The sequence below is a fragment of the Cervus elaphus genome, chromosome 12, assembly GCF_910594005.1.
Source record: "Cervus elaphus chromosome 12, mCerEla1.1, whole genome shotgun sequence".
Taxonomy (NCBI): domain Eukaryota; kingdom Metazoa; phylum Chordata; class Mammalia; order Artiodactyla; family Cervidae; genus Cervus; species Cervus elaphus.
The window spans coordinates 57,433,951-57,578,129 of NC_057826.1; the positions used below are offsets into that span (position 1 = coordinate 57,433,951).

A 144,179-nucleotide genomic window follows, 5' to 3' on the forward strand; every position below is an offset into this window, starting at 1 on the left:
TTTGATTGGGTTGTTTGTTTTTCAACATTAAGTTGTATGTGCTGTTTGTATATTTTGGATGTTAACTCCCTGTCAGTCACATCATTTAAATTTAAAATAAGATCATTAGGGCATCCCTGGTGGTCTGGTGATCAAGACCGCAGGCTTAATGCAGGGTGTGCAGGTTCAATTCCTGCTCAAGGAACTAAGATCCCACATGCCGTGTGGCCAAAAAAAGAAAAAAACAAAACCTCAGTAAAATCATTGACAGTTATGTAGTGCTTGCCAGGGGAAATGTTATGTGCGTATTAAGTCCTTTAATCCTCATAAAAACTCCATGATGTTTGCATTATGAAATTCTTCATTTTACAGGCAGGGAAACTGAGTCATGGAGAGGTTAGGTAACTTGCCCAGGGTCACATATGTAGTAAGTACCAGCCCTGGGATTTGAACCCAGGCAGTCTGCACAGAGCAGCCTCTCCACAACGGGCCTCCCAACAGGCGCCACCAATCCAGGACTCTGCAGTCCCACCTGCCACTTTCTGACATAGTATAACTTTACTGATTTCCTATTTTCTGTCCCTTTCTACGAAAATATAGACTCTATGAGGACAGAGTTGTTTATTTTACTCACCGCTGTATCCCCAGTGCCTAAAACAGTGATGGGCACCTAGTAGGTCTATAGTAAATATCCTGTGATCATCTTAAACTCTTTAATATTCCTCTAAACTTTTAATCACTCCAAGAAGTGATCTATTTGTAAAACTGTGAAAGAAAATGAAAGTAAGAGGAAACACAAAAATGGGGATAATTTGGCTCACATAAAATCCAGGAGGAGAAAATAAGCTTTATATGTTTTGAGTAAGAAATTAGCATTATTTTAAGTGTTTGTAATTCATGTTATCCAGTCCTACATGTCTCAGATCTGGTAGATTATACTGGGAACCATCTAGGAATGATCAAAGAACTCCAGATGGTGTTGTGTACCCAATTGAGATTTGAAATAAAATTTGTGTTAGCACCTGACTACATAATTATGTGTTATGTGATCTTCTCCTGTAATGCTCAAGGGCCAAAGAAAACAGATAGAGGGGTGGGTGCAAGAGTGAGGATTTGTTGATTGGCTGTGCCAGCATGTCAAAGGAATAGGGGGGTTGTGTCTAATGAGAAGAGTGTCTTAAATCCAAGAAGACTGGGGGCTACTATACAGGAAGATTGAAGACCAATGCTTTGGTAGGACTGAAGATGGGTGGGATGAAGGTGAATGGGGAGGAAGAGTATAGTACTGAGGTCACAGTGGAATTTCCAAGTTCAGGATTTCAGAGGTGAAGCAGTTCTAAGTGAAGACAAGGTCTTGTAACAGGATAGGAGATATTGATAGCAAGTGATCAGAGCTCCCAGATGAGTCACAGGACATGGGAAAACTTGATATTATGTGGGTTAGGCACTGATGGATACGTTTATCATCTTGGGCAATGATTTGGAGACTGCAAAGCCAGCTTTAAATATCACATGATGTTTAAGTATCACCTTCTCCAACAGTTGCCTTTTGCTCAAAAATACTTTACTTACAATAATTCTAAAATAACAATCTTCCCCAAATTAACAAGCTAATTCTAGCATCATTTCAATTTAGTAGGTTCATAATGAGTTTGTGAATTTTGCTTGCTGAAGGTTTGATTCTGTTCAAAAAATTATTTGCAGATAAATGCACACCAAAGGAGTGTCACTTTATAGCTTCAGATTAAAGTCCCTTTTGAGAAGATACTGAAGAATCCATATTTTATTTGATGCTACACACATCATAAAAGATCCTTAGTCTCCAGAAGTCCACGTTCTAAGCCTACAAGACTCTCAGTAAACATGTAAATATCATGCTAAACAATAGTAGGATGGAAAAAAGCACTTAGATCTCCTAGACACCCAACCCATGAAGTACTCCAGTTACAAATATAATAGGCCAATTTTCAGAGAAACAAAATCTTTACTAAGTATTCTCTAATGGCTTTTGATAAAGATAATAGAAGCTTGAAATTTGATGTATTGTCCAGTGAAGAGTGAGATTTCAGCCTCTTTCACTGGCAGGTGCAGCTGGGGATAGGCTAAGCAATGCTTTATTTTTCAAGTTTTTTATCCAATACTAAGCCTGAAACATTAAAGAAAGATATCAGAATTCCTAGGTCACCTGTACCCAGCAAGTAAATAGATTATATTCTTATTTAGGGATATTCATAGTAAGAGGCAATTCATGTGTTTCATTAAAGTCACCTAAAATGATAAGAGATTTTACTGAAGTTGTGCAAAATAGAGATTGTGCAAGAGGCATTCAACCTTGCAAACTTTCTAACCAGGGAATAACTAAACAATTTTTCCTTTCCCCACTTAAGAAGGCGCAGTGCCAGGCACCTGGGTAGTGTGGGGAAGTTTGAAGTGGAGGAATCCATACTCTAGCTTTTACATGTGAAGTCATTTTTAGACATTTTGTAAAGCTAGGGAAGCAGTTTTGCCCTTCCATTTTTCTCCTCCTGAATTTTCCATATCTCCAAGACAGATGGAGCACATGCAACAAAACTAACTCAATGCAGAGGATGCAATCTGGGATATTAAAAATAAAATCTTTTCCAAATCTTCACAACCTCCTTTAAAAACACTTCCATCCAAGTGTTAAAGAAGCTAACAGAGGTGTCTAAAAATGCAAAAAAGAAGAGGTGCTCCAAAGAGTTCTTTTTTCAAAACCAGTCAGCTTTAATATTTACTTCTCAGGAAGAGCTCTTTGCACAATCAGCAGATATGACCAAATTTAGTCATATGTGGATTGAAAATGATTATATCCCAGAGGGCTCTCCATTAACAATCTTTAAAAATGTTGTACCAAATCCAGAAATAAGACAAGTAGTCAAATGTGATTAATAAAGTATAATGTTAATATTTTAACAGACCTCAAATAAACATTCATTTCCATTGCATTATTCAAAAAAATCAGTAAAGAAAATATGGTTAGGTAGATTTTGACATTTTATTCTTTGCCCTTACTAACTTTAAAGTCTTTATTATAGAAACACTGTAGCTTATATTTTACATTTTCATAATATTTAAGTTTTATATTTTCATAATATTTAAAAGTAGGAACCTATCAGTTGTGGCTCCTGGGTTTTTTAATTTTCTATGTAAAACTAATTTATTCTGAGCCATATGTAATTTCAAATTTTCTACTAGTAGATCATCCCCACAAAATTGTGTTCAGATATGGCTATCCCATTGCCATCATCTGAAGAATGCATCAATATTCAATTAAATGTAAATAAAATTAATTTTTCTTCTTTTCCCCACTGGGACATATAAATAAATTGTTTGAAATGTATTACTAATGGAAATTAAATGTAAATTACTTATTTCTTAATTTATGGAGCCTCAGTGCACTGGGAATTGATCTAGCTGCTGGGGATACAGCCACGATGGAGTCAGACAAAGCCCATTCAGGCTAATAGGGGAGACTGCTAACAGCCCCAGCAGCCCTATAAACAAGCAAATAATCAAACAAGACCATTTCACATAGTGATGAGTGCTGTGGGTGAGAGGGAAGCTGCCAATGGCATGGAGGGTGACTGAGAGAGTGTGAGGGCCAGGGTGGTCAGGAAATCAGAGAAGATGATGTATGGATCAAGAACAGGGTAACCAAAGGAGCCAGCTATGCAAAGAACAGAGGGGAAAGCACTGCAGGCGAAGAGAGCAGCTAGTGCAGGAAGGAGCTTGGTGTGTTTGTATGTCAAAAATGTGGCCCCGGCCGGGGGGGCGGGGGGGCGGGTGGCCTGGGTGTGGGGGTGCTGGTGAGAGATGAGTTCCAGGTGTTAGGCAGGTTGATTATGGAGTCAAGATTTGGAGTTTATTCTAAGAATGGAAAGAAACCACAGGAATTGACTGCATTTTTTAAAAGATAACTTTGTTTTCTGTGAGGCACATGGAAGGGACCAGAATGGAGGCAGGGAGATCAGGTAGATTGCCAGGAGTCTTGCAGAGACACCCCTAGGTGGCCCTTAGTAGGTGCTAGCAGTGACCACAGTGGGGATGGTAAGAAGTGTTCAAATTTGAAGTATAATTTAGAGATATAGCCTAAGGGGCTTTCTGACAATTTATTGCAGCTCCCCAAACTAAGTTCTCTTTCCCGAGCTACATTTCCAAAGTTTTTCTGAAACAATTTTAGATCCCAGCACCTTGTTCTCCCCTCCCTAGTCCTCTGCACATTTGTGTGCCCCTTTCAGTGCTCAGGAAAATGCCCCCTCAGCTCTCTTAAATCACAGTTGATCCCAATGGCTTATCCAGTCATCCGTCCCAGGGCATTGGGTGCACCTCAGCTGCTATTGTGCCTGCAGGCCTCAGGAGTGACTCTCCAGACAGCCTTCCCCTAGTCCTGTCACCTTACAATTCATACCCTCCAATCGACTCCTAGAGAAATCCCCAGATGTCATTTCATACCTTTACATAACTCTCCACATACTCAAGACTTCTGCACCCTCTGGGGATCTGTCTGTAGAATGCGACAGCAGCCCCAACCACACTCAGCTGGTGGTTTTGCAGGCAAGCTCAGTACCAGGATCTCTGCATGCCTCAGTTACCTTGCAGAGGACAGAGCTACCAGCAGCACGATCATGTTGCTGAGGAAATCAGGATGTAGATGTGCTTTCGCAAATTGCAAAACAACACCCTGGAATTCTCTGGCAGTCCAGTGGTTAGGACTCCATGTTTCATTGATGAGGGCATGGTTGGGATCAATCCCTGGTCAGAGAAGTCAGGTGAAACTCAACTGGTCTCTTAACCTTGTGCTTCTCCATGAACTGCTGCCCCTAAAAGAGTACTCCTCCCCACCCACTCTTGGTAAAGCATTATTTTTAGAACGGGACTCTGGAGCCAGACTGCCTACAATAGAACTCAAGTATCATTACATTTTAGTTTACATGACCTTGGACAAGACATTTAACCTCTCTGTGCCTCTGTTTCCTCCTCTATAGAGGAGAGATAATGATAATGCCTGCTTCATAAGATGAGGATCATGTGAGTTACTATGTATAAAGTGCTTTGAATGACATCTGATGTAGAACAAGTGCTACACAAATATGAACTAGTAATATCATGGTCATCATTTTCCTGTCTCCCACTGACACATCACCTTCACGTCTTATTTGTTCTGCAAAACTCCAGCTATATGATCATTGACCTATTACCAAAAGCCCCTGGGCAGATGTCTAGGTAGGGGAGGTTGTTAGGGGAGTGCATAGTGAGGTCATTATAAAAAAAAAAGTTGATGGGCAAAGTGATGAGGCAAGTGTCAGGGATGCTAAAGAGACACTTAATACATTGTGATTAATTTACTCTGAATAATGCATTGAAGTGAAGACATTTTTAAAGCGGTATTTAGATTAAATTACTTACCATTCTGAGGCTCATCTCACTAACCAGGAAGTGTGCGGAGCAGGCAGAGGGGAGCCCATTCTTTCTGGTTACTGTTGGTTTACCTGGGGTTAAAGGTCTGTATCTCAAGCTCTTGCCTTAACGTCATTGTTTTTAGTCACTGCAGTATTTAGGATGCTTACCAGTTTAATTAGGCTGGGTTTATCTGTGGTAACAACAGTAACACTATGTTTCAGCAGCTCAGTGACAAGGTTTATTTCATATATATATATATACTCTTTTAGTTGCTTTAAAAAATATGTATTTTCATTTATTTGGCTGCACTGGGTCTTGGTTGCAGCACATGGAGTCTTTGATCCTTAGTTGCTGCCTGCAGAATCTTTAGTTTCAACATGCAAACTCTTAGTTACAGCAAGTGGGATCTAGTTCTCCACCAGGAGTTGAACCTGGGCCCACTGCATTGGGAGCCCAGAGTCTTAGCCACTGCACAACCAGGGAAGTCTGATAAGGTTTATTTCTTGTTCATGCCACAACTTGTCACAGAAGACTTACTTATTGTATTCATTGAGGAACCAGGCTGGCAGAGGCTCCATCTCAGCGTGCTTCCCTGATCATGGGGGCACGGGTGAGGAAGCAAGGCAAGCCACACATAGGCTTCAAGAAACGCCCAGAAATACCCACATCATGCTGCTCATATTACATTGGTCAAAGCAAGGCATATAGCCATGCCTGGGCTTGAAAGGGAGAGAGTGTACAATCTTCCTGCAGGGAGGTACCCCCAAGAACTCAGGGACAAGCTTCCACAAGGAGTTAACGTGAACAGAAAACCCATCTGAAATTAGCTGAAACAGTAAAAGGACAGGGGGATATTTCCTCACCCAACAAGAAGTCTGGAGGTGGATCAAGGCCCAAGTCTGTAAATCCAGCTGTACAGGGGGTTTTTAGGGGCCCACTTTGTTCCGTCTTTCTACTTTGCTATCCCCCGTCATTATCACAGAACGGCTGCAGCAATGTCAGCCATCACATGCCATTCCAATGACATCTGGAGAAGAATAATGATGCTTCCTTCCACTGGCCTCACAATATTGAGAAAATGTTTTCCAGAATCCCCCTCAGCTTCCCTTGGGTCCCATTGGTCAAAATTAAATCTTACGGCCATGTCTTAGTCAGTCACTGGCAAAAAGAATGAGACCACCTCCTGCCATGAGAAAAAGCCCATTTTCCCTTCACACAAGCAAGTCTGACTTATATAAGAAACATGCCACTGAACATAAGAAATCAGAAAAATGTAGTCTGGTCTCACCAACTCTGGCAAGCTCCTTTATTCAGAGTGTAAATAAAGAGGGACCACAGTGGCCCCTCGTGAAAAGCTTTCATTTGTGCTTACATAATTATCACAGTGGAATAACTAGGGGCAAATAAAGCAAGCAAAACAGGCATTTAATAGGAAAGGATCATTTACCTAAGGGTCAGGGAAATAAGACACTACTTTGGATTGATATTACATCCGTCTCAAAAGAGTTGACCAAAAGAATTCACCACTCCCTTCTTTGTGAGCCCCCACCATAGTCTAAACATACTTTCTTCATCATTTCACTCACCACACATTATTTGCCTTTATCTGTGTACCTGTCTGTCTCCACCTGCAAGACTGTAAGCTCTTTGAAAGATATGATCTGTTTCAACTATTTACTTTCCTGTGTGTGCTAAAAATAACAATGGATAACATCGGTTACTTGTTCACCATGTACCAGAGCCCATTCAGATTCTAAATGAATTAATTCTTAAAATGCTCACTACTGTCTTATGAGGTCTGTGCTGTTATTATCGATATTTTTATAGATGAAGCAGCAGAGGTTCAAAAGGTCAAGTCACTTGACCAAATGTACACAACTACTAAGTGAGAGAGTTGGATTTCAAATGGAGGCAGCCTAGCTAGGTCATGAGCTTGACAAATGGGTGAACCTAACATACATTAATATGCAATGCGAAGGTGAGAGAGCATAGGAGTGAAGAACAAGTGCTATTATCTTTTACTGACATGTAGAATCTGAAATCAAGCATGAGAGATGTAAATTCCCTGAGGGCAGAGATCATGTGTGTTTCCCTTGTTCGCTATGGTTTCTCTGGTTCTTAGTACAGTCCCAGCACACAGTAGGTCCTCAAATATTCCTGAAAGTGGGAGAGAGAGGAAGAGGGGACTGAGCCAGGGAGGAAGGAAGAGAGATTGAATGAATAAACACAGCAAATGCCCTCCTTCCTCTATATTTTCTACTGAATCTTCCTCTTTCTTATTTCCTTGGGTAACTTGGCTTCTGAAATTTATAGTAGCTCAGACCATAAAGCATCTGCCTACAATGCGGAGGACCCGGGTTCAATCCCTGGGTTGGGAAGATCTTCTTGTGAAGGAAATGGCAACCCACTCCAGTATTCTTGCCTGGAAAATCCCATGGACGGAGGAGCATGGTAGGCTAAGTCCAAGGGGTCGCAAAGAGTCGGACATGACTGAGCGACATCACTTTCACTTTCATGAAGGAGAGGAGGAAGTGTTGTTCTTAAGTACTCAGTTCAGTTCAGTTCAGTTCAGTCGCTCAGTCGTATCCAACTCTTTGCAACCCCATGAACTGCAGCCCACCAGGCCTCCCTGTCCATCACCAACTCCTGCAGTTTACTCGAACTCATGCCCATCGAGTCGGTGATGCCATCCAGTCATCTCATCCTCTGTGGTCCTCTTCTCCTCATGCCCCCAATCCCTCCCAGCACCAGGGACTTTTCCAATGAGTCAACTCTTCACATGAGGTGGTCAAAGTATTGGAGTTTCAGCTTCAACATCAGTCCTTCCAAGGAACACCCAGGACTAATCTCCTTTAGGATGGACTGGTTGGATCTCCTTGCAGTACAAGGGACTCTCAAGAGTCTTCTCCAACACCACAGTTCAAAAGCATCAATTTATCGGCACTCAGCTTTCTTCAACATCCAACTCTCACACCCATACATGACTCCTGGAAAAACCATAGCCTTGACTAGACGGACCTTTGTTGGCAAAGTAATGTCTCTGCTTTTTAATATGCTATCTAGGTTGGTCATAACTTTCCTTCCAAGGAGTAAGCGTCTTTTAATTTCATGGCTGCAATCACCATCTGCAGTGATTTTGGAGCCCAAAAAAATAAAGTCTGACACTGCTTCCACTGTTTCCCTGTCTATTTCCCATGAAGTGATGGGAAATGCTCTCAAAGAAAGGAGTTTAAATGGAACATTGTTGCAGGGTACCCAGGCCTATCTGCTGCCCTAAAATTCACTTAGCTTTTGAAACAATGTATCTTATATATAGCAGACTCTTCCTCACACTGAAACATTTTTTTGGAAACATTCTTAAAGAGTTTGGACTTGTGTTTTTTCTTCTAATTGTGTGCTGCCTGCAATGTCAATGCAACACAGGAATGGCAGTTCCCACATGGACAAACTGATTAATTTTTAAAAAATCAATGCAATGCCATAAGCAAATGAGCAATAATTAAAGGCCAGGAAACGGCCACTGTTGGTTAGTGGAACTATTACTCTGGCAGCCCCTCCACCAGCATTGTGTCCCATTGGGTAATGGGCTGCGGATGCTCAAAGCACTATTTTTCTTCTTTCAGCACCATATCATAAGACTCTGTTTTCATCATTCATAGAATTTCACAGTCCATAGAAACAGCCATACAAATTTGATATATCAGATCTAATTTTTAGATTGTATAGACTCCCTACTTTAATTTTAATCAGCAAAGTAAAATCATACTGAAACCAAAGCATTGCACTTTTGTCACAAGTGAATTTCAAGTGTTCTTATTCCTAAAAGGTGTCCAAGTTTCTGTCATTGATTTTCTTGTTTTGATTCCTATCCAGAAAGCTAATTTTTAAAAGTGTCTCTTTGGTCTAACCTTGAACTAGAACTTCATGAGTCTCCGAATATGAGTTTGTTCTTTATTCTCAGATTACTTTCCAATTTCATTCAAATGTCTTTGAGTTATTAGGGTTCTCTAGTGTCTCCTTCAATTTCAGTATATCCAAAAATGAACTCATTGATTTCTTTCCCATCTGGATTCTTCTTCTTGATTCTTTTACTTTGCTGATTGGTACCATACCATCCTTCACCCTCTGATCCAATGCAACACTTTGACCACTTTCGATTGCTCTCATTTTCCCACCTACATCCAGTTAGTTTACAAGTCCATTCGCTTTGATCTCTGGATCCATCCTTTCCTTTCTATTACCTCACCCACTGCTCTAAGTCAGCCACTTATCATCCCCTTGTGAAATATTGCAGTGATCCCCAAACTGACTTCTGTTGTTTGCCTCTTATCCCTCCAACCCATCCTTTACATTTCCACACAATTATTTTCTAAAAGAGAAGTGTATCATTTCTCCCCTACTCAGAAATCTAAGATGAACAATTTTTTAAAAGCCCAAACTTTTTAATGACATTCAAGACTCTTCTTCCTTTACTCCCAGCCTACCTTGGTGGTCTCATCACCTTTCACACCCCACCATTACCTTCATTATCCCTGCACATGGATGCATTTTCCCCAGATTTATTATGACCTCCCTCAATTCCACCAGTCTGGTGAAATCCAAATAACCCTTCAAGGCCTAGTTCAAATACCCCTCCTTTTATGGAAAGGTGCTCAAGCACCAGGCAAAATCAATCACTCCTTCCTGCTCTCGTAACACTTTGTTTATATCATTATATCCTTGTCCTCAGTCAGGTTCCCAGAAGAAGATCCTGAGAGGAAGGTTTGTAGAGATGGGTTTTACTTAGGGGGTGTTCCAGAAGACAGAGACTGGCAAGTGAATGAGGGGAGTGGGACCAGGAAAGAGAAGAGACAGAAGATGTGTGAGACTGGGTGAGACTAGGCAAGAAGTTCAGGAGCAGTCGCTCAGCCTGATCTGGTGGGACATTAACTGAAGTCCTTCTCTAAGGCAAAGGGAACTGGGCTTTTCTATTCTCACACTGAGCACTCACTGCTAGGAATTAGGCTCCCCAGCACTTGCTGCTCTCCAAATATGTACCTTGTACCCAGGGGCAGTCACTAAAGAAGAGCCGTAGGTGCAGCCCAGTGGAAGCAAAACCTGTCAGCTGATGGAGGGGCACAGAAATGGAGAAAGGGATCCCTGAACATCCGGGAGGAGGGTGGATAGTATCAGCTCTGCTCCTTAGTATAGTCTGCCTTATTTCCACCCAAGCACTTCCCAGCCTCTGGATGGTGAATCACTAAGGAGTGGACGCCCCTTTTTAGTCATCCTTTTGTCCCCACAGCACAGAGGATGTGACTTTGCACCTGGAAGGTGCTTAAATAGTATTTGTTGTTTCAAATTAAATATTCCTTTCCTAGGTCTTATGGAACATTTTGCTACTACTAATCATATAGCTGAGACTTCCTTTTTCCTCCTAGCTAGTTTTAGCTCAGTAACAGAAGATGTGACTATTCTAGGGTTTCAAAACCTAAGGTTCAACTTTTCACCTTGTGCTTTTCCTCCTGGAGCAAGAACTTGCTCAGCATCTCTCTCCCTAAATTCCAAGGCAGGCTGCTTGCTCTGCTCAGTCAAGACTGCCAACCCAAGAAACATTTTTGAAAGATCACAGTCAACATCACTGCCAAGAGAAGAGGTTCTTGGCACACAGAGAACCTAGTTCAATATGAGATGCCAGATGGTGATTTCAACTTCAGCTCAATTCCTGCTGAAAAAAAGTGTTTGAACTGCAGATGAGAAAAGCTTCTATGACAAATTTCCAAGTGTTAGAAGCTTCAGAGGGAAATGGCAAGTGTTGATATAGCCCCCTCCCAACCACATGCACACACACCATAGAACTGCTACCTGCATCTGGTAACTAAGATTCCTACAACGATGACTTTGCTTAGGAAGACTATCAGCCCTGATATGATTTTTTTTTTTTTCACTAATATTAAAGTATATTATCCAAATCCATTAAAAGAAAGTACTGTCTGTCTATATGCAGCGTTTTTTCAAAGGATGTGTCCCTGTAGCATCTGCTGTGAGCTTTTTTGGTATCTGGAGGCAATTCTTTCCTCTCTACCAGTAACTCCATCATTAAGCCAATTAATAAACAGTATGTCTCCCCTCTCTGAATGCTTTCACATTACAAAGGATGTGTGTGAAGTATAAATTGGTGGCGCTCTGCCTGGATGCCCTTGGGTCTCTGACTGACTGCTGCAGGAGGTGGAAAACCCAGCACCTCTGACTCCAGTCAGGGCTAACTCTGAGGTGTAGTTTATGCTCCAGAACTTCACTCAGGATTAGGCTGAGGCTGGGACTTTGCCTGCAGTTGTACCCTTGGCTGACTTGTCTTCTGCTCTCCCTGTCTTGTTCTTCCTTTCCTCCTTAGCCCTCCCCTACAGGCTTCTCCTAGAGCATTTCTTTAATAAGACTCATGCACACAAATCCTTATCTCAGGGTCTGCTTTTGGGGAACTGACCTAAAATTCTGGGCAGTAGAAAACTTCAAGGCATTTGTGCAAATAGAGGGAAGACAGTTTTTGTTTTTGTCTGGAACAAGGAATGTATGTATGCATACTTCCTTTATTAATCAAAGTCTCAGAAGGAAGTAGTGGATAAACTAAAATTAGGTATTTGGAGAACAGTTAATAAAGGGACTACTTACAAAGGGGTGAGCTGAGTGCACAGAAGCAAGGGTGGTACCTGCCTGGAAGCTGATACCAGAGGGCGCCGTTACCAACCCTTGGCTTCACTGGCAGAACTGGTGACAGCATTGTGTAGAGATGGCTGTGATCTTAAGGGATGCAGCCAGCCTACAGAGACCCTAGAGGTGGCAGCAGGCTGAGTAAATACCCCAACCTCATGATGTTTCCTCCATCCAATCATTTGCCATTGACCCCATCAGCCAAACCTAATGGGATGCTAGGTGCAGAGGAGACCCTTAATACAGCACATCCCGGTTGGCTTCTTAGGGAATAGAGCAAGTAGAGGAGGCAAAGGGGGCATTTGGAAGGACAAACAGGCACATCTACCTACCTATTCTCTCTCTCTCTCTCTCTCTCTCTCACACACACACACACACACACTTTGCTCTGTGACCAAATACACATAAACAGGCACTCATTTTTTTCCCTGCTGATTTCTGGTCCCCCGATCCCCTTTTATTTGTACTTTGGGGGATCCAGAAATAGGTTGCATGATGTTGGGCGGTGGAAGCAGTAGAAAACTTCTCAATAATACAGAAATCAGACAAAGTGCTTTTTTGGTTAAAGCTTTGAGCATGGCATCTGGACATCTCATCATAATCCCAAAACCTCATCTCCAAGATGGCTTTTTTTTTTTTTTTTGCAGACTGAAATATGACTCCTGGAACTCACTGCCATAAGATTTATCATCACATTGACCTCAGTATTCTGGTGTGAAGAGGTCTAGATTATATCTTTAGAGAACCATGCACATTTGGTCCAAATTGAAAACAAAATGCAAATCAAAGATTTATATTGTTTTTGTTAATGAAGGATCTAATTGCCCTCTCATCAATCCAGGTGCAAAAGATGCCCTCATTATTTGGTTTACTCCCAAATGTCCTCATTATTGGAGATGACACTCTCTTCCTATTGGTCTCATTTTCTGTATTTGAAATGGTCATTTTCCCTGCATTCAGCTTTGACTTGGTTCCAAATATAAAACACTGCAAAATGTGCAGAGTGGAAGACAAAGGTCACCTAGTTGTTTCAAAGCCTTTGAGATTAATCATGGAAAACAACACAGCTCCTTGGGATGCCGGCAGGAGCTGATGTGGGCAGGATGAAGGCTGGAGGATGGAGCACACCCCTCCCACTCATCCCTGGAGGACAAGCACACACAGCAGTGATTACCTTCTGGGCCTCCAGCCCTCCCTCTCAGAGTCCCCTCAGGTGTGGGTACAGCTGAGCAGAAAACAGGTAGGTGCTGGGACAGGTGTTGACAAATGGCCTACACGGTTGTCACCTCTAAGTGTTAGAATAGGGCACACTGGGCTATTTTCTTCTGAAATTTTGTTTTTTAAAATACTCTTAGGCGTCCAAAGGTTTTAGAGGGTGGTGGTTTTTAAGAATATTTTAAAACTGTTTCATTCCAAGAAGGTGGTTTGCATCACCCATAAACCTGCATAGATGGGCAAGTGTGGGTATGGATGAGCCCAGCCCAGGAGACTGATACATGAGCTTGAGCAAATCACCAAGCCCTCCTGAACACAGGCTCCTCATCACAACAAGGTGCTGGGTGGGAGGAATAAGAACCCTCTTCTTGTTCTAACATTGCACTCCCTGAAACAGCAACCACCAGCCGTAGGCAGCAGTCTAAGCTGCAAAATACACACTAGATTTTAGACTTAGTGCAGCCACTTATGTAACTCATATCATTCATAATTTTTATATTGACTACATGTTAAAATGATAATATTGAGCATATATTGAGTTAAATAAAATATAAACATTTTACTTGCTCATTTTTACTTTAAAAAATATGACTACTAGAAATTTTTGAATTACACTTGTAGCTCGCCTTCTTTGAACAGAACTGTTTTATTTATTTAAAAACTTTTTTTTTTTTTAATATTTCTTGATTCTCATTTCTTTTGTGTGTGCCTCAAATCTAGAAAACTTAAAGTACTCTTGCTTGGGGGAAAATGTTATATCATTTTCCATTCAAAGGTCTCTTTCTTTAAAGAAAAAAAAAAGGTAGGGATTTCAGGTCATGATGACTGAATGTTTAAGAGTGTGAGGTGAAGGAATGCCAATGGTTCTTAAATTAGAATTTTAATCTCTTCTACTTTGAAGGAAACTGTGTCAGTCTTTAGACCTTACATCTTTAGAACAGTAGAATATTTCCAGATCCCAGATACATGCAAAAAGAGTGAAGACCAGCCTCCCTACCCCACCATGCACACATAGGAGACATCTCTTCTCCACGTGAGGTCCAAGTATTTGGAAAACACCTCAAAGTTTAATCTGTGGGCTCCCAAGGATACATGTTCAATAACTACTTCCTGCTGTGCATGAACTGCTGGGTCAAACAAAGAACAGTGGACAGAGACAGGGCATCAAATATGTCTTCAAACTGATAATCTGGGCAGAAAGAGTAGCAGAGGGGAGCTGCAGAGGCACTTAGGAGCACAGTGGGAGGAGGGTCGCTTGTCTGGAGACAGTGAAGGTACGTATATTTGCATGGATCAAGTAGGGCCTTGAATATCAGGAGGAAGATCTAGGACCTGATATGAAAGGCAATGGGCTGAACAACTTGATAGAAGACATGTTTTAGGGAAATCACTCCTCTCTTCTCTGCTATGCTATATACCTGTGTGTCCCCAGCTCTAGGACCTGACTAGAATCCAGCACCACCGCACAGAGTTCCCTCACTCTCTCCTATGTGCATCGTTTTGCCTTCCCCAGGCACAGTAACACATTCCTCAAGGGTAAGGACCAAGGCTGAGGTTTCTTCTGAACACCTCTTGACTCCCGGGAGAGTAGTGGACATGGAATAGGTGTTTAATGCTTACTTTTAAAAAATAATCTTTACAATAGCCAGGACATGGAAGCAACCTAGATGTCCACTGACAAATGAATGGATCAAGAAGTTGTGATACATATATACATACAATGGAATATTACTCAGCCACAAAAAGGAAGAAATTTGAGTCATTTAAACTGAGGTGGCTGAACCTAGAGCCTGTTGGACAGAGTGAAGTAAGTAAACAAAAACAAATGTCGTATATTCACGCATATATATGGAGTCTAGAAAAATGGTACTAATGAACTTATTTGCAGGGCAGCAATGGAAGCACAGACATAGAGAACAGATTTGTGGACACAGTGGGGAAAGGAGAGTGTGGGATGAATTGAGAGAGTAACATTGAAACACATACATTACCATATGTAAAAATAGATAAGTAATGGGAAGTGGGACGGGTAGGGTGGGGTGGCAGGAAGGCTCAAGAGAGAGGGGGTATGTATATACTTCTGGCTGATTTTCACATTGTTGTATGGCAGAAACACAACAACACAACATTGCAAAGTAATTGTCCTCCAATTAAAAATAAGTTATTTTTGCTGAATGAGGGAAGATAAAGAGAGCATCCTAATTCCTAAGGCACAAATTAGGAAATGCAAATCTGTTTGCTTTCTGTCTCTTTCCCATCCCTCTCCTGTGTATCTCTTGTTTCTTGAGGGCATATTCTTGGGTTCTTACCATCAGTATTTTGTCATGCAAACTCGTGGTCTTTGACTTGTGAGTCTGGAACCCAGATTTTGCCCTTCCTCCTTTCACCACCCATGTCCTTAGGCCTTTGGGGAGAGGGTGATGTCCTTTTCGCCCAGACAGTCCCTGTGTTGGATTATTACTGATAATCTGCTTTATGTACTTGGCCCTCCCTGACGCAGCTCTACTGCTTACACAAACACTGTCCTGATTAGTTCAAACCATCAGAGAAATAAGAAAGACACTAAGTGTAGAAGGAGCTGGGAGTTGCCACACAGTGACAGGAGAGTTTTAGTTTAGGTTTTTTGTTTGTTTTTACTATTCTGCAATTATGAAATAACATAAAGCCAACTATGACTTTGAGGGAGAGTACACAGTTTGGTTAGAGCTGTAGCCTTTCCTTAATCAGAAAAAGATAACTCTGCAGATTCCAGGACATTTACTAAGTTTGAATCTCCCACCCCTACTCCCTCTTTTAATTAACTTCTGTTATCTTGACTCTAAATTAATCATTACAGAGTTACTGCAGGAAGACACAAAGAATAACTTTCTTTTCCCTGGACTACTTTTTAGGTAACTTTTTACAGCTTTTTTAACAATCTAAGAAAGCCAATCCAGGACTGGAAAATGTAGCAGAAAGCCATTGGGAAGTGTTGACTACAAAAAACTTTAAGGACACTAGGTCCCTGAACAAGGCTCTTCTTAAAGTGAGAGCTGATATCAGTGGCGATAAACAGCAAGAGATAAGGAATGTGAAGGGTATTAACTCTGGGTAAATATTTATATTTCTTTTCATTTTTTTCTTACATTGCATATAATGTAGAGTTGATGTTTGGCCACTATTTCTGCTCTTATCTTTATTTTTTGTTTAACAGAGGAAAACTCAAGTGATAGCTTCTGAGGTAATTCCCTGCTTTCTTCCAGTGACTCAGTCTGGACCAAGACTAACCTTTCACCCTGTGCAACCTAAATTGCAGGTACATTGTGATCTTTGTTAAAAGATCTACATTAAGTGATCTTCACTGGCAGGATTGTAATTGCAAAGCTACACCATCAAGTAGCCACGCTGCACACTTTCTCCTCCTTTATAGCAAAGCTGGAAATTGTGTGTAATTTTCAGCATTAACTCCACTCAATTTACTCCCCTCGTGAAAGAGTATCTTGTGGTTTTGAAATGACACAATCCCCGCCAATTCTGAGTTTTCTCCACAGGGAACATCTCCTCAACCCCAAGAATCACTGCTGGAAATGAATGACAGGCTCATCCTTAAGGATTCTTGCAAGTTAAAAAGTGGTGCCTGGAAAAAAAAAAAAAAGTGATGCCTGGGGAGAGAACTTGTATGGTGAGACTCGCATGGCAGAAACTAGATGAAACAAGGGGAAAAAAATCTTTTTAAATCTTATTTTATCGCATAGTTGATTTATAATGTGTTAATTTCTGCTGTAGAGCAAAGAGTTTCAGTTATACATACACACATATATATGTTACACATGTACATATATTCTTTTTCATATTCTTTTCCATTATGGTTTATCACAGGATATTTAATATAGTTCCATGTGCTATACTTAGGACCTTCTTGTGTATCCATCCTATATATATTAGTTTGCATCTGTTAATCCCAAACTCCCAATCCTTCCCTCATCCACCCACCTCCCCCTTGGCAACCACTAGTCTGTTCTCTATGCCTGTGAGGTTGTTCGTTTCATAGATATGTTCATTTGTGTCTTATTTTAGATTCCACATATAAATGATATTATATGATATTTGTCCTTCTCTTTCTGACTTACTTCACTTAGTATGATAATCCCTAGGTCCATTCATGTTGCTGCAAATGGCATTATTTCATTCTGGAAAAAAACCAAAACACTCTTCATTCTCACCTTCTAGGACTGTTGGCTGTTTTAGTCCCCAGTGAACATATTCTCTTATTTATGACATTTATGTAAGGATTCTGATAACAGGTTAGCTCTTCCCATAACAAACAGTGTGTATGTATGTTGTGTAATTATTCCTGAACAACCATGCATAAAGTACATGAGTGTGTGTGTGTGTGCATGTTTGCCCAAGACTGTTAAAGAGTGGGGAGAGAGGGGCATGAACCTTTCCTTTTGCTTATTCCCATGTGCATGTGTTGAGAGAATAGCATTTGGTTTCTAAAATAAAGCTGATCTGCATAAAACAAACAAACCCCAAACTTTATTTTCAGTTATCTGTCAATTATATTAAGTTGTAAGAAATAATACAGAGAGGTTCCTTATAGACCTTTTCCCCAATTTTCCCCAATGATAACATTTTGCATAATTGTAATATAATGTCACAACCTGGAAAATGACATCAAAACAATCCTAGGGCCTTATTCAAATGCCACCAGTTTTATGCTCACCTTGTTCCTGTGAGTATATATTTAGTTCTGTGCAATTTTGTCACAAATGTGACCTGCTTTTGAATCCTAGCTCTGCCAACTAGCTGTGTGGTCTTGAGCAACCTCCTTAACTTCTCTGAGGCCTGGTTTCCTCATTTGCAAATGGATGGAATAATGTTTGGCTCCTAAAGGTGCTGCGAGGATTAGGTAAAACCATTTGTCAAGTTTCCAGCACACTGGATTCTCAGAAAATGCTAGTTTCTTCCCGTCTACCCCTTGTTCTTTCAGTAGCAAGGGAACATTCTCCAGTTTCCAGCTGAAATAACCAGGCTGGTGAAAGTTTAGTTTAGCCGCTCAGCCGTGTCCGACTCTTTGCGACCCTATGGATTGTAGACTACCAGGCTCCTCCGTCCACGGGATATTCCAGGCAACAGTACTGGAGTGGGTTGCTATTTCCTTCTCCAGAGGATCTTCTCGACCCAGGAATCGAACCCGGGTCTCTCACATTGTAGGCAGACGCTTTACCGTCTGAGCCACCAGGTAAGTTCAACCAGGCTAAATCAGGTGGCTCCTTCTTCAAGAGCAACGCATTTAACTCTGCAGCCCAGAGAGAAAAATGGTGTCACCTCCGGCCCACAGCCAACGCCTCTAGGCCCGGACCGGAGTCGGATTTGCCTTCAGATCAGAAGTGTAGAGATGGGGGAAGTGAGAAGCAGAGACTCTGGGGGAGCCCCTGGGTAAGGGTAGGAGGGAGGAGGCGGTAGATACCAAGCAATCACAGGCCTGAGAATTTCCGACTCCAGGGATTTTCCCTCGGGTGTGGCTAGTGACACAGGGTTGGATGTAGCCACAGAAGGACATGGTGGGCAGGTGGGCGGAAGCCAGTCTAGACTGGTAGGAAGGTCGCACTCACTGGCTGGGGTTCAGGGTCAAGCCTGGAGCTCTTCAGCCTCCCGGGACCCTCTTCCAATGACCGCCAATGGGCGCTGGAGGGCCGAGAAATCCAAGGCCTCCTGGGGGCACAAGAGGCACCCGAATCCCCATCTTACGGTCCCACGGGCTGGAGGCGGGCCCCTTCCCCGACCCGGAGACTTTGCTGGCCGGGTGTCCTCGGCACGGAGGGGCGTGTGCACGAGTTTCTGGAAGGAAGGGGCAGAGGGTCGACTTCAGGTCGCTGACCTCCCCCACCCGCGTCCCAGCAAGCCCCGGACTCCGCGGCGTCCGCCCCAGCGGTCGGGACCGAGCACCTCCGGGCTTCGGCCACACGAGGAGCAGTCCCCGTGGAAGGGAGGGTGGCGGACTGACTCCGAGAGGGCCCGGGCGGCGCCCAGCGCTCCTCCCTCAGCGGCCCCAGCTGCGCGGGCCGCGGAGGAGGAGTCGCGCCCGGGCAGGCGTCGCCCTGGCTCCTCCTCCCCGCGCGGGCCTGGCCCTTCCTCCCCGCCGTCCAAGGCTTCGGGTGGCCGCGGCGGAGCCGGGAGCCGAGCGCGCTGGGTGCGGCCGTCCAGCTGCCACCGCCGCCGCCGCCTCCGAGTCCCGAGTGCCCCCGCGGCCATGGTACCCGCGGCGACGCCGGGCGCCTGAGCTCCGGGACGCGGTGAGCGCGCAGTCGGCTCCCGGGGACCCGGGTCCCGCGGCCTGGGGGTGCTTGGAGGCCTCGTGCTGCCCCCGCGCCGTCGGCGAGGCCCTGCGCGCCCGGGTGGCCCCGGCATCGGGACAGGCTGGGGATCCCCCTCCGGGTCTGCGGCCGGGTGGTGGCTGTCGGCAGCGAGGAACCGGGTGGCCAGGCACCGGGCTCGGACCCGGGCGTCAGCGGAGAAGCAGGCGGGGAGGGGGCGGCGTGGGAGGCGGAGGAGGGGCCCGTCCCGGAGCGTGGGCGGCGGGGGCGGGTCGGCGGGCGGGGAGGATGCGCGCCGCAGTCCCCGGGAGCAGCGCTTTTGTGAGTGCTGGCCCCTTACATATGGAAATGACGCTCGAACTGGTCCCCATTCGCGTCCTTTTGAAGGACGCCCGCCCAGAACCCCGGAGCCGGCTGCGAAGTATTGTCCGGCTTCTGGAGCCCTAACAAAGCGTCCCTCCCCGCTTTGCAGAGCACTGGAGGCAGCGGCCGGCTGTGCGGGCGCAACGGAGAGGCCGACAGAAGGTAAGCGAGGACGGCGGGGGCCGAGGGAGCTGCTGCTTCGAGACACAATGGGGTGCCCGAGGTGTCCGGGGGTAGCGATAGACAGGCGGGTCGGGGGGCGCATCTCCATCTCGAGTTGGGAGGCACCTGGGCGGCGCACCCGCGCTCCGGCCTCACCTCGCCCTCCGCCGGCACCGCAGCTCAGCCGGGGCTGGGCACCTCCGCACCCCGCAGGGTCCCCGCCCGCACTGCCGGCTGAAAGCGGCTACTGTGTGCAGGTCCAGGACCGGACTTGAATCCTGGAGGGAGCAGAAAGGGTGGTTGTTCTGTAGCCAGGCAGCACTGTGACTGAGAAATTGAAGGGAAACCTGCCCGGGGGACCCCGAGGTGTTAGTCTGGACTGAGTCGCGGAGAGCTGTTTGATACAGTGGGAATTTTAGAAGGTGCGAGTGATCAGTGCATAGAGAAAGACTTTCCCCGTGCGACTACTGAGAAAACGGGAAGAACAAAATGACGCTCGGTTTATTGCCTGAAACCCTTGACCGCCAGACCCACGGAATGAAGTGTGGTGTGTAGCCAGAGAAGCTTCCAGGGTTCCAGAGGGTGGGCTTCTGCAGCTATCAAACCGGTCCCTGACAAAAGGACAAGGCTGATGGAGACAGTTGACTGCTGAAAGCTCTTTCTGTGTAGTTGAAAGAGATAGAGATAGGAAGGGGCGATTTCCCAGCCTCAACCCTGACAAACCCAGGCTTAAGTGTAAATGAAATGGGAGCTGGAAAGATTGTGCTACCATGTACCTTGTTTCTAGACAGCTTAGCTGTTATGGGATCTTCTGCTTTCTTTACTTGACTGGGCCAGATCCCTTCCTGGTGTTGAGGAACTCCTGACATAAGCTTGTCATAGAAATTAACTCCTGGATTTGTGAAATCAAAATGAATCACCGTCATTGTCTGTCGTGACTGAGGTGATAGCTTTTTTAGGATTAGAATCCCACTAAAGTCCACAGAGGCACTCAGGCTAAGCTTCTGAGACCAGCGAGGGTTCTCAATCCAGACCCCTAAAATATATTAACATAAATTTATATGTTGACTTGTTTCCTGAGGCTTGACAGTCTGCAAGGACATGTTTGTTTGTTTCAGTGTCCGTTTAATTTTGAGTCCTCTTTGGTGGTTAGCGTGTTGGTAATTGACCTGAAATATTGTCAGGTTTATGCTCTAGAGTTGAAGAGGGCTGTGAAAATTCCCAGACTGTTTGTAACAGTGACATGACAGGCTGGCTGACAAAACAGTTTATTGTGGTCTCCTAGCTGTTGTCAGTGTCCTCAGAGAGGTGAAGTGAACTGCTGGGGAGTTTCTTGGCAGATTTGTTTATTTTCAGCTGGTTTCTGGTGATTCCTTAGAGGAAAGCATTCTGAATTGCAGTGTAGATAAAGGGTAGGAGTTACGGATGTTCCAGATGGGTTGGACATCAGCAAAGATATTGCCAAGGCAGGAAGAGGCTTTATAGGGGGCAATGGAAAGGAAGCCATCACAGGCATGGTCTTTGCAGTCAAATGTCAGGATCAGTCATTTTTATAGGCACATGCTCAGAATGCCATGGGTGTCTTTTTTCTTGTCCTTTTTTCATTTTAGATATGTGATGAGCCTTAATATCAAAAGATGTTAACTGTCACAGAGGCGGAGAATAGGGCTCCAATGAATTTTGAACAGACAATCTTAATAGGCCAACATTTTTATCATACGTCAAATGTTATTCAAATAAATTGTTTTAAATGTCACTGCAAATGACTTTTTAAACTAACATTTCACCGATCTTGATGCTTCTGTTTTATGTTGATAATGAAAATACATTTTATCAGCCTTATATTGATAAAGGGTTGGCACATTTAGTCGGAGCATTTTAGAACGATTCAGACAGCCTGCAGCCTTTTCAGGAGGTTTATTTTTATAGATATCAATTCATTTGTAAGCCAATAAATTATGTGGTTTGAATTCTGGCTATTGAACTTACATCTGTTGGGCAGGGGCTTGTGGAGAGATTTACTGAAGCTTGCAAGAAGATATTTTTGTCCTATTCACAAATAAAATATAAATTTGAAAGATGGGAATATGCCAGTGAGCAACTTTATTTGAAAGCAGGACACATTTTTATTGCAGTTCATAACAGCAATTACCATTTGTTCAAGCTTTTAGATGGAAAAATGACAAACTATTTATGATCTAAAACTCACTTAAAAAACAAAGCTAGGAAAATATTGATTATAGATATGAGAAGACAAGCGCTATACTCCAGGGAGCCATAGTCAGAGCTGCAGACATTAATTTAAGTAAAAGTGGCTCAAGAAGTGAAAGTTGTTACAAGCTATCTCTTTTAGGAGAGTAACAAACATGAACCTCTGTTTTGTACTTCTGAAATTTTACTTAGTAGCTGATTACAGGTTATTGAAGCTACCCTGTGCCAGGCTAATGAGTTAACTCCAGCCATCCTGAGTTAAGACTTGATTGGGTAATCCACCTAGCTATTAGGTTTAACAAAAACTTGGGTTTGTTAAATCATTTCAGGAAAGTAAAATACTAAGGCCTGTTATGTTTTAGAATAAATGCTAGTGGGATACCCTTAAATTTTTTTTAATTGTAGTCAGCAAAGTTTGTTATTTTCTTTCAAATTTAATGTGATTTTTTTCCCACTGTGTGGTGACATTTAAGTTTTTGTGTTATATTTTTACATTCTGATTTTATTCTTGCTGATACTCTTGTGCTTTTAGTATCCAGCTAGAAGTGAGGTGCTATCGGAGCTGAGAGAGACTCTCTGACAGTAATCGGTTTGATGAGCAGCAGTTTTTGACAGAAATATTCTACATCAACACGTAAATGGGGAATGGGGGTGCATTGCTTTTTCTGTTAAGCTTCTTGCTAAACTTAAATTTATTCTTGTCACTGTGTCATTTTATGCTGAAATTGGTCCAAAATGGAAATCTTTGCAACAAATTAAAGTGTTTGCAGAAAAGAGTGAAGAAAAAGAAACATTCTAGTTTGACCATTGGTATTATGAGGCTCTGACATGCCAAACAGTGAAAGCAAAAGGCATGAATGAAAAGCTTAGCCAAAGCAGAGCTAGTCCATGTTCATCACTTTTGTTATAAAATAACTAAATTAGTCACTTAGTGGTCACTGCCTGGGCTGTGGACCCCCAACAGCTATGTCTGAACACAGATCCAAAAGCATCTATTATGATACTCAGGGAAAGCTGCTGAGCCAAGAGGGCCATCCAGACATTCCTTGTAGCTGTTCAGCTGCTGAACCATCTGGAGGTGAAATAAAAGGCCTGGGCTAGGGACTCTGGCATTGTGCTCATTTATTATTTGGTTTTCTCTTGCCAGACTTTGTCCCCTTTTCACTCCTTTTGGCCAGAGCAGACGTTCCCTTTGGTTGGTCTGACCATTCTTATAAGCTCCTTTCTATACCTTGGATGCTGGAAAGTTCACAAGTTCACCGATCTACTTCATGCTGGCCTTATATTAGGGACTTCATTGTCCCGCCCACACCTCCACCTCACTCTTTTCCAATCCCAGACGGCACTGTGATTTCATCGGCTGGGGTTGCCGAGGGGAGCACAGTGACAGTGGTCTCTGATGGACATCCCTGTCAGGGACAGCACATCCTGGCAGCCTTGTTTTGAGTTATTTGGAAGGAAAATGCTCTGAATCGTTCTCATTTTGGCTGGTTGTTGGGTGGTAAATGTTATGATTAATGGCTTGGTGCATCTGCCTCTTATTTAACTATCCCTGGTTAGAACTCCAAAATATTACCCACACTGGCTGTTTAATTCTAAAGGTGTCATAGAGGTTTCTGGCAATTTGATTGAAAAGGTGTATGGTAGAGGTCCAGGCTTGTGGCAGGCTTTATAAAACTGAAATTGTCCTTGGAAATTTGAGGGACGATTTATTACTCAAAACCCAACTTCCTTCATCTCTAAGTAAGATTCCTGTCACTGGTGAGTGTCAACTGGGCTCTCACTCTGGAAAGCATTGAATTACACAGATTAGACATACTTAAGTATTAACAGTTATCTGTTTCTGGACTATGCCCGTTATTGAAGACACAGGACTCTTCGTGAACATTTTTGTGTAAAAATGTATTTCTTCTTTGCCATAAATCCCAAAGCTACTTTAGAAAATAGAGGATGCTTATTCTGTGCATCCTTTGAGCCTCATAGGCTCTGTGGTTGGTGTTGTTCAGTCACTAAGTTGTGCCTGACTCTTTGTGACCCCTTGGACTGCAGTATGCCAGGCTTCAGTATCTCCCAGAGTTTGCTCAGATTCGTGTCCACTGAGTTGGTGATGCTATCTAACCCATAGTTATTCAATAAATGAATCAAAGGATGTAGGGAGGAAGGAACCACACTCTTCCTCATTCCAATTTGGAGGAGTTTGTGGCCACCAGGTATTCCATGATGGTTTCTAGTGCTTGGTACCATATAGCTGGTTAATACATAAAAGTGGAGATGAGAGATTTGTCAATGATACCGTACCAGAGGTCCCATTCATGTGTGCTGTGTGCATGTGTAAGGTTGACAGATAGTATAATTTAGAGTCATACCAGAGTTCAAGTCCCGGGCCCATGGCCATTTTTCATGTTAAATCATCGGACAAGTAGCTTAACTTTGCCAGGCCCCAGTTTCTACATATTAAATGGGAATATGATATCTACTTTAAAGAATTAGGAGGATTAAATGAGATCATTTATGTGAAATACTCAGGGCCAGACTTATAGTAAATTCTCAGAAATTAAAAAGAAAAACAAAAAAATCTTCTGAGCTCTCATCTATAGTTCAGCCTTTCTGGGTTTTTTGTTTTGTTTTGTTTTGTTTTTTGACATTAAATTTATCAATAATCTGCCTTTGAAGATTGAGGAAGCCCTGAACATTACCTACTGCAGTACCATTTAGTCATATGATATTGCTTATATGCATAATACGTCCCCCAACTGTTCTTGCTTTCTAGGGTATTCCACAGCTCCTGTTTTGATTTTTGGAAGGCAGGACTCTGGCCAGTTGATGTATATAAGTTACCCCTCTTCAGTTTACCGCTCCTTTGTAAATTGCATGTATTTTCTTGGTTGTTTTCTCAATTACCCTCTTGTACCAATTTCCTCTGGGATTAGCTGCTCTTGCTTGCCATGTTTAACACTCAAAACAACCTTCCAGCTGGGTATTATTATTCTCATTCTCTAGACAAGGGAACTTGGGAAAGTATTTTAGTACAGATTTTCCTCCAAAATCATATCCTGTAACAACAACAAAATTGCAGTTAAAGTTTGTGAATCCTTAATTACTTATAGAATCAAACTTAGTATGGTTTCCATGGTGCAGTTGGCAGTGAGTGCTTGCCTTCAACTTATGCTTGGTTATGTCTTCTTGTGGAAGAAATGGGTGTTTCACAGTCTTCGTATGCTCATTTCTATAATGTTCATTCAGGGTAAGTTTCCTTGCAAGGTATCTCGTTTACTAACTCCATGACATTTACTGAGTCCCTGGTATGAAGAATAGACTGTACTAAGCATTGGGAAGCTAGAAAAGAAACTGAAATCATGGACCTTGCCGTTAAAGAAATTTCTGCCAAATGAGGAGAAAAATAATTCTTGCACATGAAATAACTGATGAACATTTGGGGAATAATATCAACCAGTAAAAACGCCTTTTGTGCCAGAAGAGTACTGACAACTTGTCAACCATATGTAACATCTTTTGGATGTTTCCATATGATCATTTGTTCTGCAGGGGTGGGGCTGTTTTTCCTGTTAAGTCAAAAGAATGTGTTACTGAGCACAGTTCTTGAGAAGGAGGGAGATGAAATAAAGAGATAAAAAAGGAAAATTGCTATGAAATGAAAGGTTTGAATTAGTGAAAATCCAGTGACCTTGTAAAGAGTAGGGTGTGATAGTTTATCAGTTCAAACTGATAAACAAAATAACTTGAGAGTGTGACATAAACATCAAAACCATTCAAAGCCATGAATAAGATTGAGACTTCTTAGTACATTGTGAGGTATTTTTTCTTTTTAAATTGAAGTACAAATGAATTTATTTACAAAACAGAAACAGACTCGAAGACTAGAAAACAAATATGGTTACAGTTGCCAATGGGTGAATAAACTCAGATACACATAACTGTTGTGATTTTTATGGTCCTCTTTCATTGGTTTAGATGGTCAAGTTTCCACCCCTTAAAAACTAATTTTTAGAAGGGGAAGTGTTAGAGTTCTTTCACTTTTGCATTTTAAAAAAATATGCAAAATCAGGAAGAAGCAGAATAGTCTAACTTTTATGAAGTTGATCAGATTCTAGCCTAGGGACTTTCCTGACAGTTCAGTGGTTAAGACTCCACACTTCCACTGCAGGGCACTTGGGTTTGATCCCTGCTTGGGGAACCGAGATCCCACGTGCCACAGGAACTAGCCCCTCGACTATAGAAAGCAGCACCTTTAAAAAAAAAAAAAAAGTGTATCTTGCCAATATAATTTTTCTTGGGATAAAAAAAGATGGCCAAAAAAATTAAAAATAAATAAATTTAAAAAAATTCTAGCCTGGGGGACTGTAAAACAGACACTAAGTCTGAGAGCTTAAAACCTTGAAAATACCTGAGGGTCTTGGGGATTCTCAACAGATCTTAGTTGATGATGCGGTGGGCAGACGCTAAGTGAATTTCATTAGCCAAGCCTTGGCATTGTCTAAATTCCTAACTTTTGTGCTCAGTTGCGTCCAACTCTCTTGCAGCCGCATGGACTATAGTCCGCAAGGCATCTCTGTCCATGGGATTTTCCAGGCAAGAATACTGGAGTGGGTTATAGCTTTGCCTAACACCTTGGTTGTTCCTTTCTGGTGTTTTGATGTTTATGTCAAGTTATTTTGTAAACATTTACGTGCTGATTAGTTAAGCCAACAGACCAACCCTGGGAAGGCAGCCAGAGCTAGCAGCACCATAATAGAGAAACTGATAATTAGGAGAGGAGACCTTGGAGACCAGGAGCCTGGAGCAGAACATTACCTCTATCCCTTTAATGAGCAGCCCAGCTGTTTGATCCATCTTCTGAGTTCACTCAGTTCTGCTGAGACCCTGGGGATGGTTGTTCGCTCTGTGTTAGCTTGTCATATTTTGAACAGTTGTCTGAGGAAAGAAGGCAACACAGCCTAGAGCAGCACTGATGTATTCTGGAAGGCTTGTTTATTTTCAGGTCTGGCTGTGTGCAACATCTTAATGTGTGTGGTCCCCGTGATTGTAAAAATCTGCACTATAATATCACCTCTAAGTTACAGTTTTCTGATCCAGGACTTTGTTTACTTAAATGTGTGCTTTTAAAAGTAGAATATTGGTGTGCCAGGGGCTAGCAGAGGAGAAATGGAGGGTTACTGGGGAGTGAGGGTAGAGTTTCAGTCATGCAGGATGGAGAAGTTCTAGAGAGCTGCTGTATAACAGTGCATATATAGTGAACGATACGGTACTGCACACTCAAAATTCTGTTAATAGAGTGGATTCCATGTTATCTTTTTTATCCCAAGAAAAAATATATTGGCAAGATAAATACTTTATTTATGTATTTATTTATTGGGTGCTGCTTTTTATAGTCAAGAGGCTAATGCTGCAAGTCGTGTTTGAGATGGCTGAGGTCACCCTCTCAAGGGAATATATGTCTGCCGTGTTTGGCTTCTATTGCATCATGGTGAAGGTACCTTCAGATGCAAATGTTTCAGGCTTTCATTGGAAATCCCAACACAATAAAAGTGAATGATTATGCAAGCGAAAAACCAAGTTTCATTCTTCAACTGGAAGAGGAGCTAGAATTTTACGATATATATTTTAACAAAAATAATTCTGAGAGTTATTGATGACTCTGTGTTTTCATGAATCCTGTGAAAGATGGAAAAATGGAAAGGCTGGAATTGGGGTGGGTCAGAGAGATGGAAGACCTCTTCACCAGGAGTACAGAGGTGAGATGGTCTAGATTTTAGAGGGTCCTAAGATTCTGCATGATTCACATGTGGTCTGTGGCTCTTTCGAATCCCACTGTCTTTCTAAAAGCCTGAAGTGGTGTTTTCCTCTTTCTCTAGGCAACTAGGCCTTACCTAAAGCTCCCTGGGGCTAAAGCAAGCTTCAGGGAATACTCTTCCTATCGCACCTCACGTAATTGCAGAAGTGAAGTTAATTGAGTTGGCATTTTTTGAGGAACTCATGTATGAGGCATTGGGTCTCATGTAAACAGGGGTGGTTTTATATCAGACATGTTCACCCAGTGCCTCTTCGCTGCAGCCCTCCGGTCTGACTACAAAGAGGGGCAGCTAGGCTGAAGGGAGAGAAATGAAACCGTTTGGCAGACTGCAACATCTGGCAGTTCTTCTGGAGCTTGCTGTATTGCATGGGCGCTCTGGTCCTGCAGTCTGTTGTCACTAACAATCACTTCATTTGGAAGGGCTGGATGGCAGGAGTGGCTTTTCACCTTCTCTGAGTCCTGACCACTCTCAGTCTTGAGTTTGACACAGTGGCTGCCTGCCTGAGGCTGGGCAGGAGAGAAAGGCGCCTTTCTGCCCAGGAGACTCCTTCCTTCTGGTGACCCTTACCCCGCCAGGCCCCGACCTCACGGGTGTGCATCTGGTGTGAGTGTGTGCGGGAGCTCCCCCGCCTGCACTGGGTCCTGGAGGCCCAGAGGCTTCACGGGAGGTGTGCGGTGTTACCTCCCTCCCCCGCTGACCCTCACAAGGCCCCGATGGGCCAGAACGTGGGGCCCACGTCACACCCTTCCCAAGGGGCGGGCAGGCGTGGGGGCGGCCTGCGGAGGGGCGGCAGGACTCCGGCGCCGCCGTGACCGGCCTTGTCTCTGTCCCGCGCAGGTGAGCGCTGCGGGCGATGGGATGGATGAGGCAGAGCAGGACCAGCATGAGGCCCGACTCAAGGAGCTGTTTGACAGTTTTGACACGACGGGCACCGGGTCCCTGGGACAGGAGGAGCTCACCGACCTCTGCCACATGTTGAGCTTGGAGGAGGTGGCCCCGGTGCTGCAGGAGACGCTGCTTCAGGACAACCTCCTGGGCCGGGTAAGGCCCGCGGAGAGGCGGGCGGTGGGAAGTGGGTGCGGTTTCTGTGCGGGCGCGGGTGGGGAGGGGCGGGGGCGCAAACCACAGGCGCTGCTGTTGTTTCTAACATTCTGGGTTGTGTGCTCTCGGCTGTCAACCTGATAAACAGCGGGGGGCGAGAGGTGGGGATGCAATGGGAGCGACACAGCAGTGCGGTTTGCTGCGGTGACCAGGGAATGCTTTAATTTGTGCTCTGGAGTGAAAGTGTACACTGAGCATCTTAGATGAGAAGAGAAAAAGGTACCGAGGATGTTTTCCCAACTCTTTGTGGCCCATTTTATGGACTCCACACTCATCAAGGGAGGGGGCTGAGATTTCCATTGAAGTGACGGAACCTACAGTGAGAAAACTGCCATCCCAGGAAGAGCAGCTCACTGTTAGGATGTTTATAAACTATAAACCTAAAGCTATTTCTTGTGAGGACTGTTTGTAGGATGAAGTATTAATTAAACCTTTCACCCAGGAAATAAGACAGGAGGGTAAATAAATACTGTGCAGATTCTTTTAAAACCCAGCACGACTTGCTTCCAGCAGGGATGTGCATGTGTGCTGATGTTAAGTTTTACCTCTGAAAACAAATAGTCATGTTCTCCCTGTAGATCAGGTCACAGAGATGAGTAAGAGGTGAAAAGGGGTTCCTCTTGCTGTTAGTGGGAAGGATGTCATGACCTGCTAGTGTCTTCCATTCTCATAATTAAAATTTAAAGCATCATTTGTTTGGCTTTGGGTTGAATCTTGCTATTGGTTCTTTGAATGGATGAGAAGGAAAAATGGGCAATACTTTTCGAGCTCTGTTGCTGCCATTGCTGACACTTTGTAGATGTTTGTTTTTGTCACATGGTGTAAATTGAGGAAGCAACTGTGAAGTTCAGCTTTATTCTAGTGACCAAACTTCCTTTTCTTCATTTCATTTTCGCTGTCTCTTAACTGAAACATTGGGCACGTGGCCTCAGACACAGGGCAGTGTATTGGCTCTCTGTGATGGGAAATAGGAGTGATGAGCATCCTAAAGTTAATGTACAGGGGATGATGTTTTGGGGGGCTTGACACCATGAAGGTGGCATCTAACAGGACTCATACTTAAAGGATGAGATTTTTCTAAAAGTGAAACTATATTTGGTAACTTTGGGGGACAATTCGCTGCTTATAAATACATGTGATCCCTAAAAAAAAAAAAAAAAAGCAAAAATCTTGCTTTGAAAGCAACCAAAATGGGAGCTTTGAGAATTAAACCACTTGCTCCTCATCATGTAAGGCACTCAACTGTTTTCTTGTTCTTTCTCCATCTCAGACATTATCGGAAGCCAACAGAATCTCTTGGGGTTGGGGTTCTTGGGGTTCTGAGTCCTTTCAGTATCTGAGGGATAGTATCGTGCTCATTAAAGCCAGAGAAGACAGAATATGACTTCAGGTTTCCACTAGAGCCAGTGAAACACAGAACCCTCTGCTGTAAACAGATTGCTCCTTGGCAGCAGATTGACAGCCCACCCTCCAGATGTTGTGCATCTTTGACCTCATTTGGCAGACTAAAACAGCGGACCAGTTATTGATTGATTCGTTAACAACTTGTCACTACCAACCCACTTTTAAATTTGCTCTTGGCCTGTGAATAATGAATACCTGAGTGGTCTATAGCGTGATATTTACTTATCCAGTGATAAAAGTTAAATAGATGTATGCATATTGATTTCATGGAGAAGGTCCCTGGTGGTTGTCTTGAGAGCAGAGTTGGCATGAATTAATGCACTACTGTTAAATTTGCATTTTTTATGAAACTGAATTATTCTCAGATGATCACATGTACTGTGCCATATGCTGTTAAGATACTCTATATGGTCTACAATTTTAAATTGTAAGGAAAAAAATTCCTTAGACTTCACTGGAGAATTCTAAGTTCTACCATCATGATATATTAAATAGGGATCTTAAGTTGTAGAATTATAAAATTATAAATTGTTTCTAATGCCAGCGTCTTCCCCCTCTTTAGATGGTATTTATAGAAAAATATGTCAGAGTTAGCAGTTTGGCTTAATAAAAAAGGAGAAAGAATAATAGTGTGACCTATGTATGTTCATGAATATACCTAAGTATATTCATCTATTCATTAATTTGACAAATATGTATTGTATGTGTCCCATATGTCAGCATTCTAATGGTCTTTTGGTATGGGTGCAACTTGTGTTTATTGTAGACTTTTCCATTAATTTGGCTTTTGAGTACCTTAATATCCATCAGCTTCCTGCATGCTTATGGTTTTAATTTTGTCTTTTATATCACAACAAATATAATTTCTTTTTTAAAGAACTGATGCATTTACCCCCTTTTTTTGGCTGCACTGCCAGACTTGCAGGATCTCAGCATCCAGATCAGGGATTGAACCCAGGCTCTTGACAGTGAAAGCGCAGAGTCCTACCCACTGAATCGCCAGAGAATTCCAAGTATAATTTCTAAACAAAGCAAAATAAATTTACCTCCTTTGGAATTAGGCTGACTTAATCTTTTTTCTTGAAAAAGAAATATGGTAAAAAGCATTTCCCCCCTCACCTAAGAATATGAATATTATCTGTTTCTTTTTTATCTTAAGATCCATCTTTTGTAACTTCTTGTTCTGTTTTTTTTTTTAAGCCTGATGTTTCTTTTGATAGTTATTAAGGAAACGAACTTAAATCAACTTGCCATTTTTATATATTTTATTAATTGGCCCTCATATTGCCCTCTTAGCTCTTGCTTTATAACTTGAAGTCATATTCCCCTGACCGAGTGGGCTTCACAGGTGGCGCTTGTGGTAAAGAATCTGCCTGCCAATCCAGGAGACATAGGTTCAATCTCGGGGTTGGGAATATCCCCTGGAGGAGGAAATGGCAACCCACTCCAGTCTTCTTGGGTGGAGAATCCCATGGACAGAGGAACCTAACAGGCTATGGTCTGTAAGTCACAAAGAGTCGTACATGACTGAAACAACTTAGCTTGCACGCACTTGGTAGTTATCTTTTAAGTGTTTGAAATGCCCAGAGATTGTGGATCACTGGTTTAAAGGAAAGAGGACATTGCTGGTAGGTGATTCCTACTAGGTTATCAAAAGAGCTCTGCTTGTATCTTTGTTATCAGGTAAGCACCTGTCAGGCGGGTCAGACCCCAAGACAAGGGATTCCTCAAGATACTGAGGAACTTATAGACTGATTAGGTAACATTCCTGGTAGGTGAATAGTACTGGGAGTAAGTGCTACAAACATTTAAGAAAGAGAACCATATTAGCTCACTTATTAAACCAAGTTTTCATCTAAGCAGTTGATTCCAGTTGTAGGTGCTTCCTGTTTATTGTCTTTTAAATGAAGAGTTTCCACATACCTCTCTACCTCCTTTATTAGAAATCAGAACATAAAGATGATAATTTACCTTGCTTTTGTTGAAGCCTTTAGTTAGTTCCAGTTTTAAAAATACATTTTCTTTCCCTCATGGAACATATTAACTTTAAGACAAAGCTGCCACCTGAGTTTCCCTGATGTCCTCTTTAATATGAATCTGGATGATAAAGAATTAACGTCTCACATCCTTGACACTCTCTAGAATCAGAACAAACCGTGTGGTAGCAGAACTTACCCCTGGTTTCCAAAGAGTACCAAATGTATGTGGACTTCGGTCATCAAAGGCACTTTGGAATTTTTGTATTAAAATTTGATAACTGTACAAATATATAATTCTACCCAGTTTTCCCACTTCTCATTTTCAAGTGCTTGGAGTTCTTTTATAAACGTCTTGTTTAATTTTATATGGTGATCTGCTGGTTTGTTTGTTTCCACTTCATTAAGCTTTTAAAGATTTCTTTCACTGCGGGTAGCAGAGGATGAGATGGTTAGATAGCATCACCGACTCAACAGACATGAATTTGAGCAAACTCCAGGAGATAGTGAAGGATGGAGGAGCTTGGCATGCTGCAGTCCATGGGGTCGCAAAGAGTCAGACACAACTTAGTGATTGAACAACAAGAACAATACACGCTTTAACCATTAGAAAAGTGGATCAGAAGTACAGCAGTACTTTCTGGTGGTGATAATTTGTACTTCTGAGGGATATTTTCTGGTTCTCTTTTGGTCTTGTGACTCTATGTAAACCATCACTCCATTCCTTTACAACCATGTCATCTGGGGTTGATTTGAACTCCTAAGGATCTATAATTCACATTTATAGACAAGAAGACCTAATTAAGAGATTATAGGACTTGCTACTTTTCTTTATTAATACTTTCTTATCAACCTCACCGCAAAGTTGCCTTTGGTATTGTGTACTGTGACCCTCGCGAAGCATTAATCTGGCATAAAGTAAGAGCAAAGGGAAGCCTGTTGGAAAGACCTTCCACTCTCAACAAGAGGCAGGAGCAAGTGCTAAATAGCTATTCTTTTCTACCTACTCTATTTCAGTTATGGCCATCAGTCTCACCAGAGAAAATAGTGATATGATCAGGAATGGTCATTAGGTTTCTACAGTATTCCATTTATACTTCTATGAGTAGCTTCTTGTTTGGATGGAGGGGACTTAAAGTTCTTCAGTGTCCAGCACAGATTTTACACTTCAGTGTTCATCTATATGACAGAGAAACCTAGAGCCCAGAACATGGAAAAAGGATGATGACTTGTCCAAGGTTAGGCAACTCATTTTAAGCAGTCCTGGGATGGGAACCCAGATTTTCCAGTCCCTGAGTTTGAATGCATCTCTCCTCAGACTCCACATATACAAATATGGGTCTCATTCTCTATCCCCTGCAACTCGCCCTCACCCCCAACCTCCCATCCCTCACCCCCCACCTTCCACCTCTCAACCCTCCACCTCCCACCCCTCACCCTCACACCCACCACATGGAGACCATATGCTGTAGAAGCAGTCTTTGAATCAGACCTGAATTCAGGTACTGATTCCTGCTGCTCTTTAGCCACGTATACCCGTTGTCTTAAATACTTTGAGCCTCAGTTTCTTCATCTGTATAATGGAAAAAGTAATATCCTCCTTATTAGATTGTGATGAAGTTGACTTAGATTGATGTGTCAGAAGCTTATTTTGGAGCCAGGCAAGGAGGTAACTACTGTGTCCTATGTCTCTCTGTACACTCCCCTCCTCTATCCCGTAGGTTTTTGATATATGATGACTTCCCAGGAATGGTTTTCTGAGAAAGCTCATTCAAGTGGAGAGTGGAATCGCTAGCAACTCTCTCGAGTGGTGGTGGTTTGTATCTATTTCCATCTGTAGGCAGAACTCCTTGGAACTGTCTTGGAGTAAAACTATATGGTTGCTTTAGGTTTTACAAACCCACCTTTTAAAATGGCCTTGGCCTCTCTCCACATTGTTTTCGGTAAATGACTTTTAAGCTGCAGTAGCCCAAGTGTTGTATTTAGAAGAAAATATTTGGTAACTGAATCTTTCGTTACGAAACCAGGTCTCTTTGTTCTTCTGTGTCATTTCTTTTTGCATAATGCTGTCAGTGGTTTTTTCCTCTACATCAACCTTCTGGTGAGTCCATATTTCTATACCCATTTCAGCTAACACTTAATGTTTTGAAACTCCTTTCTTTGATTTCTCCTTGTATTAATAGATGCAAACCTCCTAAGTGTGATGAGAGTTACATAGGCCTTTGGTCTAATAAGTGCACTATGTTGAATGCTGGCTTAAGCCCTCTCATCTTGGGTCTGTTTGAAGTGCTGCCTGCTCACATGGGGAAGCCTGTGTGCATCTGATCTCCATGATTGCACGAGATGATTTTATGCAATTTAAGTTCCTCATTCTGTTTCCTGTTGCAGGGTTTTGTGTGTGTGGTTTGAAATAGCATCTGTTTGTTATGCCATGCTTAAATTCTTTTTCTCAGAGAGGCAAATTGTGTTTCTCAAAAAGCATTCCTATGAAATTTGGAGAGGAAGAAAGATGAAGTAAATTTCTATTAAATATTGGTGACACATGACAGAAAATATCAGGCTTGACTAGTTTCCTGTTAATTTAGTTTGAATGTCATGTGTGTTTTTAGTCAGTCATGTAATTTCCCCATTGCTGCAAACTGTCCTTTGAGGCATGCAAGATACAGGGATGCTTGTAAAATGAATAGCAGCAATTATTATTCAAATAAGGGGGTACCTACCAAGGTATGCATGGCTATCAAAGCTGGTTACCATGTGAGATTTAATTACATTGACTATTTCTGAAGACTTCTAAATTTTAACAGGACACAATAGTAAAGCTCCCTGGGAGGATAAAAATGGTACTTAAAAATTACAGGGACTGAACTGAGTGAGCCCTTGGATGCACATTTCTTCACAATAGAGGGCGTTTATTCACTTTTTTTGGTTCTGAGTTGTGCCCTGAGGGGCTTTTCTGCCCCATCAGTAATCATGAGCACCAATGAAAAATAGCATTCACCTGCCTCTATTAGAGAACTCTATTGAAAGATGTGGAATTTACTGCTGTTTAAGGCAGAGGGTCCAATGTCTCTGTCCTCACAAGAAGGAAAATAAAGATCAATTTAAGACTTACAGCTGCTCCAGTTGTTTTGATCAGCCTGCCAGATATTTGTTTTAGATCTGTAGGTTCTTTTTGTGGAGGAAGAAGAGGTTACCCAGATAGACAATGTTGAATTATGAAGAACCCCTGAGTTAATAATCATGTTTCAGTTCAGTTCAGTTGCTCAGTCGTGTCCGACTCTTTGCGACCCCATGCATCACAGCACGCCAGGCCTCCCTGTCCATCACCAACTCCCAGAGTTTACTCAAACTCGTGTCCATCAAGTCGGTGATGCCATCCAGCCATCTCATCCTCTGTCGTCCACGTCTCCTCCTGCCCCCAATCCCTCCTAGCATCAAGGTCTTTTCCAATGAGTCAACTCTTCGCATGAGGTGGCCAAAGTAATAATCATATTTAGTCTTGTATAAACTTTTTTCCTTCTGAAATGTAGCTGATGCAATACATCCTAAGTCCATTTTGGAAACTTTTAAGCTCTGCCTGTGAATATCTTGGAGAAGTCAGATGTCAAAAAACTGTCCTTCTTTTCCCTGTTGGCCTACTAGGACATACTCTTTTATCAGTTCCCCTACCAGCTTTTTTTTTTTTTTTTTAGAGCTGCTGATTGTTTGTTTGTTTGTTTTTTTAATTGGAGGATAATTGCTTTACAGTGTTGTGTTGGTTTCTGCCATACGGCAACATGACTCAGTCATAACTATACGTATATCCCCTTCCTCTTGAGCCTCCCTCTCACCTTCCATCCACACCTCTAGGTCATCACACAGTGCCAGTCTGGGCTCCCAGTGCTGTATAGCAGCTTCCCACTAGCTGTTTTACACAGTATATATGTCGGTGTTACTTTCTCAATTTGTCCCAGCCTCTTTCCCCCCCAGCTATGTCTACAAGTCTGTTCTGTATATCTGCGTCTCTATTCCTGCCCTGCAAACAGGTTCATCAGTACCATTTTTCTAGATTCCACATGTATGTGTTAATATATGATATTTGTTTTTCTCTTTCTGACTTACTTCACTCTGTATAACAGGCTCTAGGTTCATCCGCCTCAGTTCCACTGATTCACATTTGTTCCTTTTTATGGTTGAATAAAAAGGGAATACTTCTGCACTCTTGGTGGGGATGTAAATTGATAATAGCCATGATGGAGAACAGTCTGGAGATTCCTTAAAAAAAACTAGGAATAAAACTACTATAAGACCCAGCAATCCCACCACTGGGCGTATACTCTGAGAAAACCATAATTCAAGAAGATACATGTACCCCAGTGTTCACTTCAGCACTGTTTACAATAGCCAGGGCATGGAAGTAACCTACATGTCCATGGATAAAGAAGTTGTGAGAGAGAGATAAAATCACGCACGTACAGTGGAATTATTTTTTCTTTTCATTATTTTGTGTCTCAAAACATTTGCCAGTTTCAGCCTTGTAGTTGCTAATTGACTCTTGTCTTGTCCCCGCTCCCACCCTCTAGAATCCGGACTGTAGCTGGTAAACCACTTGAGGGCAGAGGTTATGTATACTCTTGCCTTCGTGTCCTGAAGCCTCAGTGTCTGGCTTTACACCTGTGACATTGTGTAAAGTTGAGGATGTGACCTGGAGCAACAGGGGGATCTCCCCGAGAGGTCAGACCAGGAGTGAAGCGGGGGCTGGGACAGGCAGGGAGCTGGACTTTGATGAGTCCAGGCAGAAGGCCCGAGTTCTCCTGGGACTCTGTCACTTGAAGACCAGCGGCCTTGGGAAAGGACACGCCTTCTCTGAGCCTCCCTCCTTTCAATTTAGCGGAAAGATGCCTACCTTGAGATAGGGCAGTAAAATTCATCTAATCACAGGAGCAAAAGACAGACATAGAGAACAGAAGGGTCTTAGGAGACACTATCAAACAAACTCATAACACACTTATTGGGGCCTGTCTCTCCTGGATGTTGTGAGAGTCAGCTGGCTAAATGTCCAGGATAGAATGAGCCTACAATAATGCCCCCAGGACTTGCATTAAAATAACTTTCTAGTAACTGAATCTCTTTCCCATTTAGCAGTGGGGGTTGGGGCAGTAAATCTGAGATACAGAGACCCCTGAGTCATCTGTGTGGCTAGTGCTCACTGGGTTGAACTACGTTAGGACAGAATTCTGAAGGGCTCTTTCCAATGACTTCTATCAAAACTGCCACCTTGAGAAAACCCAGCGGAGGCGCGCAGAGTCAGGTATAAAGGATGTGAAAGTCTCAAAGCAGGAACCACCCTTTTGAAACAGGAGCCTCCTCTTCAGCTCATTAACTAACTGTGGCAACGAGGGACTCCAGTTTCCTTTGGTCATGCCTACTGATTCCCTGAGAGAGAGTAGAATCATGGAGTGGGGGTCCCCGAACACAGCAGACCAGATCTGCTTTTCTGGTGCTGGGCAGCTGCGCAGATCCTGGGGGGGCAGGCTCCCGGGTGTCCTGCTCTCACCCCACCCTGCACTTGGCTGGCTGGTCACGCTCACGGTCAGTCGCTTTGCTTGGAAAACATGGCCATTTCTCTGTGAAAGTGGTGAAAATAGTCACCCCATTACTGGTCCTATTGGAGTGGCTACTACCGCTTATTGAGTACCTAGTAAGCTCTGGGAATTGGTGATGGACAGGGAAGCCTGGTGTGCTGCAGTCCATGGGGTTGCAAAGAGTTGGACACGACTAGGTGACTGAACTGAACTGCACAAGTCCCAGGAAGTTTGAGACACTTTATGTAACTCTCATTTTATCTCCCTAAAGCTGTTATCAGGGAGGTGGTAGCATACATAACATAAAATACATGCAATGCTTTTGGCAAAGTGCCTGCCTGACTCCCTGTAACCTTCCTGAGAATATGGAGGCTCTGTCTTCGGGGCCTAGGATAGGGCCTGGCACGTAGCAGTGGCCCAGTAAATATCTGCTGAATGAATCATAAAAATTAGTTGTTCCATAGCCCCACTTTTCAAGAGGAGCAGACGAAAGCTTGGAGATGTTTAGTAATTGAGCCATTTCACAGAAGCAGAGTCAGAACCTCGGGCCAGCTGGCTCCGGCATATAGAGCCTTCGCTCCTCACCCTTCTCCTGCCCACCCTGAGAGGAAGGCATGATCCTGGTAGGAAGTAGTAGATGCCAGTGTGGGAGGTGCCCTGAGTAGGAGGGGCTTGGGTTTGTGATGTTTGTGAGCTGGTTGGTTGGGAAGATGGTATTGCCCCTGGTTAACTGAAGCTGGATGCCACAGTGCCTGAAGCTGGCAGAAGCTGGCCTTCTTTCCTCTCCCAGGTATTTATGTGATTTGTCAGCTATGAAACCTAATGAGCACAGTTTATAATTCTATGATCTTTTAATCCTTCACTGGCTCCTTAGCAGATGCCCGCCCTTCCTTAATAGACTTCTGCTCTGGCTCCGTAAATATGCTGATTTCTAGTCTGTGTGATCTAAAGGAATATGATTTAGAAAGCAGTTTCAAGTAATCAAAATGAATGTGGTAGAGAAATCACATGCACTTTGGGGAGTGTGGTAAATTGCAAGCATATACAGTTTTATGACACATGAATCTCAGTGGATTCCTCTCCTTTGCATTGATTTGCATGAATAAGACATATGATTTGTTGTCCTTTATTGTTTAGATAACTAATGAGGTTTGCTGCTTTTCCACTTTTAATTCAGAAGTGGTTTTTATCTGTCACCTATGTTTAAACTCCTAGGCAGTGTTTTGTAATGATGTCCCAAAGAGACCCACAGCAGCACACATTATGAATTTATCAACTTTGTATTTACATATGGGCTTCTGTATAAATAGGTATCATGTTATTAAGCTATAATTATGGTAAGAAGAAATACCATCTCTGACTTCTGCCCCATGGTGAGGTCATGTGAATTTAAGTTATAGAATAATATACTTGGCTATAAAGAAAACCATTTTACTCCTTTAATATACCAGTTCTGACTTTGTTTTTTTTTTCAAGAATTGTACAAACCTCTCCCCCTTTTTATTTTTTAATAATGAAAGTTCCAAGTGATACCAACAGTTCCCTTTGTGGACCACACCAGGAGAAGGGGGACTCTCCCTTATGTGCCAAGGAAACTGATAAGGATATTGGTGCAGGATTGTACTTGCAAAACATTAGATAAGGCGTCAATAACCAATTCTGAGTATTTACTTAAGTAAAACTCAGGTTCCGTCCTACTTCAGTCAAGGTAATTGTGTTTTTAAGAACTCGGGAGAATGCTTCCCAAGGTTCTTTTATCCTTTGTGTATGCTGTTGATTTCTACTTGTTTATAGAATTAGGGGCCTTGGGAGATAAATATCATCTACTTGCCTGAGGCAAGACTGTATTTCAAGTCATCCTCGAAAGGTAGTTTACTCTCTTTTAGAATATCTTAAGAGATGAAAGCATTTTGGGCACATTGTTTAAAAGGGTCATTTACTTGGAAATTTTTTTCTAGGGTCTAACCTAACATCTTTCTTTTCTGGTCTTGTTCAGAAAAATAAAAGGAACTGAGTTCAAAACCTATCTTCTTCTGAGTTTATAAAGAGGATTTTGCTGTGTAATTTTCCCCCTCAGGCTTGAACAAATGTTGATATTGGTGTTGGTGGCTCTGGTGTGTAAAATGATCTTCCCATTTTCCCTTTAGTGCTTTAGAGAAAAGAAGAAGCAGGAACAAAAACAGGTTCTAGGATTCACTTCAGGGCTGTCAGGATGCTAACAAATGGTTCTGGAACCTTGTACATGGGTTTGCTTCCTTAAGGCTATGGCAAACTTTTTCAATTTATTTTGAATTGTTTATTTTCAGGTGCATTTTGACCAGTTTAAGGAAGCATTAATACTTATCTTGTCTAGAACTCTATCAAATGAAGAGCACTTTCAAGAACCAGGTAAGGACGCTAACTTTTCTTCTTTTCCTTTGTCCAGGGGAGAATCTGGGGACTTTGAGGCATGTGTGTGAAAGCTTCGAAGTATCTGCCTCCCCCAGACTGAGCGGTTGTTTGGAGTGACTTGTCTTTTGACGTGGTCGTAAAAGGCATGCAGCTGTCGCTCCCTGGGAAGAGCCTTCTCTACCACAGCAGTGAATTAGGGAAGAAATCACTGGATTGTTCCCAGGAGATCTGTCAGATGGTGTGGCCATAACTCATTCCTGGAATGAGCAGAGTGGAACTGAATGGTCCTTCTTCCCTCCTCATTGCCTGTGAACATGAAATAATATGAACTGGGGCAGAATTTTGTCTGAAAGAAGGGTGGATAATTTTATTTAGTCCCAGTGAGTGGATAGCCCTGTGTTACAGACAGGACCACATTATAATTATTTTTCTCTCTCCTCTTGAGTGATAGTTCTTTATGGTCCATGTTGTTCATATTTGTACTTTTAATGCCCAGTAGGATGCTTAGCACATTATAAGTATTCAGTGAAAACTTAATATTATACTTCATTGATTTTTTTTAAGGCACTATAGATTATGGCACATCTTATTTTATATACTCCTAAAAAGAAAATTTTTTCTCAGTTAAAATGGTAAAATGCCACTGATTATAAGACACATCATAATTTGAGAATGTTCAAATCTAGGAGTGTGTGTGTTGGATCTTAGGATCAGTGACATATGGTAAATATTTAAGGGGAAGTGTAAACAGTGTTGAAATTTATATAATAATACAGTCTGGTTTTTTAAAAATCAGAAGCTAAGGTTAGAGGTTAATTATAAAGGGGCACACAAGGGAATTTTGGGGTGACAAAACCATTTTTATGTCTTGATTGTGATGGTGGCCGCAAATTTTATAAGTTTTTTTCTAACCCACAGAATTACTCTCTAAAAAGGTGAAACTTATTCTATGTAAATTATACCTCAGTAAAGCTGACTTTAAAAAAGAGAACACTAAAAATACAGTCCAGTTTTGAGAGTGAGGAGAGATCATTAACATTTTGTTGCTACAAGCAGTCATTCAGTGTGACCTACTTGGAAGCACAGGTGGGAACTCTTGTCTTATCCTCACTGGTGATCCAGTTCATCAGACCTTCTGAAATGCTCCAGATTTGTGTCATATATATGAACTCTGCGGTTAGCAGTGTTTTGGGTTTGGATTGAGTCTCCCCCTTTTTATTAAGGTTATTATTAATTCTGAGGCGTGCCAGAGCTCTCTGCAAGCCCCCAACGAGCCTGGGAGGGAGTTTATTGCATCCTAGAGGTTTTCCAGACTAAAAATAGAATTTCTGTAGGTCACCCAGTGCTGGAACCTGGACTTTTGTTCTTACAGGGTCTCACATTTTGTTAGTAGTTTTACTTCTTTAAGGTTGTCATCTTGATAAAAATAGTGTAAGATCTAGGGACCCTAACTAGAGCCATCACCCCATCTATTGTTGTTCATGCGAGCATAGGTAACATACACTTAAGCTCAGTGTTCTTCTCTTTGCCCATAATGGGTGTTTATGTCAGTTTGGAATAGGCTGCCCTGCTTCTCGTCCTTTTGCTGCTCTTTCTTCAAAACCTGATCTTGATACCTGCCAGAAAATTGTCATAATAAATATACAGACCACAAATGTGAAGGGTTCCCTGTAGAACTGTACCATCTTGGGATCTGAATCATAGGATGAGGAGGTAGACAGTGTCTGCTTGAGCTTGGTAACAGTTTGAAAGAAAGGTCTGTAAGTTCAACTGCAGTCAGAGGTTTCAGATTTATATGTGCGCCTCACTGCTGGGCAGGAGGAGGCATCATTTGGACAAGTCTTCCAGAGGGGTTTTTAATAGTTGACTGTGTGCTCCATCCTTTGGGTGGACTACAGCAAACCTTTGTTACAGAGCTGCTCCAAGTCAGTGTAATAAAGCATCAAAGTACTTGCTGACAGCATTTCCTCCAGCATTTATGTGACTTCCCAAACATTTGACCTGGAAGGATAAAATCTAGAATTGACCCTTGCCTTAAGAGTGTTTTATCTCATTTGAGGCTGAGTCATTCCTTCTTTGTTCCTGAGCATCTCTGCTTTTTCTGACTTTTGCCTGTCACTCCCTGGGCCTTCCAGTCATTTCTGGGGATCATGCATTTCTTTTCACTCAAACATTCTTCCACCCACTCAAATATGTGACTCCACCCCTACAGGCTGCCTGGCTTGGCTAGAGAGAGGCAGAGAAAGAAGGATCAGGACTTAAATGCTGTATATCAAGAGGCCACCTGGGTTCACCTCCTCTTTCCCCTTTACGAACATGGTTCAGTTCAGTCGCTCAGTCGTGTCCAACTCTTTGCGACCCCATGGACTGCAGCACGCTAGGCTTCCCTGTCCATCACCAACTCCCAGAGCTTGCTCAAACTCATGTCCATTGAGTCAGTGATGCCATCCAGCCATCTCGTCCTCTGTCGTCCCCTTCTCCTGCCACCTTCAATCTTTCCCAGCATCAGGGTATTTTCCAATGGGTCAGTTCTTTGCATCAGGTGGCCAAAGTATTGGAATTTCGGCATCAGCATCAGTCCTTCCAATGAATATTCAGGACCGATTTCCTTTAGGATTGACTGGTTTGAACTGTTATCAACATAACAATCCCTCAAGTCATAGACTGTATGACTGCAGGGCTAGAGTGAATGCTGCCATTTATCCATGAGCAAACTGAGATTCAAAGAGGGATGTGGATTAGTTGAAGTCTCACAGATAGGGGCAGAGGAAGATGCTAACACTGTTATCACCAAGGGATGGGAGTCCAGGAGGCTTTAGTTTAAGGGTGTTCACCCTCAGATGGATGAGCTGGGGGCAACGCAGGCTCAGTCAGTGCAGCCTGGCCAGAAAGAGCCTGACAAGTGGCCAGCAGCAGAAGGAAGGAGCAGAGAAGAGCAAGTTTCACCTAATCGTTAGTGACGGGGCTGTCTATGTCCTCAGCATCACTTGGCTGTTCAGCACTTAGTTTGTCTTCCACCGTAAGGGACCAGGGCTGTGGTCTTTTTGTCTTACATTTTGAAATCAATGGACCTACTGGACTTTGAGAGGAAAAATTAATCTGAAATTAGTAAAAATAGGAGGGCCATAGTGCACAGCCCTTGACACTGAATGAGTCATGAGCTGATATTTTGTAACATCCAAGATGTTTATAAATTAAAAATATCCAGTGCTGCACCTGACTATAATATGGAAAATCCAGCCTGATACGGTAGGAAGACCCTTGAGCCAGGATTTGTGTAACACTGGGATATGTGTTCAGTGGTGGCCAACTCTCTGCCACCCCATGCTCCCCTAATTGGGTGGCCTTATACATTAAACTCCAATACTTTGGCCACCTCATGCGAAGAGTTGACTCATTGGAAATAGACCGTGATGCTGGGAGGGATTGGGGGCAGGAGGAGAAGGGGACGACAGAGGATGAGATGGCTGGATGGCATCACTGACTTGATGGGCATGAGTTTGAGTAAACTCCGGGAGTTTGTGATGGACAGGGAGGCCTGGCGTGCTGCGATTCATGGGGTCACAAAGAGTCGGACACGACTGAGCGACTGAACTGAACTGAACTGATACATTAAAACTTCTGAGGTCTTTGGTTACCTCATATGTGAAGGTAATTATACTAGAAAATACTTAAAACCCATTCAACTCCAGGATTCAGCTGTGTTGGCTCCTAATATCTAAATGACATCTATGTGTGTGAAAAAAACTAGCTCTGTTTCTATAAAATTTCGCCCAAAATAAATTGACGCTACAAAGGTCAACTTAACAGCAAATGCCCAGTATAGTTCATACTTTCCTATTCTTCTAATAAAAGACAGCTATATATAAATAATAGAAAAACAAAGCTATAATAAGATTTCAGAGGAGATGGAGTTAAGTCATGATTTCCACAGTCTTGGGTTCTGCCATTTCTAACATCTCTGAGGTACAGTGTCTTTATTTCTAAAATTAGAAGGTATAGATGATTTGTAGCATCTTTTTAACTCTGATGTTTATGATTCTAAAACTCTTAACAGAGAGTTTTTCCCCCTAAAAACTCAACAATGCAATGAAGGTACTAAAATTCAGATGAAGTCAGAAAAATGGGTTGGGGATGTAGGGAGTCCTCTGTGGATTCCAAGCTGATTAACATCACTGGTGGCAGAGCTCCCCCACATCTAAGTGTGCAGCGTAATTTTCAAGTTATTTTCCTAGAGTGAGAGAGGGACACCTTAATTATTATTTATGGATTATAGGATTTGGGTAATGGAGATGCTGACACGGTCCAAGCTACACGGCTGTAAGCTACATAGTTACATGGCTACGCTGTCCGGATCTGTTCTCCAGAGACTTTTGTCCTTGTCTGATGCATCTTGCAGTAGGTTTCTGTTTTGTGGTAGATGTTAGCATGACGCAGCAAGTGCTTCCTCCCCTCATACTGTTAATGTAAATATCTTTCCTTTGTTTATCTGGTGAGGGAAATCTCAGGTTTGGAAAAGCTAAACCGTTAGAAAAATAAGGCAGATGATTGGGTTTTTGTTTTTTGTTTTTGTTGGTAGTAAACATTCTTCACTCCAGAAACTTCCCTATTTCTAATTATTTTCCTTGTATTTTGGAGAAGCTGTGACTATAATAAACAAATAGCTCCTCATTTACTTGGCAAGTGTGCATTGAAGCAGACAGCAGGCTAGATCCCGGTTTGCAGGCATTGAAGATTTGTGTTTGCAGCTGTATTCGGGGGCCGTGGGCCAGGCCCTGAACTCTGGCTGAGGGCCTTGTTTTTAGAAGATATGCACAGATGGCCAGCAGGAGTGTCCTCTTGTCCTCTCTTCAGTTAAGAACTTAGTCTCTGGTTCCCTTGGTATATATGGGATGCTATCAGTGAGGACCAAAAAAATTTCTTCAAAAGTTAAAAGCAACATAAAGGCACTACCATTAACCACCACCACCATCAAAAGACAGTGTGAGGACTCATTTCCTGAGATCAGAGGGAACTAGAAATGTTCAAATCCACTAGTGGTCATGTAAAATAGTGGGACATTCCTGGATTTTTATAAAACAATAAGCATCAAAAACTATAAAAGTGTTTTTGGCCAATCAATGCCAGATTCAGATTTTATGCTATGGAAATAATTATGTGTGTGTAAGAGTCATTTAAAATACTCATTATATATATCTTGAGCAGAAATTTTTTTGAAAGTAATTTTATGTATTTATTTTTGGTGACACTAGGTCTTCATTGCTACAGTGGCTTTTCTGTGGTTGCAGAGAGCGGGGGCTACTCTCTAGTTGTGGTGTACGGACTTCTCATTGCAGTGGATTCTCTTGTTGCAGAGCACAGGCTCAGTAGTTGTGCTTCATGAGCTTAGTTGCCCTGAGGCATGTGGGACCTTCCTGGATCAAACCCATGTCTCCTGCACTGGGAGGCAGATTCTTTACCACTAAGGCACCAGGAAAGCCCTCAAGCAGAAATTTTTGACAGTGTGTTTTGGTTAGGCAAGCTATGATGTACCTGTATAATCAAAGACTAGGCAGCTATTCAGTTGTCCTCTAGAAGGATACTTACTGTTATGACCTTCCAAGAAGCAAGAAGGCACTTAAAAATATATATATGTGTGTGTGTGTGTGTGTGTGTATGTGCAAAAAGGACATTACTGTTATTTAAAATTAAACAAATAAGTCTGGTGAGAATTTTGCTAATGAAACAGCTTGTTTGGAAGTTGTGCTAACCTAAGTTTATTTCAGTTCCAGTGTATGTGATGGTTTCCAAACCAGGGACAAGAAAATGGTAGTTTTCTGCAGGGAGTCCTAGAGAATTGGTGTGTCCTTTCATGTCAGCAGTGCTGGTGACAGGGAACCAGCCTGCCAGTGCAGAAGATGTAACAGGCTCAGGTTTGATCCCTTGGTCACGAAGATCCCCTGGAGGAGAGCATGGCAACCCACTCCAGTATTCTTGCCTGGAGAATCCCCATGGACAGAGGAGCCTGGTGGGCTATAGTCCATAGAGTCACAAAGAATTGGACACAACTGAAGTGATTTAGCACACATGCCTTCATGTCAGCGCTGTGGTGAAGGGAAAGGGGATGACAAGGAGGAGAAAATCAGGGCACGAATGAGATGAAGGCGGCTTCAGTTTCTGAGACAGACAGGATGCCGTCACTGTGCGTTTGCCAGTAATCTTAACCTGTCACAACACATGAGGAGAAGGAATGTGCTGCACGGCTGGGGGCTGTGAGGCTTTCCCTGACTCTGCTCCATGGGCTCCAGGCCACCACTGACCCCCAGGACCGTGGGTGGGAGGACCCAATCCCAGGCAGAAGCTACCTGACAGTGCCCTTGCCCCACAAAGCTCCTGTGGCTTCCCCCAAACCTCAGGATGTTAGGAACTCCTCACCTCAATAAGGACTATGGGTCCAGGTCTCTTTGACTCCAAAGCCCATGGGCTCTTTCCATGAAGCACTGCTGCCCTGGAAAGCATGCAGTCTGGCTGGGTAGGTAAATCTAACAAGTAAAATGTTTATAGAAAAATATAACCATGGTCAGTATTAAGCATGGAGCAATCAATATATGGGTTGCACTGAATTCACAGGAGAAAAAAGGTCCCATGAAAGTTATACCAGGCTTGAAAGAAGTCAGTTTTGAGTTGAGCCTTGAAGAATGGGGAGGATTCAGTTAGATGATCCGTGAATCTCTGGCTTATTCCCCCAAATGGCTCAAGAAGCAGGGCCTTCTAACAGGAATTAGCAGGCTGAGCCTCCCAGGAGAAGGTTGGGGAACAATCTTATCATCATTGTCAACTCAAAGAGTTTTTCCTGTTGACAGGTCTTCACCTGCTTTAGTGCTTAGATAGATCATCTGGTCAGACCAGTCCACCCTGGGGGTTGCTAGACCACACCTATCCACCATCCTCAGCACCCTTGGGGAGAGTGCTAACCTTCCCCTTGACATTTCCCTTCCAGACAAAGCTAATCAGAGCCACCCCATTACATTTGTGCCCAGAAGCCCCTGTGTTCCCGCAGGAAACATCACTCGGATTGCTAAGAGCTGAGTGGAACTTGTGGAGACTGAACTGCTAAGAACTCGTGGAGACTGCTCCTAAAATTCTGTCTTGGCATTCAGCTGTTTAGTTGCTAAGTCATGTCTGACTCTTTACAGCCCTGTGGACTGTAGCCTGCCAGTCTCCTCTGTCCAGGGATTTCCCAAGCAAAAAGACTGAAGTGGGTTGCCATTTCCTTCTCTAAGTTTGCATACGGGGAGGACACTAAAGGTCCAATTGGCACCTGCATCTTGTGTGAAGATGCTGGAAGAGAGGCGTGATTGGGGAGTGGGGTGCTAGGGTTCTGGAAGCAGCTGCCTTGGAAAGGGCTGTGTGGACACAAAAATGGGGCATGAGAACCCTGCCTGCAGATGGTCTCCGCAGAGGTGGGGTTGCACTGGGAGGCAGAAGGAATGGATATAATGTCCCAAGGCTTTCCAGCTGTCTTTTTTCCCCCTCCCTTCCTTGGAACATCTCCCTCTCCAGCCCTTTTTTTCCCCACCTCTCCCGCTCTCCTCTACCCTCCTCTCCTCTTCTTCTTGGCCTCTCACTCATTCTTCCTCTGCCTGTTGGACCCCAACCCATCAATTCTTCCCGCTTCCGCTCTCCCAGCCCTCCGTCGGCCTCTCGCTCTCCGCCCTGCTTCTGTCCCTCTCCCGCTTCCTTTGCTGTTGGTTCTCTTTCTGTCTCTGTGTCTTCCTCTCTCTGGGTGGTTCTCCGCTTTGCTTCTCCTCTTCCCTTTCTCTTCCTTAGTATCGGGTGTGCATTTGCTCTCTGACTGTGTGATCCCTGTGCAGCGGTGTGTCAGAGTGGGCGAGGAGGTGGGATGCACGCTGGGGGTGGGGGTGCTCATTTGCTGCATGACTACCTCTTCCCGGGAAGCTTTGTGGGCTGGGGCGGTAGGGGGAGGCTTGTCCTGAGGTTTACACCTGCTTTATTTTCAAAAGAGTGATTTGAGGAATTCCGTGAGGTCAGCAGAAATGTAGTCTAGAGGGTCTCAGACAATCCTCCTGTCCCCAGGTCCGTTAGAAGGGATGTGGTCTCTGGGAATGAATTCCTAGGTTAAGGAGGCAGGAAGCCAGGGATTGCAGGAGCAATTCCAAAATAAGGAGATCAGCACCACAGAGGCATAGTTTTATTCTTCATCCTGGAAATATCCTCAGGTCATTTCAGGGAAAAGGGAAGTTTGAATCAAAAAGTGATAAAATAGCCATCTTATCCCTCAACAACTACAACAGAATGCTCTGCCATGGCTGGTGTCTGGTATTTAATACTAGGGTGCGTCTCTGAAACTCTCCTTTAACTTCCCATGTATGTACTATGGATGTTGGGCTTCCCTGGTGGCTCAAATGGTAAAGAATCTGCCTGCAATGCGGGAGACCTGAGTTCAACCCCTGGGTCAGGAAGATCCCCTGGAGAAGGAAATGGCAACCCACTCCAGTATTCTTGCCTGGAGAATTCAGTGAACAAAGGATGGCTACAGTCCATTGGGTCACAGAGAGTCAGACATGACTGAGTGGCTAATACTTTACTGTGGATGGTGCTTCATCCCAGGTCCTAAGCTTGTGTTTTTCATGAAAAGTATTGATGGAATAAATAGTGTTTAGGCTTTTGGGTAACCATTTCAGCTTCCTCTTGGGTCCTCATTGCTTTGTCTTTGGCCATTGCAAGAACTGAGTGTTCCAAGTGGCCATTCGCATCACACAGGTGTCTGGGGCAGTTCTGGGGGAGAGCACAGAACGAACACTGCCCTGCTCAGAGGGAGAAGGGAGTGAGGGTGGGTGGCTGTTGGTTGTTTTCCCTGCCTGCAGCTAGCCTGTTCCAAGTGGTCATTCTCATTAACTTTGCATTTCAATTTTTCTTTTATTGTGAGCACAAGATCTTCTGGTCACATTAAATGTATGCACTGTGGTTCATCCTGATCCTGGAAAGCGAACATTGTCACAGCTCTGGAGTTTTCTCTTCTTGTTACATCTCATTGTGAGCTCTCCAGAAGCTCCAGGAGTCCAAGACTCCTCTAGGCAGTGTGGGCTTCTCTGTTTTCTTTCAAAGCTCACTTGTGCTTTTATGTAGTGATGCCAAATAGGGGAAATGGAAAACAGGAAAGAAGGGAAAATGGCTCACAAGCTTGACACTCCAGGTAGAATCATAAATACACATTCAAGGAACTGAAACACTGAAAGTAAAAGCAGTCCTTTATTTCCCCCACCCCCTGCGCCCCCACTGATATTTCATGTCCCTCCTTGGAACTCATGATTGGAGCAGTTACTTACACTTAGGTTAAAGGAAGCTATATGTACATAATTTCATTTCTTAACAGGTTAAATGACCATGTATTATCTGACATAGAAAAGACTACATGCATCACATCTAGATGTGCTCCTAAAGTAAAGAAACTTTGCCCCAGGGCTGTGGTTTGGCAAGTCTTTCTTGGGCATGGTAAGGAAGGGGCAAGGTGTTCTTTAGTTTCAGTGAGCAAGAATGTCTTGAAACCCCCACTAAGGCCTCCTTTCTGGTGGACTGCTGCTGAACACTTGTAAAGCCCTGCTTGAGATGAATAAGGAGAATATTGGCATTTTCAAACCCTTAACACAGCAATGACTGTTGGCATGAATGTTCTCTCTAGACCTTCTTACATTTAATGTCTTTCTTCCCCTTCTTATTTTGTAAGTACAATGAGGTTGATGCTCTAAACAGAAAAAGAATATGTGGGTATGTAAGTCTAAAATGTAACTATTTTTAATTGATGTGATTAGTCTGATACTTTATTGTATGATTTGTGAAATTTCTTATGAGAAACTTTAATACTTCATTTTTTCTTTGCTGTGTTAATATCTTTATTCCTAAAAGATTTTATATTTTAATAGATTTCTCTAGAAATTAACTTTGTGATGTAGGTACAGTCTGTGAAAGATATTAGTGTTTACTCAGAATTGGTTTGTGTAATTAAAATATAAAATTAACTTAAAAATTAAAGTTTCTGGCAATGCAAAAATAAGTAAGTATATAAATAAAACACCAAAGGATCCTAGTGTTTCACAATCTATGTATTACCTTTCATTGTGTAGGAAAAAAACTGTTTCAAACCTACCCCTGCTCCCTACACAGCATGAGATACTTAGTGGTAAATAACTAGGGCTTCCCTGGTGGCTCAGATGGTAAAGAATCTGCCTGTAATGCAGGAAACCTGGGTTCAATCCCTGGGTCAGGAAAATCCCCTGGAAAAGGGAATGGCAACCCACCCCAGTGTTCTTGCCTGGAGAATCCCATGGACAGAGGAGCCTGGCAGCATACAGTCCATGGGGTTGCAAAGAGTAATACACAACTGAGTGACTAACACTTTCACTAACTAGGGAACCATTTTATCCACAGATGGGTTTTAGATTAAATCACAGTGGGACTTTTTTGGTTTTTGTTTGAAACAGTGGCTTTGTCCCACTGCTTTTTTTCCTGTGAAAAAGCACAGCGTATATTAAGAGTTCTTTGTCACTTCCTTCCCCAGACCGTGACTATCTCCTCACAGTGGAAAAATCCCATGTTCCATTTTCCGATGTTTTACATTTTCCCTTTAATTTTTTCTAAGCCCCCATCATCACTAAATGGTGTATCTTGTTGTCCTCCACTAAAATTTAAGAATATGTAATAAATTAAGGATGGTTCTACATTGCCTCTTATCTGACTAGCATCTGTGGGTGTCAGCTGCCAACAAGTAGCTCGGGTGTCTGGGCCGCTCCTGAATGCTCACAAGCTGACACAATCTCTTCTGATAAAAGGTACCTTCAGATATGCATGTGCCTTTCAGTATAAATTTTGTATGCTTGAACACTTTGTGTAAGAGAATCACTCGACCTAATAAAGTGACTTGGCTGGTACTTTGAAAAAGCTGGGTATAAATATCGCTAGAATTTATAGAACAAGCATAAATACTTCACTCTGAGCTTTGCTGAGTATTTTCAGGATGTTTCTGAGCACATTTGTGAAATCAGAGCTTATCCCAGGAAAAGGGCCTGGGGGGAGTGAGGACAGAGTTAGTCACATAGGATCACCAGTCCTCCCAGGGAAGCTTCAAAGTAATGGCTACCCCTTAACATTTTCATGTTAAGGAGTAGGGTTTTATTTTCTTAGTTCTTGTCTAATCATCTACCCTAATTTTGTTGAAATGTGTACAGCCCTTACCTAAAAATCTACATGTCTGAGTTCAGACATACCTTGTTAAGACTGTCATGTTAAAAAAAAAAAAGACTGTCATGTTCAAACAGAACACATATGTTCTCCAGAGAGACAGTGTGTCTGTATGGGTGATAAGAACTGAAATCAAAGTATTGCCAGTCTTATATTTCATGGAAATTTTTATTCTCCTAATTATGTTCAAGATGCTAAGAAAAAAGGTCTATCTCTAATTTGATATTCGTAATGAGTGAAGTATTATTGCTTTAAAGCTACCATTGTAGAGGAAGATTAGTGTGTGGTGATGGTGGTGGTGTGGTGATGGTTTTGGTGGTGGGGAAGGTGGGGATGATGGTGAAGGTTGAACCTGAGACATGTCCTGCAGAATGCTGAAGCCCTTCTTCAAGGTCAGGAGGTGACTCTCCCCTTACATGCACATTCTTTTTTATTTTGCAATACACAAAGCTCATGAAGAGAAAAGAATATATCATTTCCTTAATGCAGTTTTGCATTTGCTGTTTTATTCCACAGCTTTTAATTTTATAATGAGATTTTGATGCCAAGTTTTATGTAAGCAATGAGCTGTCGTTAATTGATTAGGACGCACTGTGTCGGTTTCTTTGTTCTCTCGTCTTGCTTGTCTGATGGATCAGAAAGTGGGATGGTTAACAAAGGAGTCACTGAGGTACAAGAGGGGTGTGTTCCAGACTAATTGGAGTGAATGCTACCTTTACAGTGCTGATACAGTGTTCATTTTATCATCATTTTCCAATGTGTTTCTTTGGTGGTATCATCCGTCCCTCTACCTTCCCCTTTGTCTGTGAGCAGAGCTTGATAAACAGAAGAACAAATATGACTGCTTGCTTTGTCCTGATCTTAATTCCATAGTTTAAAGCAAATTCTTCACTGTGGGCTCTGCATCTCTCCCACCATATGCTAAGATCTACTCAGGGCACTATAAATCTTTCGGAATTAGAAGCTATGTTCTGCATCTGACCTGCTGGCTCATGGACGCCCACATCCACTGCAGCTGGCAAACGGTGGTGGTTTATTTTGGGGCTGGTATATAAGAGGCTGTGTCCGAAGGCTGGGAGTGTCAGATAGGGACTGAGATTGTCTTGTAATGTGGCCTCAACTCTTGTCTCCTTGCCCAGACTGCACTCTCGAAGCTCAGCCCAAATATGTTAGAGGTGGGAAGCGTTATGGACGCAGATCTTTACCTGAATTTCAAGAATCCGTGGAGGAGTTTGCAGAGGTGACCGTCATCGAGCCACTCGATGAAGAAGTACAGCCTTCACACATCCCAGCCAGTGAGCGCAGCGAGGTAAGAAATTGGACAGACACATCCATCTGGACCACAGGTGTGGAGACCTGTGGGTACCCACACCCTTGTAGTGCAAACGCAGGAGGACTGGGGGTTTATGGCTTTTCTCAGCCACTTTTTTCTTATTACTTGCCTTTTGGGTATCTATAACTGCTTTTTCTATTGTTCATATGTTTCATCTCTGTTTCAACTTTTGAAGAGCTGATGTTTCTGTGCATGTTTTATGTATGTACAGTTTTTAATTCAGTTATTTTTATATTATCTGAGGTCTACCACTTCTAGCTCTTCTTGGGAATATCTCTCCCCTCCATGGCACTGTCATTTTTAGTTATGTAAAAAGCTAATCAGCTCCCTCCCCGCAAACTATAAAACAGCTGCAGTGACAGGTAAGAAGTGAAAGCAGTTTTCAGGCATTTCAGGAGCCAGCATCTTATCTTCTGTGGTGGGGTAAAGCAGCTTTGCAACTTTGTCCTTGTCACAGGGCTCAGCAATTGCCAGGATTCTTACCAGTTCTGTCGCCCCCAGGCTCATCTGACTCTCCAGCAATCAGAGATCCCTCTGCTCCCTCATCTCCCTCTTTTCATTTTACATTTTGCTATAATCTACCAATAGAGAAGCAGTAGCATTTTCTTTTTTTTTTCTTTATGGCTCATTTACCAGTGTCCCATTTATAGAACATGATTGAAAGTGCCATGCTGAGCAAGCTCTAAATATTTCTTGCAAATCCCAGCTTAGTCTGGGGATGCAGATATTTCAGATGCTCATATAAGCTGGAAAAGAGACAAAAGAGCCTCAACTTCCTTAAAGTCATCTGTAGATCATAGGTTAAGCAGGGAGCATGTGTTTGTTGCCATTTAACTTTGATGTTCAGCCTGCTGATATCTAGGAGAAGCTTGCTCCAATAATGTCCCCAGCAAGCAGGTAGCTGGCATCTTCAACTTTCTAGAATACCCACAAACCCAAAGGTAACCAGAGAGAGTCCCAGTATTGAGCAGAAATGAGACCAACCCCAAGTGCTGCAATTTAGAAGACATATGACTGGTCTGCTAACGAGAAGAGGATCACACTGCTTTTTAGAATCAAGTGATACCTGTCCTCACAATAGAAGTGAAGGAGCAGTGGCAGAAATGTGAGTGAGAAGAGAGAAAGAAAAGCAACTAGAGGGGTAAGACAAATAGAAACCACAAAAGTGGTGTGAATAGTGTGGGTGAGAGGTGATAGCTAAAAACAGAAAGACCATGAGAAGCAACGAGGATGCTACTAAAACATCACAGCACTGGGGGCCCATGGGTCTGAGGCAGAGACCTCTACCCATCTTGGTTCAGTCGGTTTCAGACCCTTTCTTGGGTCACTTTGAGAATTTAGATAGGGCCCTTTCCACAGTAAAACACATATACTCACACTCACAAGTGTTCCGTTTACTATTTCAGGTAAGCAAGTAATTTGCATACTTCAGTTCCTGCAGTGTTCGTAATATTTATCTTGCTGTCAGGAAGATATCAAAATTACAACATTAAACCTGTTTCATAGCCCTAACTAGTGTGGAATGTATCTGAGACATTTCTCTGTGAAAAAAATAATTGGTTAAAATAGGGCTTCACACTTGATAGGGGAAGATTTTCTTATTTGCAAAACACTAATTTTAAGTCTAGTATCTCTTTTCTCCAATTGTTTTCAGTATTGAGGTACTGTTATTTGGTGCTAAGAAATTAAATGGTTACTTATTTTTTTGTGAGGCGAGTTTCTAGTTACCACCTGGGGATACCCAGAAAGTTCTTGGGCAGAACTGATTTTGTTATTGGCAGGATATTTCTTATGTCTTTATTTAATTTCAGCTACTGATTTCCAGTGAGATTTACTGTTTAAAAAGTGCAACTTTGGCTTTATGTGTAAATAAAGTTAAGGGTTGAGGCCAGAGTCTGGGCAAAATCTTGCTGCTTATATCTTAGTACAAGGGTATATTGGGAGAATCATTTCACCCCTGATAAACTTCAGCTTCCCTAACTCCTCTAGAAACCTCTTAGGTGTGACCTTTTGACACTATGTAGAAGCTTTGGTGTAACAGCCCCCCATCAAAGAGCAGCAAATAGAGGGCTGGAGAAAGTCATCTATCTGTCTGCTCTCCCCAAGGACTCTGCTGACCTGACTTCGAGTCTGTTATAGCCCAGCCAGAAAACCTGTAGCAAATCAGATAACACGTTTTTACCTCCCTCTTTATTTATTGCTAAAAGTGGACTCAGTTCATCCAGCTGCTTTCTTGTCTAAAAATGAAGTGTTTTGTGAACTGAATGGAGCCTGTTGGTTTTCAGATCAATTCATCACAATGTTTACAGCATGATGTGTGAGGTTTTTGATGTTCCTGTTGGCAGTGAGACGCCTCATGCAGTAACCTTGGCTGTGGATCACATGCACTGCCCTCACAATCTGCAGCCTAGTTTCGTCACCATTGGTCTTAATTGCATCCGGTTGTGTCAAGGTGGCACTCCGGTTTCCTGGCCAGTTTCTGTAGTCATTTCAGCAATCGAAAGCCACTCTGTTGGTCAACTCAGTTCATGCTCTGGGCAGCACTGGCTTGCTCTAGACACCCTTGTCTCTTCTACAGAAGCTATCTAGGGCTCCTCGGAGTATTGGGACATCTTCCCTATTCTAGAGTGGCTCTCAGGTGGGGAAGATGAGGAGGGCAATGTTCTCAATGATCTGTGGGATTTATTTATTCTTCCCTTACAAGTTCAGTATCTGTCAGGAGATCTTTTTTTTTTTTTATACAAACAGCCAGATTGCAGATTTCTGCATGAATAAATGGGTTTTATTGCATCTCAAGCTACCAAATCACTTGTTTCCAAACTAAATTTTTTATTTTGTATTGAGGTATAGCTGATTAACAATGGAGTTAACAATGTAGTTTTAGGTGAACAGTGAAGGGACTCAGCCATACATATACATGTATTCATTCTCCCCTAAACCCCACTCCCATCCAGGCTGGCACATAAAATTGAGTGGAGTTCCATGTACTATACACTAGGTCCCCCATTGGTTATCCATTCTAAATATAGCAGTGTGTACATGTTATTCCCAAAGTCCCTAACCGTCCCTTCCCCATGGCAACCATGAGTTGGTTTTCTAAGTCTGTAAGTCTCTTTCTGTTTTGTAAGTTCATTTGTATCATTTCTTTTTAGATTCCACCTATAAGGGATGTCATAGGATAGTTCTCCTTCTCTGTCTGACTTACTTCACTCAGTATGACACTCTCCAGGTCCATCCATGTTGCTGCAAATGGCATTATTTCATCCTTTTTAATGGCCGAGTAATATTCCACTGTACATATGTACCACATCTTCTTTATCATTTCCTCTGTCGATGGACATTTAGGTTGCTTCTGTGTCCTGGCTTTTTTAAACAGTGCTGCAATGAACACTGGGGTGCATGTTTCCTTTCAGATGTTTTTCTCCAAATATATGCCCAGGGTTGGAATTGCTGGATCTTATGGCGGCTCTATTTTCACTTTTTTAAGGAACCTCTATACTATTCTCAATCGTGGCTGTACCAATTTACATTCCCACCAACAGTGTAGGAGGCTTACCTTCTGTCCACACCCTCTCCAACATTTGCTGTTTGTGGATTTTTTGATGATAGCCATTCTGCTAGCAGTTCTTTATTGTACTGCTGGTTTCTTTTTTTTTCCTCTTGATTGCCTCTGGCCTTTTTGTCTCCTGCCCTTGGGTGTTAAGAATTTCTTCCTTGGGTGTGTTTGTTATCAGGGACTCATATTTCCATGTGGCTTTGCAGTATTAAAGGCAGGAGCAGGCTGGGTCTCCTGTGACATGACTATTTCATGAGGAGCAGTCAGATGGGGAGCTAGAGACAGGTCTGCTTGGTTTGGCTGTAGGTTTCTTTGACTCCTGGGCCCTGGCTCAGGGGTTCCTGGCTTGCCCTTAGACTGAAGTTTTTCCTGTCCTTAGACAAGCCTCACTTCTTCTAAAGTGACTTGAGAGTTTTCTTTTTCTTTTTTTTTTTTGATGAAGACCACAGGACCCGAATCTGTTATCAGAAGTTCAATAATGAGGAAGTCCGGCTGTTATTACCTAACAGGAGCATAGTTTTCAGCTCTAGGATGAATCAAGTAATTATCCCCTTTATTTAAGGAGTTTGGAGAGGTGGGCAGTAGAATGGAATGGTGTCACAGTTCAGTTCAGTTGCTCAGTCATGTCTGACTCTTTGTGACCCCATGGACCACAGCATACCAGGCCTCCCTGTCCATCACCAGCTCCCAGAGTTTACCCAAATTCACGTCCATTGAGTTGGTGATGCCATCCAACCATCTCATCCTCTGTTGTCCCATTCTCCTCCTGCCCTCAATCTTTCCCAGCATCAGGGTCTTTTCAAATGAGTCAGCTGTTCGCATCAGGTGGCCAAAGTACTGGAGTTTCAGCTTCAGCATCAGTCCTTCCAATGAACACTCAGGACTGGACTGATCTCCTCTAGGATGGACTGGTTGGATCTCCCTACCATCCAAGGGACTCTCAAGAGTCTTCTCCAACACCACAGTTCAAAAACATCAGTTCTTCAGCACTCAGCTTTCTTTATAGTCCAACCCTCCCATCCATGCATGACTACTAGAAAAACCATAGCCTTGACTAGATGGACCTTTGTTGGCAAAGTAATGTCTCTCCTTTTTAATATGCTGTCTAGATTGGTCATAACTTTCCTTACAAGGAGTAAGCGTCTTTTAATTTCATGGCTGCAGTCACCATCTGCAGTGATTTTGGAGCCCAGAAAAATAAAGTCAGCCACTGTTTCCACTGTTTCCCCATCTATTTGCCATGGTGATGGGGCCAGATGCCATGATCTTGGTTTTCTGAATGTTGAGCTTTAAGCCAACTTTTTCACTCTCCTCTTTGACTTTCATCTAGAGGCTCTTTAGTTCTTCTTCACTTTCTGTCATAAGGGTGGTGTCATCTGCATATCTGAGGTTATTGATATTTCTCCCAGCAATCTTGATTCCAGCTTGTGCTTCCTCCAGCCCAGCATTTCTCATGATGTACTCTGCATATAAGTTAAATAAGCAGGGTGACAATATACAGCCTTGACGTACTCCTTTTCCTATTTGGAACCAGTCTGTTGTTCCATGTCCAGTTCTAACTTGCTTTCTGACCTGCATACAGATTTCTCAAGAGGCAGGTCAGGTGGTCTGGTGTTCCCATCTCTTTCAGAATTTTCCACAGTTTATTATGATCCACACAGTCAAAGGCTTTGCCATAGTCAGTAAAGCTATGGTGTCACAAGTCACCTCTAAATGATAACCTCAGGGTGGCTTGTTTCCTTCTAGGAACCCATCCTGTAGAGATATGTTAGCAAACAGTCATCTGAAGGGATAAACAATAATCCCTACCCTGTTTCCCTGGTGGTTCAGGTGGTAAACAATCTGCCTGCAATGCAGGAGAGCTGGGTTTAATCCTTGGGTTGGGAAGATCCTCTGGAGAAGGAAATGGCAACCCACTCCAGTATTCTTGCCTGGAGAATTCCATCGACATGGGAGCCTAGTGGGGCCCCAGTCCATGATGTCGCAAAGAGTCAGATATGGCTGAGCAACTAACATACACACACATGCACACAGAGTTTCCCTCTAGGGTTGTTCCAGAGTAGGGGTATTGCTAAGGGTGGACATTTCATTCCTAGGCTCTTGGTTTAGTTACGCACAGTATGCTTTTTGCATCCTTATTTGGAAGGCCTTTTCCCATATGTACAACAGATTATAGGTAATTCTCAGTAGCCACAATTCTCTGAGGTCTACCTGTAATTCCACCATTTTCCTCCCACCCAAGAAAACAGAGATGCTGGCAAATGAGAGTGATGATGTAGTGTGTGTGTTAGTCACTCAGTCGTGTCTGACTCTTTACAGCCCCATGGACTGTAGCCTGCTAGGCTCCTCTGTCCATGGAATTTTCCAGGCAAGAATACTGGAGTGGGTTGCCATTTCCTACTTCAGGGGATCTTCCCAACCCAGGGATCTTTTGTATTGCAGGCAGATTCTTTAAGGTCTGAGCTACCAGGGAAGCCTGATGTTATGGTAGAGATTGCTTTCAAGCATGTAAATTTTCTTAATATAAGTTACATGCGAAGATCCAAACTGCCCCCATGACTATTCATGGTGCACCAACCATTGTGTGTTGTGCCTTGGGTGAGAACCCATGTTATGACTGTGGGATCACATTTTGGCCTCATCCTTTGAATAGAATACATGAGTTCTGTGAGTTATAACACCTTGTTATGAGGTGTTTGGGGTTGTGTTTGACTTTTGTTTCAGTTCACAGAAGGTAAAACCCTAACATAAATTGTCAACATTTTAATCATCTCCATCATACCCTCCCCCAGTTTCATTCAGGCAATTTGATTCTTTCCTGATGAAGCAGAAAATACCTAGCCTAACTGTTAAGCATGCCTCCCCTACGAAGTTTACTTTACAAGGCCATAAAGCCATTGCACAGGGAAAGACCACTGTAATCTTGCTAAGTTTTTTAGCACTAAAATGATATTTTAGAATTTCACTTAGAAACCCTGAAGGCAAAACGTGCTAGTTCACAAGTGATGGTAGGTTCCACCATCAGGTTGAGATGTGCAGTCACCTTTCAATTTAGTGAGTTTATCTGACAAATAGATCCCTTGGGAGTCTTACCTCTCCTCTGGGGTATTGAAAGGAAAATGGTGACTTTTCTTTGTCCATAGGATCATTTTCACTCAAGGCAGTTCAGTTGGACATTCTATTCTGAATTAATCCAGACTAACAAAGGGCACTTTCTTGATTCCAACGTAAGGTATGATTGATGAGAAGGTTTTGGTGGTGGTAGTTTTTGCTTTACTTTGTGAAGAAACAGGTGAGTTTTTGGATTCCAAGAGTACATACCCACCTCCCCCCCATATGCACATATGCAGTGGCTACTGAACTAACCTTGAATTTTATATTCACTTTTCTCCTAAGAGTAGCTGGAAGTGGGGGAGAAAAACAAAACTAATTCTTGGTTCTATTCTGTATTATTCAGATGTAGTAGAAAAGGTTGACAATTAATACAGTTGGAGCAGGGCCACTTTGCTTTCTGCCCTCATTCAAAACACGGGACACCTTGTTAACTGTTTTCCTCCACAGGGTATAAATCGGGTCTAGTAAGATTCTTATCATGAGCCAGAGGCTTTAAACAATGATTTCTTCAATTGCAGACAATAGGAGTGTAAGTCAAAACCTTGCAGTTTAAGTGAGGACCTGAGAGAAAAGTTAAAGCCAATTGCTTCATTCAGCCGAGAATGGACGTTAAATCAAGCTTTTGTGTCAGGACTGTGGGAGTAGGAGGATGAGTGGTGGTGGTTGTTTAAAACCAAAAACAGGAATGAAGAACCCCAACACTGATTTTACTACCCTCCATAAAATCAAACTTCTTCAAGAAGTGTGAAACTGAAACTGAATTTATCTCCTTATGTTCATTTTCATATATGCATAACTTTGTAGTCGAACTTCATGAATTATTCATTTGTGTTGTATAGAGCAGACATTTAATTTTGGAGCAAACTTCTTAGTAACTTAAAGAAGTTCTGCTACGAGCTTTTGTAGTCAAACCTATTTTTCAGTTCCTTGCCTGTTAAATTGTTTGTTCTAGTCTTAGATAAAATAAGCAGTTTCATTACATGCCATTTGCTTCCATCAAATGATGTGAGATTATCAGGAGAGGTTTCCTTATTCATGGAATTCCAGTGATTCCCTTCATATTTCTTGAGTATTATTAGATCATCTGGCTATTCTCAGAGATGAAACACACATTCAAGATGCAAGTATAGATCATAAAAGTGATATAAAGACACCCCTTCAAAGCTAATAAGATGCTTTCATTGTAACATAGACACAGCTTTCAGATTTTCAGGTTTTGCTGTTCTGATAAGTCCTCCTGACTGCATCACAGAGGAGGTTCCTTTGGAATCCAGCCCTCATTCTCACTTCTTGCCAGGTCAACAATTTCTAATACTTATTTTCTAACTAGAAAATAGAATCGACAACACTTCAAAAAAAAAATTAACAAGTTAATTTAAGTGATAATAGTAGTATTTTTCCAACTATAGCATTAGAAAGTATTTTTCAAATAGGAAAGCAGTATCCACTATCTGAGAGCGACTCGGATGAGCAGGATACCGCAAGCAGATGTATGAAAGAATCCTTTTCCTTTAAGGACTTTAAAATCCAGTGAACTGAAACCAGTCCCCAGACTTGGTAGAAAAGGCTTAAGGCTCAGACTCCTTTAAATTCAGCATTTCTTCACACTGGCGGTACCGGAGGCTGTTTGGCATTGCAGCAGGACTTATCTAAATGTGCATGCATTTAAAAATCATACATTAATTCTTGTTATCCCCAGCACTTACTTGTAGCTTTTAATTGCTTTTATAGATAAAGGAACTGATTTGCATTCTAGTTGTGATAGCCCTGCAACTGAGCAGCCTGTCCCTGGGTTAAGAGAATTAGGGTGTGGGGCTGTCAGGGCGCCCTTCATCGCCCCTTCACCTTCAGATGCTGGAAAGCTAGAGATGAAGTTCTCAAAAGTGTGTCCCTGCAGGGATAGTAGCAGCCTGGCTGGGCACACTTAGCTTCCAGTACCTGCCCAGAGCATGGCTTTATAAATACTTATAATTGTTAGTTAAATAGGCCATAGATGCCACACTTTTAAAAATGCTAAGGTTTCCATCATAAATATTCTCCTAAACTGGTCCTGTTTTTGTGTAGAGACTTCCTGTGCTATTCTTGTAAAATGGATACTATGGCTCAGTTTGTCTGGGGAGCTTTGTTACTTTAATAAATTTCCTTTCTCTTCTCTCTGGGCTTGCAAGACTTTCCCCTTTCCAAAAAAAAAAAAAAAAATCTGCTTAAGTCTGCTGAGATCGGCTCAGCTCAGCAACCTTTGCTGGGAAAGAATAGCCCCGTGTGTGCGCCATAATCGTTTTAATTAGGCATACATTCTGAGGGGCACAGAGGTCTGCACTCCAGCAGATGGCTGCTGGGGGCTGAGGTTGGGCTATTGTGGCCAGGGGCCACGCCAGGCCCACGGGCTGCAGATGCCGGCCCAGCCTCGGGGCTAGCAGCTCCGGGATCCCAGAAGCTCGGGCCATCTGCTTCGCAGTCCAGCAAAGCAGGTGTCCCTCCAAAAGACACATTCCTGAGAGCAGGGCCGCCTGTATGGCCCGCGTGTGCGGGGCAGCCTTGTCCAGCTGTAGGACAGCCTGAGAGCTGACCGCAGTGACCAGCGTGGCTGAGCTGCGCGGCCCGCGGGGTGGGTGCGGGACTGCCTTTGTCTGCTCAAGTGTGTGTGAGGGGCGGGGGGAGCTGCTTCCTGCAGCAGCCGTTTTAGGGCCAGGCAGCTTAAGACCACCTCCCCTCTGAACGCTCTCACAGAGGCTGTTGGCCAGCACACATGACCTGCTGAGCCCCGCCAGCTGTGGGGACACTCTTCAGAGTGTGCAGAGGCCCCCCAAGGAGGCCTCGCTCCTCTGCTGAATCAAAGGTTGATTGCTTCATCACAACTAACACGCTCCAAGCTGTCGTTGCTACAGAGTCTCTTCTGGGTTTGTTCTTCAAGCTGATGCTGGTCTGTCTGCTATTTCTTTCCTCTGCCTTTATCCTAGTGTTGCACACCCAGGTGGTAGGGATAATAACTATAACATTTGTTTACTTAACAGACACTTAGCACTTAATTTGTAGCATTCACTGTTTTAAGTGCTTTCCAAATACTAGCCCATCCTCAGAGGTAGGTACTGTTATTCACTTACCCTTCGGGAAACTGAGGCACGCAGGGATTAAGTAACTGGCCCAGGCTTGCATAGCCCATAAGGGAAGAATCCGTCTCTGGAGCCTAAACCCTTTACCACATCATTGTTCTTGCTGAGATATTAACAAGAGCTAACATTTCCTAAGACCCAGGCATGCGCCTCCATGTCCCTGTGGGAGGGGGTGGTCAGCCCCACTCTGCAGACAGCGGCAAGAGCTTCACCCTGGCAGTCTCCCCCAGCTACCATTTTGCCTCCAGGGTCAGGAATAGCTGGGATCCCACAGGACTTTTTTTTTTTTTAATTTATTAATATCCATTCGTTCTCCAGTGAGAGGCTATTGTAAGATTTCAAGGAAAGAAGTTGAAAATCCTTTTTCATTAATTAGTATGGAGAACACATCCCAGCAATTGCCACCCCTTCCTCTCCCACTTTTCCAGAGGTGTTCAACACTCAGGGCAGACCAGTGTCTGGAAGCTACCTGCCAGGCTTTACTGCTGGGAAAAGCATCAGCAATTAAAGGACCTGGTTCCAGAGTGATGGCTCTTTTTATTCATGGTATTCCTGTAGTCAAGAGATCTAATCCCAACACCACCCCCCCACACCCCACCCCCACCCCACCCTGGCCACCCCACCTTCTAACCTGCCTTCCCCTCTCTCTCCCCCTGCTTTTAAATTGGAACTACTGGTTCCAGGCAGTGAGAATGAAAATAAATGAGCTGTGAATGAATTGTCTCTGCTCCCTCCCACCCTCACCCCCTGAAATTGCAATTTAATAACAAACATTTGTAATGTGTTTATCTCCCCTTAAAGGAACAGACCTGTGGGGGAGACTGGGAAGAAGCATAGCAAAACATCTGGGTGGTAAACTCAATCTCCATTTGAAGTGGTCTTGGGATGAAAATGTAGCCCTTAGGATAAGTTTGCTTCCCCTTCTAACAGGGCTGGTCTTAGCTGGATCTGTGCTTCTTACACAGGGCTGTAGAGAAATACTTGGAAAATCGTTACCCCTGGAGATGTTAAAATAAGTTATTCCTTACCATGTCACCACTCACCCTAAGAGTTTGTGTGAAATCACTTAAATTGCTGTACCTGATGCTATTGATTAGGCTGTCTGAAGAGGGCCTCTTTGGATGACTCTGGTCACAGTCCCCAAGGCAGGTCTCAGATGAGTGTCCCTGATCTTCCTACATGCTGCTGAATTTAAGAGGCATTGGCAGCAGGAGCTTTTACCCTCCTGGAAGCACCTGGACTTCCCACTGAGCCTGGTCTCTGGATCACAAGTCATAGTGCAGAAGGACCTTGCTGACTAGCAGAGTGGTACATAGCCAGGGGGCAGAAGTTTCCCTTCCCCCCACCCCCAGGTCACGGGGAATTCATTCAGTGAGAATTCGAGGGCAGGTGGGCAAAAGAAGTAGTGAAGTTGTACCTATTTATATGGTATAAACAACATTTATAACAGTAAAGGAAATGAAATTGTTTCCCACATTCCCTCAACTAAATATATATTTATTGTCTCTGTTTCCTTCCAGTCTTTGTCTAATTGTATAAATGTTTTTTTTTCCAGTGGCATAGTGTTGATGGCATTTTTGTTGTGGTCCTTCATTTAACATTTCGTCAGATGTATTTCATGCTCCAACATGGTTTTATAATTATATAATGACTACATTATGATGTGTTATTATACTTTATGCCCCATTGTTTTTAAATTGTTTTCAATATTTTACTTTTACCATCAGAAAGCATAGGAAATTGGATCAGAAAGCATGAACATTTTCATGGCTTTTGATACATAAAGTAATTTCCTTTATTAAAAAGTAATATTCATTTGTATTGTTTCCAAAAACATCAATAGGTCTATTTTATTTTCTTTCCCAAACAGGCCTATTTTAAATCATAACCTTGTTGGTAATAGGAGTCATATCTTAAATACTTGGCTAATTTAATGGGAACAAAATGATTGCTTGGTTTTAATTTATACATCTCTGATTGCTGCTAAAATGAACCTTTCCCCATATTTAATTGGGTTGCCTCTTATGTGAATTGTCTGTATTCTTTGCATATCTGCTGGACACTTGGCATTTTTCTTATAAATTTATATAAATAACCAATACCTCCCAAGGGCAATCAAATTAATCCTTTAAGTTTAAACATGGGAATGAAAAGAAACTGCAAATATAAATTTAACATGTACTACATAAACATATGTCCAAGAAAAATAATATCAAATTTTATTTGCTTATTTAGTGCCAGGCCCAATTCTAGGCATTTTTACCCAGCTCTGTGAAATATGTACTACTTTATTCCCATTTTATAGATGGAGAAACTGAGGCAAAAGAGATTAAGAAATTTGTTCAAGCTCAAACCCAGTAGGTAAGCCTGGGTTCAGAAACCTACTTTATTTGTTTCAGGTGGACTGAATAGATTTCATTTTAGGGTGTTTCCAACTTACATGCTGAATGATGAATTTTCACCATTTTGGGTGCTGCAATAATATGAGCATTTAAGTCATTTGGTCTGTTGGTTGAGAAATAAATGTGGAGGGATAGACAGGCAGGCTGCTTTTATTGGGGGGGCATAAAAATGTATACTTTACAAATAAAAACAATTGAATTCTGCCTAGAAACAATAGTGTAAGAAAAATCTGGAGGTCTGTTTCTTCCATTGCTCCTTCCCCACCCCCCAACACATCATCCATTCGTCAGGTTTGCGGTGTGGAAATGTGGGCCAATAAAATTGTAATCACAATCAAGTAAAAATCACATTGTGCCACAGTCCATAGACTTATCATCTGTTTTAGTGACTTTGAGTTGTAATCTGTGAGTTGTAGTATAGCCTTTGAATGTCTGTCTATGGCTAGAATAACTTACCTCAGCACTGGCAGTTTGGGGTTTCAGGTTAGTGTGGTGAATCCTGGTGAGCTCTTTGAATCAGTGCTCTCTGCAGTATCTTTCTGAGTGAAATATGGAGCTGTGAAATCCTGGTAGATGGTTGTCCTTCAGTTAAGAAGAGAGGAGCACAATAGATGTGCCTAGTTTGGCTGCAGGAACTTCAACGCATATCAACTTGAACAAGTTACTAAAAGAAATCAACATTTAACCTAAGAATTTTAGATTGCGCACTGTCTGCCATGAGGAATCCAAGCTCTAGAGACGAGTTAATTAGGTTTGTTTTCCTGTTGAGTTCGAGAATCTAAGAAATAAGTTCCCCTTGTGCAGTTCAGCCGCCAAGGAGAGTGGGCTGGTTATTTACGTGTTGTCAAAGGCTGTTGTTCAGTCACTGAGTCGTGTCCGACTCTGCGACCTCAGGGACTGCAGCACGCCAGGTTCCTCTGTCCTCCACTGTGGAGTTTGCTCAAATTCATGTCCATCGAGTTGGTGATGCTGTCTAACCATCTCATTCTCTGCTGCCCCTTTCTCCTTTTGCTTGCAATCTTTCCTAGTATCAGGGTCTTTTCCAATGAGTCGACTCGTTGCAAAGGTAGCTTCAGTGGTAGTTATCAAAGGTAGCTACACTCATAAAGCTGGATCTTTGCTGAGACAGCAGCAGGTTTTAAAAGGGGATAAACTTTTCTCAACAGGGTTACCTGACTGCGATGGTTGTGGAACCTCCTGAGAAGTAATTAGGAAGCTTGCTGATGAGGCCAAAGATCACTGTGTACCTTCTCATGGCCACTGGTTGGAAGCAGATCTGTGCCATGCTTGGCTTGTGGAGCAAGGACTGGATTTAGGGTGCCCTGGTCTGGGTGCTTTTGTGTAATACACAAACTACACCTGTGTGCTGTGACTTGGAAAAGACTCAGTAGAACATAGCAGGATAAGGGGCAAAATGATCCGGTGCAGATCCATTTCACTGTTTTTAATGTAGTAACTCACTGATAATGTACATTTTAACGTGAGCTTTCTAGCCTACCTGTTTGGGGCTGCACCTCTGTCTCCTCGTTGTGCCACAAGCACACCTGTCTCATTCTTGTCTCGTGGGTCAGCAAACAGTCAGTGCTCCTTTCTTTCCACTTGGCTGTCTCCAGCTGACCCCTCAGGTCTCAGTCAGATTTTGCTTCTTTCAGGAAGTCTACCCTGAACTTCCAAGGCTGAAGGATATCCCAGTTAGGTACCCATTCTTGAACTCCCCCACAGTAGCACTCAATACACGACAAAATTGTGCTTTCTCTTTTCTTGTCTGCATGACTTTGCCAGTATATAAACCTCATGAGAGAAGAACTATGCTTTTCCTGTTCATGGTTGTTTTCCAAAGACGTAGCATAATACCTCACACCTGTTAAACATTTATTGAAGAACTCATAAATGCATGTGTATAAACTCTTCTCAGTTGATGGATTCTGAATATTGGCTTTGGCCTGATTTTATTGGTTGTGCTAGGTTTTGCTACTGAATAAGTGACATCAGCTCACAAGGCAAATCCTTGGTGAGATGCTGCAGAAGGCTGCGTGGTATTTCTTAGGCATCTGCTCTCTATTGGCTCACTGATTGAGGAGAGCCTGCCTGGATAAATGCACTAGAGGGTCCTGAATCATGCGACTTACTCAGATGATGACATCAGAGCCAGAGAGTGATCTGGTCTTGGAAGAGCAGGCTTAGCTCTGAAGCACACTAACCTCCTCCTCTTGCCTCCTCTAGCACTGGAAGACGCAGCGCAGCGAGGAGTATGAAGCGGAAGGTAGGAACTGAGGGTGTGCCGGGCCGGCCTGGGACATTCACAGGGCTGCACTCACAGGGCATTCTCCGCAACCCCTTCCCGAGGCCCTTCCCTCCCTCCTTACAGCCCTACCTGCTGGAGGCCAGCTAAGAAGCAACCTGAAGTACAACAGCAACAAAAAATTCATTCCCAATTGATAGCTCGTAGTTTTAAATCATTGCATTTAACATCATGCAAGATATGGCAACTGAGATGTGGAATTTCACTTATGGGTTAATTACTGTTTTACATAGACTTTCACATTAATCTATAAACCATCCTAAACGGTTTACTGATTAAATGCATCCCTTGACAAGTTTCATGGTGATGTCCTCACCAGCAGATGGCACTGTGATTCAGCTGACAGACCTCCGCCCACTTCACAGCCTACCCTGGATTAACTGTACTTAAGTGTAATTACAAATTCTCTAGGTCTCCAACCTGTAAAGACACAGCAGTAATAGGCTTAATGTCTGTTTATTAAAATAAATAGTAGGGGTAGCACTAAATACCCTTCTCAACCCTCCAAGGTTCTTGCAGGCACACAGTATCATGCCAATAATTAGCTCATGTTTAAGTAATGACTTGACAGAATCTCTAATGTGAAAGTAGAAATCTTAACTAGAAGTGAGAAATTTTCATAGAGAATAAATATTTATTTTCAAATAAGTAGGCTGATCCTTGTATCCTCAAGTAGAATTTATCCTTAATATGTGCTTAGTTGCTCAATTGTGTCTGACTCTCTGCGACCCCATGGAAGCCCACCAGGCTCCTCTGTCCATGGAGTTCTCCAGGTTAGAATACTGGAGTGGGTAGCCATTCTGTTCTCCAGAAGATCTTCCTGACCCAGGGGTCAAACCCAGGTCTCCTGCATTGCAGGCAGATTTGTTACCGCTGAGCCACCAGGGAATCAACTATCCTTAACGTACAGATAATTAATAACGTGCAACCTTTTTTTTTTTAAGTTAGGTTGCTTATAGGTCAGAATATTCATGTGTAAAGATTTAGAAACATGCCACTCTTGAGACTTTTATCATTATTTAATGATATTTACCATGAAATTATTTCCTTCTCATTAAAACAGTGCTTAGACTAGAAAGAAAGTAGAGATAATAAAGTCTGGTAGCTATAGTTGAGGTAGGGTGTAGAAAGCTCTTTAGAATGGCTCTCAATCAGCCTTTTCTTTCAGTCACACCAAAGCCTAAGCCTGTGCACATTTTCCTTTGAAATAAAACAAACTTAGAACCTTGACATGACTGCACCGGAATATTTCTTATAGGGATATAACTGTCAGTGAACAAAAGAGTGCCTTTTGGCCTTCGTTGCAGCCTAAGAACCAATGGTTCTACTTCATCTGAACTTCCGGATCAAATCAACACTTGAGACCTGGGTTTGATCCCTGAGTCGGGAAGATCCCCTGGAGAAGGAAATGGCAACCCACTCCAGTATTCTTGCCTGGAGAATCCCATGGATGGAGGAGCTTGGTAGGCTACAGTCCATGGGGTCGCAAAGAGTCGGACATGACTGAGCAACTTCACTCACTCACTCATTTTCAAAAAGCATATTTTTCTTTGAGTATAGGTGCTCTCTCTGTGCAGTTCTTTTAGGGACAATATAATATATGCTTTTCTTTTAGGCCAGTTAAGATTTTGGAACCCAGATGATTTGAAAGCCTCACAGAGTGGGTCTTTGGCTCCCCAAGACTGGATAGAAGAGAAACTGCAGGAGGTTTGTGAAGATTTGGGGATCACTCGTGATGGTCACCTGAACCGAAAGAAGCTGGTCTCCATCTGCGAGCAGTATGGTTTGCAGAATGTCGATGGAGAGGTGAGCGTTGCGTTGTATTTTTATTCAGGAATAGTCATCGTGATACAAGCTAACCTGGCCACAGGCTGGAAACAGCCATGTTTTGGTTTCCTGCAGCAAGTTACAGAGACTCCATGCTCTTTTTTTCCTGGCAAGTCAGCCGTCACGTTTCTGTCTCTGAGGAGCTTATGTTTGTCGTGGGGAAAAAATACTGACAATAGCTGATAATTACCAAACCCAAACTGTGTGTGCCTCACTGTGCTAAGCATGTTACCCCACATTATTATTAGACACCAGCTCACTGTAGCCATGATGTCAGTCTATTTGTAGATGTGGCATTCACAGAGTCAGATGTGAGAAAGGTGTGGAGGCAGGACAAGGCAGAGAGTTCAGGAGAGTTGAGTTGGGCGAATACTTTGAAGCCCAGACTGATAAGTTTAGTCTTTGGAGAGACAGTCTCCCTATCATCCCTGGTTTCTTTAACAGATTACATAATATATTGGAAAAACTTACTTGCTAAGGGTGGTCTGAACTTCTTTTATGGAGTATATAGGTATAAAGAGAGCCATAGATTAGGACACCAGCCAGGAGTCACCACAATAATCTGGTCATGAGGAAATGGAAAAAGGTAGGTTGGTGGTTTTGAAAACGTACAACAAAAGAGCCTTGAAGAAGCCCCCAAGATGCTCTTGCTTGGTAAAATTCTCAACTTTACGTTGTCTAAAAAATTAAGAGGGGTAGCAGGACTTGGTGCATGAACAGCCATGAAACAAAAGAATGTAATTAATTCCAAGACACGTCTTTCAAAGAGTTGAAAATAAGGATTGAAGGGACTTAGAGGTTAGGGCTACAGTTGTACAAGCTTTGGGAAACTTTGATTATAATGGTATTCAAAACCATGTTATCTGCTTGCTCAGAGGATAAGTGGTTTTATTTTCCTAAACCAGAATGAGATTTATTATCAAAAGCTTCAAAGCAGCCTAGCTTGCAGAAAAGTTCTCCCTCCTTCTCCCTGTGTATGTGACCATTGCACACTCTCTGACTGCCTTTTAATGGCTCTGCAGTCGTTTATTAATCAGTGGTGACTGTTGAGTCATAAAATCAAATTCATCCTCCTAAATTATAAACCAGTGCAGTGTACAGAACCTTGGGTTGTTTTTGCCAAGAAATATTGCACAAACTTGGATTATTTATCTAAGAACAAATCTTGGAATAAACTGTAGCTGTTTATGGGGAGTTGCATTTTCTTCTGTGGTGGAGTTTCCAGGAAAAGAAGCAGCACATTTATTCTCCTCTGCTGTGAGGATGAGTGAAGGATTGCTAATTGAATGTAGCTTTTACTTAGTGTTTTTCCTCCCTGCCAAAATCATGAAATACTATAGTGCTTTTGTACTACTAGCTCTAGACCACAGAAGAGCTGAAAGTTCATGATGATCTCACCAACACACAGCTTGGAATCCTAGAATTTTACAACGGAAAGCAATTTTAGATTTAGTCACCCCACATTTTATAAATAAAGAAAGAGGTCACTGCCGCCTGTTGCCATCATCGGGGAAACTAGATTGACTACCTTATAGCTGAAGCTGGTACCCTGCCTTCCAGAAGCCAGGATGGCTATAGGGCAGTGAAAGCAGACTGTCACCCTGTTGTTTAGTCTCCAGGTCATGTCTGACTCGCGCAGCCCCATGCACTGTAGCCCACCAGGCTCCTCTGTGGGATTTCCAGGCAAGAATGCTGGAGTGGGCTGCCATTTCCTTCTCCAGGGATCAAACCTGGGTCTCCTGCTTGGCAGGAGGAGTCTTTACCACTGAGCCACCTGGGAAGTCCAGAGGCCAGATAAGACCCAAAGACCATGGGGCCTACACAATGTTTAAAAATTGAACTATTTGCTATACTTTTTAAAATCGGGACTTTTTTCCCTTGAAAATCGGAAGATTTGGCTCCATTTTTCTGGTAATGAGAAGCGGCTCTCCCCTTTGGACAGGGCATGCACTCAGATGTTCCATTCACTGCTTTAAAAGGCTTCCAAGTAGCCTTTTAAAAATTTCTCAAGACCATCCCGCCTCATTCATTTATATCACCTTCCTGGCCCCTCTGGCTATTTCCCAACTTACACACTGGGAAAGACCTGGCTGGTGATAGGGAGGAAGAATGTCCTCAGGGCTCTAGATTCAGCTCCTGCAGAGACTGCAGGGTGTGTCCCACTGATTTGCATTCTTATCAGTCCAACCCAGTCCCTCTGTCCTCTTCTGAATCCACATTCATTTACTCACCACTTGCCCACACCCCGGTGTCTAATAACTGGCAGGACTTGTTTACTCCACCACTTGGAATGGATCAGGTGATGGATGTTTAGGCAGTCAGGAAGCTGTACATTGATTTGGCCAAGGTCACAGGGCCAACCAATGTGGAGCTAAGGTTAAAGGCAAAATATGCTGGTTAACTTCAGTCATCACTGCTGGATTTTACTGTGACTTCTGGCTTGACAGTCCTGAAAGCCTAGTTCTCTATGAAAGTGTTCTTTTGTTTGATAAAAATGAGACAGAGAATCTAAGGGAGCTTGGCAACCTCCGAATTTTGCCCAAAATATCTTTCCATCTGTTTCTTTGTATGATTCTCTATAGGAACTGTTGCTTCTTCCGAAGACTTCCACCCTTTAAAATGGTTTTGTTTTGGAATCCTCTCCAAAGGAAGTGGTAGAAAAACAAGAAGAGAGACAGATGTTTCCCATTGGATATGAATTGGAAAAAAAGCATTCAAGATAAAAGAAGTGCTGCAAGCACTTAGCTGAGGGATAGAATCAACAATTAGGAGATGACAGGAGTCCTAGCAATAGTCCAGAGTTAGGAAATAAATATTGAAAATTTGAGGATTTGTTACAAAGAGGCTTTTGTTAGAAGGGACCCAGTTGCAGGCACTAATGGTAATTGTGGCACTAATGGTAAGCAACTAATTGTTGCTTATTCAGTTCCTTGCTACTCAGCAAATTAGGCATCATCTTTTTAGAAATGTAGAATTCCCAGGCCTCCGCCCCAGATTTAACTACATCAGTCTGCGCTTTAAGAGATCTCAGGTGATTTCTGCTTTGTACACTGGGGTCATGTCCTATAGAAAAATTTCAGCCCCCCAGATAGGAAGCTGACTGTGAGAATGGAGGGCTTTGCTTTCCCTCCCTATTTTGTGGTGTCTGTGATTCATGTTGCTTTATTCCCTTTTCCATTCCTCTGTGAGTTAGGGAACAAACCATCTCCCAGGCACGCCTCTAGAAGGGACTCCGTAAGAGGAGGACCACTTGATTACTGTCAGAGGGGGCAAAATAGTCAGGCAGAATTTCCTTCTCTTCACATCTCTCGAAACACTTCCATTGCACACACGTGAAATTCTTCCTATCCAGTCCTCATTTCTGCTGTGCAAAAGCATTAAAAAAAAAATTAAAAACCCCAAACACCGCAGTGTGGTTCCAAGTAATGTTCTAAATTCCAAGGCATGGGTTTCAGACCCAAGCTCTTAAATCATTGGAATCTGTCCCAGACCCAATTATGCTAGTTTCCAAAATTTCATATAAGCAAAATATCATGTGGAGTCCCCATAATATAATGGCTTAATGAATGTCTGTTTTCTTCTGTTACAACACTGGGAAGCTATATCTTTATATTTTTCAGTAATTCTTCAACTCACAAGATAATGCATAGTAACGTTAAAGATAACCTGTTCTAAGAGTATGAGCAAAAGAGAAAACAGTTAATTTCTAAGTTGCATAAAGTTATGAAGATGTTGAAAATGAATTTTATTTAGTTTCTGTGAGGGGGGAGGACATATTACTAGAAAGGAAAATATATTTAGTGAAGTGAGAATAAAGGGACATGTCATATTTCTGGAGCCCTGGGATCAAGAGTGGTGCCAGTATTTACTGGCTTTGTTGTTTAATCACTAAGTCGTGTCCGATTCTTTGTGACTCCATGGACTGTAGCCTGCCAGGCTCTCCTGTACATTGGATTTCCCAGGCAAGAATAACTGGAATGGGTTGCCATTTCCTTAGACTGAGGGATCGAACCGGCGTCTCCTGCATTGGCAGGTGAATTGTTTCCCACTGAGCCACTTGGGACTAGAAGTGTACTTTGGACTTCGTGGGGGTTTTTTGAGAGAAATAGTTAAGATATATGGTTACCCTTTTCTAGATGCTTGAAGAAGTCTTCCATAATCTTGATCCTGATGGTATGATGAGTGTAGAAGATTTTTTCTATGGCTTGTTCAAAAATGGAAAACCTCTTACACCATCAGCATCTACCCCATATAGACAATTGAAAAGGCACATCTCCATGCAGGTAAGAAATAAATAGGAAGTGGATTCTTTGGGAGTAAAGTTAACATCCATTTGAATAATTTCTAGTGAGTTAATCTGCTGTCTGAAGAAAAATACTGAGGAGAAAGAGAAGCAAAAGAAGAGCAGAAAAGAAAGACTAAACCACTGGGGAAGTTGGGTTTGAGAAATGACCGTAAATTATAGTAGGAAGACCACTAATTATGCCCCTTCTTGTTAGCTGTGGGCCAGAAGGAACCTGATGTTAAAGTAGAGATGCATCTCATCTGTATGCAGGATTCTCTCTGCCAGGTCAGCTGTTGATCAGCTTTGCATTCTTGACTGACTTGGGAAAGGAAGATCAAAGGGGCCACATGGCTTTTTATCCTAGCAGTATAAATGAGAGAAGCATGGCTCTGCCCCTTGTGGTCAGGACTGACTGCGTTTGGTTTTGACCAACATCATGTTGCAATGCCTGAGCTTGCTCAAGTCTCTTTCTTCTTTTAGTCTTTTGATGAGAGTGGACGACGGACCACCACCCCATCTGCGATGATGAGTACCATTGGTTTCCGGGTCTTCTCCTGCCTGGATGACGGGATGGGCTATGCATCAGTGGAGAGGATACTTGACACCTGGCAGGAAGAAGGCATTGAGAACAGCCAGGAGATCCTGAAGGTGTGGCAACTGAAATGGGAGGCAAATGACAAGTTGGGAAGGGTTGGAAAATTCTGTTTGTGATTTGATTTGATTTCTCCTTAATGATTCTTCTGTTCACAAGATCTCAGACATAAGAGATAACTTTTCCTACCCCCTTTAACCAGGAGTGTTGCTGACTTCATGTTTTTAACCCCTAAATTATTGACAAGAAATTTCTTAACTGATCTCTGGTTGGTAAAGATTAGAGTTTTGCCATTGTGTTTATTTACAATGCCAGACAGCATTTTTAAAAAACACGTAAATAATCATGTTTTCCTTAGAGAGACCTTAGTTATGCTGTAGGTTGAATATTGTTCTGAAGCAATTATTAAAGAAATGTAAACATCCAGTTTGTAGATTATAAATTCAGTTCTCCAGGTCTGTATAACCTTCACATTTTCTGCTTTCTAAGGATGGAACTTGTGATTATCTTGAACTTGTTCTGATTTCTAGGCCTTGGATTTTAGCCTGGATGGAAATGTCAACTTGACAGAGTTGACACTGGCTCTTGAAAATGAACTTTTGGTCACCAAGAACAGCATTCACCAGGCAGCTCTGGCTAGTTTTAAGGCTGAGATTCGGCATTTGCTGTGAGTTGAGCAGAAAGCTTACCTGCTCTTTTCCCTTTCCTACTTGTTGAGCAAGTCCTTCAGATGCCTGTGGCATGTATTCTTCCATTCTGAAGGCAGTGGTGGCTAATCGCCTATCATCTCACTTCTGTGAAAGTGAGGTAAAGCTTAGATCTGCATGTAGGCTTTTGAAAAGGGCTGTGGAATGTCTTTGTGTTTGGGAAGGGTTCTGGTTGTCTTGGTTTTGTTTTTGTATTGGAGTAAGCCAGAGGAGAGTTTTTTTGGGTCTACTTGTTGCCTAGTAACAATCTCCCTTATAACTTTGTTTCTTTCTGGTTCTAGGGAGAGAGTTGATCAGATGCTCAGAGAAAAAGAGAAGCTACGGTCTGATCTGGACAAAGCTGAGAAGCTGAAGTCTCTAATGGCCTCAGAGGTGGACGATCACCACGCAGCCATAGAGCGGCGGAATGAGTACAACCTCAGGTGTGATGGGTGGGGCCAGGGCCCTCCTTTCCCACCATCCTGGCCCAGAACAGTGGGGTTTGCCTGCCTGCCTGCCTGCTTGGCCACACCTGGCTGGGGTGACTTAGGTGTGGCCAAGGCTACAGGAAAGCAGGGCTCACTGGATACCTTCTCAAGGAGCTCCCCATCTCTGTGACTCTTTCCGTTTTTGGTGGCTCTACAGGGGGACCTCTCAGGGACTTGATGGCAGCCTGTCAATCTTTCCTTCTCACAGGAAACTGGATGAAGAGTACAAGGAGCGAATAGCAGCCTTAAAGAATGAGTTTCGAAAGGAGAGAGAGCAGATCCTGCAGCAGGTGGGCAAGCAGCGTTTGGAACTTGAGCAAGAAATTGAAAAGGCAAAAACAGAAGAGAATTACATCCGGGACCGCCTCGCCCTCTCTTTGAAGGTAATTATCCTCTTAGTTATATGGTCTGTGTGCCTTCTGGGAACACCTCAGGGAAAACCACAGCTCTGTAAGAGGACAAGTCTGCACAGGGCTCTTAAGTCTGGGTCAACACCCGGACATAGTAGAGCCCCACTGGGATCCAGGTTTCAGGGGTGTCCAGGCTTCTGGTTTGCCAACAGCATATCTTGTTCTTCCCTGCTGAAGTTGCAGTGAGTCCTCAGGCCTGTTTGATACCTGGTTGATGCTGTGCCCTTCCTCATCCTTAGCAGATGGCTTTTTTTTTCCTGCCACATAGAGGCCATCCACTTTGTTTCTCTGCTCCCAAATCTACCTTTTCCCTTGCACGTCCTCCTCTTATTTCCTGTGCCTCAGTAGAGGAAGTGATCCTTCTCTTTATGGAGCTCTGACATCGGGTTATGTGGTACAGTGTCAGCTGGAGCTGAAGGTGGGCGGGACCCTCTTAGGTCTTGGCAAGGCTGCCTGGTTCCAATCTGGATCCCACTACTCACAGAAGACCTTGATCAGGTTACTCAAGCCTGTTTCCTAATGTACAGGAGAGTGACCATCATAATACCTACCTCATAGCATTCATGTGGAGATTGAGTGAGTTGCTACATATACTGTATCTGAAAGTAATAAGAACCTATGGAATAGTTAGTTTTGTTGAGGTTATGAAAGTTTCCTGAAACTCCACACATCGAAACTGAGCCAGTTCTACCTCCCTGACCATCAAACTGCTTCCTCTCCTGAATTTTCACCCTAATCTCCATCACCACCCTGTGCTGTAAGCCATAGAAGTCGCCGTCCTTGGTCATCCTGCATTCTCAGTTTCTGAGTCCTGCTGATGCTCTGAAAGCCTTCTCAGATTTATCCCATTTCTCCATTTCCACAGCCTCTGAACAGGTTTGGAAGTCATCACAATTTCTCAACTGACTTATGTGCATCCTTTCTTCCATCTATCCAGCCTCCCTCCGCCTGGTCACCAGAGTTATCTTACTGCTGCTGCTAAGTCACTTCAGTCGTGTCCGGCTCTGTGTGACCCCATAGACGGCAGCCCACCAGGCTCCCCTGTTCCTGGGATTCTCCAGGCAAGAACACTGGAGGGGGTTGCCATTGCCTTCTCTAATGCATGAAAGTGAAAAGTGAAAGTGAAGTTGCTCAGTTGTGTCCGGCTGTTTGCGACCCCATGGACTGCAGCCTACCAGGCTCCTCCGTCCATGGGATTTTCCAGGCAAGAGTACTGGAGTGGGGTGCCATCTTACTGAAGAACATTTAAAAATCATGCTATACCCTTTGTAAAAGTGCAACTTGGCAGCGCTGAAAGGCCCTGAAAAGGGGTTCACGCTCCTACCTTCCTAACCTCAGGTCTTGCCAGCAAGCCCCAAGTCCACGCCCGACCTCTGCTGCACCTGCTGTCAGTGATTTCAGTTTCTCGGTGGGCTTTCAGGCTCCTCACTGCTTTCTCCAACACTGAAGGGCAATTGCTTATTTGTTCCCATTACACTTACTTTTTTTTTCTTGCCAGAAGATAGCATATTTTCTATCACATCTTAGGTAATTGTATCCATATCTGTCTCCCCTGCCATGGCCCCAGTTGTGTGTTCCCTGTGGTCAGCAACAGAAGCTGACTTCTCAGTTTCCAAAGCACCAACACAGGCCCAGTTCACAAAGATTGCTCCTGACTGTTTTAACATCTAAATTTAGACATACTTTGAAAGATTAGAATTCTAGAGTTGTCATTTGGGAAGAAGGTAGTTTTCTTTTTTAAACACTTCAAGCACATGCTTTTTCACTACATGTTAACTGTATAAGGGTGTGAACAAGAATATATTTAAAACACATTGGCTCTGCCTAAATGTCCATTGACAGAGGAATGGATAAAGAAGATGTGGTACATATAAACAATGGACTATTATTCAGCCATTAAAAAGAACAAAGTGCCATTTGCAGCAACATGGATAGACCTAGAGAGTATCATACTGAGTGAAGTAAATCAGACAGAGAAGGAAAAATATCTTATGACATCCCATATATGTGGAATCTAAAAAGAGATGATATTAATACAAATAAACTTACAAAACGGAAACAGACTCACAGACTTTGAGAATGACCTTATGGGTGCTGGTGGGAAGGATAGGGGAGAAAGGATAGTTAGGGAGTTTGGGATGGACATGTATACACTGCTGACTTAAAATAGATAACCAACAAGGACCTCCTGTATAGCACATGGAATTCTGCTCAATATTATGTGGCAGCCTGGATAAGAGGAGAGCTTGGTGGAGAATGGATACATGTGTATGTGTGACTGAGTCCCTTTGCTGTTTACCTGAAACTACCACAACATTTTGTTAATTGACTATACCCTAATATAAAATAAAAAGTTTTCTAAAAAGAAATATATCATCTCTATATTTTGGCAAGATATGCCTTGAAAACATACAGAAAAAACCCCACATTTTGTGGACCAAGGTTGACGTGTTATTATAATAATTTAAACATAAATTATGAAAAAACTGTATGTGTAGCTTTTATATTGGAGAAGGCAATGGCAACCCACTCCAGTACTCTTGCCTGGAAAATCCCATGGACGGAGGAGCCTGGTAGGCTGCAGTCCATGGGGTCTCTAAGAGTCGGACGCGACTGAGTGACTTCCCTTTCACTTTTCACTTTCATGCATTAGAGACAGAGACAGAAATGGCAACCCACTCCAGTGTTCTTGCCTGGAGAATCCCAGGAACGGGGGAGCCTGGTGGGCTGCCGTCTATGGGGTCGCACAGAGTCGGACACTACTGAAGCGACTTGGCAGCAGCAGCAGCTTTTATATCTTTAAACCAAAATCAAATTGTAAATTAAATATAAACCATGTCTATATCATCATTAAATGAAAATTGTTGGAGATATTCTCCTTTTTGTAGTTTTTCTGAGTTCTCTTTTGCTGTCAAATAAACATGGTATTCTGCAATCAGTCTTTTATTTGACATCCTAATGAGAATGCTTTTCATGTCATTAAATTTTCAATTGCAAAGCTGTCAAATAGAAGTACAATGCAAGTCATATATGTAATTTCAAATTTTCAGACAGCCACATTAAAAGGTAAAAAGAAACAGATGAATTTAATGTTAAATCATTTTAATCTGTTATCTCTAAAATATTATCATTTTGACTTGTAATTAATATAGAAAATCTGTTATTGAGCTTTTTTTTTTTTTCATTTTTGTTCTAAATCCTCAAAATCTGGTGAGTATTTCATACTCACAGCTCCTCTACCTGGGACTGCTAGTGCCTGCTATTGGATAGCGTGGTTCTGTAGTATCAAGAAAAAGAAGAGGCATGCTTTGGGCTTATAAGATAAACATTGTTTTTTTTAATATTTACTTTTTCTCGTCTAAGGTACTGAAACTTTCTCAATCTAGAGCATTGATTTATGCATCATATAAAATGGTACAACAGCTTCCTTTTTAATCCACGTAATTTCCCCAAATTTCTTCAGGAAAACAGTCGTCTAGAAAATGAGCTTCTGGAGAATGCAGAGAAGTTGGCAGAGTATGAGAGTCTGACAAACAAACTTCAGCGAAATTTGGAAAATGTTTTGGCAGAAAAGGTAAATCTGTTTAAATGTGATTTCCTGAAAGGTAACCCCGAAATGTAGTTTACTCAAAAGACCAGAAGCAGTGCCACTAAGAAAATGTCTATTATGGAATTATCTATGTGACTTTGCATGGCACTGAGAAAGGATCTCTGCTTTAGATGAACACATCACTCTAGAATGTTCTTTCCATCATCCAGTGGATGGCGTTTCTGTTCAAAAGTCACATTCCTTTCATACTTAAGAGATTGAGTGAACACCAGAAACTGGGACCTTTGGTATTTTATAGGTCAAAGAAGGACACTTGGGAAAAATGACAACTTTGCACTTCCCATTTTCTAGTTTGGTGACCTTGATCCCAGCAGTGCTGAATTCTTCCTGCAAGAAGAGAGGCTGACACAGATGAGAAATGAATATGAGCAGCAGTGCCGGGTGAGTGACTGAAGAGAATTTAACTTAGTAAGTGGAGGAGTGCCTAGGTTCAGATCCTGCTTCACCGTTTACTAGCCAAGTGACTGGTAAACGTAACCTGTGGGTATCTCAATTCCTCATCTTCAAGGTGACAAAAATAAATGAACCCACAAAATAGGGTTGTTGTGGAGAGTCAAGAAGTACACGTGAAGCGCTTAGAACAGAGCCTGAGACACAGAGAACACTTAACCTAAGTGCTTGCTATTAATGTTATTATTTAGTATCCTGACATATGAGAGAGTCGTGCAAACTGCAGTTGTTTGTTTTATCTGGGTCAGAAATTGCCAGTAATTAGAGGAAAATAAAGTTTTATTCTAAGAGAAGGAAACTGTGGTCATGTTGATATGCTTATTCCAAAACCAGCCTTTCCAGAGTGCAGGCCTACTCTGATATAATTTGCTTTTGTTCTGTGGGGATTTTTCCTGAATACATTCCTTCCTTTATTTACAAAACGCCAATAGAGCAGAAACCACTCAGGTCTTTAAGTAGTAAGTCATTACTACTAGAGGACACAAACACATCCTAATAAATAAGAATCTTTGATTTTTTTAGAAAAGTAACTCTTCTAAACTCAGGAATCTGGGTTTTTTTTTTTTTTAAACCACAAACTCTTGTGTATTTTAACATGGTGAACATAACTGAGTTCAGCCTGCTTTAGATGAACATAGTACTTGGGCAAAAATGAAGAAAACAATCACCTCCTTATGAGGTTGTTCATAGTCTGCCTCCTCAGGAAATAAATACGCAGATTTTGAGAAAAGAAATGAAATATTTGTCACTCTTACAAATACAAATTTTGTGAATACAAATACAAATTTTGGCTCTTGTCTCTAATCTCCTATGCTTTCAGTTATTTCATCAGTAAAATCTGTCAGCTCCACCTCCAAAAATTCCCCAAATTCATCCACTTATTTATTTTTTAATAGCTTTTCATAACCATACAATTCATCCACTTAAGGTATACAATTCAGTCTCTTTTAGTATATTCACAGAATTGTACAACCATTACCATAATAAATTTTAGAACATTTTCATCACCCGCAAAGAAACTCCCAGTCCACCTAGCTGTAATCTCTCCCGTGACCTCCAGCCCTAGGCAACTAATACTCTATTTGCTGTCTGTTTGGTTTTGCCTATTTTTTACATTTCCTATAAATGGATTTATATCGACCTTTGTGACTGGCTTCCTTCATTTAGCGTATTGTTTTTGAGCTCTCCTCATGTAGTACCATGTATCAGTACTTTATTTCTATTGCTGCATAATATTCCATAACATAGCCATACCACATTTTATTTATCCATCCCTTAGTTGATGGACATTGAGTTATCTCGAATATTGTGAATAATGGGCTGCTGTGAATAATCTGTGTGTGAGCGTTTGTGTGGACAGATGCTTTCATTTCTCTTGGGTATGTACTGAGGAGTGGGATTGAATCACATGATGACTGTATGCTTAACCTTTGAAGAACTGCCGAATTTTTTGCAAAATATTTGCACCATTTTACATTCCCACCAGTATGAGAGTTCCAGTTTCTCTCTATCCTTGCCAACAGTTGTTACTCTATGTCCTTTTTATTTCAGCCATCCTAGTGGATATGAAGTGGAATCTCATTGTGGCTTTGATTTGCATTTCCCTGAGGGCTAATAACATTGAGTATCTTTTCATGTGCTTGTCAATATATCTTCTTTGGAGAAATGTCTCTTCAGATCCTTTGCTGAACATTTAAATGTGTTATTTGTCTTTTTATTATTGAGTTATAATAGTTCTTTATATATTCTGTATACAAGTCTCTTATCAGATATATAAGGTGCAAAAACTTTCTTTTTTTCCATGCTGTGGGTTGTCTTTTTACTTTCTTGTTGGTATCCTTTGAAGCACAGAAGTTTTCAATTTTGATGATGTACAGTTTATCTGTTTTTTCTTCCGTTGCTTGTTTTTGACATCACATCTAAGATTTATATTGGTTTTCAAACTCCAGCTATTACAAGACCAAGTAGACGAACTCCAGTCTGAACTGCAAGAATATCGTACCCAAGGCAAAGTACTCAGGCTTCCCTTGAAGAACTCACTGTCAGAAGAACTTGATATTAACAGTGGTTGCATCGAGCCTGACCAGGGTAAGCCATTCAGACACCATCTTTTCAGAGTCTGTGCCTTGACTTTTGATTTTAAAACCATGGTTGAATGTAAAATTGCAAAATGTTGGCAACCCTGCCTTCTCCGCCCCCACAGCACTACCCCACCCCCCACCCCCCAAAAAAAGACTTTGGCAATGCTGTTTTCTTGAGTTGTTTCACTTGTGGTATGTTTTTTTCATTTGCCCTTGAAGTCTTTATGAAAATATTTCCATCTGATTTTGATACACATCAACAAAGAAATGGAAAAATCAAACCACAAGGATGTTAAAAAAAAACTGGCTATGAGTCTGCAAATCCAGGCCTTGGGAGTGTTAGAATTCAGTCACTGAGTTATTGCTGAAACCCTTTCTAAAACAGTGCCTAACTGGTATGACAATGTTTTGGAGAGTGAGCCAGCCAGAAACCCCAGAATTTGATTTCCTTACACTGGTTGTGCTAAATGCCTGCAAAACAACAAATAAGATAAATAAATGTTGGTGCCTGTGCCTTGGGGAGGATTTTGAGTAATACAGCTGGAAGGCAGAGCTGTTTGGGAACCCTCCTATGTTCATTATCAGCTCTTTTCCTCCCTCCTCATATCCTGCCTCTTTCCTCCAGTGTGTTGAATATGAATTTCAGAAAGGGTTTATAATGAATTCTTCATTGTAAATAGTTTTCCCCACTGCTATTTGGAACAGGAGTACAGGTTCTCACAATGGTTGTTTATTCTTCTCCTTACCTATTTATTCTACAGTAAATAAGGGAGTGAGGAGGGAACAGGAAGAGGCTTGAATACTTTTCCTCTAAGTCTGTACTCTGTAGCCGTACTATGGTAAAAGGATGGAGCCCAACTGATATATCTCAGAAGCTTTTCTGGGCTTTTCCGTAGATGAGCAAGGGCTGGGAGTTCTAATCATGGGTACATGAGACTGTGCCATCTTGGGATGGTTTACACCCCAGGTATCACTTCTCAGATGGGGAATGCCATCACAGATATAGAGAAAGCCCAAAGATTGTCAATTCCAGATTGCCTTAATTGTCAATTCCCCTGCCTTAATATTAATCCCCTGCCTTAGTATTAGATGTAATCATTTCATCTGTGCACTAGCTCAGCCCTCAGCGTATGCTTCACATTTCAATGTTTGTCTCAGTCACCATTGTGGGCAGTTGCAGAGGTGAACTCCTATGGAATGAGTTGATAGTTTTCTACTGAATCTGCCTATATCAAGGTTCCTAACCTATGCTCTATTCTTTTAAATAACTTTAGCTGATAATTTAAGATGAGGCCCCACCTGCACTACAGGAAATTAGCATTATAGTGCTCAATCTTCTGTAATGTTGAGTGGTGGGTTGGATTTCTTGATCCATGAAGTTAACACCTCAAAGCATAGCAAGTATGCTGGCCATTCATCCTCCTGCCACATTCCCTTCTGCTGATTTGGCACCCAGTATTTGTTGGATGGCAAGAAGGCTGGTTGGTTTGATCATACTGCCTCTCTCTGCAGCATTTTCATTAGCAGGAGGTCACTTTTAAGAAACATTTTCCCCATCTGTTCCCACCTCCAGTCCTATTGACTTCTAGTAAGGTTTGATACACTGCCTGTACATGGAAAATCTGTTGTCTTTGTTTTTTCTCATTTTCCCTCATGCTTGAAAACAAGAGACCACTCTTGGATTCTGCTGTTTCCTAGTAGATATCATCTATTGCAATTTAGGATTCTATAATTAATACCAGTTGTGTTATTGAAAGAACCTGCAGCCGGGTCAACAGATCCCATGTGTTTTCAGGGCTTGGTTCTGAAGAATGCAATCCACTGAATATGAGCATCGAGGCAGAGCTGGTCATCGAACAGATGAAAGAACAACATCACAGGGACTTGTGTCACCTAAGACTGGAGCTTGAAGATAAAGTAAGACTTTCTTCTCAATCCTGTTCTCTGAGTTCTTTGAGCTCTGACAAGCTTTTGCATGTACGACACTCTCCATTCTTTTTTCTCCCAGAGCAGCACTTTCTGTACATTTCCTCATGCATCTGGGTGGCTACCAGGAACTCACTTCCTCAGGATGCTTTCACAGGCCAAGGGGCCTTTGAGGGCTCTTCCTTGTAGGAGAGAGAGTCTTAAAAATGGAATATCTTCAGTCCTAGCCAGCATGGAGCTTGAAGGTCATTACATTATTTCCAACTCATTAAAAAAAAACTTAAAAAAGTCCTTTGATATAGCATTACCTCCTAAATTAGGTACAAGTTCTGAATCTTGGTTTTCAAAACCATTTACATGTTGCTTTAGGTTATATTTCCAGTCTTCTCTTTTATCATTCCTTTGAGTTACTTTATCTTCCAGCCAAACCAGGTAGTTTGCTGCTCTTCATCAAACTGTCCTCTTTTGCTCATGCTATTACATGCTATGTTATTATTTCTTTCTACCTCTTGAAAGTCTACTTAACCTTCAGAGTTTACATTAAATGCTACCTCTTATATTCCTGAATTCTCCCAACCAAACATGATTTTCACCTCCTTGGAGTCCCCTGGTTACATTGTAGTTATTTTTCCTATACATGTTCTTATATATTTTATTCTGACTGGTAGTACACTTTCTTTATATTTGTCATAACCATGTCTAGAGAGGGAGCAATGCCTTATCCAACTTGTCTTCCCATGAGGCCTGCAGAGTACCTGACAGGTGTTAAATAAATACTTGAATATAATTATCTATGTTAAGACTTTCAGTTTGCAGTTGGAAAGGATGCCTGTGAAGAAATACAGTGTCTATGTGAAGGTCTAGTTAGTTTTAACAGAGTTGTTTAGAAACTAATAACATTCAACCAATTTACAAAGGAAATCAAACCATGCCTGACTAAAAAATATTTAATGTGTTTTGAATTGTTACTTTAAAACAAAAATAGGAAAACTGAGAAATGTCTTGTAAGAAAAAAGTCTTTACTGCCCCATCGCCTTTCCATGGCTTTGACTTGAATAACACTGTGGTGGTTTCACTTTCTGGCTTTAGGTGAACTATTATGAAAAGCAGCTAGATGAAACCAAAGTTGCCTTTGAAAAGGAGCAGGAGAATATGAAGCTCAAGTGTGAGAATGAAGTACACATCTTAGAAGAACAAATAAGTGACCTTAAAAATAAAATTGCAGAACTTCAGGGCCAGACAGAAGTACTCAAGGAGGCACAACACTTGGCTATCTGCAGACATGAGGAGGAGAAAAAACAGCTGCAGATGAAGTGGGCTGAGGAAAAGACTCACGTGCAGGAGGAGCTGCGGCTGGAACATGAGATGGCCCTCAGGGCTAGGCTGGAGCAGGTGGAGGAAGGCTTTAACAGAGAGAGGGAAAAACTTGTTCAAAATGGCGCCTGGACAGAGGAGAAGGTGAGGGGCTTGACTCAGAAACTAGAACAAGCTCACCAGGAGCAGCTGAAAAGCCTGGTGGAGAAACACATTCTTGAGAAAGAGGAATTGCAAAAAGAGCTCTTGGAAAAACACCAAAGGGAACTACATGAGGGAAGGTAAGAAAGTGGGGAAAGTAGAGGAGAGGACACCAGTCCTCAGGGGCACCGCAAGTCCCAGTCAGTAAAGGAGACTTTGAAAAATCAGAGGGTGTAAGAGCCCACTTACTGACTAGAATTCTTTTTTTAGTTTTTCAACTTGTTTTGTCCTTGTTTAGATATAAGCCTACCTTGGGATTATTGAAACTTTTTTTTTTTAAGAGGAAAGTTTTTTTATCAGACATGTACTTTTTAAGGTACCAGATGAGGATGAGATTATCACAAATGTGATTTCTTTTTTGTTTAGTCCTGTTGTTTTCTTAGAAAGGCCTTTTATAAGTTATTAGATTCTGGGCAAAGTTACATTTCCTCCCAGAGTTATGAAACACTGTTTTGTGCTTACTTTTCTCATGTGAAACCTCAGGTGCTTTTGAGGGCTTTGGTGCTTCATACTTTAACTTGGTGGTACTTCATTAAATAGAAAGCAAAACATATATGTATGGTTTATATAACTACATATAGACAGACAGAGAGTCACTCAGTCTTGTCCGACTCTTTGTGACCCCACAGACTGTAGCCTGTCAGGCTCCTCTATCCATGGAATTCCCCAGGCAAGAATACTGGAGTGGGTTACCATTTCCTTCTCCCAGGGATCTTCCTAACCCAGGGATCAAACCTGGATCTCCTACATTGCAGTCAGATTTCTTTACCATCTGAGGCACCAGGGTATACATAATTAAAATGAAAGAATTTTATGTATTTCCCATTTAGGGTTTAGGGTAATATGTATTTGAACATTTAATGAGAAAGCTCTGTAAGTTTTTGGCTAAAACTCCATAAATATCTGGGCGTGTGCCAGAGAATTTGGTTTCTAAATCTTCTTTTTAAATGCAGAGAGAGGTAAGTGAGTCTTTTAAATTAATTCTGGCTGCCAGTGTTGGTCCTCAGAAATGAGATCCCTTCTGAGTATAGAAATAAGTGAAGACCATTTTTTAGAAAATATTTAAATTGTTTGCTTGGCTGCTTCTATGCATGGGAAAATGTTTTTTGTTTGCTTCTAGAGTTGATGACAGTTTCAGTAATGCTGTATGTTGACCACATTTAGGGAAAAAATGGAAACTGAGTGTAATAGAAGAACCTCTCAGATAGAAGCCCAGTTTCAGGCTGACTGTCAGAAAGTCACTGAGAGATATGAACACGCCCTGCGGAGTCTGGAGGCGCACTACCGCCAACAGCTGAAGGAGCTCCTGGACCAGCAATGCGAGGAGAGGTCCCAGTGGGAGTTCGAGAAGGACGAGCTCACCCAGGAATGTGCGGAAGCCCAGGAGCAGCTCAAAGAGACTCTGCAGAGGGAGAAAGCAACCTCTTTGGTCCTCACCCAGGAGAGAGAGATGCTGGAGAAAACATACAAGGAGCATTTGAATAGTATGGTTGTTGAGAGAGAGCAGCTGCTACAGGACCTGGAAGATCTGAGAAACGTGTCGGAAAGTCAGCAAAGTCTCCTGTCCAACCAGATACTTGAGCTGAAGAGCAGTCACGAAAGAGAGCTGAAGGACCGTGAGCAGGTCCCGTGCCACGCGGGCACCTCAGAGCAACTGGTCAGCCAGAGGCTTGAACGGCTACAAAGGGAACATGACCAGGAGACGCAGGAAATGATGTCCAAGCTTCTGGTCATGGAGAGTGTCCACAGAGCAACCTGTGAGAAAGCAGATCGAGAGAGGGCTGAGATGAGCACAGAAATCTCCAGGCTCCAGAATAAAATCAAGGAGATGGAGCAGGTAGTGCCTCCTCCCTCCAGGCTTCAGAATAGCTGTCAGGTGATAGGAGGGGAGGAGGCAGAAGAAAATGGTGCCATGTCCCTGCTTCAGCAAGGAGAACAGCTGTTGGAAGAGAATGGAGATGTTCTCTTAAGCCTGCAAAGAGCCCATGAACGAGCAGTGAAGGAAAATGTGAAAATGGCAACTGAAATTTCTAGGTTGCAGCAGAGGCTGCAAAAATTAGAACCAGAGTCAATAATGTCTTCTTGTTTAGATGAACCAGCTACTGGGCTCTTTGGAAATTCAGTGGAACAAACAGAGCCATTTTTACAGCCAAACCGAATCAAACAAGCAGAAGGTGGAACCACGCAGCGTATTCTCAATGACCTACAAGGTGATGAGGTCCGTGACCTCGAAAGTACAGGGGCGAGCTCTGGTCAGAGACAGGTCAGAGTAGAGGAGTCTGAAGCATCAATAGAGAGTTTTTCCGAGCTTGAAAATAGTGAGGAGACCAGAACTGAAACCTGGGACCTGAAGAACCAGGTCGGCCAGCTTCGGGAACAGTTAATGATCTTACGTGCAGACTGCGATCGAGCGTCTGAAAAGAAACAGGACCTACTGTTTGATGTTTCTGTCCTAAAAAAGAAACTGAAGATGCTTGAAAGAATTCCTGAAGCTTCCCCCAAGTATAAACTGTTATACGAAGATGCCAGCAGAGAAAATGAATGTCTTCAGGAAGAGCTGAGGATGATGGAGACGCGCTACGACGAAGCACTAGAAAGTAACAAAGAGCTCACTTCAGAAATGTTCAGATTACAGGATGAGCTGAAGAAGGTTGAAGAAATGACTGACACATTCCTTAGCCTGGAAAAGAGTTACAATGAGATCAAAAGAGAAAACGAGGAACTGCATGTTCTGGTTTTGAGACTTCAAGGCAAGATTGAGAAGCTACGAGAAAGAGCAGCACTGCAGTGTGACTGCTTCTCCTTATGGGAAGCCCATTTGGATAACCTGGAAGTCGGACCTGATGAAAAGGTCTTTGAACGAAACCAAACACTGGATGAGCATGTATCAAATGTTATGAGTGTGCACCATATTATAGAAGAACATTTGTATCAAGAAAACCAGTACCTAGAACAGGAGAATACACAGCTCTTAGAGAAAGTAAAAGCACATGAAATTGCCTGGCTACATGGAACACTCCAGACACATAGAGACAAGCCTGGAGCACAGAACCGAGTTATACTGGAGGAAAACACTGCTCTCCTCGGCCTTCAAGACAAGCATTTTCAGCACCAGGCCACCATCGCGGAGTTAGAACGGGAGAAAAAAAAGCTGCAGGAGCTGACTAGAAAGTTGAGGGAAAGAGTCACTGCTTTAGTCAAGCAAAAAGATGTACCTTCTCAAGGAGAAAAGGAGGAAGAGCTGAAGGCAATGATGCATGACCTGCAAATCACATGCAGTGAGATGCAGCAGAAAGTTGAGCTTCTGAGGTAATGTATGTACCTTCTACACTTCATGGAGCCTCACAGAGCACCTCACCAGATCTAACTTCTGCTGCTTGCTGTGCCTAGAGAAACTAACCTGTTAGTCTTCAAAAAGAGAGCAGTACTTTAGACTCCCTTCTGCTTCTGCGTTGTATTAACAAGTAGAATAACCCAGCCTAGGAGGCACTCCTTCCTCTATAGGAAATAAATGTTGTTCATTTGGGGGCTGAAAGTTCATAATGGAGAGTGTTCACTATTTAACCATGTGTGTCATCATTGTATGTCGTCTTTAACTCTTTTCTAGCACTTCATTTGGATGGACAGACTTTTTTCCTTTGGCTAAACGTTATTTTCTCATTTTGATGAAACAAGTTATATGAGAATGAATGCCTTTTGTGTATTATTAACTCACTTGGTAGATAAGAACTTTCTTCTTATACTAATATGGGGAAAAATGTGTTTCATGGCTTATGGTTTGTCACTTACATCACTTAAAGTGCATGCTGATATTCTATAGATATTGGAAATTCACCTTAGAACATACAATTTTTTGAGGAGCTATCAGATTTTAATGTGCTGAAAGAACAGAGACAAATATACTAATTTGAACCACTGCTCACTTGACTTTATAAAATATGATAGCAATAGTCTTCTAACAAATTTGGTTCAAAAAAGTTGTAGAATTTACATCATGTCTGAAATATCTTAATGATACGGGAAAAAAATAATTCTAGCTTTAGTCTTTCCTCTTTTTATTTTAGACAGTTCTTAGTTCCAAAAATCATAATGAGATGAAAGAAATTAGAAGGTAACCATTAGTGTACATATTTTGACATGTCCCTTTCATTTATGTAGTGAATTTTCTTTCTCTAGGTAACCTTGGGGTTTAAAACTGAAGCTCATACAGCTTCGTGATACGGCTTTTGTCTTTGAGGAGCAGGCAGGACTTGAGACTGAAATACAGAGTCATTTGCTCAAAGCAGTATGAGAAAGTCAGCAAGTAGGATGGGTACTGAGTCTTTTTTCTGTCTCAGTGCTTAAGTGTTTTAGTCACACTTCCCTAATGTCTTTTAGTAAAATTCTTACTTCCCGAAAGAAATGAGTCAGTCTGTCATAGCTTGATTTCCAAGTACGAAGAGACTACTAATTTAGGCTTTTCTTTTTAACTGGTATGGAATATGGGTTTAATTGGAAGTTACTAGAAAGTGTTTTCCAAAGATGCCAGATGATGGCCTTTTTATAACTATTTTTTAAAAATCTCTGTACTGCAGATATGAATCTGAGAAGCTTCAAGAGGAAAATTCTATTTTGAGAAATGAAATTACTACTTTAAATGAAGAAGACAGCATTTCTAACCTGAAATTAGGGAAATTAAGTGGATCTCAGGAAGAAATGTGGTAAGATATATACTTAAATATCCTAAAGGCATTTTTGCAAGGACTAAAACTGTTGTACTTCAGTGTTTAAAGCCTAACTCTTAAGTTATATTTTCATTGTCCCTTTAGGCAAAAAATAGAAACTGTACAACAGGAAAAAACTGCAGTTCAGAAGATGGTTGAAAATTTAAAGAAACAGGTAAGAGGTATTTGCCCCCGCCTCCCTTCACCCCAGGCCTAGGGGACCAGCCGCAGTGGGCCCGGGGGGGCTGGGAGGGGGGGCAATTTTCTTTTTTTTTTAACAATAATGGTAAGGTTGTAATTCTGAGTTTCAAAATGGAAACTTACCTCATGCTAATTCTAAATTCAGCTTCTATTTTTTGAAAATATTATTTTCAAAATGTATATACAGTATTTCTAGACTCTGGGTGTGTAATCCAAGCCGTATAATCAGTGGAAATGGGGAGATGATAATCTCTAAACCAAACCTATGAAAAACTAGCTCTATTCCTTATGTGTTTGGTCCATTCTCTTTTTTTAATTGGTGGGAAATCGCTTTACAGTTTTGTGTTGGTTTTGACATACAGCAACATGAATCAGTCATAATTTTATATATACATATACATCCCTTCCTTCCTGAGCCTCCCTTCCCTCCTGCTATCCCATATCTCTAGGTCATCACAGAGGACCAGGCTGGGTCCCTGTTATTTAGCAACTTCCCACTAACTATCTGTTTTACACATAATAGTGTATATATGTCAGTGCTGTTTTCTCAATTCATCACACCCTCACCTTCTCCTGCTGTGTCTACAAGTCCATTCTCTACTAAGTTCATCAGTACCATTTTTCTAGATTCCATATATATGTGTTAATGCACAATATTTGTTTTTCTCTTTCTGACTTCACTCTGTATAAGAGGCTCTAGGTTCGTCCACCTCGCTACAACTGACTCAGATTTGCTCCTTTTTATGTCAGAGTTACATTCCATTGTGTGAATGTACCGCAGCTTCTTTATCCACTCATCTGTCAGTGGACATCCAGCTTGCTTCCATGGCTATTGTAAAGTGCTGCAGTGAACATTGGGATACATGTGTCTTTGAGAATGGTGGTTTTCTCAGGGTATATGCCCAATAGTGGGATTGCTAGGTCATATGGTAGATTTAGTCTTTTAAGGAATCTCCATACTGTGTTCCATAATGGCTGTATCAGTTTATATTCCCACCAACAGTGCATAGGGGTTCCCCTTTCTCTACATCCTCTCCAGAATTTATTGTTTGTATATTTTTTGATGATGACCATTCTGACTGGTGTGAGGTGATAACTCATTGTCGTTTTGATTTGCATTTGTAATAATGAGTGATGTTGAGCATCTTTTCATGTGTTTATTAGCCATCTGTGTGTCTTTTTTGGAGAAATGTCTGCTTAGGGCTTCTGCCCATTTTTTGATTGGGCTTTCTGATTTGCTTTGATTTGTTTTTCTGATATTAAGCTATATGAGTTGCTTATATATTTTGGAGATTAACCCTTTGTCAGTTGCTTCATTTGCAATTATTTTCTCCCATTTTGAGGGTTGTCTTTTCATCTTGTTTATAGTTTCCTTTGCCGTGCAAAGGCTTTTAAGTTTTGTTAGGTCCCATTTATTTACTTTTGTTTTTATTTCCATTAATCTAGGAGGTGAGTCAGAGAGAATTTTGCTGTGATTTATGTCAAAGAATATACTGCCTGTGTTTTCCTCTCAGAGTTTTATAGTTTCTGGCCTTACATTTAAGTCTAATCCATTTTGAGTGTACTTTTGTATATGGTGTCAGGAAGTGTTCTAATTTCATTCTTTTACATGTAGCTGTCCAGTTTTCCCAGCACCACTTATTGAAGAGGCTGTCTTCTCTCCATTGTATATTCTTGACTCCTTTTTCAAAGATAAGATGGCCATAGGTGCTTGGGTTTATTTCTGGGCTTTCTCTCTTGTTCCATTGGTCTATATATCAGTTTTTGTGCCAGTATTATACTGTCTCAATGACTGCAGCTCCTCATAGGGTTTTCATTTAGGTTAGCCCCTTCCTCTTTCTTCAGCATGATTAAAAGCAGTAGGTTAAGAATAGAATTTTACAGATATAGAATACTAGTTCGTCCATGTATATTTTCATAGAATTATGATTTAATTTAGATAGTGTGTGCCATTCAATGCCCAATTTGTATAATCTCAACAATGTGCAATTGTGTGAAGAAAGGCCATTTGAGAATCAGTCTGAAACAGTCAAAAGACAAGGACATCCTGGGAAAAGAGTATTTTTAGCATTTGAAATAGACAAGGTGTTAACATCCAGAATATATTTTGTACTCTTACAAATTGCAAAACCCAATTGAAAATGGATAATTGATATGAATGGTCAAGTCAGAAAAAAGAGCACATATAAAAAGAAAGTTAGCCTCATTATTCATTAGGGAAGAGCAAATTAAATGTTTCCTTTTTTTGCATATCAGATCAGTAAAAATTAAAGATTGATCTCATCTAGTATTAAAAGGGAGTGAGAAAATGAATATACTTATACATTGTTGATAGGACTATAAGTTGGTAGTGCTATGAAGAACACATTTTGAGGATGTCAATCATAACAATAATATATATGCATACCTTCTGACCCAGTAGCCCCACTTCCAAAAATGAGATGCTAAATACAAAATGCCACCGTGTATAAATGAATTTTCCAAAAGATTGCTTTTTCATCAGTATGAGAATGGATAAATGCAGTATGGAATGTCTTGCTACATGGAATACCTCACAGCCACATAAAAATATAGCATATGGCAGTTTCTGAATGCACTGATTTGGAAAGATAAGAGTCTATAAGATATTATAAGTGGAGAAAGCAGAGTATCCAAACATCTGAAATTATGCAAATTTTCGATCTAAAGAAGAAAAACACTATGTGTATATGTGTCTGTGAAAGTGAAAGTCACTCAGTCATGTCCGACTCTTTGCAACCCCGTGGACTGTACAGTTCATGGAATTCTCCAGGCCAGAATACTGAAGTGGGTAGCCTTTCCCCTCTCCAGGGGATCTTCCCAACCCAGGGATCAAACCCAGGTCTCCTGGGGGAAAATGCAGGTCTCCTGCATTGCAGGCAGATTCTTTACCAACTCAGCTATCAGAGAAGCCCTCATATGGATTTGTATATGCATTGAAAACAATCTGGAGGGGGATGCATCCAGCTGTGAACAGTGGCTATTCCTGTTGAGTGGGATTGGACAAGAGTGTCTAATTGACTTTTTAATAATGAGTATGTATTGTTTCTGCTATTAAATGTGTATGTGTGTGTGTGTATATATATATTTTATCTACATAGAGAGGGTAAAAGAACTAATCTCTAAATAAGCTTTTTTAGCAGAAGTAGGATAACAAATTTTAAACACTTGTTTCAATTTTAATTAGATTTCAGAATTAAAGACCAAAAACCAACAGTTGGATTTGGAAAATATGGAGCTTAGCCAAAAGAATTCTCAGAATCAGAAAGAGCTGCAAGAACTTAATCAACGTCTGGCAGAAATGCTAAGCCAGAACGACAAAGAGCCAGGACACAGTGCATGTGAGGAATGGGAACAAGAAAAGTCTAATCTCAAAGAAGAACTGGAACACTGTAAATTGCAGGTATGGTCTACAGCTACTCTTTAGCCTTTCTGGAGGAAATCCCAATTAAAAAAAGAAATGCTTATATTTAATTTCTTATACATTTAAGTTCTAATAATTAAAACAGTGTAGTGTTGGCACATGAGTAGAGAGATGAATAGAAAGTCTAGAACTAGACCCAGATACAAATGAAAACTTAGTATATAACAAAGATGGCTTCTCAAGTCACTGGGGTACAGGTGGACTTTTTAATAAGTGGTGACTGGACAACTCAGTAGACATTCAGAATTAAAGTCAAAAGACAGCTTATAAACTGGGGGAAAAAATATTTGCATCCCATACCCCAAAGAGTGGGGCTAATATTCCTACTATGTAAAGAACTCTTAAAAACCAAAGAACTTAGGATCAAAATCTGATAGCAAAATGGGAAAAATGCATGAACAAAATAGTCACACACAAAGAAAAAGAGATAAAAATGGCTCTCAAACCTATGAAAAAATATTCAAAGTTACTCAGAATTAGAGAAATGCAAATAAAGCAACGTTTCTCACCTGTGAGATTGGCAACAATTTAAAAATATAACAACATATTCTGTTGGCAAAAGTTTGGAAAAACAGGCACTTTCATACATTGCTGGTGGGATATAAACTAGTACTATATTTCTGGAAGGAAATTTGACAATATCTAACAAAAGTATATATGTACTTACTTTTATGCTAGCAATCTTCTAGAAATTTACCCTAAAGATATTTCTCCAAAAATATGAAAATTCACATGCACAGGGTTGGTTATCCATTGCAGCATTGTTTGTAACTGCAGAATATTGGAAACAGCCTAGACGCCCACACATAGAGTTGTTGGATAAATGTGATGGAGTCACACCATGGAGTAGTATTATACAGGTTTTAAAAAAAGAAAAAGAATGAATGAGAAAGATCTCTTGATATGAAATTATTTCCAGGACATACTAGAAATAGGTGAAAAAGGAAAAGCTGAAAAGCATATCTAAGCGTCTCTCTAGTATGTCTCCAACCATGTAATAAAGAAGGGGATATTAGATAATACACATGTATTTGTGTAAAAGAAATACAGAATTTTTGGAAAAATACAGGAATGATAAACCAGGTAACTAAAGAGATGCTTCCGTATAGGGGGCAAATGGGAAAGGAATGCAAGAGAGGAGTGGGAATGTGATCACAGGGATGAGGAAGGCAGTGACACTTTTGGGAAGCTTTTCATATAGTCTGATACTTAGTACCATAGTCATGTTTCACATACTCTTCACATATCCCCTCAAATAAATAAGCAAAACCAATCCAGAAAAGAAAGATCAGGGGAGGGGGGAACTAAATGGAACACAAACGCTAACAAATGAACCTAACAGTATTATGAGTGGATAACATAACCATGATGTGGAAGAAAATAAGTAATTTAGAAATTAGTATTTTGACTGTACATGGGAAGATTAAGACAAAAGGAAGTGTACATAAATGCTACAATAGTCACTAAATGTGTTTCTCATGTGGGTGTATGTTAGTGATTCTGGAACTACTCTCTGTATACCAGAATTGAACAAATAAATATATTGTAGATAGTAAGAACTGAGTTTCTCATTTTGGGACAAGGAGGTTGGAAGTGGGGAAACTAAGAAGGCTAAAATGAATCTTCTGATGTTGGATTGGAATTTGAGTTAATAGAATAAACTCATTATTTGTTTATTATATAGGCAGATACAGAAATGTAGATGTGTGTATATGAATGGAGCACCCAAATATTGGTTTCTGAACACTGTTCTCCTATATGAGAAACCCGGGCTTCTTGGTGAGATGATTGATCCTAAGGCTGGTGAAGGGTCAATTCAAGATAAGCCTGGAACATCTCATGGTGCCAGAAAGAAAGATGTGCCCCGAAAAAAAATGGGGCATGTCAAAAGGACAGGACACGACCTGAAGAAGCTCCTAATGGCCAAAGCTGAAATAATTTGATCAACAAAATAAAGCATAGCACAAAATAAGCATAATTATAAAATAGAGAATAAAATGAATATCTATAGGTCCATATGTTATAATGGAATAGGTTAATAAAGGGGAGAGAAATAACAGATCGTCCTTACAATAGAATAACAATTAATAAATGTAGAAGGAAGGAAGGAAATAGCAAGTCTTCATTAGGCAAATACCAAAATAGTAATTGTTGTCGATAAAATCCACTGATAGACCCTAAAATTAATAAGCAGATGCTTAAGGGAAAACACAGTTTGCATGGTCTCAAAGCATCTGCCCCCCAGGGAAAGATAGTAACTTTCCAGTGGAGAATCTTCAAATGCAAACTTAAGAAATCATGTTTATACCATTTTAGTGGGAAGTTTTTTAAAAGATAGTTTTGGTTAGTTCCATTGAGTATAAGGACAAATGATCTTAAAACAGTGTGTCATTGAGTATGTACTAATTTTCCCTTAATGCTGCCTTTTATGACCTTATTAAGTTTCCCTGGGCTAAATGAGTATGTTATTTTGACTTTTTAATTTTTTTTCTTAGTCTTCCACTTTAGTGTCTTCTTTGGAGGCAGAACTTTCTGAAGTTAAAATACAGACTCACATTGTGGAACAGGAAAACCTCCTTCTAAAAGATGAATTGGAGAAAATGAAACAAGTAAGACTATATATGCAGCTTACATGGGGGCAAGGAGATATGTGTGGGAGTCATAGAATAACATGTACCAGATTGTCTTTTTTTTTTTTTTTTTTGCCATTGAGAGTCCCTTTTACTGAATCCTGTTAACTAGCTTCTTGCTTAGTGAAGTTCAGGGCTTGCAATACAAGTCTAATTTATAAGAGCTCCTATCACTAATTCTCCAAATGTTGTTCTAGTTATATAACTTATGTGTGTTGTAGGCTGACCTTCTATTAATACTACTATAAATGAATCCTAGCCACTTCAGTTTAAGAAATGTGTTGCTCTACCTTCGCCCAGCCAGGTGTTTAGGTAATATAAATTTGCCTAAAACACTGGTGACTTTCTTGCTAATAACTTTAAAAACTATTCACCCAGATTTGTGAGACCCAGGTTCTCCCTTTTTCTCATAGTGAGTTTGAGGCATTTATCTTGGGCAGAAGAATAGATTCTAGAGCATTATGAGGAATGTGGTCTCACCTGTGAATTTGGCTTTAAAAAACATATTTCAAAGTTTCAAGCAAAGACCTAATTTTAAGTATAATTTTAAGTCCACTTAAAATTTATATTCTGAACACTGTCCAATTTATTCTTTATTCTGAACTTTTCAGTGAGTACATGAATTTCTCAGTTTATGCAATCTTGATATATAATAGGATAATTTAGTTTTTCCATTTTATTTGTTTCACTGAAGGATTACCTTAATACCATGATATCTTTAGATTATAAAATTCTCTTGTATCTATCCAACCTATGAGCATAAAGGTGTCCTTCTCTGAATGCTGAAACAGAGTCTGTACCACTGGGCATGTTATGTTTGCGTTGATCCCTAGTTGACACCCATAAGTCTTGATTTCCTAATAAGATTGTAGACTCGGAATGCATGTCTCTTCCAGTGCCTAATAGAGTACAGGTACCTAATAGGTGCTTTATAAGAACCTTTTCCAGTCAGATGTTGCTATGGAAGGTATAGCTGTCCTGCCATAGCAGAGGCTGTCAGTCCATATAAACACTCCAGTTAAAAGGCCCTTCTGTGTTATATAAGTATTCCAGGATTGTTATTACCAAATTTATCCTAATTAACTTGGGCATACTTTTCTCCTTTTTCTTTTTCTGTTGTTCAGCCTTTCAGATGATAATGATGGATCCCATGTCCAAGCATGGGAAATGTATGTGCTGTGATTTTGCCAAGCTAGGGATCAAAAGAAAAGGAGCAGAGTTGAGAGTAAAGCAGCATGATCAGGACCTCATTTGGCACATTTTTCTTGCCTGTGAGCCCTTTTGCTTTTGGTAGGAAGTTGTTCATGGTCCCTGGACTCTTGGATCACAGGAGTAGGGTGGTGTCAGTTCATTGTTGCTGCCATACAGAAAGCACATGCTGCTCTGTATGACATAATAATTTCTTGTTCACAAAACAGTTTTGTTTGTATTATCTGCTGCACTGAAAAGAAACATGAATAGCATCAGCAGTAGTCACATGACAGTCTGTAGACATCCAAAATGGTACCAGGCTTTGTGAGGGTCTGGGGATAGGGAGGCAAGATAGTGAGTAAAGGAGAAAAGTCCTTTATTAACCAATGCCCAGGTACATAGATTTTCCTTCATCTTTCTGACTTGTTTAGATTTGTAAATTATGTTGAATTTGTTGCCAGTTGAAGACAAGAGTCAATCCTTAACGTCTGTTTTGTTATACTGTTCCAAAAGACCTTCAGGTAAAATGTTACAAGTGGCCATAAAATCATGACAGTAAATAACTGAAAATTGAAAGCCAGGTGAAACAGAGAGAAACGGAAAACATATAAACTCTAAAAGTGTAAGAAACAATCAGTCTCTTTAAGGCAGCATTTGTGGGGGGTGGAGACTGCTCCCGCACACCAAGATGTTTAGCAGTATCTGGGGTCACATTTGGTTTCCACACTGGGTATACGAGGCAGGGAGTTGTGCTACTGGAATCTAATAGGTAATGCCTGGGATGTTGTCAACCATCCTACAGTGCATAGGACAGTCCCCCGTGACAAGGAATTACCTGGCCCTGAGTGTCAGTAGGGCTAAAGTTGGTGATGAAAAGGAACAAAAAGTTTTTGGTTTATTGTGATTCCATAAAATGCAGAGGAAGAAGCAAGTATGTCCATACCAGCAACATTTTCCTAAGCCAGTCAATTTAAGTATCTCCCAAAGTGAAGGGTATGTAAAATGAGCTGAAAAAGACTGATTGATTTATCTTTAAACTTGCCTTTGTGTTGCTTGATACATTATATGTGGTTGATGCCAATTCTGTATTCTTGATTGAAAAAAGGTTTTTTTTTTCTAGTTAAAAAAAAATGAGGAAAATGTTTTGTCATATGTACCCAAGTTAAATTGATGACAGAATGGCAATATGTTATTTATTTTATCCTGAAGGTAAAACAGAAGGCTGGGACCATTACTTAACAATGTCTGGTAGGTTTTGCCTGAGCAGACATTTAGGCAGTCAATTGGAGAATTGAGAGAAGCAGGGAACATTTTCGTCAAAGTTAATTATAGTCCCCTGGAGTTTATATGTCCTTGGAAATAGATAGGGAAATGGCAGCAGCCATGAAAATGTCCTGTCTATAAATACATTCATGAGATGTGATGGGTGGGCTCATTTGTTTATCCCTTGCAGCTCTGCAGATGTCCTGATCTCTCTGACTTCCAGCAAAAAATTTCTAGTATTCTAAGCCACAATGAAAAACTGCTGAAAGAAAAGGAAGCTCTAAGTGAAGAATTAAATATCTGTGTTGATAAGGTAATAAAAATAAGACTTTACCATCATCATATGGGATGTACCGTAATGAACATTTCTCTAATGCCAGTGGCATATGGGCCCATTGTGTTAGCCTAAAAGTCTCCTGGAACAGCATTTTGCTGGCATTTTGTGACCTTAGAGCTCCTGAAGCCATTAGTTTTTTTCTTTTATTGAAGTATAGTTGATTTACAATACTGTGTTAGTTTCAGGTATACAACAAAGTGATTTGGCTGTGTGTGTGTGTGTACTTCTTTTTTTGGATTCTTTTCCATTACAGACTATTACAAGATATTGAATATAATTCCCTGTGCTATATAGTAAATCCTTATTTATTTTATATATAGTGGTGTATATCTGTTAGTCTCATACTCCTAATTTATCCCTCCCCCACTCTTCCCCTTTGGTAACTGTGTGTTTTCTATGTGTGAGTCTATTTCTGTTTTGTAGTAATAAGTTCATTTGTATTACTTTTTTAGATTTCACATATAAGTGATATCATGTAATATTTGTCTTTGTCTGTCTGACTTACTTCACTTGGTATGATAATCTCTTGACCCATCCCTGTGCAGCAAATGGCATTATTTCATTTTTTTAAGGCTGAGTAATATACCATGGTGTATATGTATACCGCATGTGTATTTATAATCCATAAAAATTTTAGGATTATTTGTTCTAGCTCTGTGTGAAAAAGTCATCAATAATTTGATAGGGATCACATTAAATCTGTAGATTGCTGAAGCCATGAGTTTAACAGGAGTCTAGTTGTTTAATATATATATTATTAAATACAGTAATATAAAGATTGTCTCATTTTAATAATTATTGCTAAATATATATTAAATATATCACTAGCTTACTTACATATAATATGAATATTATGAATATAATATGATATATATATGAATATAATATGAATATAATAATCAGAAATTAACAATCTGAAGCCCATTACATAGTCACTTTTTTTTCTACTATATTTTCCATGCCAAGTCCAGAAACACTGCTTTTGTTACATCTGCCTTAATAGGCACTGTTTTCCTATTGTGGCACATTCTTGGGATTTCTAATTGCCTTCCAGCCCTTCATGTCTCACCCACAAAACATGAAGCAATGAGAAAGAAAAATGGAAATCCCCAAAGAAAAGAGACTCTTCAAAATTAAAGTAGAAAAGAGAGTCAAGGAAACGTTTGTCTTTTACCGTGCCCCAATCTACTATGTAAAGAGATGGTACTTGATCTTCTCGGTGTAAATGGAGGCATATGAGTTGAGGCTAGACATGTTTACAAAAATGCTGTTACCTCTTTTCTTTTCCTGAAACAGTTGGCAAAATCAAGTCTTTTAGAGCACAGAATTGCTACTATGAAGCAAGAACAGAAGTCTTGGGAACACCAGAGTGAAAGCTTAAAGTCACAACTAGTGGCTTCACAGGAAAAGGTAGGTGGACAGTTCTTGTTTCATCCACATAGTTAATTTTTCCCTATATCTTCCAGAAGAACTGCAGGAAATAACGTTCTAAGTGGATGTGGTCTAAAAGGGCCTTAGAATGATTCAATTTAACTAATATTTGACACATGTTACAGTATAATAAAATAATTTGAACAGTGTTTCCCCCAAAGTTCATTATTATGAATTAATCATGAGATTATCTCATCATTGTGAGATTACTTATTTATGAAAGCTTAAGAATAGTGCACAAAAATGACTTCTTATTTCTAATTTAGAATTAGGATTTCTAAGCCAAGTTCATGCCCTATTATAGTTAAAGATATCTATTGACATACCATTTACCAATTTAAATTTTGAAAAATTGAAATATAAATGAGATATTAGCATGGAGTAGGGTTCTACAAAGATATGGTTTTATTTTAAACTGAGAGGTCCTTTGCAAAACAACATGACAGTCTAGAATGTAATTTCTACAAAATTCAGTAAAATTATCTATAGTGATGCCAGCTGGTACTGCCTGGTTCTGTAAGATATCACTTGGTAATATACCAGATGACTGGACCAGCAATACCTTGCTCATGGTATATTTCATTATTCTCTTAAATATAACGTAACATCCTGTAAAGATACATAATATCCTGGTTTGCCCTGAGCAACTGAAAAGAGCTGGATATAGTAAGTAGAAACAGAAGGGACTTTGGAGTTCTTTGTCTTAGTTCATTCATACATGCAGATGCTATAGGTGAGACCATGAAGATTTGTTATTTGTTCTCCTGACGTAGGTTCAGAACTTAGAAGACACCCTTCAGAATGTAAACCTACAAATGTCCCGAATTAAATCTGATCTACGGGTGACTCAGCAGGAAAAGGAGGCTTTAAAGCAAGAAGTGATGTCTCTACACAAGCAACTTCAGAATGCCAGTGACAAGGTAATTTCTTTTCTTTATTGAGGTATAACTTTATATAGTAAAATGCACACAGTTCAGTTTATAACTTATTTTTACACATATATATGTATCTATATATAAATGTGTATTTTACCTAGAAATGTGTGTATGTATGTTTGTGTTTGTGTAACCACCTCCTAGCTCAAAATGAAGAACATTTCCAGCACCCAGTAGGCTCTCTTGTGTCCTCTTCAGCTGACAACCCCAAGGGAACGACTTCTCTACCTTCTGCCACCATAGGTTAGGGATGCTTGTTTCTGAACTTCACATAAATGGAACCATAGTGACAAGGTAATTTTTTATATTGTGCAAATCAAAAGACCATGGGTAAAAACATTTTGATATTATAGAAAGGGTCTCATTTTAATATATCACAGTGCTGCTTCATCTGTTTGCAAGTAAATTAAGAACAATATATGTAGACAGCATATTAAAAAGCAGAGACATTACTTTGCCAACAAAGGTCTGTCTAGTCAAGGCTGTGGTTTTTCCAGTAGTCATGTATGGATGTGAGAGTTGGACTATAAAGAAAGCTGAGCACCGAAGAATTGATGCTTTTGAACTGTGGTGTTGGAGGAGACTCTTGAGAGTCCCTTGGACTGCGAGGAGATCCAAAACCAGTCCATCCTAAAGGAGATCAGTCCTGAATATTCTTTGGAAGGACTGATGCTGAAACTGAAACTCTAATACTTTGGCCACCTCATGCAAAGAGCTGTCTCATTGGAAAAGACCCTGATGCTGGGGAAAGATTGAAGGCAGGACAAGGGGATGACAGAGGATGAGATGGTTGGATGGCATCACCGACTCAATGGACATGAGTTTGAGTAAACTCCAGGAGTTGGTGATGGACAGGGAGGCCTGGTGTGCTGCAGTCCATGGGGTTGCAAAGAATCAGACATGACTAAGCGACTGAACTGAATTGATGTATGTCAGCCTTGGGTAGATGTTAAGATTTTGTCCTACCATAAAAATTGGTGCTAAATTCAGCTACTTTATCTCTTGCTGATACTTTTTTTTAACTGTGTTTTTTTTTAAAAAAAAATAATAGTTGTTTCCATTTTAAAAAATGACTTTTGGGCTGAAATTTTTTTCAAAATGAGACTGTACCATTTTTTTTTCTTTTTCATGTTTTGGCTTGAAAAGCAAAAGGCTTATCTAGTTGTGATACCTAAAAAAAAAAATTTTAAAGCACCTTTCAGGATCAAAAAAAAAAATCACTGTGGTAGCTTAAGGCATATTCCTGAGTTCAAGCCTCAATTATATGGATGATACGTGCTTTGGATTCTAAAAAAGGATATGATTGCATATGTGAAAATGAAAGTAGAGTTTGGCATGTGAACCATTTCAAGTTAGCCGTGCATTTCAGAGTTCTCTTTGTGTCCTATGTTAACCAAAAGAATGCTTATATGGATTCAAAGCATAACTTCATAAGAATGAGGTAATCTTTAAGGACACTAGTCTCTATGCGCTTGGGTCTTTTATGGAACTGGGACTTGCCCTACAATCAGCTTTGCTGTTAGATTTGATAGAGCTGTTTTGCCAAAGACCATTTAAAACAGAATTTCCAAACCTTTTTTTAAAATAAAAACTCAAGAATATTGTTTTACTTTTATCTATATATACCAGTGCTCACTCACATTAGAAGACACTCAAAAAAGAAATCAGCTTGTTTTTTTAAGGCTTTTCTGTTAATTCTCTCTTAAGAACCGGGCCCCAGAAATAGGCACCCATCCATCAGGATTCCATAACCAACAGCAAAGTCTGTCCTGGGACAAGCTGGATCACCTGATGAATGAGGAACAACAGTTACTTTGGCGAGAGAATGACAGAGTCCCAACCATGGTACAGAACACCAAATCGGAACTCATACTCTCCCGGGAGAAGGTAACTTGAAAACTTGCACGTGGTAGCCTAGGTTTGTAAGTCAATGTTTGATATGATTGCAGTGATTCTAGGTAAGGATTTGAGTATTCTGGTGTGGCAGACTTATTTTAAGAATGTATAATTTATCATTTACTTGCAATATAATTTTATCATGATATGTTTATATACTATTTTTTGTATAAGCAGTTCTATATTAAATCTGTGATTTTATAAATGGAAATTATGTGAACCATATATTCCTCATTCAAATAGGCTAGCCACCAAGACTGGTAGTACAAAAATGGCAAAACTAAACTCAAATCTTGTTGGTTTAACTCCTTGTAAGAGGAAAAGTTGCCCCTCTTTAAAGATGCAGCATTTCAAGGTTAGAATGGTATTTAAAGATCATTTTTTTTTTCAGCTGATGTTTAAATTCTTTACCTCTGCTGAGTAGTCAAGCAATTATTTTTTTTATTTATTTTTAATTGAAGGATAATTCCTTTACAGTATTGTGTTAGTTTCTGCCATACATCAATATAAATGAGCAACTATTTGTAACCTATGCTTAAATCTCTCTTTTGAGAAAGAACTCTTAGGAGTCACAGATATTCACTAGAACTGCTACGCTGTGCCAGAAACTCTGCTATCACTAAAGTTGCAGTGGTGAACAAGACTAAACATGGTCGCTGTCTTCATGGAACTTAGCTGATGTAAATGCACTGCTCAGGTGTGAACAGTCCTGTAGAGTCAGAGGAACTGTCACCCCCTTCACTCCCAAAAGTTATGCTCATGTAGGCACACAGGTGCCCACAGATGACGTCTGTTTCCTTGGCGGCCACATTGCTCTATTGACTCCCAGTGCTTTGGCTGAGCCAGAAGTCCCCTCTTCCCTGTCTGATGCTTATAGTGTTGGATCAGGCTAAAAATAGATTAACCTAGACAGGATCTTTTGAAATTCAAAAGAGTAAGCTTCAAAAATTGGCAGACTTGACTGGAAAAAGCTTTTTTAATACAACAGAACCCAAGCACTGAATAAAAACTTTCATTATGTTAGCTTTTTGTTTTTCCTGACTGGTTGGTTATATTAGCATTTCTTCCCCTCATGCTGGTTCTTGTTAGGTCCGTCAGCTGGAATCCAACCTTCCTTCTCCTAAGCACCAAAAACATCTAAACTCATCAGGTACTGTGAAGCCCACAGAGCAGGAGAAGTTGAGCTTAAAGAGAGAATGTGAACAGTTTCAAAAGGAGCGATCTCCTACGAATAGGAAGGTGAGTTTTTGAGTTAATACCACGTGCCTATGTGCTGACTCTGATGCATCCCTAAATGTATGTTTCTTCCCCTGTGTGCTTCCAAGGAAATGACTGATGGCATATTTTGATTCTTCCTTTTATCTGCACTTTTGTCATCTTGTCAAAGCAGTATCATAGTCCTTTTTGATTGAGTGACTGCTAAAAAGGAGCAATTTAAGTTTTCATAAAGAAGATGGTTAATCATCTTCATTAGTATATAAGCCTTTGTAAATTAGTAAAACATATATACCTGAATATTAGGAACATTTTAATTTGGCTAACCATTGCTGTGTAATAAAAAGACAAAACATTCGTGTCTCAGTTTCTGTAGGTCAGGAATTTGGAAGCAGCTTAATGGAATGATTTTGGCTCAGGGTCTTTCCTGAGGTTGCTGTCTAGATATTAGCTGAGGCTGCAATATCCGAAGGCTTCACTGATGCTAGAGATCATCCACTTCCAGGTTTATTCAGATAACGTGTTAGGAAGAGGCTTCTGTCTTTTGCTGACTGATTGCCAGAGACTCAGTTCCTCACTACCTGGGCCTTTTCTCAGGATGTGGCAACGAGTGATACAAGAGAGAGATTCCAGAAGACCACGATGGAAACTGTAATATGTTTTATAAACCAATCTCAGAAGTCACGCAACATCACTTCTGTATTCTATAGGTCACACAGACTAACTCAGGTATAGTGGGGGCAGGGGACCAGGCAAGGGTGTGAGATAGGGATCACCAGGGACCCCTTAGAGGCTGGCTACCACATGGTTAAACCTCTGTAACACGATTCCATTTGCTTTGTATTCTTTGTTCCATGAAGTCTGAGTTCTAGACCAGTGTTATTGTGGGAGTTCTTGCTACTTGTTTTCCTTTCTTTCTTTTTCTAAACTAAAACTCAAGAGTTTTCACTACAGGCACACCTTGGAGATATTCCGGGTTCAGTTCCAGACAACCACAATAAAGTAAGTCACACAAATTTTTTAGTTTCCCAGTGCAAATAAAATTATGGTTCTGTAATTATGTCATTTAAAGTCTAGGTTATATTCAAGTAAACTTTTCAGAAAGATGTTGGGTTTCATCCAGCTGCTCACCAAGGGGAAAGTCTAATGATAGGTTTTAAAATAACGATGAATTTAATTTAAGGGTGCCTGGAAAGTGTATACTGATTTCCATTTAACAGTTCTTACTACTCTTCTCAGCTCTTTTGATGGAGGCCAAGATTAGCATTCTAGAATTGTATCATATGTTTTCCGCTTAGCAATATTCTGAATCCTTGAGTGTCCTCTAGCTCATTAGATTCTCATAAGATCCTGTACCAAAGAGAATTCCAAAAGTGGATCCTCATAAAATTTTCAAATTTCTCTTTAAAATTGAGAAAAAAGTTAAATAAATCAGGTTTTGTGTACTCTGTTTTCAGACATTTTTCCCTACTGCAGATCTGTAGGAGATGATCATGATATCAGTTTAGTGAAATACCAGCATTTAAAAACATTTTTATTATAGTTTCTTTACAATGTTGTGACATCTTTAATAAAATATACTATAAAATATCAGAGTGCGTGGCTTATAGTAGGGATATTATTCCATGGAAGTTTTCTTTTAGTGATATATACTTACAACTGATTATGCATTTATATGTACATGTGGGGGTGTGTGGGTGTACTGGGTTGCAAGATAAAATGTATTTTGTACAGTGAGTGGCATTGAAGTTTGAAAGCTACCTGCCTTAGGACTCTGTTCTATGTGAGGAGTGGTGATTAAAGCTAGACTACTTAAATATAATCAGTGCACTGAATTATTTGTTCTTTTCCCTTGATGAATGAACTCAGCTTTCTTCCAAGAGTTGAGATTTCTGATTAGTGTAAATTTGTCAAAAAAAAGTAGAGCAATTCAGGTTGTTTTCTTTTTTTTAAGGGAGTTTTATATTTTTCAACAGGTTAGTCAGATAAAATCCCTTGAACGAGAATTAGAAACAATTCATCTGGAAAATGAAGGCCTGAAAAAGAAACAAGTAAAACTGGATGAACAGCTAATGGAGGTAAGTTTTTAAGGCAAATGACCTTAGCTATGAAGAATATTTTAATCCATGAATGACCCATTTGTTGAGAGAGGCTAGCATAGCTTTAATTTTTATTACGAAAACAGTGAAAATCTAAGTACATTGCCAAGCTGGACTCTGGTTTGTCTTACCAAGTTTGATAAATATTTTTGCTAATTACACAGCTGTAGGAATATATACTGCTTCACAGAAGAAGGAATAATAATAATAATGTTGACCATCCTAAAATCCAATGACCTGTGCCTCAACAAATTCAAGTGGCAGGGACTCTGTCCAGTACTAACCTAGAGGTTCAGAGCTCTCTCACCAATGCTGTGGTTTTAATAGTTTCCTGATACCTCCCCCAGTGTAGTGTTTTATAGATGTGATGTGCTCTGTTACAACCTATTCAGTTAGGAAGTACATTCAGGGAGTTTAAGAGCATTAGCATTTAGACATTTAATTTTCAAGTATTGCCATTGTTCATTTCTACATTTGTAACTCAGCACTGTCTTGGGAGAGGTACATCTGTTAAATATGAAAGTGGATTTGTAAAACTTGTCATCTTGGACATTGAGTTTCTAGTCTAATAGATTGCTTTCTGAACACCGAGTGCAATTATAGGATGTAAAACAATTTATGTAAAATCTCCCTTAATAAGTAAAAATTTCATTGAGGTACTTTACTTTGGGTAATAAAAATATTAGTTAGTCCAGCATTTAATGACCTGTAACATTATATAAGGTAGAGAGGTATGGGTAGAAAATCTTTCTGTGCTCTTAAAAGTTCTGTGTATACAAATATTTTAAAGCCAGAATTATAGGAAAAGAGATATGTAAGTATTTTCTTTCATGAAGCTGAACATGTGCAAAGATAAGTTTCAATAGATGCTTGGTTTTTAAATATGAAATATAGGCAAACATATCGCATTTACATTTAAATGACCACTAAGATTTCTGTCAATTTTATGTTCTCTGATTTATCTACTAATAGGGAGATTAGTGACACTAAAAAGAATGAAATCCAGACCATTTTTGCTTTTCCTTCTGCATATAATAAATGTGTTTATTAAAACTTTGAGCTGCAGTCTGTGTTTAGATGTAGATAGCCTTTTCTGAGGAAATAATTATATACTCTAATGAATGAGAGATCTGAAGCCACACATGACATGTCTAGTACCCAATTGGAAAGTAACAGGGTATACTTAATCACTGTTAGATCCTCTCCAAATGCTCTTCCAACAGGCTGTGCCTTCTCCCACCTGCTCTCTTTGGCCTCATATGCCCCCTTCTCTCCCAATCATACGTTACATGATTAGTCATCATAAGCAATTTCCCCTCATTACTTTTCCCCCTGATCTGGTAGTAAATATTTGGTAATGGATGAGGGAAATTGAGTGTTCTTGGCACTGGAGCTGAAAAAAGAAAAAGCGTGAATTTTTAATTGGAACACTGTAAAGAACATCTCATACACTATTCTAATGAAACTTCTGTTGAAATAAGACTGAGCTGGGAACTCTGTGCAGACATATAATTCAATTCTTTAGCAGCTTTGTTAAATGTAATTCACACACTACACAATTCATTCATTTAAAGTGTCTAATTCAGCGATTTGGGTATATGACATTGTGTTTTAATTTATACTAAGTGTGTATATATATATATAGAAATTATATATATGAATGATTAAAATGGCAAATTTTGTTAAGTGGCATTCAGTGGCATTAATTACATTCACAGTGTTCTACAACTGTCACCACTACTTCTAAAACCTTTTCATCACCCCAAACAGAAACTTTAACCATTAAGCAATAACTCTTCATTTCCCCTTCCCACTGGACCTATAAATTGGATTTTTATTTATGCTGTGCTATCTAAAGATTAGGCCAAATTTGAGGACGTTCAGTGGTTTTTCACACCATTTTTTTTGCCCAGCTCATCAGGGGATAGGTACATTCTTCTCACTCCCCCATGGATTCTCATCAGGTTTGGGGGAGGGGCAGTAGGCAGGCAGGGAGATATTCCTACATCAGAATCTTCGGTATCAAAGAATTTAGGGAAAGCTTTCTAGGTGATTCTATCTGATGTATGCACTCCCTTGGGGGAAGGAATTTCTTCTCATCCCTATAGGATAGTTTAAAATCACTGATTAACATAACACATACCCTTACCCCAGGGCAATTAAAGATCCCAAATTATTAGACCAGGAAATGGAAGAATTTGCCTCCCACTCCATGGTTTTTTCAACTATATGAGGCAAAGTTCTATAAACAATTTGTTTTGAACACCTAAAAAAAAAAGTTACAGACTGTTAGCAGTTCTTATAGTCTGATGTGTACCTCTGATAGCCAATAGTTCAGACACTTGAACAACAAAAATGTTTTATGGTTTATATCTTGCATCTCCACAAGGCAAGGTATATAACATCAGGTCTATTCCGTACTGCACTTGAAATCTTCTGAATTATTATATTGGAATGAATGGAGGTAAGGAAGCAAGCTCATAAACCAACCAAATTACAATAGATGAGGAAGTGGCTGCCAAATTAAGAGCTGTTTGACATTTTAATATCTGTAAAATTTATATACAGAGAACTGTAGATGTTGGTCTTTTTAAGTTCCTACTGACTAGAGCATATGTGTTAAGGTATGTAGTATACCCTGTTTTGTGCTGTTCTTTCTCTTTATAACTCATATTTTCTTTCTCTTTTATAACTCCTGCAATTCTCTTTTTTGTTTTATCTGTGGCTAACCTGTACCTAGAACTCTGTGGTTGGAACTAGCAGAGAAGGGTGCAGTTCTCTGCCTGAGATAGTGTGTGAAGGTAGAACATTCTCTTTCAATGAATTTCATAGCATGGAGACATCTCATTAAACCCCTTATTCATGTAATCATTTCTACTACTATGACAGTTAATACATACTTAAGAGCCAATATTCAAATTCATTTAACTCTGGAATATATCTGTTTACATTTCCATTAGGATTTTCTTCAGTATTTAAAGACGTGGTGAAGAAAATCATCCCACTGATAGAAAATCAGGGGATCATAAAGTGGTGGGTTTTCTAAATCCATAACTAGAAATATTTCAAAATGGGTAATACCCCACCTCAGAAATTTAAATTTAAGGAAATGGATAGTGGCTCTGAAGTTTCATGATAACATTTAATTCTAGTTGTGTCTTAGAGGACCTTTTTCCCTTCTCACATGCCTGGGGGTGCTTCCTCATGAGTTTAGTACTTGGTCATATTTGTTGCATGTCTTCCATTGAGCTCTGTGTCTGCTGAATGTGTCCACAGATGTGAAGTGGCATGCTTCACTGACCAAATGCAGTGCCTTCTTTCCCTTGCCCCACATTTGATTGGCATGTGATACACATACCATTTCCTCATTGTCTTGAATAAATCCTTTCATTCCATGTACTTCGATTCCCAAATATTCTGGAATATCACCTTATGTCCTAGAATTGCCTGTCTGATAAACTAAGATAGATTAAAATAATTTGATATGCAAGACGAGATTCTCAAAACAAATTGCTAACTTAGAAAAAAAGTAGTCATTGAACTGCTTTTAGGAATCTTTGTGGGGAATTCTCTGGTGGTCCAGTGGCTAAGACTCTGTGCTCCTGATACAAGGGGGTGGGGTTCGATCCCTGGTTAGGGAACTAGATCCCACATGCCACAACTAAGACTCTATGCAGCCAAATAAGTAAAAATAAATGTGTTTGTTTTTTTTTTTAAAGAATCTTTATGAATGGTAAGTGGCAAAACTGTAAAGCATAACCTCTTTCTACCCTTTGCCTATTCCACCTTTTTTTTTTAAACAGGGATAATTAAATGTTCTAGTGTAGGAAGAAAAAAGGAAAATCCAGACATACGTGCACCATGTACCTCATGTTTTATTGTCACTTAAGATTGAGGAAGTACACTGTAAGTCTAAAACTTTTAAGGCCTGCTTATTCATTAAATGTATTACCTCCTAAGCAAAATGATTTTTTATTTTTACTTGGGATCAACTGTGCTGCCTGTTTTCAAGTTATCAGTAAGTCTGAGAGGCAATTAATGAATCCGTAGACTTCCTTTCTCTCTGCCTGCTACTTTCAAGGCAGCTCTGTGACTGAAGGCATGGTAGCTGACTAGGGCTTTGCTCTTATTCTCCAGATGCAGCACCTGAGGTCCACTATGATGCTTAGCCCATCCCCTCATGCTTGGGAACTGCAACTGCTCCAGCAGCAGGCCTGTCCAGTGGTTCCCAGGGAGCATTTTCTGCAGCTTCAACACCAGCTGCTGCAGGCAGAAAGGATAAACCAGTGCCTGCAGGAGGAACTTGAAAATAGGACTTCTGAAACCAACACACCACAGGTATGATGATCTTTTTCTAATAGTAAACACAGATCACCTAGTTTAATTTTACCTATTTGGAAGTTATACCAGTTCAAAGGTGGGGATGAAGAATCTGTCTTTTGTCAGTTACACCTTACCTGTATTACAAATCCACAGAAGTGCAGTGCTGTTTGGGCTTTGGTCTTGGTTTTTGCAGTGCTACTTTTGAGCTCTCAGCTGCTAAGCTGGGTAATTAAGAGTTCTGGGTCTCATGCAAGTTGCTAAGCGATGATGAAGTGTCAGGCTCACTTGAGCATACTGTGCAATTGACCTAACATTCTTGTCTGATGCCAAAAATGTTACAGAATCCAAGTGCAACTCTCGGATATGTATTACTAACAAAGCATCCTGGGTTTTCTTGTACTAGAGGGGTGTGGCCTGCTAAGTTCCTTGGAATTCACAAATGGGGACTTTTCACAACTATTAAAGTAGAATGTGTCATCGGTGACTTTTTTAAGTTGACATAATTCATTTAGCTTATTTTTTAAATGATCTAGTTTGAAAAACTTTTTTTAAGAAAATAAAGATCTTCCTCTTCCCTTTGAATTAGCATTAACCTCCAGACACAATCTTACATTACCTAAGTTTTCAAATAGTTAAATTTTCTTTTTAGTGCTTCATTCATGATTCTCTTCTTTCAGAAGTCTCTTAATTCTTCCTCAGAATTAGGAATAAAATTAAAAACACTCCTTAATTTGCAGAATTCTAGATTAGTTAATTCTAGGTTGGATAACTCTTCTTCTGTTTTCAAAATTTACCTTGCCTCTCAGGTGACATTTGACAAGGATTTTCCAACTCTTTTTCTGTAATCTGGTCACAGTTGCTTTGCAAAGTCATATTGGCACCATAATTGTACATTGGAGCAATTTTGTTTTCTTTGCCTGCTAGTATATATCTATCTTTTGCATGATGTAGTCGTCATCTGTTCTTTCTAACAAAGGCTTAAAATCCATGTTTTTGGAAGCTTCCTACATTCAGTTTCCAAATACTAAAAGTTAATTCCAGAAGTAACATTGTGATGGTAGGTATTGGACAGATGCTTCAGCTCTTCATTATAGACGTGAATCATGAAACTTGACCTCAGTTTTTAATAGACATTTTAAATCAAATGATCGAACTAAGATCCTACTCATTACTCTCTCATATATACTACTTTTAAAATATGCTCCTCCCAACCCACCTACCAGTGTTTAAAAGTAAAAAGTATCCCTTTACTTCAATTACTTGAGGATTAGATAGACAAAAACTGTTAAGATTTTGTATTTAAAAAGAGAGAATTTCTCCAGCCAGATGGCGGAGTGGACTGCTTATTGCTCTCACGAGAAGGTGCTGGCAGGCTCTCTCTGTTTCTGGTAACTGAGCTGACACCGATTTTAAGAATACAGAATGTTGTTAGAATCTGCATGTTGTCTCTGTGTGTGGAGTGATGTGATTTCGTCTGCCTTGTGTTGCTTCGCTTGCATATGTAGTATTGATGTGTGCTTTTAAAAATTGTTTGCATTATAAATGTGTGAATTTAGATTCCCCCCAAAAGCATAATCTTGACATCAGGGTGAAGTGTACCACTTGCCTTCTTTCTCTAGGCCTTGCTACCGGAGCAGCGAGCAGTGCACGCAGATTCCTACAGAAGGATTGGGCACCTGTGAAAACTGGGCTGTTATTGATGGCATTTCTTACCATGGCAGATACTCAAATGCACACACCCACACACACCACACAAATATAGACATAAGCTGAGAAATGTTTTGGAAACAAGTGCTCTTTTAAGTTTTATTATTATTATTAAGCCTTTGCAGTATTATGTTTCTTATTTATGTGAATCAAATTCACAAATTTCAGCTTGTTACACTTAAAGAGAATGAATTTGAAATTCTTGAAAGGATGTGAATTTTGTGAATCAAATTCACAAATTTCAGCCTGTTGCACTTAATTATTTATATCATCTAAAGAGTGTGGATTTGAGATTCTTGAAAGGATGTATTCTATATATTTTCTCATTCCATACATTGTAAATATTTTTAACAAAAGGTACTGCTTTTATATATGGAATTTAAAGAAAATCAGGATTATTTATACTGTTTTATATAAGATGTATAATACTTTTTTGACAGGAAAAAGGAAATTTTTGATGAAATAAAATAAATTTTAAATATATGACTGCTTTTGTTTTTCCTCTTTCCCCACTTTTGCTATGCCCCATGTTCTTTGAATTAATTACCCAAGTTTTTTGCTTTGTTTTGCTTTTGCTTTTTTTTTAAGGCAAGTGAAAAGCTGGCATTTTCCATTTATGTTTGAATTTTATACCTTTTAAAATATAGGATTTTTAGATGCTCTTAGGACCTGGTTTCTTGAAACTTCTGCATTCATCTTTTGCCTACTACAGTTTTTATCTTTAAATTAGTTGCATGGCTTAGTTGTTTCTTTTATGTTTGAATAAATGCTATTATTTAACACACACAAATGTTGGCTTTCACCTCACATTTGGTCATTCTTTGTGTTTTTTAAAGGACACTTTGGGGTATATTTTTAAGGACAGGTTATGCCATCAGCTACTAACACCTGAGTCTTGCTTAAACATTTGAAGAACCTTTTAAAATCTGAAATTCTTTATGTGAACATTTTGGTAGACTGGGAGAAGGGGTAGTCAGTTGCACTCTAAATCTTGTTCTAGGTCCCTCTGCACTCCAAAACCCACACACATCTTAATCCATCACTGTTGTATAAGGAGAAGAGGAGAAGCCAGCATCCTTTTTCTGCCCTATTGTTTCATCTAGGAGCTCTTTATGGGGAGAAAATTTTCAGTTTTAAATATGTTCTAACGATAAGTCCATCCTCCAATTCAGGTATTTGCTGCACATTGACAAGTCAAATTGGGAAACCAATAATTAGAAGAACTAGTGGGAAGAGGCTACTAGAAACACTAACACCCTCACAGTAACCAGCCATTTCGAAAATAAAACAGACACACATACTGCAAGCTGATTGGAAATGTTAGGTGATCCTGAATAAACTCAGTTTTTATTCATTTTGTTGTTGAAAGTCCCACAGTATTGCAAAGACCCAAATCACAGATGAAAGGTTGATAACCATCTTTTAATTTACTTTGGATACCTATTTTACTATAATAAGTACACACAGATCTTAAGTATTGGTTTTAAGACTTTTGCTTTATCTCGGGGGAAGGTGGTAGCACAGGTAAGATTCTTTTTTTTTATCTTTGATTCTTCCTCTGATAGGGTTACCTTTCTAACCTGTGCAACTCATGCAGTGTTCAGAACTCCCATTTCATCAGAAATCCACCCTTGCTATTCAAAAGCAAACATTCGCTGTCCTTTCTCTAGGCATCTTATGGGGAAAATTAACTACTAGTGCTTTCTCATGGCATGATTTTCAAATAACAATACAATTTTTTTTCTTTTCCTTCAGGGAAACCAGGAATACCTGGTAACTGTCATGGAGGAACGAATGTTGGAAGTTGAACAGAAATTGAAACTGGTGAAAAGGCTTCTTCAGGAGAAAGTGAATCAGCTCAAAGAACAAGTGAGCTTCCCAGGTCATCTCTACCCACCCATCTCACCTTCTGCTTTAATTCCAGTTTTACTTTCCTTTATTGCTACTAACTTGCTAACTTTTATTGTCTAATAAAGACAAACTCTATTATAAACTCCTAAATTAGAAGAATTTAGGAGTCACTGTTCCCCATACCACTTCAAAAATATGAATTCTGTATTCTACATTGTTTTTTCCAAAGTTCTTTTGAGTCATATGTTTGTCTACAATTTTTTAAATGTATATTTGCTAACAGTGACTCGTGGACCTAAAGCATTTCTAATGAGGTTCAATCCAAATTGAATTTTTATAGACTTTTTTTGCCCCAAATAAACAGGAAGTTTATATTTGTTAAAAAAAAAAAAAATGGGGGGATAATAAGTGTAACTTTAGCTTTCTTATTTGCAACAACTATGACAGCCTCAAAATCTAACTTGTGGCTATAGCCAGACCCCAAAAGGCTGTGTTTTGAATCAGAATCTGGACTCTCAAATTCAGGATCACCAAGTAGGCTAATCTTTTTCTCTTGCTGGCAGCAAGTGTGGCCTGGTGCTTATAAATTATTTGTGCATCTACTGAAGAGACATAACAGAAAGGATTACTTTCTAGGGAATTTTATAACCTCTCTGGAATCTGAGATTGAGACAAACTGTGGCAGGGGGTAGGAGGGTAGAAACTGCCCAACCTGGATTTTTAGACATGTAGAATCTGAGAAGAATAATCCCAAGGGAATGGTGGACAGGAACTTTCCTGTGTCCTAAATCTTAATACACAGAATGGAGAGAAAGAGAAAGTCCTGTACTTACATTTATTGATTCAGTCCCTTACTCATTTATTCAACACATAGTCACTACATGCCAGGTTCTGTTCCAAGTACTAGAAATACAGCAAAATCCCTGCCCATATGGAGTGTAGTTCACCTACATGGTACTGACCATTTGGCAGTACTTCCAGTAGCAGTTCAAAAACAAAGAAAATGGGTAACATGGGGTGTGGACATCTACAAACACTTTGGCATTAACAGTTCATCCTATTCTGGGAGAAGCAAAAGAAACAAATGAGAGAGAGGGAAAAGTAGACAGTGGAGGGTCTTAGTGCTAAGCCACAAGAGTTTGGATTTTGTTGTGTACTGGATAAGAGTCACTGAAGTGTTTTTTAATGGAAGGGAAAGAGGAAAGGTTATACACTAAAACAGTTTAATAGAAAATAATGTTAGGTGTGGTTTTTTTTTTTTTTTAATAATGTTAGTTTTATGTTAAACTTGCCAGTCACCTAGGTTCTGGGCTTCCATGTGATAGTCTTTAGCATTGCTCTTTGAAATGCTATTATGTAAATTAGTTAGCCAAGCCTTAAGTTTTCTTTATTACCTTAAACCTTCATACTTGTAGATGCATTACCTGAAACTGGGTGTAAAATGAGGAGTTAAAGGTATAATGAGGGAAAGGGGATTGGAAGATATTAACTTAAGGAGACCAAAAATCAAATTATTCTAATACTGCTGAAGAGTGTTCCCACCCTAACCAAGACTATATATTCTAACCATAAAGATTAGAATATCTCTTCTAGACAAGGTTTTATTTTAAAAGGAAGTAACTGCTGAATCTTTGTGTTATAATACATGAGCTACATTTAGTAGGTTGTATGTAGTAGTTATGAACGGGAGACAAGCATCTATTGTTAATAACAGGTAAACAGTTCACAACCTCAGAAATTGTGATATTTTTAGAGAATGAATAAAGAAATAATACCTAGGCTGAAAATACCTTCACTTTTGAACCCTCAAATATCAATTTGTTATTTTATTAGTGACTTCTGCAAACAAATTATGCAAAGAAACAGCCTGGAATAAGTGGATTTGTTTTACTTGTATCCCTGGTACCAGGTCTGATACTAAAGCTGTATTGTAAAATAAAAGAATATAACTGATAGAAGCCATTTGCCTTTATAAACAACTGTCCTTATGTCAGATCTTTTAAAAGAATAACAGAAATGGAGTCAAGATGTTTCTGGTTCTGTTTCCAGCTCTGCAAGAATACCAAAGCAGATGCAATAGTGAAGGATTTGTATGTGGAAAATGCCCAGTTGTTGAAAGCTCTGGAAATGACCGAACAGCGACAAAAAACAGCAGAGAAGAAAAATTACCTCCTAGAGGAGAAGATTGCCAGCCTCAGTAATATAGTCAGGAATCTGACACCAGCACCACTGACTTCTACACCTCCCTTGAGGTCATAGCCAAGCCAAAGGATGAACACTCGTAACTGTGCACTTTACTGAAATGGATGGGACATTTCAGATGTTCTCTCAACTGTTGTTGTTGTTGTTTTCTTAGAAACCTTTAGTGGCTTAAAGTTAAGCCTAACATAAAACTTCCAGGAACAGAATTAAAGTCTCTATTCACTGTAATTAGTTTTTCTAAATAGACTATAATGGAAGTTGCAAACAAATATCTATTTCACTGAACTATTCCCAAGCTTTGAATTTTTAAAAAATATTCTAATAACCATCAAGAAGGTGATAGGAAGACAATTCAAGAATTTTAAAACCCCAGTTTTGAATGAGTTTTTCAAAATTACTGTTATGTACAAGTTGTTAGGTAAATTGCAGATTTTTTAAAATTGAGATATTATTAATTGGTTGTTTTGATCTTTATTTTAAAACCAAATGTATGTCTTCTCATACACTTAAATTTGTAAGAGTCATTCTATTTCTAGTAGTTTGGGTTTTTTTAATTGTTAGACTTTTTGTTTGGTAACAGAAACTAGAGTCAATAACCACTGAGGTCAGAAAAGGCAGAATTCATAGAACTCTACCTTCTAATACCTATGACAGTATTACCACTCTTGATGTCTTATAGATATAAAACTCATCTACTCAACTGCACTGTAAACTAATGTTAAAACTTTACTTTCTTTAAACAGTCTTTTTTTTTTTTTTTCCTTCTTAGAAGTTTCTTTGGGAGTTTGTCTTCTAAGAAATGGATAAAGCCACATTCTTAAAGCATTTGAACTATAGGGTAAGCACTGAACAAACTGCTTTGGAGTAAACAGCTAATCCTAAAAGAGAGAGGAAGCAAGCCATGTGGATTTTTCTCTCTTTAAGGTCTTAGAGTTCATGAACTTATATTTGGGGTTGCATCAAGAACTCAGGGAACAATACTTTAAGTCATCTTCCTGAAATACTGTAGGGCTCTTTAAAAATTTGAAATGTACAAAATATGTGACCTTATTTATTTGTTGTATATTTAGAGCCATAATGGGATTTTTATTTCTACATTTTTAATGAATTTACTTTTCTGGGGAAAGGGCCTTGCTTTTAGAGTTAAAAACCTCTTTTAACTTACAGAAGAGTTATTATTTGCTTGTTTGTTTAATGTGGGTCAACATTTCCATGCTTCCTATTCCTCGGTACCTTGAATCTGATCATAAGAATTTCTTACTGTAATAAGAACTGGCATGCCTTCTGAGGTAAAGGAGCGCCAAAGAGGATTTTCCAGTCAGTCTCAAGACTAGAACATTATAGAACAGTAAACATTTTGAATAACTTCTTTCCCCAGATAAAATCCCTGCTTCTAGCCTACTTCAGCCAAGAATTGGTTGGTAAAGAACTTTGTGTGTGGGACACGAACAGACCTTATCACAGCTACCTATTTGTTTTTGTGGAAGGGTAATTAGATCACAAAAATCCACTCTGCTGTATTCCAGGAAAGTCAAGTCCATCAATTTTTTTATAAGAGATATCACAGCAAAATCAAACACTACCTTATGGGCAGGAACAAAAGGCAAAGCAAACTGCTAACGAAAGCTCTATTATCAGAAATTCCTGATTTCCCTCCGGAAAAGAATTAATTTTAATCCCTCCCTATAGTTATATTTAAAAACATTTGACATCTGCTGTCATACCTTCCATAATCATTTTTCTCCAGTGCAGACAGTACTAAACTCAACTATTTATGCAGCATTGACTTTAACACTTAAAACTGTAGATAGGCCTAGGTTAAGATCATAAATAAACTAAGCACCTGTGGTGTGTTTATGTGATATGCTTTAAGTTATTCAAGGCTTTTGCCATCAGAACTGAACACCAAGCATATTTCTCAAATAGATGGCTTACCATATGATCACATATGTTGTATTTTTATCTTTATTTTTTACATTATGAAAAGTATAGGTTAATTTGTTTATTTCTTATAAATCTGTATTTATATGTATATAAAGTGCTGTACAATGAGTGTAAATATGACTTCTGGAAAGTTTTAGACTACATTTAGAATCCCTTTAAAATCAAAATGCTGCTCAAATGAAAGTTAATTTAATATCTAGGTGCTTACTTTTTGTTTTACTGAACTTATAAGACTGGAAAAAAGATCAACACAAGTAGGGTTACCTTAAATTTATATATTTGTGCAGCAGATTATTTTTGTAGACTAGAGTGGGAATTTAACTGGCAATTTATAATATAGCTTGCAGCTTTTAAAAAACTTTTAAAGAGATTAAATTTAAACTATTAAATATTTAGATTTTGCTTTCAGACTTTATAATAGGACTCCTTAAAATCATGTTATATATTTTATAGGCATTTAATTCCTAGTTTATTAAAAGTACTTGTTGTTAAATTCATTTGATTTCTTAAGAACAGTTATTTAAATTAGTTTTAGGAGATAGGATCTTCATTTCAAGGAAAGAGAATCAAGTTTGCCATTTTGATAATGTTACCCTTAGAAAGGGAAAATGTGAATAATAAAACCTACATTGTTCTATTTTGCTTTCTTCTGCTTTTTAGAAGCCTGAACTCTTAAGCTCAAATTTGTAAGGGGAGAAAAGTGGATGGGGAGGGTAGAACCAACCACAGTATTTATTTTTCTAAAACTTAATAAACCCAGATTTTTAAAAACTATTGTAAATGTGAATTCTTCCCAGAAGCTTCAAATGCATTGTTTATATATTTAACCTTAAACATATGTAGATCACCAAGTCATAGGCTTTCAAGGTATAGGAGCAGTTCTCACAGGTCTAGCATTTTGATAATGTACCAATACCCAGAATAGGCATTATGATGAGGAACTTTTGTTTTTTTAAGAATGAGTAAAACTTCAACGTGTGAAAATGAATTTTTTATTTCTGTGATTTCTTTTTTTCTGAGTGAGGGAAAAGAGAAATGTGTTGCTATTGTCAGCATCTTAAAGATATTCCCACTCAAGGTAAGGCTAAGTGCTTTGTGACAGTATTAAGTCTTGTTTTGAATGGATTACCAAGTGACTAACTGAAATGATATAAATTATTGCAAGTAATGCCAAAACTAAGTCAAAACCTAATAGCCAAAGCATTCCTTACTTAAAAGTTATTAATTATATCATGTTTGGACCTATTTGAACATCTCAGCCCTGTAAAACATTTTTGGTTTTATGACATATGGATAGCAGTTTAATAATAAATCTATCCAAGTCAGCTTTTTCTCAGATTTTTTTTTAATGATATACATTAAATCTGTTCTTATTGGAAGACATTATCACAGCATGATTGAAAGGAACATTGGTTTTGAAAAGGAAAACCTGAGTTCATCTATAGCCATCGCTAGAATTCTTTTCATGTAAAGATAAATGTGTGTGTTTATATCAACTTGGTATATTTCATCTTAGCCATTCTATCCTAGAATTATTTTACCATGAGCTTAAAATGTAAATAAATAATTTTGCAAATATGGCCCTTGTTTTCTATCTCCTTGAACTTTTGTAAACAGTTTCAGTATGTTTATCATACTGAAAGCATGAGTTTTTAGAGTGAAAGCATCAAAACATTGCACTAAACACATTTTACAAATGCAGAATCTCTGGAGCTCCCACTCCAGACTTACTGACTCAGGGCCTGCATTTAAAACCCTGTCCCCCCACCCCCAATCCCAAAATGATTTGTATGTGATCTAGAGCACTGCTTCTCCATTTCTGTCACAGAATCAATGACCGTCACACCAGCCAGTTTGGGACCCCTGTGGTGGTTCATAATTTACTTCTAAAATCCTGACAACCTCAGGTGAAGCCCTACTTGGGATTTTGGTTGCTTCAGGCGTGCCTTTATTTCACTTGGCCATAATTATGGGTGATTCATAATTTTCAGTTAAGCTGCTTATAAATGATAAGTTATTTGCCACTACTGGCAAAAAAAAATTGACCTAAAAGCACATTAAGTTAATAATGCTGAGTACTGAAATATAGAATGGAAATATTGGCCAAACGAGACCTATCTCACAAGCCATGTTTTATTTATGAAGCTTTTATACCAATCTCACACTGCCTTTATGTGACAGGAACTATTACTAACCCCATTTTACAAGTGAAAAAACTGAAAATTAGTGAAGTTATAACTTACTCAAGGCCACACAGCCAGCTCAGTGAGGGACTCAGGACTCACTAGGCAGGTTTGTCTGTTCTAGTGTTTTGCAGTGTGACAGGTATCCATTTCTCCTTCTGGCAAACAACATTTAATTGGTACAATTAACTACCTACCATGTGCATTGCTCTCTAAAGAAAAATATAAAAACTATTGATTTTCTGTTTATAAACTGGGGTAGAGTAGTGAAACTTATACACACACAAAATAAATAGAAAAAATTAGATCAGTATGAGAACAATCCAGTTTTGTTGATGGACTCAGTGCTACAGGCACTAAGATAAGCAAGATTAGTGTACTCAGGTATTTTAACACAGAAAATGGGGAAAGTTCTTAACCTAGCATTAAATGTAACTCTGTACTTCATTGTTTTGCAGTCTCTTATTCATTTTGCATTGAAAAAAGTCTTACTTTTCTAATATATACCTGATATACATTTTCCCATAATAATGATTAAATTTTGTCCCAAAGACCAAAATTTTGACCTAGTGCAAAATGTCTGTAACCTGTGAAGTTAGATTTAATATAGTTACTGCAAGTCAAAAAAGTGTTTATTCTTTGTTTCGTTTTGCCTCATTTGCAATCAGGATAAATGACTAATTTTGAAAAATTTTTTTAAAAATTTGAAATATTAAAAAAATTAAAATTCAAAAAAGGAGCTATAAACTGAATCAGTGAAATAGAGTAGGCAACAGTGTAAAAATAGAACTGGATACCCATATGTTAAAATAATATTTATCTGAGAAATGATGACATGAGATGTACTTTACTAGCGAAGGCAAAGTAAACACTCTGAATAGTCCTTACAGCCCAGATGAACATTTACCAATCATTTTTCTTTCCTGTTTGAGTATCTGTCTTTAAGATCTCAAGCAATAAATAAACATATTAGAATATAGATAGAAGATTAGAAAATAGTATTGTATCAATGTTGATTTACTGAAGTTTATAAGTACTGTGTTTATGTAACAGTATATTCTAAGGAAATACACACTGAAGTATTTAGGAATATATAACCATAATGTATGCAAATTATTCTCAAATCATTCATAACAAAATTACATAGAAACAAATCAAGGAAGCAAAATGTTTTTTAAAAATAGGTAATGGGTATGAAAGCATTATTTGCATTATTCTTGCAATCTTAAGTTTGAAATTATTTCCAAATAAAATTTGAAAATGTTATCTGTAACATTTAAAGTGTTATAGATAGAAATGTTATCTATAACATTTAAAATGCTATAGAAATTTATCAAGTGTGGTACTAGGCAGTTTACCTTCTTTACTCTCATAGCAGCTCTGAAGAGTAGATGATATTTTAATGGTACAGAAGAGGAAACTGACTAGAAACCATCCATAGCAGCCTATTCACATGTCTGGGGTCCTGAATGTTCATTGGAAGGACTGATGTTGAAGCTGAAACTCCAGTACTTTGGCCACCTGATGCAAAGAGCTGACTCATTTGAAAAGACCCTGATGCTGGGAAAGATTGAAGGCAGGAGGAGAAAGGGACAACAGAAGATGAGATGGTGATGGACAGGGAGGCCTGGCATGCTGCAGTCCATGGGGTCGCAAAGAGTTGGACATGACTGAGCGACTGAACTGAACTGAAGAAAAGTTCGGCATAATCAGATACTTATCTACTTCCCTGGGCACATAGAAAATGGGGAAATAGGCAGTTGGGCAGAAGTAAAAGCCAAAAGAAAGCATTAAGAGGGCCTATAAGAAACAGGAGGGGCTGTTGAGCAAATGAATCCCACACACACAGACACACACACAAATGACCATCATGAAACAGCACATAAAGGTCCAGTGGAGGCTCAGGATCTCTAATATACAGTGCCCCCTCCTCTATCTCGACACCTGATAGAGATACACAAGTATTTTCCTTGAGGTGAAAGACACTTTATCTGTGTCTTTTACTCTCCCTCTCTCCCTCCCTCCCTCCCTCTCCCCCCCCCCCTTCCCCCCCCCACCTTAGGAAGAATTTAACTCAAAGAAATAGAAACCTGCTCTGGCTAGTCAAGTGAAAGGGGATTTACTATAAGGAATAATACTCAGTTCATGGAAGCAAAGGGCAGGAAATAAAGGCTTCATGAGGCATTAAAACAAAGACTTCTATGCTCTCCCTTACCTTCTTCCTCCTCTATCCCTATTTCTCATCACTTGGCCTTTTTTTTGCTTCTCTGCCCCTGATTGTTAAGGCTAGTGGGGTGGGGTTGTTGTTTGTTTCTCCTGCTTTATCTGACTTTCCTGTTTAAGTGCCGGAGTCCAACAATTACTTCCAAGTCACAATTCCAAATTTTTAAGGAATCTGACCAGGCAGTCTTTCCATAATCCAATCAACTATGGCCATTAAGGGTCAGAGTCTTGGGGGTACAAGCTTCAGAGGCCACCATATCACAGGGAATACTCTCACAGATAAGGGGTTAGAGCAGTTAGGGAAATCTAGACTCAAGATGTGTAGACAGTGGATATAAAAATGACTTTAAAAGGTAAAATTGCAAAGAGATTTCCCTGTTTACTCACATTTTTTATGGAAGTATAATGGCTATTCAAAGAGAAGCACCATCTTAAAATGCCTCCTGGTGACAAATGTCACTATTGCTCATGTTTTCCAATCTTTTGTTCTTATCCCCTGCCCCTACTCCTTGGTCCTGATTACTACATATTCTCTAGATATCACATATGGAGCTTCATCAAGATGTTCATCCAAGTCCCAGAGGGTATAATAAATGTCATCTATCATATACTACTTAAGTCACACAATTCTGCAATCTTATTTCAAATATTGCCAGAGAAAGCAAAAGTTCGACGTCTTTTAAAAACTATAATTAGAGGAAATTTGAATTTTGTATTAAGACCATGCATAAAAGAAATTATATTGAATTTTTTCAAGATACCTTCCCTTACTCTTGAAGAATGGGATAGGGGCCCTTCCTTTGTGCTCACATGAGCACCCTGTGCATTCCCAGGTAAAGCAGATACCACTCCTTGTAACTGCCTGCTGACTTGTCTGACCTCCATTAGACTTAGATCTTTTAAGACAGTAACTGCTGTCTTAGTCACAGTGCTATTCCCAGTTCCCAACTCAATGCTGGAAGCAAACTGGTGGTCAGTATTCATTATACAGATGGAAGAGTGTGAACATTTTTATTTTGAGAATATCATCCTGTATGGTTTTTCCAGTAGCCATGTATGGATGTGACAGTGCAACTATAAAGAAAGCTGAGCACCAAAGAACTGATGCTTTTGAACTGTGGTGTTGGAGAAGACTCTTGAGAGTCCCTTGGACTGCAAGGAGATCCAACCATCCTAAAGGAGATCAGCCCTGGGTGTTCACTGGAAGGACTGATGCTGAAGCTGAAACTCTAATGCTTTGGCCACCTGATGCAAAGAACTGACTCATTGGAAAAGACCCTGATGCTTGGGAAGATTGAAGGCAGGTGGAGAAGGGGACGACAGAGGATGAGATGGTTGGATGGCATCACTGACACAATAGACATGAGTTTGAGCAAACTCTGGAGTTGATGATGAACAGGGAGGCCTGGCATACTGCAGTCCATCGGGTTGCAAAGAGTCAGACACGACTAAGCAACTGAACTGAGTGGCACTCTTAGGAGAGTATAAATGCTAATTGTTTTATGTATATGATTTAGTAATAGTATTTATTATTTTTAAAGGATCAAAATTTTAAAAATGTATTAGCATGAAGTTGAAGAAATTTTTCCAATTAATTTAAAGAAAAAATCATCTTTCAGTGTGATAGAAATTAAGTTGAAAGAGTACATTTCCCTTTTGGGCCCATAGATCACAGTTTAATAACTCTGACAATAAGTAGTACAAGCCCATGACATTTACTCAGATTAGTGGCTTGTAATAACTGTAACAAGTTAAATATCAGCTTTTTAAAATTTTTTTTATTTTTATTTTTTTAAATATCAGCTTTTTTTTAAAGAAAAAGGACAAAATTTGAATGGCTTTTTTTTTTGGTAGAGGTGCTTGGCTTACGTTATCTCATCTCATATACCTTGCAATGTTTAGTTTTTGCTACTCAATAAATTCCAACATTATCATTTTCCTGTTAGATGCAAAAACTGGAAAGTTGGTTCATTTTCTGACTTCATGAAGTAGGGTTAGCTTCCAGGTTTGTGTCTGGATGAGTTAAATATCTTCCTACAACAAAATTTTACCACCTGCTTAAATCTAATAATCCCATGATACAAGAAGACTAAGCTGCTTCCAATCTGCTCTTCTTTATTTCTAGTCTCCTTCTCATGATACATGTAGATAAAAGAAGACAGGGCAAGGACCAGAGCCACTTCAGAACAATCTATTAAAATTTTCTTCCAAAACAATAAGTAACTTTGCATCTTTCTAAATTCAAAGATGATATGCCTGTGGGCTACATTGCTTTATAGTCGTGTCTGACTGTGAGACCCTAGTGGGCTGTGGTCCGCCAGGCCCCTCTGTCCATGGGATTCTCCAGGCAAGAATACTTGAGTGGGTTGCCATGCCCTCCTCCAGGGGATCTTCCCGACCCAGGGATCAAACCTGCACCTACATCTCCTGCAATGACAGATGGGTTCTTTACCACTAGGACCACCTGGGAAGCACTTGAGGATGATACATGCTTAGAAGAATACTCAAGCATTTGAAAAGAGCACTATAAAAAAGGGAAAGATTACCCCAAATTCTACCACTCAGTGGTAGCCACTATTAATAGTTTAGTGAACTTTCTTGCAATTTTAGGTTTACAGTGTTTACAGATATAATACATGCACACATTTACACTTATACAATTTTATATAAGTGATACCACACATATATATGTGTATACACACATAGACACATATATACATATGATTTCTTCCACAATGGTTTTCCTCACCTATGTAAAAAGTGTCACATTATTTCCCTTAACTAGTGTAAGACTGGCTTCAAGCTCCTCACTCTGATGTCAGTGATAGGGCATAATTGAATGGCCCTACTCCTCTTTAAAAATGGATAAGACTCCCATCTCCTGACCTTTAAACTGCTGTCCTTCTCTACCCTCGTTTATTGAAGAATTTAGCACCTGTGTCACTGTCTTCAACAAATATTCCTATCATTTTACTTACTTTATTATTGTCTGTGCTGTGTCTTCATTGCTGTGCCTGGGTTTTCCTTATTTGTGAAGTGTGGGGGCTACTCTTTAGTTGCAGTGCATAAGCTTCTCATTGCAGTGGCTTCTCTTGTTGTGGAGCACAGACTGTAGGGCATGTGGGTCTCAGTAGTTGTGGTTCCCAGACTCTGGAACACAGGCTCAATATCTGTGGCACATAGGCTTAGTTGCTCCACAGCATGTGGGATCTTCCCAGACCAGGGACTGAACTCACGTCTCCTGCATTGGTAGGCAGATTCTTTACCACTGAGCAACCCCTCCTATCATTCTTGGTGACTTTAATTTCCATATAAATGACAAGAACAGAGGAAGTAAAGAGCTTAAGCCATAAATAAGTTGGGCTGTGAAATGGAGGAAGGCAAATGGGTGGTAGAGGGAGATACGGCCTAGAGAAAAAGACTTGTTTTTCAGATAGGAAATGCTTGAGTTTAAATGCTATGAGAAGATGCCAGTGAAAAAGAAAGGAATAACAAAAACAATGGTCATGATAAAGAGAAAAGGATAGGAAAATTGGGGATATGTCTAAGGTAGAGGTTTAACAAGGAACATGGAATCTAAGCTAGGTAAAGAGGTCAGTGAGGACAGAAGTTAGATGTGAGTAAGTAGTTGATATACAGAGGCCCAACTGTAAATGTGATCATTGACAGATTTTGGTATCTGAGTTGGGGGTGTTGTGTCCTAGAACTAATATCCCATGGAAACTGGGGGATGACTGTCTACTGAGATGCGACAGATCCAGTGTTTGGGAGTACAGACTTGAAATGGGGAGTCTGAGGCTCTGCAAGGCCAAGATTTGGAACTGTTTTCTAGTCAGATGCCTGTCCCCATCATTTCATCAAATCTGCCTGCCAATGTCACTGTGAATCTTTTAAAGTTGCCCTATTCCACACAACCTCCAAAAGTAGTCCTAAAAGAATAAAACTGTATGTCACATATATGCTTAAATTCTTTCAGTGGCTCCCCATGCCCTCAAGTTCAATCTTTGATGTTTAACCTGACTTAGGACAGATTATCCAGACAGAAAATCAATAATACAGGGCTTCCCTGGTGGTTCAGTGGTGGAGAATCCACTGCCAATGCAGAGACACAGGTTCAATCCTTGGTACAGGAGGATCCCACATGCAAAGCAGCTGGGCCCATGTGCCACAACTATTGAGCCTGTGCTCTAGAGCCCAGGAACCTCAACTCCTGAGCCATTGTGCCACAACTACTGAAGCCTGTACGCCCTAGAGTCTATGCTCCAGAACACAATGAGAAGCCTGCTCACTGCAATGAGAGTAGCCCCCACTTGGCACAAATAGAGAAAAGCCTGCACAGCAATGAAGACCCAGTGCAGCCAATAAATAAATAAGGAAGTACAGGCCTTAAATGACACATTAGACAAAATGGACTTAATTGATATTTATAGAGCATTCTATACAAAAGCAGCAGAATACATATTCTTTTCAAGTGCACATGAAACACTCTCCAAGATTGAATCATTTGCTGGGCTACAAAGTAAGCCTTAGCAAACTTAAGAAACTTGATATAATATCAACCATTTTTTCTGACCACAAACCTATGAGGTCAGAAATCAATTACAAAGAAAAACAATGTAAAAAAAACCACCAAGCACGTGTAGGATAAATAATATGCTACTAAACAACCAATGGATCACTGAAGAAATGGAAATCAAAAACACCTTGACACATGGAAGTGAAAGCATGATGATCCGAAGCCTATGGGACACAACAAAAGCAGTTCCTAGAGGGAAGTTTATAACAATACAAGCTTACCTCAGGAAATAAGTTATACTTCAAACAACCTTACCTTACAAATAAATCAACTAGAGAAACAACAAACAAAACCCAAAGTTGTAGAAGGAAAGAAATCACAAAGATCAGAGCAGAAATAAAATAGATGAAGAAAATAATAGAAAAGGTCAATGAAACTAAAATCCGGTTCTCTGAAAAGATAAAATTGATAAATCTTTAGCCAGACTCTTCAAGAAAAAAAGGGAGAAGGCTCAAATCAATAAAATTAGAAATGAAAAAGAAGTTACAATGGATGCCACAGAAATACAAAGAATGATAAGAGACTACTATAAGCAACTACATGCCAATAAAATGGGCAACCTAGAAATGATACATTTCTTAGAAAGGTACAGTCTCCCAAGATTGAATAAGGAAGAAATAGAAAATATAAACAGACCAATTATAAGTACTAAAGATGAAGCTGTGATTTAAAACATTCCCAACAAACAAAAATCCAGGACCAGATGGCCTCACAGGCAAATTCTATCAAACATTTAGAAAAAAGTTAACACCTAACCTTATGAAACTATTTTCAAAAAATTGCAGAAGAGGGAACATTCCAAAACTCATTCAATGAGGCCACCATCACCTTGATACCAAAACCAGACAAAGATACCACAGAAAATAAAATCATAGGCCAGCATCACTGAATGACATTGATAGGCCAATATATCTGATGAACACAGATGCAAAAATCCTCAACCAAATTTTAGCAAACCAAATCCAATAATACATTAAAAGGATCATAAACCATAATCAAATGGAACTTATCCCAGAGATGCAAGGATTTTTCAACATCCCAAATCAACCCATGTGTTACATCACATTAACAAACTGAACAATAAAAACTATATGATCATCTCAATAGATGCAGAAAAAGCTTTGACAAAATTCAACCCCCATTTATAATAAAAACTCTCCAGAAAGTGGGCATAGAGGGAACATATCTCAACATATTAAAGCCATATATGACAGACCAGATAGCATCACACTCGATGGTGAAAAGTTGAAAGCATTTTCCTCCAAGATCAAGAACAAGACAAGGATGCCCATTCTTATTTTATTCAACATACTTTTGGAAGGCTTAGACACAGCAATCAGAGAAGAAAAACAAATAGACGGAATTCAAATTGGAAAAGAAGTAAAACTGTCACTGTTTGCAGATGACATACTACTACATATAGGAAATCCTAAAGATGCTACCAGAAAATGACTACAGCTCATCAATGAATTTGGTAAAGTTGCAGGATACAAAATTAATACACAGAAATCTGTTGCATTTCTGTATACTAACAATGAAAGATCAGAAAGAAAAAATATACAATCCCATTTACCATCACATCAAAAAGAATAAAATACCTAGGAATAAACCTACCTAAAGAGGCAAAGGATCTGTATTCCAAAAATTACAAGACCTGATGAAAGAAATCAAAGATGACACAAACACATGGAAAGATATACCATGTTCTTGGATTGACTATACTCCCAAATGCAATCTACAGATTTGGTGCAATCCCTATCAAATTACCAATGTCATTTTTCACAGAACTAGAACAAAAGATCTTAAAGTTTGTATGAAGACACAAGAGACCCTGAATAGACAAAGCAACCTTAAGGAAAATGGAGCTGGAGGAATCAGGCTCTCTGACTTCAGGCTACATTACAAAGCTACAGTAATCAAAACACAATAGAACTGGCATAAAAATTGAAATATAGATCAATGGAACAGGATAGAAAACCCAGAAATAAGCTCACACAGCTAGATTCAATTAATCCTCAACAAAGATCAGAATATACAACAGGAAAAAAGACAGTCTCTTCAGCAAGTGGTACTGGGAAAGTTGGACAGCCACATAAAAATGAACTAAGAAAATATTTAATGCTATACACAAAAATAAACTCAAATGATTAAAGACCTAAGTTTAAGACCAGATACTATAAAACTCTTAGAGGAAAACATAAGCAGAATACTCTTGACATAAATTGAAACAGTATCTTTTTTGATCCATCTCCTAGAGTAATGGAAATAAAGCCAAAAAATAAACAAATGGGATCTAATTAAACTCAAAAGTTTTTGCACAGTAAAAGAAACCATAAACAAAATGAAAAGAAAACCCACAGGATAAGAGAAAATATTTGAAAACAATGCAACCGACAAGGGATTAATCTCCAAATTTTACAAACACCTCATGCAGCTCAATATAAAAGAAAAAAAAAATTGGCAGAAGACCTCAGTTCAGTTCAGTCACTCAGTCATGTCCGACTCTTTGTGACACCATGGACTGCAGCATGCCAGGCTTCCCTATCCATCAACAACTCCTGGAGCTTATTCAAACTCATGTCCATCGAGTCAGTGATGCCATCCAACCATCCCATCTTCTGTTGTCCTCTTCTCCTCTGGCCTTCAATCTTTCCCAGCATCAGGGTCTTTGCAAATAAGTCAGTTCTTCGCATCAGGTGGCCAAAGTATTGGAAGGAACTTCAGCATCAGTCCTTCCAATGAATATTCAGGACTGATTTCCTTTAGGATGGACTGGCTGGATCTCCTTGCAGTCCAAGGGACTTTCAAGAGTCTTCTCCAACACCACAGTTCAAAAGCATCAATTCTTCAGTGCTCAGCTTTCTTTCCAGTCCAACTCTCATTCATACACGACTACTGGAAAAATCATAGCTTTGACTAGATGGACCTTTGTTGGCAAAGTAATGTCTTTGCTTTTTAATATGCTGTCTAGGTTGGTCATAGTTTTTCTTCCAAGGAACAGGAGTCTTTTAATTTCATGGCTGCAGTCACCATCTGCAGTGATTATGGAGCCCTAAAAGATAAAGTCTCTCACTGTTTCCATTGTTTCCCCATCTATTTGCCATGAAGTGATGGGACCAGATGCCATTACATTTTAGTTTTCTTAATGTTGAGTTTTAAGCCAACTTTTCACTCTCCTCTTCCACTTTCATCAAGAGGCTCTTTAGTTCTTCGCTTACTGCCATAAGGGTGGTGTCATCTGCATATCTGAGGTTATTGATATTTCTCCCGGCAATCTTGATTCCAGCTTGTGCTTCATCCAGCCTGGAATTTGCATGATGTACTCTGCATATAAGTTAAATAAGCAGGGTGACAATATACAGCCTTGACATACTGCTGTCCCGATTTGGATCTAGTCTGTTGTTTCATGTCCAGTTCTAACTGCTGCTTACAGAAACCTGCATACACATTTCTCAGGAGATAGGTCAGGTGGTCTGGTATTCCCATCTCTTTAAGAATTTCCCACAGTTTGTTGTGATCCACACAGTCAAAGCCTTTGGTATAATCAATAAAGCAGAAGTAGGCATTTTTCTGGAATTCTCTTGCTTTTTGCAATTTGATCTCTGGTTCCTCTGCCTTTTCTAAATCCAGCTTCAATACCTGAAAGTTCATGGTTCACATACTGTTGAAGTCTGGCTTGGAGAATTTTGAGCATTACTCTTTGCTAGCGTGTGAGATGAGTGCAATTGTGTTGTAGTTTGAACATTCTTTGGCATTGCCTTTCTTTGGGATTGGAATGAAACCTGACCTTTTCCAGTCCTGTGGCCACTGCTGAGTTTTCCAAGTTTGCTGACATATTGAGTGTAGTACCTTAACAACATCATCTTTTAGGATTTGAAATAGCTCAACTGGAATTCATCACTTCCACTAGCTTTGTTTGTAGTGATGCTTCCTAAGGCCCACTTGACTTCGCATTCCAGGATGTCTGGTTCAAGGTGAGTGATCACACCATTGTGGTTATCAAAGTCATGAAGATCTCTTTTTGTATAGTTCTTCTGTGTATTCTTGCCACCTCCTCTTAATATCTCCTCTTCTTAATATCTTCTGCTTCTGTTAGGTCCATACCATTTCTGTCCTTCTTTGTGCCCATCTTTGCATGAAAATTTCCCTTGGTATCTCTAATTTTCTTGAACAGATCTCTAGTCCTTCCCATTCTATTGAAAAGGCAAAAAGATATGACACTGAAAGATGAACTCCCCAGGTCGGTAGGTGCCCAATATGTTACTGGAGATCAGTGGAGAAATAACTCCGGAAAGAATGAAGGGATGGAGCCAATAGCAAAAAGTGCCCAGTTGTGGATATGACTGGTGATGGAAGTGAAGTCCGATGCTATAAAGAACAATTTTGCATAGGAACCTGGAATGTTAAGCATGTGAATCAAGGTAAATTGAAAGTGGTCAAACAGGAGATGGCAAGAGTGAATGTTGACATTTTAGGAATCAGTGAACTCAAATGGACTGGAATGAGTGAATTTAACTCAGATGAACATTATATCTACTACTGTGGGCAAGAATTCCTTATAAGAAATGGAGTAGTCCTCATAGTCAACAAAAGAATCCAAAATGCAGTTCTTGGGTGCAATCTCAAAAATGACAGAATGATCTCTGTTTGTTTCCAAGGCAAACCATTCAAACCATTTGTAATCCAAGCCTATGCCCCAACCAGTAACACTGAAGAAGCTGAAGTTGAACGGTCCTATGAAGACCTACAAGACCTTCTAGAACTAACCCCCAAAAAAGATGTCCTTTTCATTATAGGGGACTGGAATGCAAAAGTAGGAAGTCAAGAGATACCTGGAGTAACAGGCAAATTTGGCCTTGAAGTACAAAACGAAACAGGACAAAGGCTGACCGACTTCTGTCAAGAGAACGCACTGGTCAAAACAAATACCCTCTTTCAACAACACAAGAGAAGCCTCTACACATGGACATCACCAGATGGTCAATACCGAAATCAGAGTGATTATATTCTTTGCAGCCAAAGATGGAGAAGCTCTATACAGTTAGCAAAAACAAGACCAGGAGCTGACTGTGGCTCAGATCATGAACTCCTTATTGCCAAATTCAGATTTCTATTGAAGACAGTAGGGAAAACCAGTAGACCATTCAGGTATGACTTAAATTAAATCTGTTATGATTATACAGTGGGAATGACAAATAGATTCCAGGAATTAGATCTGATAGAGTGCCTGAAGAACTATGGACAGAGGTTCATGACATTGTACAGGAGGCAGTGATCAAGACCATCCCCATCAAGAAATGCAAAAAGGCAAAATCATTGTTTGAGGATGCCTTACAAATAGCTGAGAAAAGAAGAGAAGCTAAAGGCAAAGAAGAAAAGGAAAGATATACACATTTGAATGCATAAGACCTAAATAGACATGTTTCCAAAGAAGACATACAAATGGCCAAGAGGCACACGAGAAGATGCTCAACATGACTAATTATTAGAGAAATGTAACTCAAAACTATAATGAGATATCACCTCACATTAGTCAGAATGGCCATTGTCAAAAAGTCTATAAACAATTAATGCAGGACAGGCTGTGGGAAAAAAGGAAACCTCGTACATTGTTAGTAGGAATGTAAATTGATGCAGCCACTATGGAGCACAGTATAGAACTACCATATCAGCCAGCAATTCCACTCCTGGTTATATACTCAAAGAAAACCATTGTTCAAAAGATAGATACATGGATAAATGGTTCATGAATACATGAACCTCAATGTTCAATGCAACACTGTTTACAATATCTAAGACATGGAAGCAACCTAAATGTCCATTGACAGAAGAATGAATAAAGAAGATGTGGTACATATATACAAGAAATGTTACTCAGCTATTAAAAAGAATGAACTAATGCCATTTGCAGCAATATTGATGGATGCAGACATCATATTAAGTAAGTCAGACAAAGAAGGATAAATATCTTGATATTGCTTACATACAGAATATAAAAAATGAGACAAATGAACTTATTTACAAAACAGAAACACACACAGATTTAGAAAACAAACTTATGGGGAAAGGTAGTACAGAAGAATAAATTGGGAGCTTGGGATTGACATATACAGTACTATATTTAAAATACATAACCAATAAGGGCCTACTGTATAGCACAAGGAACTGTGCTCAATATTCTATAACAGCCGAAATGGAGTAAGAATGTGAAAAGAATAGATATATGCATATGTTTAACTGAATTACTTTGCTGTACACCTGGAAACTAAAACAACATTGTAAATCAATATAAAAACATATTCCAATATAATATTTTTAAAGGATAAAAAAAACAGAGTGGGAGATTAGATTAAAAAACAAGAGTATACAATATCCTGCCTACAAGAGACCCACTTTAGGACACAGAACACATATAGACTAAAAGTAAGGGGATGCAAAAAGATACTTCATGCAAATGGAAGTGACAGGAGTGGGGAATCACAATACTCATGTCAGACAAAGTAGATTTTAAAGCAAAGGCTATAAAAATAAAGAAGGACACTATATAATGGTAAAATGATCAATATAAGAAGAGAATTTTATACTCGTCAACATATATGCATCTAGTAGAGGAGCATCCAAATACATAACATATTAACAGATGTAAAGGGATAAATTGACAGGAATATAATGATAGTAGGAGACTTTAACACCCCAGTTACATCAATGGACAGATCTTCTAGAGAGAAAAACAGTAAGTCAACAGACTTCCTAAATGATAAAACATTTAGACTTAATCGATATTTTTAGGATGTTGCATCCAAGAAAAACAGAATACACATTCTTTTCAAGTGCACATGGAACATTCTCTAGGACTCACCATATACTAGGCATAAAATGAAGCCTCAACTAATTTGAGTACAAAAATTATCTCAAGCACATTTTCTAAACACAAAGGCATGAAACTAGAAACTAATCACAGAAAAAGAAACGAAAAAAATATTATTACATCGAGACTGAACAACATGATACTAAGAAACCAACAGATTGACTATGAAATTGAAAAGGAAATTTAAAACTACCTTGAGACAAAGACAGTAAAAATACAGCTGTATAAAATCAATAGGATGCACACATGACCCCTGCACTCAACACCCCAAAGGGGTAAGCAAACCAGCCAAACCCCTGGAAACACCCCTACTCTCATCCCACATAAGGAACAATATTACTCCTCCTTGGGGGATGAGCAAGGAAACTTGCTACTTGTTTTCTCTCCTTCCTGCAGCCTGTACAGGAGTCCCAATAAAGCCTTGTCTGAAAAAAAAAAAAATATCTGTGGGATGAAACAAAAGCATTTCTTAGAAATTACTAGTAGTGATACAGTTCAGTTCAGTCACTCAGTCGTGTCCAACTCTTTGTGACCCCATGAATCGCAGCACGCCAGGGCTCCCTGTCTATCACCAACTCCCAGAGTCTAGTGATACAGGCCTTCCAAAAAAGAACAAGAAAAATCTCAAAAGTCAACCTAACTTACCACTTAAAAGAATTAGATAAAGAACAAAAAGCAAAGTCAGCAGAAGGATGGAAATAATAAAGATCAGAGAGGAAATAAATAAACTAGAGATTAAAAAATGAAAACAAACAAATGAACCATAAAACCAAGAGCTAGTTCTTTGAAAGGGTAAACAAAATTGACAAACATCTTGCCAGACTCACCAAGAATAAAAGAGGATGAAAATAAATGAAAAAGGAGATAAAACAACCAAGACTGCAGAAATACACACACACAAAAAGGCATACTATGAACAATCATATGCCAATAAATTTGGCAACCTAGAAGAAATGGAGAAGTTTCTAGAAATAGCCCACTAAGATTTCATCAAGAAGTAAATAATTTTGAACATAAGTATCACTAGAAATGAAATAGTATCTGTAATTTAAAAAAAACCTCCCTATAAACAAAAGTTTAGGACCAGATGGCTTCACAGGTGAATTCTACAAAACATATAAAAAAGAACTTATACCAATGCTTCTCAAACTCTTCCAAAAGATTGAAGAGGAGAGAGCACTCCCAAAGATTGTCTATGAAGCCACCTTCACCCTGATACCAAAACCAGATAAAGATACCACCAAAAAAGAAAGTAATAGGCTAATATCTTTGATGAATATAGATGCAAAACTTCTCAACAAAATATTAGCAAACTAATCTAATAACATAAAAAAAATCATAAAATCATACTTAATGATAAATTCCAAAGATAAACCAATAGAACGTATGAAAGAAAATAAAACTATTAGCCTAGAATTCTTTACCAATGTTTTGTTTAAAAAAAGAGAAACATAGACTTTTTCAGACATAAACAAGGTGAAATATTACATCATCAATAGACCTGCACTACAAAAGTGCAAAAATACCACAAAAAGTGCCAAAGTTTTACATTAATAGAAAATAATCCCAACTAGAAATCTGGATCTAACCAAAAAAAAATGAAAAGCACTGGAAATGCCAACTACATGAGCAAATACATTATTTTTCTCTTGCTGCTGGAGCAAATTAGCACAAATTTAATGGGTCATACAATACAAATTTATCTTACAGTTCTGAAAATCAGAAGTCCAACACAGGTCTCATTGAACTAAAAGTCAGGATGAAGACAGGGCTGTATTCCTTTCTGGAGCTGCTAGGAGAGAATCCATTTCTTGATCTTTTCCAGTTTCTAGAGGTCACTTGCATTTTTGGTCATGAATCTTTTCTTCCATCTTTAAAGCAAGCAATGTTGAATTTCTCTGACTCTTTTTCCATAGTCATGTCTCCCTCTGATTGTAATAGGGGAGAACATATGACTCCATATTAGATCTGTTTATTTTACATTAACCTTTGTATTCTATTGTTTTTGCTACAAGTGAATCTCTAAAGGGATGTTGCCTGTATCTTAAAATGTACATAATGAAACCTCCAGGAACCTGGCCTCCCACGCCAGAGTTTAAGCTGAAATACCTTTGTTTACTCACAGGAAACATCCTGACCAGGCCCACCTATGAGTGGCTGAAGGAAGGAAGAAATTAACACAGGCTCTCTACAGGCTCTCTAGAGTAGTTCCCTAGGTTCCCAGGGAACCAAGAAATATTTGCAACTATTTATCACCTTTTTCACATTACCTCCTCACCTCCCAGTCTTTGCTCCATAAAAGAGTAAAAAAACTAGCATCTAAACCCAGGTAAGATGATTCTGAGACACTACGTCACCATCTTCTTGGTCTGCGGGCTTTCTGAATAAAGTCACTATCTCTTGCCCCAACAACTGTCTTCTCGATTTATTGGCCTGTTGTGCAGGGAGCAGTATGAGCTTGGACTTAACATGATTACAGCGGGGAGAAGTCCTCTGCTGTTAAGGACTTGTGATTAAATTGGAACCACCTGAACAATATAGGATAGTCTATCTCAATACCTTTAATAAGATAATGTCTGCATAGTTCTTTTGGCATGTAAAGTAACATATTCACAAATTTGGAGGCTTAGAATATGGCCATCTTTGGGGGTTATAAGTGTGCTACCACAGATATAGATTTGAACACTATCAACAAATTTGAATTAACATTTACGGAACATTCAGCCCAACAACAGCAGAATACACATTCTTTTCAAGTGCATATGGAACATTTACCAAATAGACCATGTTCTGAGCCATAAAACAAATCTCAATACATTTAAGGGGATTCAAGTCATATAAAATAACTTCTCTTTTAAAAAACTTTTGCCAAGTATGATGAACTCTCAAAATTCAACAATAAATAAACCCAATAAAAATTGCAAAGATTTGATCAAGCACCAAATAAAAGAATAGCAAAGAAGCATGTGAGAAAAAACTCAACATAATTAGTTATTAGAGAAAGGCTAAGTAAAGCCACAATATGATATCACTACATACAGTAAACTTTAAAAATTGTACAACATACCTGGAGAAGGAAATGGCAACCCACTCCAGTATTCTTGCCTGGAGAATTCCATGGACAGAGGAGCCAGCAGGCTGCAGCCCATGGGGTCATGAACAGTCAGATACGACTGAGTGACTATCACTCACTCATCAGTAAACTGGTGTTAGGTTTATTCTAGGTAAAATAAAAAAAAAAAAAAAATTGTACAACATGAAGGTTGAGAGTTAAGTTTTATTTGGGGCAAAACTAGGACTGCAACCCAGGAGACAGCACCTCAGATAGCTCTGAGAAACTGCTCCAAAGATGCGGGGGTAGGGGTGTGTGGGGGGAGGTCAACTAGTCACAAGAAGCAGTCATCATCATGAAGCACTTTAGAGCTTTTCTAGATATGAGGTGATACAAGAATTGGGCTCAAAAAATTGTTCCTAAAATTATGTCTGAAGACCTGTTCTGCCAGCCCCCCACCCCTACCTCCGCCAGAGCACAGAATGCCTCATTTCTGCTCTCCATCCTGAACTCCTTTCAGGGGGTGTTGAAAAGCAGTAACTGTAGCAGCACATGATACAATTCTTGTAGAGGTAGGTGGCAAGTCCCAATGGCAAGTGCCAATTTGTAGGTGACAGTATGTACTAGAATGGCTAATGAAAAATGACTGAACAAAACAAGTGTGGATAAGGATGTAGAGTAACAGGAATTCTCAAACACACACACACAGATGGTAAGACTGTAAAATGGTACTTTGAAAAACAGTTTGGCAGTTTCTTAAAAAGTTAAGTATATGTATACGTTGTCATTACTTTCCTGATATTTAACCATGAGAAATGAAAGCAAATGTTCACACAAAGACACATACATGAGTATTCATAGCAGCTTTATTTATGATGGCCAAAACTGAAGACAGCTGAAATGTCTATCAATAGATGAATGGATAAACTGTGGTATGTCCATAGAATGAACTAATATTCTAATAAATATCAATGAATTATTGTACAAACAACATGAATGAATCTCAAAATAATTATTTCGAGTAAAGGAAGTCAGAGAAAGGAATATATATGTATAATTTCATTCATATAAACTTTAATCACCTGCAAACTGAGTTTTCATTCAAACAAACTTCAATCACTGTAGTGACATAAAGCTGACAAGTTGGAAGGTTGTGAGAAGGAGTGGAGAGGAAGGATACAAAAGAAACAAGGAAACTTTTAGGGATAATGGCTATGTTCATTGTCTTCATCATGGTGATGGTCTCTCAGGTTTTATACATATGTTAAAACTTACAAAGTTTATACAATTTTAAGCATGTGCATTTTATGTAAATCATATCTCAATAAAGCCAGTTAGAAAAAATGAAGGGTAAACCTGATAGAAATTTGTGTTAGAACGCAGATGAAAAAAGAATTTGGAAGAATGTGTTAGTCACAATCTATGCTCAGGTGTATACAGATCTGTGTAGTATATTTCTATTTATTTTCTCTAATTGTTTTTCCAATTGCTTGTCTCATTTTGGTAACAAAATAGCATACTGGGTCTGTTAAGCTTGCCCTTTTACCATGAAATGAGTGAACTGACTCATTGGAAAAGACCCTGATGCTGGGAAAGACTGAAGGCAGGAGTAGTGGATGACGGAGGATGAGATGGTTGGATGGCATCACTGACCACTGACTCAATGAACATGAGTTTGAGCAAGCTCTGGGAGTTAGTGATGGACAGGGAGGCCTGATGTGCTGCAGTCCATGGAGGCACAAAGAGTCAGACACGACTGAGTGACTGAACTGAACTGTTATATTTATACCTACCACTTGATGCTTTTCTTTTTTAACTCTAAAACACATGATATGATACTCAACCTAACTCAGAAGACTCTTAAGTGGAACATTTTTCTTAAAAAATTTCAGGTCAAATATTTCTTTCATGCCTTCTTACTCTACTGAAATTCATTAACATTTAATATTGTTAGTATAGAGTTTTGTGGATCTATCAGGTTCAGGATATTTGTGTGAGATGAAAAGAGAGGTAGAGGACATAGCCTACACCCTAGAAAAGCTTACAGACTGCTTACAGAAGGGACATGAGGTGAAAATAACAGAGATCAGAGAGAGACACTCTCATATACTGCTGATGGGAAATTTGACAATTAAAACGTTGAAACTATTTGCAAACTCTTTGCATTAGTTTCTTATTCTGCTGTAACAAATTACAACAAATTTAGGGGCATGAAACAGCACAAATTTATTACTTACAGTTTTGGAGATTAGAAGTTCAAAACCAGTCTCACTGGGCTAAAGTCCAGGTGTTGGCAGGGCTGGTTCCTTCTGGAGGCTCCGAAGGAAGGTTTAATTTCCTTGGCTTTTTCAACTTCTGAAGGCTAACTGCATTCCCTAGCTCAGGGCCCCTTCCTCCAATCACTCCACCCTCTTGCTTTCATCATCATATCACCTACTTCTTGTGTTGCCAGAGTTACTCCAAACCTTTGCTCAAAACCCGCCAACCCCTACCTTTAGCAAAAGTGTCCTTGCTCAGAACCTTCCAATCTCAACCTTAGTAGGGTTTAACATAAGTCTTCAAGTTAAATAATTCAGACATAAAAAAAAGAAGCTACAAACAAAAATGGAACCAGCTGATACCACAATGGTGACGAATCTCACTTTCAACATATCCTGAATCTCTCATTATACATTGATTTTACTATATTAGCATATTAAATGACCTACTGGTAGCCATGACCAGATATTAAGGACCAGAAAAAGGATTAAAGTGGGTGGCACCCTACACAACAGAAAAAACACTGCCCCTTCCCCAACAGACTTATGTATATACCTCCCCATCATTAGCGTCACAATCCTCATCCTTCCATCTTTACTCTTTAAATATCTCTTGCCAGGTGGGTGAGAAGTTGATCTGTGAACTTAGTTCCCGCTTCTTCATTCTTTGCCCATGAAATAAATCTTGTGCTGTGTCAAATCTCAGCTTTGGTTTTGTTTGTGGTTGCTCGAACCTAAGTAGAAAAAGAACTCTCCTACTAGGTCAAAGAGCCTTGAGTAGGATAAGGCCTGAGCAGAGTCCACATGACTTAATTCGGTACCTTAGGAACGCATATAATTAAATTGGGCCCACCTGGAAAATGTAAGCTGCTCTTCTCATCTAGAGACTCAACTTACTCACACCTGTGAAGTCCTTTTTATTATGTTAATATGTTCACAGGTTCCAGGAATCAGGGTGTGGACACCTTTGGGGTGCCATTATCTAGCCTAATATACTCTTTGACTCAGCTATTCTGCCTCTAAGAGTTTGATCCAAAGAAATACTTACAGGAATTCAACTATAATGAGTATTCACATGAGGGACCAAATGTTGATTTGATCCTAGAAGGAATTTCTTCATATCCATAACAAAAGTTACAGTGCTTGTACTTTGTTTGAACTATTCAAACCATGGATCCTCAACTATACTCAGTAGTGTCAGCAGTTCAAATACTAGTTATTAATATTGTTACCGAAAGTAGGGTCTGGTTGCTCGCAGTTCAAAAGCCAATAAAGAGGCAAGCTTGGTGGAAAGGAAAGTTTGTAGAATTTGCTTTATTTTGGATACCAGCAATGGGGAAGGAGGAGGTGAGGATGTCTGTCCAAAGGTCAACTCCCCACCCCCAACCCGACAATCTGGGGCAATAACTTTTACAGACAGAGAGGTGTGCTACATGCACAAACAGTACAGACAGCTCTGACAGTCATCTTGAAATTGTTCATTGGTGATCTGACCAGCATCATCTTAAGTACAGTTAATCTTCAGTTCCAGGGTTGGTTTGTTTCCATCTCTTTGAGGCCAGTTTTCAGAATTATGGCAGCTTACGTCATGGCTACCATCTCATCATCATCATGTAGTTAACTTCTCCACTGGGGTATGGGTGAAAGATATGGCTCAGAATATTGTCTATACCCCTTGTGGAGGAACAAAGATTCTTCCCTTTGTTTAGTGACTACATTACTATTATTTGGTCTCCTTTGACTGTTTTTCTTTGTTTCTGCATGTTCTCACTTCCAATTAAAGTTATTCTTTGGCTAAAGTTTTTCCACAGACAAAAGGCAGACTGAACACATAGGGCGCAAAGACCATTATTAGTTATTAATCTTGATATTACAATAAAGTTCAGGATTTAGATGGGAGCAGTTTTGTGAAAAATGATGTGTGTGTTTATGGGGTGAAAGAAATGGAGACAGTAAAGAAAGGTTGAAATTTTTTCCCCTACATTCTCAGTCATTGTAATTGCAAATAAAAAATACCATCAAAGTCGTTGGAAAGATTGATGATAGTATTATTAAGAAAATTATCTTGCAAATGTTTGATTTCCAAAAAATACAAATAGCTCATAAAACTCAATAACAAAAAGCGAACAATCCAATCAAAAAACGGGCAGCTATTTCTCCAAAGAAGACATATAGATGGCCAACAGGCACATGAATAGATGCTCAATACTCCTAATTATTAGAGAGATACAAATCAAAAGTATAATGCAGTACCGCCTCCTACTGATCAGAAGGGCCAACATTAAGAAGTCTACGATTGGGGAGGAGCCAAGATGGTGGAGGAATAGGACGGGAAGACCACTTTCTCCCCTACAAATTCATCGAAAGAACATTTGAACGCTGAGCAAACTTCACAAAACAACTTCTGACCACTAGCAGAAGATATCAGGCGCCCAGAAAAACAGCCCATTGTCTTCGAAAGGAGGTAGGACAAAATATAAAAGATAAAAAGAGAGACAAAAGAGCTAGGGACGGAGACCCGTCCCGGGAAGGGAGTCATAATAGAGGAAGTTTCCAAACACCAGGAAACCCTCTCACGGGCGGGTCTGGGGGAAGTTTTCGAATCTCGGAGGGCAACCTAACTGGGAGGAAAAATAAATAAAACCCACAGATTACATGCCTAAAAGCAACTCCCAGCAGAAAAGTACCCCAGATGCCCGCATCCGCCACCAGCAAGTGGGGACAGAATGGAGAGGAGCCAGCGGCATTGCTTAGGGTAAGGACCGGCCCGAATGCCCTGAGGGCAATCGGAGGGAGCTAATATAAGATAGCAACTTAAACTGGGGGATAGCAAGAGAGAGAGAGAAAATTAACCAGCCCGAACACACTGTGGGCCTGTTTGCAGAACAAAGGAAAAACTGAGCGATCCCAGAGAAGAGCTAGCCAGCGGCGGACTGGTCCATTCCCCTGGAGGCAGGGGGGAGGGGAAAGGGGCAAACTCGGCCCCAGAGACGGCATGCCCTACCAAACTGCAAACAGGCCTCCAGTTTCTAACCAAAGACTTCCTGAGATTCTGGATGGTCAACATCCGCCGGGAGGGTCGCGACTAGAGGCCAGCTCCCAAGAATAGCACCCGACTGGCGCACGCGGAAACTGAGGCTGGGACCGCGGAGGGGAGAAGGCGCACCACACCGGGGAGAGTGTGCCCATCAAGCTCCTGGCTGCCTGAGCTGATCCGGCCAGGGAAGGCACAAAACGCAGGCCCAATCAAGTCCACGCTTTTGTGGAATACCCCAAAACTGGAACCGCATGCAATGCAGGGCCCACTCCATATAGAGCAGCCAGGAGCCTGGGCAGTGTAGACGGGGAGAGCACACACCCGTGAGCGGGGGCAACCCCAGTGTGGCCGGAACACTGTGAGTGCTCCCCACACACGCCAGCGATATCTGTCTGCAGCGCCCCTCCCTTCCCGCAGCACGACTGAACCAGCGAACCTAAACAAGAGACCACCTCCGCCCACCTGTGTCAGGGCGGAAATTAGACACTGAAGAGACCGGCAAACAGAAGCCAAATAAACAAAGGGAACCACTTCAGAAGGGACCGGTGCAACAGATTAAAATCCCTGTAGATAACACTGACTACACCGGAAGGGGCCTATAGATAGCGAGAAGTGTAAGCGGGAATGAGGAGCTATCTGAAACTGAACGGAACCCACACTGACTGCAACAGCTCCAGAGAAACTCCTAGATATATTTTTACTTTTTTTTTTTAATTAAAAAAAATTTTTTTTCTTTTCTTTTTTAATTTTTTCTCTTTTATTTTCTTTTAAAATTCCCTATATCCCCCATTACTCCTTAACTTTCATTTTCATATATTTTTACTATTTTTTTTAATTAGGGAAAAATTTTTTTTTCTTGTTTTATTTTTTTCTCTTATTTTCTTTTAAAGTCCTCTATTACTCCTTAATTTTCATTTTCATTTCACTATAACCTTGCAAAAAAAAAAAGAGAGAGGAGCCATATTTTTAAACTGAACTTCATATATATTTCTAAAATTTTTTGGTTTTGTTTTTAATATTGTATTTTTAAGATTCTAACCTCTACTCTAGATTTTTAATCTTTGTTTTTCAGTATTTAATATCAATTTTGGACATTTA

General features: G+C 40.2%; 1 protein-coding gene across 5 annotated transcripts; it reads left to right on the forward strand.

Annotated features, from left to right (window-relative positions):
• Positions 1 to 19,498: 19,498 nt before the first annotated feature.
• Positions 19,499 to 120,209, forward strand: NIN (ninein). Of its 5 annotated transcripts, none has more exons than XM_043919037.1 (32): positions 19,499 to 19,580; positions 20,074 to 20,126; positions 28,988 to 29,191; positions 40,502 to 40,583; positions 52,964 to 53,133; positions 67,566 to 67,605; positions 69,260 to 69,450; positions 73,608 to 73,754; positions 74,237 to 74,404; positions 74,879 to 75,015; positions 75,337 to 75,477; positions 75,731 to 75,905; positions 79,396 to 79,506; positions 79,834 to 79,923; positions 81,942 to 82,080; positions 83,869 to 83,990; positions 85,089 to 85,594; positions 86,679 to 88,823; positions 90,089 to 90,214; positions 90,323 to 90,392; positions 93,624 to 93,839; positions 96,356 to 96,469; positions 99,135 to 99,257; positions 100,578 to 100,691; positions 101,486 to 101,632; positions 103,355 to 103,534; positions 104,633 to 104,782; positions 105,713 to 105,760; positions 106,735 to 106,836; positions 110,995 to 111,195; positions 114,643 to 114,769; positions 116,788 to 120,209. In XM_043919037.1, exons 3-32 carry the CDS (start codon positions 29,009 to 29,011, stop codon positions 116,937 to 116,939), a joined length of 6,417 nt encoding a protein of 2,138 aa, XP_043774972.1. In that variant the 5' UTR covers positions 19,499 to 19,580; positions 20,074 to 20,126; positions 28,988 to 29,008; the 3' UTR covers positions 116,940 to 120,209. The 5 variants fall into 5 exon arrangements, with proteins under 5 accessions (XP_043774972.1, XP_043774971.1, XP_043774974.1 ...); XM_043919036.1 differs by having other exon boundaries at positions 114,643 to 114,756; XM_043919039.1 differs by lacking the exon at positions 105,713 to 105,760 and having other exon boundaries at positions 114,643 to 114,756.
• Positions 120,210 to 144,179: the final 23,970 nt, after the last annotated feature.

Excerpts from the sequence above, each read along its gene's own strand:
- NIN (XM_043919036.1), top strand. The coding sequence starts at position 29,009 with ATGGATGAGGCAGAGCAGGACCAGCATGAGGCCCGACTCAAGGAGCTG. Across the intron at positions 79,924-81,941 it reads AATATGAGCAGCAGTGCCGG|CTATTACAAGACCAAGTAGA; the intron begins GTGAGTGACTGA and ends TTCAAACTCCAG. Across the intron at positions 90,393-93,623 it reads TTGAAAATTTAAAGAAACAG|ATTTCAGAATTAAAGACCAA; the intron begins GTAAGAGGTATT and ends AATTTTAATTAG.